The following is a 144,179-nucleotide window of genomic DNA, read 5'->3' on the forward strand; positions in this document are numbered from 1 at the left end:
AACAAAGGGCTGTAAAAAAAGAAGGCATTCCAACCAGAGGAGGCAAACCCATGCATGAGGGCAAAGAAGTGTGCATCACTGTGGTTTTTAAGTAATTGTAGGTTGTTCAGCATGGCTGGACCAAAGGGCACTACGTTATGGTGGGGGAGGAGGTAAGACATGGGGAAGTGAAGTAGAGGTCACTAGAGTGGTAGTCAGGGGTCAAATCATGAAGGACTTTGAGTACTAAATTAAGGAATTAAATGGTTTTCTTAAGACTGTGCAGATCCTTGATAAATTATTGAAAGATTCTAAGTTAGGAATGACACGTCCAAGGATTAACTGGGTATGTTGATTGTAAATCTTCAGCTAGTTTGGAGCAGCATTTAAGGCGGCAGTCATCAGCAGATAAGTAAGTGATCAACTCTGGATAGGGGGAAGAGGGTGACAGGAATTAATAAAATAGTTGTACTATGATACACTCTTCTCCTCAACTTGCCCAACCTCCACTGAAAATAGGAAGAAGAAAGACAGAAAGAAGGGTGGGACTAGAGGAGTTCAGCACTGCCTCTTGTCCTCTGTTAGCAAGACAAAGAGCACTCCTTCTTCTCTCACTGACTTGGACTATAGTGTAGCTGTGGAGACCTCCATTCCTTTCCAAAGCTGCTTTGATTTTTTTTTTTTTTTTTTTTTTTTTTTGCTTTACCGGATTTTATCCATTTAAGAACAGAGTTAAAGGGAGTAGGCAGAAGTATAATTAAACTCTTTATCTGACCCTCTAAAGGGGATCTGTAGGAACGGGGAGTACTCTAAAGGCTGAAATATTTGAAGGAAGAATACTGGAAAATGCAGGATTTTCTCATAATCACCTTGCTCTTTACATCTAAGTAAGGCTTTATTGACCAGTTTGGACAACTGAGAGATTTTATTTATTTTTTGCCTTCCTTATCCTTTCCTGTCCTTTTTAAAAATAAATATAAAATATGGAGGAATGTTAACATAACGAGTTTACAAGCTCTGAGCAAACAAGAAAGAAGACAAATGCTTTAGAACATTGAACAAAAGATTATAGAAGGGGAAATTGATGATTCTTTCATGCAAACCTTTCACATACTCTTACTATATTATCTCATACTGTATTGCCATAAGGCAAATTAAATCTACACTGACTTTAAAGGTTCATGGGGTTTTTTCCTCCCTGCTTTTTTAAGCTATTGGGAAAGTCCAATAGAGGATAAAGAATAACTTTTGTTACAGCCCAAGGACAGATAATCAGACCTTCTGAGAAAAGAAAGAAGCTGGTAGTTTGGATTAGACCCTCTTTGTATCCCAGAAATGTACATAATTCCTCTCCAGTCTATTGCTATGACTTGATCTAAGTGATTTGATCAAATACAACTACGAGATCTACTTTAGGATAATAGGATACTAGGACTTATGATAAATAATAATGATAGGTACCAATACTTAGAGATGGCTAGTGTTAACTACACCCTTCACTTCTCAACCTCCCTATCAAGTTATAGAGAAAGCAAATCTCAGACCGAATGCTGGCATGCATACAGACATAGGCTAACATCTATTAACAAGTAGATATGAAACAACTGATATAATCCATTCTGTATGCTTAGTGAATTCCTAGCTTTGTGTTCTTTGTGTGTTCTGATATTTTGGGGGAAAGAAATATTTATTCAAGGCAAATGTGACAATATTATAAAGGTAGAAGTCAGTTAGATTTATAATTCACATCAGGCAACCCTACTCTTTTAAATAAGTGACTGGGACCAGGTCTATTATGGAATCTGTCTTTGGTAACCTTTCCAAAAAGTGAAGGGATCACTAGATTCTTACAGTCATTTGAGGGTTGATATAAACGTAAATTATTTTAGCCATTTCACATATTTTGGTTTTATCACAGAGAATTCTATTATGAACATCTGTTTTCTGATTAACAGCCCTCAAATTGTCACCATAATGTTCCTAGCATTCATTATGCTAATTTGTATTGATCAGACAAAATGATAGCAGAAAGTCACAACTTCTGAAGTATAGATATTTCTGATTAAATGCTAGCTGATCAGGCCTAGATTGTCACTTCTTACTATTAGGCAACACACTACTCCTAGAGTGTCACTTAAATTAATATGTAAAGAATATCACATTGCCTGTGCTGAAGTATTTTAAATTATAGAGCTCATAAAACATGCTATTATGGGCTGTGTGTTTCTGCATCTTCCTCCCTCTCCCTCCTGCCCCCCACAAATACATATGTTGAAACCATAATTCTCAGTGCAATGGTATTTGAAGGTGGGCCTTTGTGACGTAACTAGGTCAAGAGGGTAGAGTCACTATAAAGAGATTAGAGCTCTTATAAGAAGAGGCCAGCCCATCAGAAAACTTGCAAGAGCCTCTTAGATAGACTCATCCACCAGAGGGGAGACAGCAGAAGCAAGAAGAACTACAATCCTGCAGCCTGTGGAACAAAAACCACATTCACAAAAAGATAGAGAAAATGAAAAGGCAGAGGGCTGCGTACCAGATGAAGGAACAAGGTAAAACCACAGAAAAACAACTAAATGAAGTGGAGATAGGCAACCTTCCAGAAAAAGAATTCAGAATAACGATAGTGAAGATGATCCAGGACCTCGGAAACACAATGGAGGCAAAGATTGAGAATATGCAAGAAATGTTTAACAAAGACCTAGAAGAATTAAAGAACAAACAAACAGAGATGGACAATACAATAACTGAAATGAATACTACACTAGAAGGAATCAGTAGCAGAATAACTGAGGCAAAAGAACAGAGAAGTGACCTGGAAGACAGAATGGCGTAATTCACTGCTGTGGAACAGAATAAAGAAAAAAGAATGAAAAGAAATGAAGACAGCCTAACAGACCTCCGGGACAACATTAAACACAGCAACATTCACATTATAGGGTTCCAAGAAGGAGAAGAGAGACAGAAAAGACCAGAGAAAATATTGAAGAGACTACAGTTGAAAACTTCCCTAACATGGGAAAGGAAATAGCCACCCAAGTCCAGGTAGCGCAGAGAGTCGCATACAGGATAAACCCAAGGAGAAACACGCCGAGACACATAGTAATCAAATTGGCAAAAATTGAAAACAAAGAAAAATTACTGAAAGCAGCAAGGGAAAAACAACAAATAATATGCAAGGGAACTACCATAAGGTTAACAGCTGATTTCTCAGCAGAAACTCTACAAGCCAGAAGGAAGTGGCATGACATACTTAAAGTGATGAAAGGGAAGAACCTACAACCAAGACTACTCTAACCGACAAGGATCTCATTCAGATTCGATGGAGAAATCAAAAGCTTTACAGACAAGCAAAAGTGAAGAGAATTCAGCACCACCAAACCAACTTTACAACAAATGCTAAAGGAACTTCTCTAAGTGGGAAACACAAGAGAAGAAAAGGACCTACAAAAACAAACCCAAAACAATTAAGAAAATGGTCATAGGAACATACATATCGATAATTACCTTAAACGTGAATGGATTAAATGCTCCAACCAAAAGACACAGGCTTGCTGAATGGATACAAAAACAAGACCCATCTATATGCTGTCTACAAGAGACCCACTTCAGATCTAGGGACACATGTAGATGGAAAGTCAGAGGATGGAAAAAGATATTCTATGCAAATGGAAATCAAAAGAAAGTTGTAGTAGCAATACTCATATCAGATAAAATAGACTTTAAAATAAAGAATGTTACAAGAGACAAGGAAGGACACTACATAATGATCAAGGGATCAATCCAAGAAGAAGATTATTATATATATTATATTATAATTATATAAATATATAATATATATATGCACCCAACATGGGAGCACCTCAATACACCTCAATACATAAACCAAGTGCTAACAGCTATAAAAGAGGAAATTGACAGTAACACAATAATAGTGGGGGACTTTAACACCTCACTTACAACAATTGACAGACCATCCAAAATGAAAATAAATAAGGAAAAGAAGCTTTAAATGACAAAATAGACCAGATAGATTTAATTGATATTTATAAGACATTCCATCCAAAAACAGCAGATTACACTTTCTTCTCAAGTGCACATGGAACGTTCTCCAGGATAGATCACATCTTGGGTCACAAATCAAGCCTCAGTAAATTTAAGAAAATTGAAATCATACTAAGCATCTTTTCTGACCACAACGCTATGAGATTAGAAATGAATTATTGGGAAAAAAACGTAGAAAACACAAACACATGGAGGCTAAAAAATACGTTACTAAATAACCAAGAGATCACTGAAGAAATCAAAGAGGAAATCAAAAAATACCTAGAGACAAATGACAATGAAAACATGATGATTCAAAACCTATGGGATGCAGATAAAGCAGTTCTACACCTTAAGAAACTAGAGAAAGAAGAACAAACAAAACCCAAAGTTAGCAGAAGGAAAGAAATCATAAAGATCAGAGCAGAAATAAATGAAATAGAAACAAAGAAAGCAATAGCAAAGATCAATAAAACTAAAAGCTGGTTCTTTGAGAAGATAAACAAAATTGATAATCCATTAGCCAGACTCATCAAGAAAAAGAGGGAGAGGACTCAAATCAATAAAATTAGAAATGAAAAAGGAGAAGTTACAACAGACACTGCAGAAATACAAAGCATCCTAAGAGACTACTACAAGCAACTCTATGCCAATAAAATGGACAACCTGGAAGAAATGGACAAATTCTTAGAAAGATATAACCTTCCAAGACTGAACCAGGAAGAAACAGAAAATATGAACAGACCAACAACAAGTAATGAAATTGAAACTGTGATTAAAAATCTTCCAACAAACAAAAGTCCAGGACCAGATGGCTTCACAGGTGAATTCTATCAAACATTTAGAGAAGAGCTAACACCCATCCTTCTCAAACTCTTCCAAAAAATTGCACTGGAAAGAACACTCCCAAACTCCTTCTATGAGGCCACCATCACCCTGACACCAAAACCAGACAAAAATACTACAAAAAAAAAAAAAAAGAAAATTACAGACCACTATCACTGCTGAATATAGATGCAAAAATCCTCAACAAAATACTAGCAAACAGAATCCAACAACACATTAAAAGGATCATAAACCATGATTAAGTGGGATTTATCCCAGGGATGCAAGGATTCTTCAATATACGCAAATCAATCAATGTGATACACCATATTAACAAACTGAAGAATAAAAACCATATGATCATCTCAATAGATGCAGAAAAACTTTTGACAAAATTCAACACCCATTTATGATAAAAACTCTCCAGAAAGTGGGTATAGAGGGAACCTACCTCAACATAATAAAGACCATATATGACAAAGCCACAGCAAACATTATTCTCAATGGTGAAAAACTGAAAGCATTTCCTCTAAGATCAGGAACATGACAAAGATTTCCACTCTCACCACTATTATTCAACATAGTTTTGGAAGTCCTAGCCACGACAAACAGAGAAGAAAAAGAAATAAAATAATATAAATTGGAACAGAAGAAATAAAACTGTCACTGTTTGCAGATGACATGATACTATACATAGAGAATCCTAAAGATGCCACCAGAAAACTACTAGAGCTAATCAATGAATTTGGTAAAATAGCAGGATACAAAATTAATGCACAGAAATCTCTTGCCTTCCTATACACTAATGATGAAAAATCTGAAAGAGAAATTAAGGAAACACTCTCATTTACCATTGCAACAAAAAGAATAAAATACCTAGGAATAAACCTACCTAGGGAGACAAAAGACCTGTATGCAGAAAACTCTAAGACACTGATGAAAGAAATTAAAGATGATACCAACAGATGGAGAGATATACCATGTTCTTGGATTGGAAGAATCAATATTGTGAAAATGACTATACTACCCAAAGCAATCTACAGATTCAATGCAATCCTTATCAAATTACCAATGGCATTTCTTACAGAACTAAAACAAAAAATCTTAAAAATTTGTATGGAGACACAAAAGACCCCGAATAGTCAAAGCAGTCTTGAGGGAAAAAACGGAACTGGAGGAATCAGACTCCCTGACTTCAGACTATACTACAAAGCTACAGTAATCAAGAGAATATGGTACTGACACAAAAACAGAAACATAGATCAATGGAACAAGATAGAAAGCCCAGAGATAAACCCACGCACATATGGTCAACCAATCTATGACAAAGGAGGCAAGGATATACAGTGGAGAAAAGACAGTCTCTTCAGTAAGTGGTGCTGGGAAAACTAGATAGCTATATGTAAAAGAATGAAATTAGAACACTCCCTAACAACCATACACAAAAATAAACTCAAATGGATTAGAGACCTAAATATAAGACTGGACACTATAAAACTCTTAGAGGAAAACATAAGAAGAACACTCTTTGACATAAATCACAGCAAGATCTTTTTTGATCCACCTCCTGGAGTAATGGAAATAAAAACAAAAATAAAAAATTGGACCTAATGAAACTTAAAAGCTTTTGCACAGCAAAGGAAACATAAACAAGATGAAAAGACAACCCTCAGAATGGGAGAAAATATTTGCAGACAAATCAACGGACAAAGGATTAATCTCCAAAATATATAAACAGCTCATGCAGCTCAATATTAAAAAAAAAAACCCAATCATAAAATGGGCAGAAGACTTAAATAGACATTTCTCCAAAGAAGACATACAGATGGCCGAGAAGCACATAGAAAGGTGCTCCACATCACTAATTATTAGAGAAATGCAAATCAAAACTACAATGAGGTATCACCTCACACCAGTTAGAATGGGCATCATCAGAGAATCTACAAACAACAAATGCTGGAGAGGGTGTGGAGAAAAGCGAACCCTCTTGCACTGCTAGTGGGAATGTAAATTGATGCAGCCACTATGGAGAACAGTATGGAGGTTCCTTAAAAAACTAAAAATAGAATTACCATATGATCCAGCAATCCCACTACTGAGCATATACCCAGAGAAAACTATAATTCAAAAAGACACATTCACCCCAGTGTTCATTGCAGCACTGTTTACAATAGCCAGGTCATGGAAACAACCTAAATGCCCATCAACAGATGAATGGACAAAGAAGATGTTGTACATATGTACAATGGAATATTGCTCAGTCTTAAAAAGGAACGAAATTCGGTCATTTTTTGACACGTGGATGGATCTAGAGACTGTCATACAGAGTGAAGTAAGTCAGAAAGATGAAAACAAATATCATATATTAACGCATGTATGTGGAACCTAGAAAAAAATGGTACAGATTAACCAGTTTACAGGGCAGAAGTTGAGACACAGATGTAGAGAAGAAACATATGGACACCAAGGGGGGGGGGGGGGAAGTCACAGGGGGTGGGATGGTGGTGTGCTGAATTGGGCAATTGGGATTGACATGTATACCCTGATGTGTATAAAACTGATGACTAATAAGAACCTGCTCTATAAAAAATTAATAAAATTAAATTAAAATTTTTAAATAAAATAAAATATGTGTAACACACAAAACTCTCCTACACATCAACAAGGAAGAGACAAACAATCCATGAGAAAACTGGGCAAAGAACATGAACAGAAAGTTCACTGAACAAAACTCAAGTGGGCAAAACACCTAAGAAAGGATGTTTAGACTCACTAAAAATCATTGAAATAATTGATTTAAAATGCTAAAGATGAAATACCATTTACAATGATCAGACTGGCAAGAATAAAAATTTTGGCAATAAAAAAAAAGAAAGAAAGAAAAAAAAAAAGACTGGAGAGCTAGCTAGCTCTTTCTCTGCCATGTGAGAACATAGCAAGAAGATGACCATCAGTAAACCAGGAAGAGGGACTTCACCAAGAACTCGACCACACAGGAACCCTGATCTCACATTTTCAGCATCCTGAACTGTGAGATATAAATGTCTGTTATTTAAGCCACCCAGTCTATGGTATTTTGTTATAGCAACTCAACCTGACTAGGACAGCTGCTATAGTTAACATCCTTGCCTGCTTGTTGATGGGAGTCTCACTGAAAATCTCTTCTATTCTTCGTCAACCAAGCAGTATGGACCCATACATAGGCATGAAAAGTGATATGTTATCAGTGCCCTTTTAAAACAAAAAGAACATTTACATTAAAACACCACATCAAAGTGGTCTTGTTACTTTGCATTACATTGATTAACTCATTTACATTCTATAGGAGTAAAGTTTTGGTTTGTAAAATGCTCCAAAATCCAATATGTCAAAGTGCAGTATGTAATTGATTAATAGTGTTTTAGAAAACACTTGATATTCACTTAGGAAATTTGGTTTTGGGGGGAATTGTTTACCACTAAGAGAGAGATCTAAATTTATATTAATGTTATCTTCCAGAACTCAAATTGCCTTTCCTTCAATAAACAAGTGATGCCAATTTTGGTAATTTTTAAAAATTGAGATTTGATGAATGTTTGTGTGCTGTAATTCAGCAAAGCCAGGTAAAATACAGGATGACCATTTTACTACTGCAACATAAAATTGCATTTTTCAGTGATGGGCAACATTATAACTAGATGTTTAGAATCTTCTGTTGATGTCTATGCTTAAAAGACTCCTTTAAAAAATATGAGTAGGTTAGACTACTTATCAAGACCTTTAAAAATTTTTTTCTGATAAGACTAGTGTTGGCTTTATTTTATTACATTTGTAGTGAAATGTAATAGTAGAACACATAAATTTAACTTGATTATTACAAAAATAGCTTTCTTCTTTACTAGAGTTTGCCAGTGAAGTACAGGATTCCCACCCCTCTGTACATTAAATATACTGTGTAAGTCAACTAATAGATTGTAATTATATTTGTAAATATTCTTCAGAATGTCCCCTTTATCACTGATAGGAAAGGAAAAAGAATCATTCAATGAGACTCATTTAAAGATGATACCCTAGATACATGTGGAGAGCTCTGCTGAGCAATTTGGTGTGATGCTGGGGGTAGAGCAAAAGTAGGTTGGTAAATAAAATACAAGATTGCTAATTAAATCTAAATTTCAGGTAAACAACAAATGATTTTTTTAGTATAAATATGTGTAGAACATACTTACACTAAAATATTATTCCTTATTTACCTGAAATTTAAATTTACCTGGGTGTTCTGTATTTTTGTTTGCAAAATCTGGTAACTCTAAGTAGGAGGTGGGGGTATGGAAGTCTATATTTAAATTTCTATCTTTATCTGCATATTGAATATGATTTTTTAAAAAAAGTGATGATCTGCAATGGAAACTTCTTTAGGAAATAACTTTGAACTGAGATTTAGAGGGCTTTTTTTTTGTTTTTTTCTACTTAGGACTTTGTAAATTTTTCTTTCTGAAATTCTGTAAATTGAAGTAATGAGAAAGGTACCGTTGTTGTTTGGAAATGAGTAATTCAGGGCCATTAGAGTGGGGACATGGGATAGACATTAATAATGGATCATTGATTATTGGTAGGGTTTGTAGATTGTTTGGCATGCAGCTTGAACTCTGGTAAGCTTTACATTAGTAACTAAAAGATGGATTTAAAATTGAATAGACTTGAGTTCAGCTACAAACTTTTTGATGTGACTGTGGCATTGGCATTATTATCTTTCTTAAGATGGTGAAATGAATATGGCAATAGTAATTCTGTTCTAAGGATTAAATCTAATAACACTTGTAAAATTCTTAGCATAGTGAATACTTGACATATACAAAATATTCAAGAAATGGTAGCTTCATTCTCTATGGCTTCTCATAATCAAGTGTGTTTTGCACTACTTTGGATTGTTTTCTTAAAAACAAACAAGAAAAAACTTCAGGTTATTTCAGGAAGAATATATTATTTACTGTATAAATTGGGCTAAGAAATAGGGAAGAACAAAGTTATCTTTTGTTCTAGGAGAAGGAAGATCATGAACAATTGTGCTTGTTATTTTTTCTTCCTTTTAAAATTATCTTCCCTCTTTTATTGCTAGAACTCTAGGAATTATCACCTAAGTCTCTTTATAATATTTCAGCATATGTCATAAACAAATATTTATTGTTCATTTGATTAAAAAGCTGAATTTATGTTATAAGCAATAATGACAATCTAAAGACCATGGTATTTTAACACAGAAGTATAACATTCCCAAGTATTAAGAAACTTGTGAAAATTTTATTTTTACCATTATTGTAATTGATTACTTTAAATATTTAGTCATTTTAACTTAATTTAAAATAATTATTTATTTAAAGAGTATTGCTTTCCAGACTGACATATTGTAGAAATATGCTATGATATGTGGTGATTGTAGTTAACCATGACATAGGTAAATTTGTGATAAAATTGGTATGGTATATTTATGCCTTTTTCCTTGAGTAAATCAAGGTATAATAAACTGGTAAGCCAAAGTTTCAGATTTTGAGGGATGGGATTGCCTTGGCCAAGGCTGAGACTGCCATTGTGCTGGGGAGAAACCCAACTTCCCCAGGACTCCTGCTCCAGTTCCTCAGGCCTTGACCTTCTCCCCTCTAGAGTGTCAACTGCCATTGAACCTGGGAGAAGTTCTGGCTCTAGTCCTTCCAATGCTAGTCCTACATCCCACCAAGGTGGTGGTCACCAATGCACTCAGGAGAAGATGTGACCTATGCTTACTTTGGATTCAGCTCTCCCACCAAAACCACTGGGCACACACAGACTGCATAGGCATGCTCTCACACAACGTGTCTTCAAGACCTACTGAGGTCTTTTCCCTAATTTTATAGAAACAGAAAGTCAAACAAAATAAGGAGACAAAGGAATGTGTTCCAAATGAAATAACTAAATAAAACTCCAGGAAAAACCCCTAATAAAGTAGAGATAAGTAATTTACATGATAAAGAGTTCAAAACTATGCTAATTAAAAATGCTCACTGAACTCAAGAAAAGAATACAAGAACACAGTGAGAACTTCAACAAAGAACTAGAAAATATAAAAAAGAACCAATCAGAACTAAAGAATACAATAACTGAAATAAAAAATACACTAGAAGAAATTAATAAGATTAGGTGATGAGGAGGAATATATAAGTGAACCACTATTCTGTAGTAATGGAAATTACCGAATCAGAGAAGCAAAAAGAATTTAAAAAATTTTAATGAGGATAGTTTAAAGGACCTCTGGGACATCAAGCATACTAACATTCACATTATATGGGTCCAAGAAGGAGAAGAGAGAGAAATAGGCAGAATTTATTTAAAGAAATTATGGCTGAAGAAGGAAACAGATATCCAGGTCAAGAAAGCACAAAGACTCCCAAACATGATGGACCCAATTAGACCAACACTAAAATATATCATAATTAAAAGGGCAAAGTAAAAGATAATTTTAAAAGTAGTAAGAGAAGAACAAAAAGTCACATACTAGGGAACCCTCATAAGGCTATCAGTTGATTTTTCAGAAGAAACTTTGTGGGCCAGAAGGGAGTGGCATGATATAGTTAAAGTGCTGAAAGGAAAAACATATACCCGAGGATATTTTTTCCAGCAAGGTTGTAATTCAGAATTGAAGGAGAGAGAGAATTTCTCAGACAAGCAAAAACTAAGAGTTCAACACCACTAAACCAGACTTATAAAAAATGTTAAAGCATTTTCTTCAAGCAAAAAGAGATGGCTCTAACAAGAAATAAGAAAATAAATGAAGGAAAAAATATCTCACCAGTAAAGGTAAACATATAGTAAATGCAGTAGATCAACCATTTAAATAAGCTAGTGTGAAGGTTAAAAGACACAATTCGCAAAATCAATTATCACTACAATAAACAGCTAAGGGATAGATATAAAGAAGAAATATATGACACTAAAATGTGAAACATTCTGGGGAGAGGGAGTAAAAAATTTAGAGCTTTTAGAATATGTTGAACATAAATAACTATAAGTTTAAAATGAGGAAATATATTTATGAGTTAATAGACATAAACTTGGTAACCACCAATCAAAAACCTACAATAGATACACATACAAAAAAGAGAAAGGAACTAAACATAACCCTAAAGAAAATCATCAAACCACAAAGGAAAAGATTAAGAGAAGAACTACAAAAACAATAAGAAAACAAATAACAGAATGACAATAAATACTTTAAATGTAATCACTTTAAATGTAAATAGACTAAGTGCTCCAATCAAAAGATATAGGGTGGATGAATGGATAAAAAACAAGACCAATCTATATGCTGCCTACAGGAGACTCACTTCAGAGCTAAAGACACACATATGTTGAAAGTAAAGGGATGGAAAAAAATTCCATGCAAATGGAAATAAAAAAAAACTAGGGTAGCAATATTCATATAAGACAAAACAGACTTTAAAACAAAGTCTATAAGAAAAGACAGAGAAGGCATTATGTAATGATAAAAGGGTCAATATAAGAAGAGGATATAACATTCATAAACATATATGCATGTAATATAGAAGCACCTAATATATAAAGCTAACATTAACAGACATAAAGGGAGAAATACAATAATAGTAGAAAACTTTAATATCCCCTTTACATCAATGGATAGACCATCCTGCCAGAAAATTAATAAAGAAACAGTGGAGGGGGTTGGAATGAATTGGGAGAATAGGATTGACATATATACACTACTATACATAAAATGGATAACTAATGAGAACCTACTGTATAGCACAGGGAACTCTACTCAATGCTCTGTGGTGACCTAAATGGGAATAAAGTCCAAAAAAGAAGGGATATATGTATACATATAACTGATTCACTTTGCTGTACAGCAGAAATTAACACAACATTGTAAAACAACTGTACTCAAATAAAACGTAATAAAAAAAAAGAAACAGTGGCCTTAAAAGACACAGTAGACCAGATGGACTTAATAGATATCTAAGGAATATTGTATCCAAAAATAGCAGAATACATATTCTTTTCCAGTGCACATGGAGCTGTATCCAGGATAGGTCACATGCTAGGCCACAAAACAAGTCTCAATAAATTTAAGAAGTTTGAAATTATATCAAGCATTTTTTCCAAACCCAATGACATGAAACTAGAAATCAATTATAGAAAGAAAATTGAAAAACGCCACAAACATGTGAAGATTAAACAACATGCTATTGAAAAATCAATGGATAAATAAAGAAATCAAAGAGAAAATTAAAATACCTTAAGATGGATGAAAATACAAACAACTTTCCAAAATCTATAGGACACAGCAAAAGCAGATCTAAGAAGGAAGTTTGTAGTGACACAAGCCTATCACAAGAAACAAGAAAAATCTCAGATAAGCAACCTATCTTTCCACCTAAAGGAATTAGGGGGGAAAAAAATCAAAGTTCAAAGTAAGAAGGAAAGAAATAACAGAGATCAGAGCATAAACAAAGTAGAGACAAAAAAGAAAAAGAAACTAAGAGCTGGTTTTTGAAAAGATAAATAAAATTGATAAGCCTGTGGTAAGACTCATTAAGAAAAAATAGAGGACCCAAATAAACAAAATTAGAAATGAACAAAGACAAGTTACAACTGGTATCACAGAAATACATCATACAAGAACACTATGAACAGTTATACATTAAAAATTGGAAAATCTAGAAGATATGGAGTAACCCCTAGAAAAATACAAACTTCCTAGACTGAATCAGGACGAAATAGAAAATCTGAACAGACTGATTACTAGTATTGAAATTGAATCAGTAATTTTAAAAGCTCCCAACACACAAAAGTTTAGGACCAAATGGCTTTAGCAGGGAATTTACCAAATATTTAAGGAAGAGTTAATACCCTATCTCCTCAAACTATTCCAAAAACTTCAAGAGGTAGGAACACTTCCTAACTCATTCTAGGAGCTCAGCATTAACCTGATCTTAAAACCAGACTAAAACATAACAAAAAAGAAAAGAGAAATCAAGAAAACAATCCCGTTTATAATCGAATAAAAATAAAATACTTGGGAGTACATTTAACCAAGGAAGTGAAAGATATATACTCTGAAAACTATAAAACATTGATGAAGGAAATTGAAGATGATACAAAGAAATAAAAGGATATCCTCTATTTAAGGATTGGAAGAATTAATATTGTTAAAATGGCCATACTCCCCAAAGCAATCTACAGATTTAATGCAATCCTAAAACATACCCATGACATTTCTCACAGAACTAGAACAAATAATCCTAAAATTTATATGGAACCACAAAAGACACCAAATTGCCAAAGCAATCTTGAGAGAAAAGAACAAAGCTGGAGGTATCACACTCCCTGACTTCAGACTGTACTACAAAACTACAGTAATCAAAACAGTATTGTACTGCCATAAAAACAGACACATAGATCAATGGAACAGAATAGAGAGCCCAGAAATAAACCCATGAATGTATAATCAGTTAATCTATGACAAAGGAGGGAAGAAAATACAAGAAAATATACAAGACAGCCTCTTCAAAAAGTGGTGCTGGGAAAACCAGTCAGCTACATGTAAAAGAATGAAATTAGAACATTTTTCTCCTACTATGTACAAAATTAAACTCTAAATGAATTGAAGACCTATAGGTAATACCTGAAGCCATATAGCTTCTAGAAGAAAACGTAGACAATATGGTCTTTGACAGTGGTCTTAGCAGTATTTGTTTGGATCTGCCTCCTCAGGCAAGGGAAACAAAAGCAAAAATAAACAAACAAGACCTAATCAAACTTAAAACTTTTTCACAGAGAAGAAAACCATCAACAAAACTAAAAGGCAACCTACTGAATGAGAGAAGATATTTGTAAACAATATGTTTGCCAAGTGGTTAATATTCAAAATATATAAAGAACTCATACTACTTAATATCAAAACAAATCAACCTGATTAAAAATGGACAGAGGACCTGAATACTCACTTTTCCAAAGAAGACATACAAATGACCAACAGACACATGAAAAGATGCTCAACAACTCTAATCATCAGGCAAATTACAAATCAGAACCACTATGAGATATCACTTCACACCTCTCAGAATGGCTACCATCAAAAAGACAAGAAATAACAAGTGTTGGCAAGGATGTGGAGAAAAGGGAACTCTCATGCACTTTTGGTGACAGTGTAAATTAGTACAGCCACTATGGAAAACAGCATGGGAGTGCCTCAAAAAAAATTAAACGTAGAACTATCATATGATTCAGCAGTTCCACTCCTGGGTATTTAACTGAAGAAAATGAAAACAGAAATTTGAAAGGTCTATGCACTGCTATGATCATAGCAGCATTATTTACAATTGCCAAGATATGGAAGCAATCTAAGTGTCTATCAACAGAAGAACAGATAAAGAAGATGTGAGATACATATTCATATATATGTGCATACAAATATATGTATATGAGTGTATAATATATATGCACACTCACACACACACATACACACAATGAAATTCTGCCATTTGTGACAACATGGATGGACTTGACGGGTACTATGCTTAGTGTAATAAGTCAGACAGAATAAGACAAATACCGTATGTTTTCAATTATCTGTGGAATCTAGAAAATAAAACAAATGAACAAGTATAACAAAATGGAAACAGACTCACAGATACAGAAAAAGAACAAACCAGTTGTTACTAGAGGGGAGATGGTGGGGACAGGGGTAAAGCAGGTGAAGGCAGTTAAGAGGTACAAACTACTAGGTATAAAATAAATAAGTTACAAGGATTTAATATACAGCACAGGGAATATAATCAATATTTTGTAATAACTTTGTATGGAGTATAATCTATAAAAATATTGAATTACTATGTTGTACATCTGCAACTGACATAATATTGTAAGTCAACTCTACTTCAATTAAAAGAATCTTACTGCACTTTGGGGCACATAAAGAATATATGCTTTCTCTTTTAGTGACTAGAAACAATAATAGCGAATTTCTCAGCATTTAAAATGTGCCAGTCACTGTGCTTAAGCTCTATATATACTATCTCATTTAATGCTCACCACAACTCCTTAAAGTACAATTGTTCCTATTTTTCAAATGGGGAAATTGAGACTCAGAGAAGTTAAAGACCAGAGTCAAGGTTGAAACCCAAGTTTGTCTGGCTCCTTAATCTGTAGTCTGATTTGACTATTTGTGTATACTATCTCTCTTTAATTCAAGACATGGTTGCTTAATATTTTTCTCTCTACAGTAAGAAGGCAGAGTAGACAAAAGAAATGGACAGAAGTTCTTAAAAATTTAATTATCAGTATGACCTTCTATGCAATTTCACCCACATACGAAGAAAATATGTGCTCTCAGCCAAAAGCAGGCACATAAAACAGACACATAAATGACTTACTCTTATTCTCTGTTTTAATGGAATTATCTAGTAGAGAGGAGAAAAAGCAACAGAATTCCAGTATTTGTCTATTGGCATATGCCCAGAAAACAGAGTTCATATGAAGAACTAAAGTAAGAATAGTTTTCCATACAACTTATTTTCTTAGTGATTTGCTGTTTCTGGATTGTTTTTTTCTCTTTTATCCCTATCTGAAAAGGAGATTGGAAGCTTTGTTGTTAAATACATTGCATGATGAGGTTCCTGTCTTAGTGGATCAGAGTTTTAAAGATTTGAGGATGGCTGAATTAGTTTGTGATAAAGATAAGAAGCAGCAGAATTAGGGAAATACACAACACACTGAATGTCAAGGCCCAGAAATTAGTACAGTTTTCTGGATTCATTTTTTTACTTCTCAAGCTACATTGTGAGCCCACCTGTAAAAATTTCATTCTTTGGGAGACAGTCTCAGTATAGTCTTCTGTATTTCCACCAGATGGCAGTACTACCTCTGCTATATATTTGGTGATAGTGAATATTCATTAGCTGGATGGAACAGTGACAGAATGGTTACAGCAGGGTGGATTTGGTACCAAAACCCAACAGAAGACAGAGCAACAATATTATAATGACAAATGTAGAGCTTGAACATAATCTAAATCAAAGTTACAAACAGAATAATAAAATTGCCTTACTTTATATTGAATTAAGAGGGTATCAAAAACTCTTGAATATGGCTAATTCTGGAGGATGACATCAACGGCCTTCAGTGAGACTTGTAAATTGGCAAAATCTTTGTGTCCCACAAAACTGTATGGAGATTATATTTCAGACCAGAAAAAGAAATAGGGATATGGCATTTCTTCTGAGGATCTAAAATGTATAAATCACTTTGTCTTATACCATGGAGGAGTAGTAGGTCTCTTTTCTCTAATTATACTTGTCTCTCATTCAACTATGGCAGATTGGCTTAGAGGAATTAGATGTTAAGATAGAATCTGAGGTGTAAAATATTTATTAGGGATTAACACTTGTGAAAGATAAAGAGACAAAGTATAATTAGGCAGAATATGAAGTTCTGAACTGTGATTCAGGCCCAGCAAAGCCTTGGCCAATCTGTCCAGGAGCTCTGGAAAAAGAATTGCTTATCAGTGTCCCATGTTAGATTCAACTGAATAAATTTTATATCCACTTGTCAGTCAGTCATGTATGTGAACTGCACCAGAATGGCTGAGGAAGACCCTGAAGGAGCTGTGAGGTGGAGACTGTGTGAGTACCTCAAAGGGGCCTTGATATAGGCTGAATGTCTATATCCTCCAAAATTCATATGTTGAAGCTCTAATCCCCCCCACTGTGATGGCATTTGGAGGTGGGGCTTTGGGGAGGTAATTAGGTGTAGATGGCATCATGAGGTTGGGGAGCTCCATGCCTCTTCCACCATGTGAGGACAGAGTGAGAAGATGGCCATCTATGAATATGAAGCAGTCCCTCACTGGACACTGAATCTGCTGGCCCCTTGATCGGGGGCTTCCCAGCCTCCAGAACTGTGAGAAATAGATGTTTATTGTTTAAGCTAACCAGTCTATGGTGTTTTGGTATGACAGATCTAATGGACTAAAACATCCACAATTGTCCATTCTCTCAGCAGTTGATGATTCTATCTGGAAATCCATCCTACCCCCATTTTCTAGCTGTTGATATTTTTCTATCAAGGGCAAGTTCAATTGCTGTCTCCATTCTATTTGGTTGAATTTTTCTTCACTTTGTGAGGAATGAAGTATCAGCTGATGCAATTGTCTTCCTGATTGGAAGCAAACTGAGAGTAGATTTAATGGAACTCTGCATGTGTACCATTAGCATTTGAGGAAAATGGGAGAAAAATGTGAGTAAGAGAGAAGATAGGAAGGTGGATAGCTAGGGAAAATTTGAGTTGTGCCTCAAGCTTATCCTGATGATAAGAATCAATTCTTACATAAAATAGTAGGTTATTATGTTATACATTGTACCTGTATTATTACACTTTAATCATTGTAGCCACCAGGTGATATGGGGTACTATTGTCCCATGTAACAGATGGGAGAACTGAGGCTAGGACAGATTAAATAGTTTAAGCAAGGTCAAACAGAACATTTTTCCTCCCTTCCTTCCTTCCTTCCTTCTCTTCCTTCCTTCCTTCCTTCCTTCCTTCCTTCCTTCCTTCCTTCCTTCCTTCCTTCCTTCCTTCCTTCCTTCCTTCCTTCTCTCCTTCCTTTACTTCTTTTTCCTTTCCTTCTATTTATTTATTTTATCTTTTAACACATATTCATTGGCTATTATATGTCAAACACTCCAGTGTATGCGTGACCTGCATTGAACTGTGATGTGTGAGAGAGAAATAAACTTTTATTTCTTAAGCTACAGAGATTTGGTTGTGGTTGTTTTGCTTTGTCTTGTTTTTAGAAGTCTACCCTGACCAGCATAAAACTATTGGTCAGAGTCTGTCTTTGTGACTTAACATATAAAAAAAATAATATATAAGAATTGGTTTTCTTCTAATATGAAAAACACATTTGAAATTGTATGATTATGGTGATGGGAATGTGTGACAATTCATTGCAGTACTCACACACTAGTTCTGCACATTTCCTATATGTTTACATATATTATTAGGTTAGTTTATTTCTTTATTTTAATTTGATATGTTTATTTTATATGTACTACATACAGTGCTTTGTTGTTGTCATTTGCAATCATTTTTCTTTTTCTATTTGTACTTCATTGTTTTAGTCTGGGGGTCTCTTAGTCTGGTAGTCTATTTGATCTCTCCTAAAATGATTCTTTAATCTTTCTAATTTTTTAGAATTCTTACAGGTTTTTATCTTACAGGTTTTTATCCTTCTTACAACTTTTAAACTTTAAGTAAATGTTCCATAATTCATTCAATTTATGCTTGAATGTGTAAACACTCTGAAGCTCAAATTTTTATAAGTTCTTTAATGTAGTGTATTAAGTTGAAAATCAGTGATGCATGGTTAACATTATATGCTTAGGACATTCAAAAATTGATTTAAAAATATTAAGCCAATGTATTTTCCAAAATATATTCAATTTATTTGTAACCTGAGAATGTCAACATTTTTAAATTTTATGACTGTGTTTCACATTATCATAGGTTAGTTTTTTTTTTTTAACATCTTTATTGGAGTATAATTGCTTTACAGTGGTGTGTGAGTTTCTGCTTTATAACAAAGTGAATCAGTTATACATATACACATGTCCCCATATCTCTTCCCTCTTGCATCTCCCTCCCTCCCACCCTCCCTATCTCACTGCTCTAGGTGGTCACAAACCACCTAGCTGATCTCCTGTGCTATGCGGCTACTTCCCACTAGCTATCTATTTTACATTTGGTAGTGTATATATGTCCATGCCACGCTCTCATTTTGTCACAGCTTACCCTTCCCGCTCCCCATATCTTCAAGTCCATGCTCTAGTAGGTCTGTGTCTTTATTCCCGTCTTACCCCTAGGTTCTTCATGACCTTTTTTTTTTTTTCTTAGATTCCATATATATGTGTTAGCATACTGTATTTGTTTTTCTCTTTCTGACTTACTTCACTCTGTATGACAGACTCTAGGTCCATCCACCTCACTACAAATAACACAATTTCGTTTCTTTTTATGGCTGAGTAATATTCCATTGTATATATGTGCCACATCTTCTTTGTCCATTCATCTGTTGATGGACATTTAGGTTGCTTCCATGTCCTGGCTATTGTAAATAGAGCTGCAATGAACATTTTGGTACATGACTCCTTTTGAATTATGGTTTTCTCAGGATATATGCCCAGTAGTGGGATTGCTGGGTCATATGGTAGTTCTATTTTTAGTTTTTTAAGGAACCTCCATACTGTTCTCCATAGTGGCTGCAACAATTTACATTCCCACCAAGAGTACAAGAGGGTTCCATTTTCTCCACACCCTCTCCAGCATTTATTGTTTCTAGATTTTTTGAGGATGGCCATTCTGACTGGTGTGAGATGATATCTCATTGTAGTTTTGATTTGCATTTCTCTAATGATTAATGATGTTGAGCATTCTTTCATGTGTTTGTTGGCAATCTGTATATCTTCTTTGGAGAAATGTCTATTTAGGTCTTCTGCCCATTTTTGGATTGGGTTTTTTGTTTTTTTGTTATTGAGCTGCATGTGCTGCTTGTAAACTTTGGAGATTAATCCTTTGTCGGTTGCTTCATTTGTAAATATTTTCTCCCATTCTGAGGGTTCTCTTTTGGTCTTGTTTACAGTTTCCTTTGCGGTGCAAAAGCTTTTCAGTTTCATTAGGTCCCATTTGTTTATTTTTGTTTTTATTTCCATTTCTCTAGGAGGTGGGTCAAAAAGGATCTTGCTGTGATTTATGTCATAGAGTGTCTGCCTATGTTTTCCTCTAAGAGTTTGATAGTGTCTGGCCTTACATTTAGGTCTTTAATCCATTTTGAGTTTATTTTTGTGTATGGTGTTAGGGAGTGTTCTAATTTCATACTTTTACATGTACCTGTCCAGTTTTCCCAGCACCACTTATTGAAGAGGCTGCCTTTTCTCCATTGTATATTCTTGCCTCCTTTATCAAAGATAAGGTGACCATGTGTGTGTGGGTTTATCTCTGGGCTTTCTATCCTGTTCCATTGATCTATATTTCTGTTTTTGTGCCAGTACCAAACTGTCTTGATTACTGTAGCTTTGTAGTATAGTCTGAAGTCAGGGAGCCTGATTCCTCCAGCTCCATTTTTTGTTCTCAAGATTGCTTTGGCTATTCGGGGTCTTTTGTGTTTCCATACAAATTGTGAAATTTTTTGTTCTAGTTCTGTGAAAAATGCCAGTAGTAGTTTGATAGGTATTGCATTGAATCTGTAGATTGCTTTGGGTAGTAGAGTCATTTTCTCAATGTTGATTCTTCCAATCCAAGAACATGGTATATCTCTCCATCTATTTGTATCACCTTTAATTTCTTTCATCAGTGTCTTATAATTTTCTGCATACAGGTCTTTTGTCTTCTTAGGTAGGTTTATTCCTAGATATTTTATTCTTTTTGTTGCAATGGTAAACGGGAGTGGTTTCTTAATTTCACTTTCAGATTTTTCATCATTAGTGTGTAGGAATGCAAGAGATTTCTGTGCATTAATTTTGTATCCTGCTACTTTACCAAATTCATTGATTAGCTCTCGTAGTTTTCTGGTAGCATCTTTAGGATTCTCTATGTATAGTATCATGTCATCTGCAAACAGTGACAACTTTACTTCTTCTTTTCCGATTTGTATTCCTTTTATTTCTTTTTCTTCTCTGATTGCTGTGGCTAAAACTTCCAAAACTATGTTGAATAATAGTGGTGAGAGTGGGCAACCTTGTCTTGTTCCTGATCTGAGAGGAAATGTTTTCAGTTTTTCACCATTGAGGACGATGTTGGCTGTGGGTTTGTCATATATGGCCTTTATTATGTTGAGGAAACTTCCCTCTATGCCTACTTTCTGCAGGGTTTTTATCATAAATCGGTGTAGAATTTTGACAAAAGCTTTCTCTGCATCTATTGAGATGATCCTATGGTTTTTCTCCTTCAGTTTGTTAATATGGTGTATCACGTTGATTGATTTGCGTATATTGAAGAATCCTTTCATTCCTGGAATAAACCCTACTTGATCATGGTGTATGATCCTTTTAATGCGCTGTTGGATTCTGTTTGCTAGTATTATGTTGAGGATATTTGCATCTATGTTCATCAGTGATATTGGCCTGTAGTTTTCTTTCTTTGTGACATCTTTCTCTGGTTTTGGTATCAGGGTGACCGTGGCTTCGTAGAATGAGTTTGGGAGTGTTCCTCCCTCTGCTATATTTTGGAAGAGTTTGAGAAGTATAGGTGTTAGCTCTTCTCTAAATGTTTGATAGAATTCGCCTGTGAAGCCATCTGGTCCTGAGCTTTTGTTTGTTGGAAGATCTTTAATCACAGTTTCAATTTCAGTGTTTCTGATTTGTCTGTTCATATTTTCTATTTCTTCCTGTTTCAGTCTCGCGGGGTTGTGCATTTCTAAGAATTTGGCCATTTCTTCCAGGTTGTCCATGTTATTGGCATAGAGTTGCTTGTAGTAATCTCTCATGATCCTTTGTATTTCTGCAGTGTCTGTTGTTACTTCTCCTTCTTCGTTTCTAATTCTATTGATTTGAGTCTTCTGCCTTTTTTTCTTGATGAGTCTGGCTAATGGTTTATCAATTTTGTTTATCTTCTCAAAGAACCAGCTTTTAGTTTTATTGATCTTTGCTATTGTTTCCATCATTTCTTTTTCATTTATTTCTGATCTGATCTTTATGATTTCTTTCCTTCTGCTAACTTTGGAGGTTTTTTATACTTCTTTCTCTAATTGTTTTAGGTGCAAGATTAGGTTTGTTTATTTGAGATGTTTCTGGTTTCTTAAGGTAGGATTGTATTGCTATAAACTTCCCTCTTAGAACTGCTTTTTCTGCATCCCATAGGTTTTGGGTCATCGTGTCTCCACTGTCATTTGTTTCTACGTATTTTTTTATTTCCCCTTTGATTTCTTCAGTGATCACTTTGTTATTAAGTAGTGTATTGTTTAGCCTCCATGTGTTGGCATTTTTTATAGATCTTTTCCTGTAATAAATATCTAGTCTCATAGCATTGTGGTCGGAAAATATACTTGATACAATTTCAATTTTCTTAAATTTACCAAGGCTAGATTTGTGACCCAAGATATGACCTATCCTGGAGAATGTTCCATGAGCACTTGAGAAAAATGTGTATTCTGTTGTTTTTGGATGGAATGTCCTATAAATATCAATTAAGTCCATCTTGTTTAATGTATCATTTAAAGCTTGTGTTTCATTATTTATTTTCATTTTGGAGGATCTGTCCATTGGTGAAAGTGGGGTGTTAAAGTCCCCTACTATGACGTGTTACTGTTGATTTCCCCTTTTATGGCTGTTAGTGTTTGCCTTATGTATTGAGGTGCTCCTATGTTGGGTGCATAAATATTTACAATTGTTATATCTTCTTCTTGAATCAATCCCTTGATCATTATGTAGTGTCCCTCTTTGTCTCTTGTAATAGTCTTTATTTTAAAGTCTATTTTGTCTGATATCAGAATTGCTACTCCAGCTTTCTTCTGATTTCCATTTGCATGGAATATCTTTTTCCATCCCCTCAATTTCAGTCTGTATGTTTTCCTAGGTCTGAAGTGGGTCTCTTGTAGACAGCATATATACGGGTCTTGTTTTTGTATCCTTTCAACCAGTCTGTGCCTTTGGGTGGGAGCATTTAATCCATTTACATTTAAGGTCATTTTCAATATGTTTGTTCCTATTCCCATTTTGTTAAATGTTTTGGGTTTGTTATTGTAGGTGTTTTCTCTTCTCTCTTTCCTTCCTTCTTGCCTAGAGAAGTTCCTTTAGCATTTGTTGTAAAGCTGGTTTGGTGGTGCTGAACTCTCTCAGCTTTTGCTTGTCTGTAAAGGTTTTAATTTCTCCATCAAATCTGAATGAGATCCTTGCTGGGTAGTGTAATCTTGGTTGTAGTTTTTTCTCCTTCATCACTTTAAATATGTCCTGCCACTCCCTTCTGGCTTGCAGAATTTCTGCTGAAAGATCAGCTCTTAACCTTATGGGGATTCCCTTGTGTGTTATTTGTTGTTTTTCTCTTGGTGCTTTTAATATGTTTTCTTTGTATTTAATTTTTGATAGTTTGATTAATATGTGTCTTAGTGTGTTTCTCCTTGGATTTATTCTGTATAGGACTCTCTGTGCTTCCTGGACTTGATTAACTATTTCCTTTCCCATATTAGGGAAGTTTTCAACTATAATCTCTTTAAATATTTTCTCAGTCCCTTTCTTTTCCTCTTCTTCTTCTGGAACCCCTATAATTCGAATGTTGGTGCATTTAATGTTGTCCCAGAGGTCTCTGAGACTGTCCTCAGTTCTTTTCATTCTTTTTTCTTTATTCTGCTTTGCAGTAGTTATTTCCACTATTTTATCTTCCAGGTCACTTATCCGTTCTTCTGCCTCAGTTATTCTGCTATTGATCCCTTCTAGAGGATTTTTAATTTCATTTATTGTGTTGTTCATCATTGCTTGTTTCCTCTTTAGTTCTTCTAGGTCCTTGTTAAATGTTACTTGCATTTTCTCTATTCTATTTCCAAGATTTTGGATCACGTTTACTATCATTATTCTGAATTTTTTTCAGGTAGACTGCCTATTCCCTCTTCATTTGTTAGGTCTGGTGGGTTTTTACCTTGCTCCTTCATCTGCTGTGTGTTTTTCTGTCTTTTCATTTTGCTTATCTTACTGTGTTTGGGGTCTCCTTTTCACAGGCTACAGGTTCATAGTTCCCGTTGTTTTTGGTATCTGTCCCCAGTGGCTAAGGTTGGTTCAGTGGGTTGTGTAGGTTTCCTGGTGGAGGGGACTAGTGCCTGTGTTCTGGTGGGTGAGGCTGGATCTTGTCTTTCTGGTGGACAGGTACACGTCTGGTGGTGTGTTTTGGGGTGTCTGGAGCCTTATTATGATTTTAGGCAGCCTCTCTGCTAATGGATGGGGCTGTGTTCCTGTCTTGCTAGTTGTTTGGCATAGGGTGTCCAGCACTGTAGCTTGCTGGTCATTGAGTGAAGCTGGGTCTTGGTGTTGAGATGGAGATCTCTGGGAGATTTTTGCCATTTGATATTACATGGAGCTGGGAGGTCTCTTGTGGACCAGTGTCCTGAAGTTGGCTCTCCCACCTCAGTGGCACAGATCTGATACCTGGCTGGAGCACCAAGAGCCTGTCCTCCACATGGCTCAGAATAAAAGGGAGAAAAAATAGAAAGGAAGGAAGAAAGAAAGAAAGAAAGAAAGAGGATAAAATAAAATAAAGTAAGATAAAATAAAATAAAGTTATTAAAATTAAAAATATAAAATAATTATTAAGAAAAAATTTTAAAGAGTTAAAAAAAAAAAAAAAAGTACGGATAGTACCCTAGGACAAATGATGAAAGCAAAGCTATACAGACAAAATCTCACAGAGAAGCATTACACATACACACTCACAAAAAGAGGAAAAGGGGAAAAAATTATCTATCTTGCTCCCAACGTCCACCTCCTCAATTTGGGATGATTCATTGTCTATTCAGGTATTCCACAGATGCAGGGTACATCAAGTTGATTGTGGAGATTTAATCCGCTGTTTCTGAGGCTGCTGGGAGAAATTTCCCTTTCTCTTCTTTGTTCACACAGCTCCCGGGGTTCAGCTTTGGATTTGGCCCCGCCTCTGTGTGTAGGTCGCCTGAGGGCGTCTGTTCTTCTCTCAGCCAGGACAGGGTTAAAGGAGCAGCTGATTTGGCGGCTCTGGCTCCCTCAGGCCAGCGGGAGGGAGTGGTATGGATGCAGGGCTAGCATGCTGCGGCAGAGGCCGGCGTGACGTTGCACCAACCTGAGGCGCACCGTGCGTTCTCCTGGGGAAGTTGTCCCTGGATTGTGGGACCCTGGCAGTGGCGGGCTGCACAGTCTCCCAGGAGGGGAGGTGGGGATAGTGACCTGTGCTCACACACAGGCTTCTTGGTGGCTGCAGCAGCAGCCTTAGCGTCTCATGCCCGTCTCTGGGGTCTGCGCTGGTAGCCGCAGCTCGCGCCCGTCTCTGGAGCTCCTTTAAGTGGCGCTCTCAATCCCCTCTCCTCGCGCACCAGGAAACAAAGAGGCAAGAAAAAGTCTCTTGTCTCTTCGGCAGCTCCAGACTTTTCCTGGACTCCCTCCCAGCTAGCTGTGGTGCACTAACCCCTTCAGGCTGTGTTCACGCCGCCAACCCCAGTCCTCTCCCTGGGATCCGACCGAAGCCAGAGCCTCAGCTCCCAGCCCTGCCCGCCCCGGTGGGTGAGCAGACAAGCCTCTCAGGCTGGTGAGTTTTGGTCAGCAGTGATTCTCTGTGCAGGAATCTCTCTGCTTTGCCCTCCGCACCCCTGTTGCTGCGGTCTCCTCAGTGGCTCTGAAGCTTCCCCCCTCCGCCACCTGCAGTCTCCGCCCATGAAGGGGTTTCTAGTGTGTGGAAACCTTTCCTCCTTCACAGCTCCCTCCCACTGGTGCAGGTCCCGTCCCTATTCTTTTGTCTCTGTTTTATCTTTTTTCTTTCGCCCTGCCCAGGTATGTGGGGAGTTTCTTGCCTTTTGGGAGGTCTGAGGTCTTCTGCCAGCGTTCAGTGGGTGTTCTATAGGAGCAGTTCCACGTGTAGATATATTTCTGATGTATCTGTGGGGAGGAAGGTGATCTCCACGTCTTACTCTTCTGGCATCTTCTCCTGGGTCCATAGGTTATTTTTTTTTATTGGTATGAGTGACCATTTGAAAACTCACTGAGCTGTCTTGAGAAAATATAGGGTTTTGATTTTTTAGGTAATTCTTATTATATTTTTAAAAATGTTAAAACACTGGAAACTATACTTAATACTACTTATTTTCTATTCTTAATAAGGCAGAAGAATAAAGGACTTATTGATTTTCTGGAAGAATAATTGTCAGAGGAGAAAATTTTGAGAGTGAACTTAACTGACCCAATTCATTAATTCAGTCATTGAATAAACCTGTATTGAGGCCTAGCTCTGTAATAGGCACTGGCAATACAAAGATCGATAACACGTGAGTCCAGGCCTGAAGTCACTGGATGAAGTCAGTGAGAGGAAGGTATGCAATCAAGCAATTACAATTCAATAATGTCTCTAATAGAGCAAGTACAAAGTGCCTTGTACAGAAAGTAAACATTTGATCCATCTTGGGAAAAACAAGGATGCTCCATAGATTATGGGTTGATCATGGGAAGACTAACAGGACTTTTTACTGAGGGATAAGGGCAGCCAATACTGGTAAGGTAGTATGAACCCAAGTCAGGGGCATGCCCCACCCACTAACACCCCTACAGTAGTCAGACACCAGCAGGCCTTGCAACCAGCCATGCTGGAGGACTACCTACCCCACCCACCAACATGCTTGCAGCAATAACATGCCACTGGGACACAGAGCTAGCTACAGTGGGGCCCTGTGATGCCCAACAGTGCACCCAGCAACTGCACAAGGCAGGACCTCACAGCCAGCCCTACTGGGGGCCAGCTCTGCCTACTAACACACCTGTAGTAGTCAGTCATGTCATAAGAAATGTGCATGCAGCCCATACATGGGAGACAACAGGAGCATATAGCTCTGGTGGTCAGGAGGGAGTATGCTGCTGGACCCCATAGGACATTTCTTATATAAGGCCACTTCTCCAAATCAGGAGATGATTAAGGCCCTACTTAACATAAACAAACAGAATTAAGAAAAATGAGAACACAGAGAAATAGGTTCCAAATGAAGGAGAAAGACAAAAACCTCAGGAAAAGAATTAACTACCCAATAAAAAGTTCAAGGTAATAATCAAAAAGATGCTCAACTAACTTGGTTGAAGAATGGATGAATACTTAATAAAGAGCTTAACAAAGAGTTAAAAAATATTAAGAAGAACCAAGCAAAGCTGAAGAATATAATAACTGAAATAAAAAATACAAAAGAAGAAATCAAAAGTAGATTAGATGATACATAGAAATGATACATAGTAAACTGGAAGACAGCATAGTGTAAATCACACAAGCTGAACAGAATAAAAGAAAAAGGAATTTTTAAAAATGGGGATAGTTTAAGGGACTTCTGGGAGAACATCAAGCATACTAACATTCACATGATAGGGGTCCCAGAAAGAGAACAGAGAGAGAAAGTGGCAGAGAAATAATTTGAAGAAACAATAGCTGAAAATTTCCCTAACCTGGAGAAGGAAACAAACCTGCAGGTCTAGGACGCACAGAGAGTGCCCAGAAAGATGATTTGAAACAGGTCCACACCAAGACACATTATAGTTAAAATGTCAAAAATTAGACATAAAGAGAGAATCTTAAAAGCAGCAACACAAAAGCAAGTAGTTCTGTATAAGGAAACTTCCATAAGACTATTAGCTGACTTTTCAGCAGAAATTTTGCAAGTCTGAAGGGAGTGGCATGATATATTCAAAGTGCTGAAAGGAAAAAAACTACAACCAGAAATCTTCTTCCCAAAAAGGTTAACTATAATTCAGAATTGAAGGAGAGATGAAGTGTTTCACAGACAAACAAAAGTCTAAAGAATTCGTCATCACTAAACCAGCCTTACAAGAAATGTTAAAGGGACTTCTCTAAGTGGAAAAGAAAAGACCAAAACTAGGAATAAGAAAATTACAAAAGAGGGTTTCCCTGGTGGCGCAGTGGTTGAGAATCTGCCTGCCAATGCAGGGGATGTGGGTTCGAGCCCTGGTCTGGGAAGATCCCACATGCCGCAGAGCAACCAGGCCCGTGAGCCACAACTACTGAGCCTGCGTGCCTGGAGCCTGTGCTCCGCAACAAGAGAGGCCACGACAGTGAGAGGCCCGTACACCGCAATGAAGAGTGGCCCCCCACTTGCCATAACTAGAGAAAGCCCTCGCACAGAAACGAAGACCCAACACAGCCAAAAAATAAATAAATAAATAATAATTTTTAAAAAAAGAAAATTACAAAAGAAAATATTTTGGGTAAAGGCAAACATATAGTAAAGGTAATGGATCAACCACTTATAAAGTTAGTAGGAAGGTTAAAAGACAAAAGTAGTAAAATCATCATATATCTAAAATAAGTAGTTAAAAGATACATGAAATAAAAAGATGTAAAATATGATGTGCTGGGCTGCACCCTGCAGGCCTACAAGGCCTGTACAAACCCAACTTTAAGACGAAGAAAGAGCTCAGAGTCAGCAACAGAGAAATCAATGGTCTAATGGATGGGGGGGAACTTACACATTTAAAGCAAAGTCCTGGAGCAACTCCCCACCATGTGGGGTGGACAGTGGGGCAGGACATGGTGGCAGTGTTTACTCCCAAGGGGAATTGACATCAGGTTGGCTCCTTGGTTACCAGGGAAACTAGCAGAGTGGCACACCACTCACTGCCCCTTTGATAAGGAGCGGGGGCAAGTATGTAGGAAGGTCAGTCGTGTGAGTGGGATATAGGTGAAACAGGCACTGGTTGAGCAGGGGATGTACAGAAAGTAAGAAAACAGCCATCTTGAGTGGCCTGACCATACATGATGGTGAACACATAAAATGTGTGAGGGTGAGTAAGGCTTTTAAAATGCATTCTAACAAGAGATTATCAACCTAAAATAAATGCCTACATACATAGGTTGTTATATATGAACTTCATGGTAACCACAAACCAAAAACCCATAATAGATACACAAAAATTAAAGAGAAAGAAATCTAAATATCACACTAGAGATAGCCTTCAAGTCACAAGGTAAGAGAAAAAGAGATGAAGAAAGGAACAGAGAAGAACTACAAAAACAACCCCAAAACAATTAATAAAAAGGCTAATTACATGTCTATCAATAATTACCTTAAATGTAAATGGACTAAATGCTCCAATCAAAAGATATAGGGTGGAGGGTGATAGGATGTGAAAGGAACTCAACCTGATGTTGGATTTGAAAATGGAAGAGAAGGTCTATGAGAAAAAGAATGCCAGCTGTCTCCAGAAGCTGTAAAAGGCAAGGAAACAAATTCTTCCCTACAGTGTCTAGAAAGAAATGAAGCCTTGTCAACATCTTGATTTTAGACTAATTAAACCTGTTTTGGGCATCTGACATACAGAACTGTAAGGTGGAGAGTTTTCCTATTACACTTATTTAGCTGGGACACCATTGCAGAAAGTTTACTGGAAACCTCCTTATACAGTTCTGTCATGGGCTCTGGAGCTAAATTCCTCAGGCTCAGATCCTGATCCTCACTTGGTTTTGTGATTTTGTGACCGAGAAAGATGAAGATCAGTCAAAATAGTGGAGTAGAAAGACCCTGAGCTCAATTCCTCTCACAAGCACACCAAAACCACAACTATTTGCAGAATGACCATCAATGAAAAAGACCAGAACCTACCAGGAAATATCTTCTACAACTTCAGACATTAAGAGGGAACCAAAACAAGATGGGTAGGAGGAGCAGTTTTGTGACATAATCAAGTCCCATACCACTGGGTGGGTGACCCACAAAATGGAGAATAATTATAGTGCAGACATTCTCCCGTAGGAGTGAGAGTTCTGAGCATCCCTTCAAGCTCCCCAGCTGGGGGGCGGGGGTGTCCTGCAATTGGAAAATGAGCCCTGAGAGCATTTGGCTTTGAAGATTAGTGGGGATTAATTTCAGGAGTCCAAAGAACTGAGAGAAATAGATTTCATTCTTAAAGGGCACACACATAACCTTACACTCTCCAGGACCCAGGGCAAAAGCAGTAATTTAATAGGAGCCTGAGCCAGACTTACCTGCTAGTTTTAGGGAGTCTCTTGGATAGGCAGTGTGTGGCTGCATCTCAGCCTGGGGACATAGACTGTGGCAGCAACGATTCTTGAGAGCTCCTTCTACTGCATGGACACTGGTGCTGGTGGGTGCCATTGTGGAACCCTCCCTCTAGCTCAAGGGCTAAGACCTGGCCCCACCTAAAAGCCTGTAGGCCACAGCTTGCCTCAAGCCAAGAAACTAAATGTGGGGGGTGGGGGGCACATAGGACCACCCACTAGAAGAAAGGCTGCCTAAAGACTTCCTGAGACCACAATTGCCTCTGCACATGCCCCTAGACACAACACTACATACCAGAAGGCCAGGACTCAGCTCTACCTACCAGTGGACAGGCACTGGCCCTGCTCTCTAGGAAGCCTTCTCTAGCCTCTGGACCAACCTTACCCACCAGGAAACAGAAATCAGATGCAAGAGAACCACAATTCTGTAGCCTATGGACCCAGACTGCCCACAACAGGCCAGACCCTGCCCAGGGACTAGTTGGGCCCCAGCCCTGCCCACTTGCAGGCTGAAACAAGCTTTGGGACACCCTGAACCCTATACCCAACTGTGTCAGGAACCAGCCATCTCCCACCAGTGATCAGACTATAGCTCTGGGATCCCTCCAGAACCTGGCTCTGCCTGCTAATAGTCCAGCACTAGCCCCAAGATATGGCTTTTCCCATAAGTGGATGGGCAATTTCCATGGAATCTTCTGACTCAGCCCACCAGTGAGCCAGCACTAGCCCTGAAGCTCCTTTCAGTACTGGAGTCAGTTGCCTCATGATTGGGCCCCATCAACCAGCAGCTGGCAGCCTCCACACAAGGCAGGGCCAGACCAGGGACCAAAAAAGGCTATCAGACCACCCACATAGTCAGCCCAACACAACAGAGGGACCCATGCAGCACTTATAGGGGGAACCCCTAGAGCATATAGCTTAGGTGATGTGAGGGAAGTGTGCTGCTGGGACAATTAAGATGTGTCCTTCAGAAGACCAATTCTTCATGGTTGGAAAACATAACTAACCTACCAGATACATAAAAATATAAACAGCAACTTAGGCAAAATGAGGAAGCAAAAGAACATATCCAAGAAGAAGGAATAAGATAAGACACCAGAAGAAGAACTAAGTGAAGTGAAGAGAGGCGATCTACCTGAGAAAGATTTCAGGGTAATGATCATAAAGATGATCAAAGAATTTAGGAGAAAAATGAATGCACAGAATGAGAAGTTAAAGGTTTTTAACAGGGTTAGAAAATATAAAGAACAACCAATCAGAGATGAAGAATAAAAACTGCAATGAAAAATACACTAGAATAATCAACAGTAGAGTAAAAGATACAGAGGGACAGATCAGAGAGCTGGAAGACAGAGTAGTGGAAATCACTGATGCTAAACAGAAAAAAGAATGAAAAGAAATGAGGACAGTTTAAGACAACATCAAGAACACTAATATTCACATTTATAGGGGTCCCAGAAGGAGAAAAGAAAAAGAAAGTGCTGAGAAAATACTTGAAAACATAATAGCTGAATAATTCCCTAAACTTGGAAAGGAAACAGTTACCCAAATCCAGGAAGTGCAGAGAGTCCCATACAGGATGAACTCAAAGAGGAACACACCAAGGCACATTGTATTTAAAATGAAAAAAACTAGAGATAAAAAGAGAATATTAAAAGCAAAAAAAAAAAAAAAAACCAAAAACAAAATACAAGGGAAATCCCATAAGGCTATCAGCTCATTTTTCAACAGAAACTGTGCAGGAAGGAGGGATTAACATGATATATTTAAAGTGATGAAAGGGGAAAACCTACAACCAAGAATACTTTACCCAGCAAGGCTCTTATTCAGATTTAATGGGGAGAACAAAAGCTTTCCAGAGAAACAAAAGCTCAAAGAGTTCAGCACCACCAAGCCAGTTTACAGCAAATGTAAAAGGAACTTCTCTAGGTGAAAAAGAAACAAGAAAATTACAAAATGAAAAAGCTCATTGGTAAAGACAAACATACAGTAAAGGTAGGAAGTCATCCATGCACAAAGCTAATAGACAGCTTAAAAGACAAAAGTAGTAAAATTATCTAGATCCACAATAAGCAGTTATGGGATACCCCAAACAATGAAATGTAAAATATGATATCAAAAACAGTAATCATGAGGGAAGGAGAGTACAAATGTAGGGTTTTAAAATGCATTCGAAATTAAGATATCAGCAACTTAAAACAATCATGTATATATAGCTATATAAAAACCTCATGGAAACCACAAACCAAAAATCCATAATAGACACACATGCATGCACACACACACACACACACACAAAGGACTCCAAACATGACACTGAAGACAATAATCAAATCACAAGAGAAGGGGACAAAAGAAGAAAGGGGAAAAAAGACCTATAAAAACAACACAAAACAATTAACAAAATGGCAATAAAAACATACATATCAATAATTACTTTAAATGTAAGTGGATTAAATGTGCTAGTCAAAAGATGTAGAGTGGTGGAATAGATACAAAAACAAGATCCATATATATGCTGCCAACAAGAGACTCACTTCAGATCTAGAGACACACTCTGAATGTAAGTGGATGGAAAAAGGTATTCTACACAAATGAAAATTGGAGTAGAAATACTTATATCAGACAAAATATACTTTAAAATAAAGACTGTTACAAGAGACAAAGAAGGCCACTACATAATGATCAAGGGATCAATCCAAGAAGAAGATATAATAGTTGTAAATATACATGCACCCAATATATGAGTACCTAAATATTTAAGGCACATATTAACAGACATAAAAGGAGAAATCAACAGTTACACAATAACAGTAGGAGACTTTAACACCCCACTTACATCATTGGACAGATCATCCAGACAAAATATCAATAAGGAAACACTTTAAATGACACATTAGAATAGATAGAGTTAATTGATATATATAGAGAGCATTCCTTTGGAAAGCAGCAGAATACATATTCTTTTTCATGTGCACATGGGAAATTCTCCAGTGTAGATCACATGCTAGGCCAGGATGCAAGCCTCAGTGAATTTAAGAAAATTGAAATCATATCAAGCATCTTTTCTGACCGTAGCGCTATAAGACAAAAAAAAAAAAAAAAACAACTACAAGAAAAAAGTGCAAAAACATAACAACAAGTTAAGCAATATGGAACTAAACAAAAAATGGTTCACTGAAAAATCAAAGAGGAAATCAAATAATACCTAGAGACATGAAAATGAAAACATTACACCCAAAACTTATGAGACATAGCAAAAGCAGTTCTAAGAGGAAAGTTTATAGTGATACAAACTGACCTCAGGAAACAAGAATAATCTCAAATAAACAACCTAAACTTACATCTAAAGCAACTAGAAAAAGAAGAACAAACAAAACCAAAGTTATGAGGAGGAAAGAAATTATAAAGATCAGAGCAGAAATAAATGAAATAGAGACTAAAAAATAATAGAAAAGATCAGTGGAACTAAAAGAAGATTCTTTGAAAAGATAAATCAAATTGATAAACCTTTAGCTGACTCAAGAAAAAAAAGGGAGAGGGTCTAAATCAATAAAATCAGAAATGAAAAAGAAGTTAACTGACAACAAAGAAACACAAAGGATCATAAGAGACTACTATGAAAAACTCTATGTCAATAAAATGGACAACCTAGAGGAAATGGAGAAATTCTTAGAAATGTACAACCTCCTGAGATTGAACCAGGAATCTGATTCATTACTGGTAATTGGACTGTTCATGTTAACAGACCAATTATCAGTAATAAAATTGAATCACTAATTTAAAACTCCCAACAAACAAAAGTCCAGGACCAGATGGCTTCACAGGCAAATTCTGTCAAACATTTAGAGAGGAGTTAACAATTATCTTTCTTAAATTATTGCAAAAAATTGCAGGGAAGGAACACTTCCAAACTCATTCTATGAGGTCAGCATCATCCTGACACCAAAGCCAGATAAAGATATCATTAAAAAAGAAAATTACAGATCAATATCACAGATGAATATAGATGCAAAAATTCTCAACAAAATATTAGCAAACCAAATCCAACAATACATAAAAATGATCTTACACCATGATGAAGTGGGAATTATCCCAGGGGTTTGAGGATCTTTCAATATCCACAAATCAGTCAATGTGATACACCACATTAACAAATTGAAGAATAAAAATCTAACGGTCATCTCAATAGATGTAGAAAAAGCTTATGATAAAATTCAACATCGATTTATGAGAAAAAAAAACAACCCTTCAGAAAGTATGAATAGAGGGAACATACCTTAACATAAAAAAGGCCATACAAAGGGCAAAAACAAAGCTAACATCATAATGAATGATGAAAAGCTGAAACTAGTTCCTCTAAGATCAAGAAAAAGACAAGGATGCTCACTCTCACCACTTTTACTGAAAATAACGTTGGAAGTCTTAGTCACAGCAATCAGAGAAGAAAAAGAAATAAATGAAATCCAAATTGGAAGAGAAGTAAAACTGTCACTGTTTGCAGATGGCATGATACTATACATAGAAAATCCTAAAGACAGCACCAGAAAACTACTAGAACTTATCAATGAATCCAGTAAAGTTGCAGGATACAAAATTAATATTCTTTTGAATCTGTTGCATTTCTATACACTAACAATGAAAGATCAGAAAGAGAAATTAAAGAAACAATCCCATTTAAAATTGCATCCAGAAGAACAAAATACCTAGAAATAAATCTACCTACGGAGGTAAAAGACCTGTACTCAGAAAACTATAAGACACTGATGAAAAAAAAATTGAAGACAACACAAACAGATGGAAAGATGTACCGTGTTCTTGCATTAGATGAATTAATATTGTTAAAATGACCATACTACCCAAGGCAATATACAGATTCAATGCAATGCCTACCAAATTACCAATGGCATTTTTCACAGAGCTAGAACAAAAAATTAAAAAATTTTTATGGAAGCACAAAAGACCACAGATAGCCAAAGCGATCTTGCAAAAGAAAAATGGAGCTGGAGGAATCAGGTTCCCTGCCTTCAGACTATACTACAAAGCTACAGTAATCAAAACAGTATGAAATACAGTATCAAAAACAGACACATAGATGAATGGAACAGAATAGAGCCCAGAAATAAACCCATGTGCTTATGATCAATTGATCTATGACAAAGGAGGCAAGAATATACAATGGAGAAAAGACAGTCTCTTCAATAAGTGGTGCTGGAAAAACTGGACAGGTACATGGAAAAGAATGAAATTAGAACGTTTTCTAACACAGTATACAATAATAAATTCAAAATGGATTAAAGATCTGAATATAAGACCAGATACCATAAAATTCCTAGAGGAAAATACAGGCAGTACACTCTTTGACATAAATCACAGCAATATTTTTTGGATCCATCTCCTAAAACAAAGGAAGTAAAAAGAAAAATAAACAAATGGAACCAAATTAAACATAAAAGCCTTTGCACAGCAAAGGTAACCATAGACAAAACAAAAAGACAACCTATGGACTGGGAGAAAATATTTGCAAATGATATGACTGATGAGGAGTTTATATCCAACATATATATAACAACACATACAACTCAACATCAGAAAAACAAACAACCCAATTTAAAAATGGGCAGAAAAACCGAAGATACATTTTTCCAAAGAGGAAATGCAAGTGGCCAATGCACACATGAATAGATGCCCAACATTGTTAATCATGACGGAAATGCAAGTCAAAACTACAATGAGATATCACCTCACATCTGTCAGAATATGTCATCAAAAAGAAAACAAATAACAAATATTGGCAAGAATGTGGCAAAAAGGGAATCCTCATACACTGTTGGTGGGACTGTAAATTGGTGCAGCCACTGTGGAAAATAGTATGGAAGTTTCTCCAAAAGCAAAAATAGGAACATACTACCCAGAATTTCTACCCTTGGTATATATCAGAAAAAAATATCAAAAACAAAAAACACCTCATTTGAAAAGATACATGCACCCTAATATTCATAGCAGCACTATGTACAAATGCCAAGATATGGAAACAACCTAAGTGTCCTCGACAGATAAATGGGTAAAGAAATGTGCTATATGTATACATACATACAATGGAATATATATAATGGAATACTACTCAGCCATAAAAAAGAACACAATTTTGCCATTTGCAAAAACAAATGGACTTGGAAAGTATTATACTGAGTGAAATAATCCAGACAGAGAAAGACAAATACTGTATGATATAACATATATGTGTAATCTAAGAAATAAAACAAACTAGTGAATAAAACAAAAAAGAAGTAGATACACAGATATAGAGAACAAACTAGTGGTTACTAGTGGAGAGAGGGAAGGGGGAAGGGGCAATATGGGGTAGGACATTAAAAGGTAAAAACTATTAAGTATAAAATAAGCTACAAGGATATATTGTACAACACAGGGAATATAGCCAATATTTTAAAATAACTATAAGTGGAGTATAACCTTTAAAAATTGTGAATCACTATATTATACACCTATAACATATAATATTGTACATCAACTATACTTCAACTAAGAAAATACCTAGGGTGAATGCATGAGTAAAATAACAAGACCAAACTATATGCTGTCTACAAGACTCAATTCAGATCTAAATACATACACAGACTGAAATTAAGGGATGGAATAGGTATTTCATGCTAAAGGAAATGAAAAGAAAGCTGAGGTAACAATACTTTTATCAGACAAAATAGATTTTAAAACAAAGACTGTAACAAGACCCAAAGTAAGACATTACATAATGATAAAGGGATCAATCCAATAAGAAGATATAACACTTGTAAATATATATGCACCCAACATATAGGCACTTAATACATAAATTGACAGTGATCGAAAAATTTTAGGAGACTTCACACCCCACTTAAATCAATGGTTATATCATCTAGACAGAAAATCAATAAGAAAACATTCTTTTCAAATGCACCTCTGTGTTTATTCTAGCATTATTTATAATAGCCAAGATATTGAAGTCACCTAGGTGTCAATCAATAGGTGAATGGATAAAGAAGATATAAGCAACAAGAGTTTACTGTATAGAACAGGGATCATATTCAATATCTTGTAATAACCTATCATGAAATATAATATGAAAAAATATATAACTGAATGACTTTGCTGTACACCTGAAACTAACACAATTCTGAATCAAATATACTTCAATTTAAAAAAAGATGTACTATATGTATACACTGAGATATTACTTAGCCATAAAAAAGAATAAAATCTTGCTATTTGTGACAACATGGATAGACCTACAGATGTTATACTAAGTGAAATAAATCAAACCAGAGAAAGACAAGTGCCATCTGATCTCATTTACAAGTGGAATTTAAAAAACAAAATAAATAAACATAACAAAATAGAAACAGACTCATAGATACAGAGAACAAACTAGTGGTTGGCAGGACATGGGGGTTGTTGGGCAAAGGGGATTAAGAGGTACAAACTTCCAGAAAAAAAAAGTCACAGGGATGTAGTATACAGCATAAGGATATGGTTGACAATACTGTAATAAATTTGCATAAGGACATATGGTTACTAGACTTATCATGGTGATATTTTTGTAATGTATTTAAATGTCAAACCACTATGTTGTATACCTGAAACTAACATAATATTGTATGACAACTATACTTCAATAAAAAAGCAATTATACTCCAATAAAGATGTTTTAAAAAAATGGATGACGATGTGATCAACCGTGTAAGTACTGCTGTAGGTCAGTTATGACAAGAACTGAAACAGAGGCTCCCAGACTTTCTTGGTTCATGCCATCCTTAGTGTCTCAGTACACTTTTATGGACATCCTAGGCCAAAAGAAATACCTAACAGTTTTGTTTATTAAGTGGTCTTGCCCAAACTGCTTAATAAATATTTATGTTCTTTTAACTTAGAAGTGATTGAAAACCTAACACACACAAATTAAAGTGAAAGAAAAAGCTAGCATTTAATTTCATTATCAAATAACCACAATTACTTTCTAATCAGATATGTGTACCAGTTGGGCATTGCACAACTTGTAAATCTTGGAATGTCTTTGGGAACTACCACACTCATGTATTGGTCCACACTGATTTTAGCAAAGTCTTTACTTTTTATCTCAACAGACACCAAAAACCCAGCTTTGCAAAGATATGACATCATTGGAAGGAAAGCAGTGCAGTCTCACACTGAAACTGCGAGCTAACTTAAATATGCACTTTTTGCTTTATTTGACGATGTGTTTCCCTTGAAATTTTATTAAAACAATTTTTATTGGAGTATAATTGCTTTACAATGTTGTTTTAGTTTCTGCTATATAACAAAGTGAATCAGCTATATGTATACATATATCCCCATATCCTCTCCCTCTTGCTTTGCATCTCCTTCCCACCCTCCCTATCTCACCCCTCTAGGTGGTCACAAAGCACCGAGCTGATCTCCCTGTGCTATGCAACTGCTTCCCACCAGCTATCTTTTTAACATTTAGTAGTGTATATATGTCAAAGTCACTCTCTCACTTCATCCTAGCTTACCCTTCCCCCTCCCCGTGTCCTCAAATCCATTCCCCTGAAATTTTAAAATATCCTTTGGGGCCTTGTGAGTTTGCTGTGGTGCTTTAGGGAGTTTGGAACACAGTATGAGGACTGAAATACTGAGAATTGACCATGGGATTTTCCAGTGGGAGACATAGATCAGGAGACCATATGTTGTATTGTCTAAATAGGGATAAAAATGTGAAAATGAAAAGGACACTATTATTATTGTTGTGACAACTGGAGCAAACTCAGGTTATAGGGGGAAACTGGGAACTACTAGTTACCTAGTAAGTTAGGTGGAATAGTAGAGCGAAACCCTGATTTTAATGGTTTTAAGAAAGAAGAGAAGAGATATTGGAGACAGTGAGTACTGGAGAACACTGAGAGCTGAGAACACAGCTCAGTATTTATGGAACTGATGGAGGAAGAAAGAACAAAATGGTAGGGAGAGAGAAGCAAGAGACAGACCAAAGGACAATAAAATTGCAAGGTGGTCATGTTTAATAGTAGCTAATATTTACAATAAGTAAGGAAGATAAATAAAGTAATGAAATGTGTACATTGGACATGCAAGCAAGACAAAAACAGTTTTTGTCAAACTGTGGGAGTTAAGCCAGATTCAGTGGATTAAAACACGTAGAGGAAGAGCAAGAAAGGAGCAGTAAACTAGATTCACTTTCCAGAAGAGATGGCTGGGCCAATCATAAAGGAAGTTGTATGGAAGAGGGCTGAATCATTTTAGAATGCAAAAGACTTGAAAACAACATAAAATTTTTGTTTTTAAACATTTAGTGGGATAGGTTCTCTCATCTTTGTAAATTTTATAAGTGTTTATGATCATTGACTTCACTCCCATGTGAAGAAAAACCTCAGAAATATTTCAAGGTCCATTTAAACTCTCACCTCTTCCTCAGTGCTTTCAGAAATCCTCTGATATTTACTCTATTTCATTGGTTTTGAAACTTGATCATTTTTGTTTTTGTATTTGCATTTAGTTACTGGTTGATCTCTTATTTTCAGGGTGTATGTATAGCCTTCCCAATAACTGTAGTCTTTCTGAACTGGGACCCTCTCAGTACACATCAGGCATGCTCTAACCTCAGACCCTTGCACTGGCTGTTTACAAGGACCTTCCTTCCTCCCTGCTTCAGATCTGTGTTCAAATGTCCCCTTCTCTGGTGCAGTGGTTAAGAATCTGCCTGCCAATGCAGGAGACACGGGTTTGAACCCTGGTCCGGGAAGATCTCATATGCCACGGATTAACTAAGCCCGTGCACCACAACGACTGAGCTTGCGCTCTAAAGCCCGCGAGCCACAACTACTGAGCCTGAGCACCACAACTACTGAAGCCTGTGTGCCTAGAGTCCATGCTCCACAAGAGAAGCCACCGCAATGAGAAGCCCACGCACTGCAATGAAGAGTAGACCCCACTAGCAGCAACTAGAGAAAACCCGCGCACAACAACAAAGTCCCAATGCAGCCAAAAATAAATAAATAAATTAAAGAAAAATGTTACAAATGTCCCATTCTCAAAGAGGTCTGCACTGGACACATTTATGTAAGTTTCAGCCCACTTTTCTCTCATCCCAATACCTGTATCTCGGTCATCCTACGTCTACTCTGTTATTTCCTATAGCATTTTCAATTTCTGACATATAATTATTTGTTATGCTTAGTGTTCATTTTCTGCCTTCCTCCAAGTAGAACATAACCTCTACAATGACAGGGAATTTTATGGGGGGAAGGCATTCATTGATAAATCCCAAGGGCCTGATACATATAAGATGCTCAAGAAGTCACTTGCAGAGTGAATAAAGTTGTTTATGCATCTCCTTTAAATGTAGTAAGTCTCTTCTATGGCCTAGTAAGCCCTTGTTAATTTCAAAGAACTGACTTGTATTGGATCAAAATCTTAAAAGTTCTATAAATTCCCAAAGCAATGACAATTGTTTCTTTTATCCTTTAGTGCCAGAGGACACTTTTTTGTCTAACTTTGCCAGTCAAGGGCTTTTCTTTTTTTTTAAGCCTTGAATAAAATGCTTGTTTAAATCATATTGATTGCTTTTATGTTCCACAGTTTTATTTAGAATTTCTTTAATTGATTATATCTTTTTATTTGTCTCTCTTTTGTCGCCGTATACGTTTAGTACAGTTTGCTGCCTCACAATTCTATTTGATGACAATGGCTTACAAAATAGATAATGGATTTTTCTTTTCCCAAAGAAATAGAAAAGTTTCCTCTATACTCCAAGGGGATATACATGAAGAATACAAGTATGGATTCAAGCTATGACTAAGAATCAGCATGCACTCTTCTTTTTCTAGAAGGTTGGAAAAGTTGAGTTCAGCAGCATTGTTTGGTGTGGCTGAATCAAGTGCAACTACATGAAAAATAAAGGCTGTCAACAGTTTTGTAGAGAAAATGAATTTTGCTCTTTCTTATAAGAAAAAGCCTCATCACCTTTATTTTTTAAATGTCCTGAGTTGAGGTAAACAGGATCCATTATTTGTCATCAAAAATTTCTATTTCTTTTTGATATTTTCCCCAATCAATAGAATCAGAAGGACACCCCAATGGAAATTAACATTAAAATGCAAAATCACTGTAACCTCTTTTCTATGATAGATATTGATTTTACAAATTGAATTTAACATGATTTGCTCTTTCACTTCCTCAGTTTATTTTTGTTTTTTATTTATAGCTTGTTAACACATTAAATACTTTTTTGTGGTTTTGGTTTGTGTATATATAATATTTTAATTATATTAAAAATTGGTGTTTACTTGGTGTTTACTGCCTGCTAATTTGCTCTCAGTCACTGTTGTAAACATATTTTACATTGCTCTCAGACCCCATAGTCAGTAGGATGTATTAGCCAATGTGTTCAAGCACACCATGTTCTGTATATCCTTTTTAGGCTTTAAAGTTTTGTAGATTGGTTAGTTGCTTTTTCTTTTTAAATTAATAGACATTTTTTAAGAGCAGTTTTAGGTTCACAGCAAAATTAGCAGAAAATACAGAAAGTTCTCACATTCCCCCTTTCCTCCTCTTCTCCTCCTCCTCCCCCATTAAACAGAACCTGCCTGGGGATCAACATCCCAAACCAGAGTGGTGCATTTGTTACATTCAATGAAACCTATACTGACACATTATTATCAGTCAAAACCCATAGTTTACATTAGGGTTCACTCTCATACATTTTATGGATTTTGACAAATGTATAATGATATACATCCATCATTAGAGAGTATATCCTACAGAATAGTTTCACTGCCATAAAATTCTCTGTCTCTGTTTATTCATCTCTCTCTTCTCTCAAATCTCTGGCAACCACTGATCTTTTTACTGTCTCCATAGTTTTGTCTTTTCCAAAATGTCATGTAGTTGGAATAATAAAATATGTAGCCATTTCATTTTTTTTTTCACTTAGTTATATGCAGTTAAGGTTTCTCCAGGTCTTTTTGTGGCTTGATAGCTCATTTCTTTTCAGAATTGAATGGCATTCCATTGTATGGATGTACTACAGTTTATTTATCTAATAACTAAGTGAAGGTGACCTTGGTTGTTTCCAAGTTTTGTCACTTAAGAATAAAGCTGCTATAAACATTCATATGCAGGCTTTTGTGTAGATGTAAGTTTTCAACTCCTTTGGGTAAATACCAATGATCATGATTGCTGGATAGTAGAGTAAGGGTATGCTTAGTTTTGTAAGACACTGCCAAACTGTCTTCCAAAGTGGCTGTACCATTTTGCATTTCCACCAGCAGTGAATGAGAGCTTCTGTTGCTCCACATCCTCACCAGCATTTGGTATTGTCAGAGACCATCATTTTAAAGACTTTTTCTAATCTCATTTTAGGATTTCCAGAAAAAGTAAGGAGTAAAGTCAAGGATCAATTAATTTTTTTCCTTTATATGAAAGTGTGGGTTGGGGAAGGCTGGGAAGAGGAGGCGCGAGGTGGGATGGAATAAGGTGGGAGTAGAGGGAGAGGAGAAGAAGGGAGGGAAGAAGAAGGAATGGGAGAGTTTTCCATTTTCCTTTATAATATTTTTTAGTTGTGAAGTTTCCCTGGAGATTTGCAGACATTTCCAAGAAGAGAAAACATACCCACAAGGTTAATAACTGTGAAAAATTGTTTGAAGAGGATGGGCAAGTAACAAGTGTCTAGATTTTTGGTTCTTTGTTGGCAAATTTTAATAATACTTATTCTGCAAAGTAGGATTAGAACTATAAACTTGACTGTATGTTCACTTCTACTTATCAGATAAGAGCATTTCATCATGTCTTACATAAATATTCAAGACTGATTAAATAGCATAGGTATTGAATTCATTACATTGCATTCTGGACTTTTGAAAAATTACTGTTGTTAAAATAATTAATAATAATACAAAATTCATAATCTCACAAGCCAAATAATATAAATCTTTCATTTTGCAATATCCTTTTAATGTGAATGCATATTTTTTTTATAGTACTCAAATTCTAAATTGTACTTATTGTGGGAATCTGGTGAATTGAATTGAAAATACCGAGTTTGGAAAACTCAAGTATTAAGGACACTTATTTCCCACCTGTAACCCAAGCCAAAGGATTGTCTTTGGCAGGCTCAGGGACCCCACAGTCAGGTGTTGTTTTGTAAATTTCAGGAAGCCTGGAGTTTCCACCTGGTGACTCATAAATTCCCAGGTGTGTGAAAAGGTGTTCTCATGGGTTCATGAATTAAAGGTGTCAGTAGCATCTGTTTAATTTCTAGTAATAAAAACTAACAAAGTTACTGATGATTTTGTACTCTTTTAAAATTGAAACAGTGTGAAAGTCTGTACTGAGTGAGCATACATGATGAATTGGAAGTCAAGGTCAGAGGAGATGAAGGGAACATACTCAGGACTTGGATGCTCCTTTACATTACCACTCAGAGTGGTTTTAAGTATTATAAGGATTTACATTATTTTTATTCTTATATATTGTTCAATCTATACTTGTAAAGGTTTTTTAACTTAAGTTAGAAGAAAAATGAATGCAGATTGTAAAAATTAAAAATAAATGTTGTGGAGTGAAAAAAACACTTCATATTCATCTAAAAATAATATTTCCCAGATTCTTTACCTTTTGTTTATTAGATCAAATTTTTATTCAAAATTCAGAAAATCTCTTGAAATTCAAAAAAACAATATTAAAAAGAGAAAGTATAATGTCTATAGACATTTTGATTTTTGTTATTTGGAAATAAACATTTTCTGTAACAGCAATGCATACTTGAAGATAAATGTCATGTTTTTAAAAGTTTATAATCCTCTCTTTTAAAGCATTAAAAATACTTCATAAAATTTAATTTTGTAAGTATAATAGCAATGAAACCACTATATAGACACTAACATAACTAAAAATACAGAAGTCCCTTAGGCAGAAAAATTTAAAACTCTAATCAAGGACACAGAAGATGATCTGTATAGTATGTGACATTCCATGCACTTGTATGGGATGACTTAATATTATAAATATAACACTTTTCCTCAAATAAATCTATAAATTAATGCAATCAAATTTCCAGCTGGATTTTTGAAAAACTTAATAACCACATTAAAAATTTGATTGGAAAAATGAAAATTCATGAATAACTAAATCATCTTTAACAAGGGCTATAGAGGAGGAGTGAAGATGGCAGAATAGGAGCACAAAGAATGCATCTCTCCTCATAAGTACATCAAGAATACATCTACAAATGGAACAATACAGAGCACCTGCTGAACATTAGTGGAAGATTTTGGGGCACCTAAAAAGGCAAGAAAAATCCCTGCACAACTGGGTAGGATGAAAGAAAGAAAAGAGAAATCGAAAAAGGGACCAGCAAACCTGGTGGGAAACTGAAGGTGAGGAGAGGTTCCCACACTCAGAAAAACCCCCTCGTGGTGGGGAAATCAGCTGGGACAGAAAGGAACCTTTGTGGGATTTAGGGAGAATGCAGTGGATGGTCTGTGGAAGGCAGGACAAAGTAAGAAATGTGCACATGGTCTGTGTCACAACCCTGCATACCCCAGCCTGAGTCGTGTGTCTCCTGTTGTGGAGAGGAACTGGATGCTGGAAAGTGGGGTTTGGAGCATGGACCCAGGGAGGGAACAGTTGTTGGCTGTGAAACGACAGCCTGAAAGGACAGGAGTTAGGAGCTCCACAAGTGGGGAAGTTTGAGGAAAAAGCCTGGAACACCATAGAAGGAAGGCATCATTGTTGAGTGGTGCACAAAGGTGGGGCCGCCATTGCAACCCCCTTCCCAACCCACCAGCTTTGGCCTCTGCGGGCACTGGGAGAGGCACCCATAGGAGCAGACTTGCCCACCCTTCAAGCCAAGGCCTCCTCCTCCCACGTAGGCTCTGGGGTCCTGAACACCACCCATCCAAAAGCCTCCTTTGGAGTCAGGCCTGAGCAGCCCTGTCTGAGATGGGAATCTTCCAGTGCTGGTGGGGACTGAGTGCTAAAGTATGGGGTTAAGAGAGAGGATCTGGGGAGAGGACTGCTGTTGGCTGTGCGGATACAACAGAGGGGACAAAAGTGAGGGGCTCCATGGCAGGAAATGCCCCTAGAGGAAGCATGGTCTGTCTAGAAAATGAGGCACCATTGTGGGTGGTGCACAAGGGTCAGGACCACCTCACACCCACATGCCATCCCCTGCCTCTGTGGGCACTGTGAGGGACTCCCACCAGAATAAGCACACCGCAGTTTGTTGTAACTGCCTGCTGGTCTCCACCACTGCAGGCACTTCACACATATCCCCAGTTGTGGCTGCCACACCCCTCCACAGACTGAGTAAATGTGCCCCAATCAGCTGCTGGTTTCACTTTCCTCTCGCCTGGGCGGGGAACAGATGCCTGAGGGTGGCACACACGCAGAGGTGGGGTGAAAACCAAAGCTGAGCCCCAGGGATGGTGCGACCAAGGAAGAGGAACAGAAATCTCTCCATGCTGGTGCACAAGCTGCAGATTAAATCCCCATAATCAGCTTGGTAAATCCTGAGTCTGGAGAATCTGAATAGACAACGAGTGTTCCCACAACTGAGAAGGTCTAGCTCTAGCAGCAGTGGACTTTGGGGGTAATTACATGCAGGAGTTGGGTCAGGTCAGAGTCCAAGACCTACTGAGATGTCTTGGAGGGCCTCCTGGGGAAGCGGGGGTTGGCTGTGGCTCACTGTGGGGGCAAGGACACTGACAAAAGAGGCATCAGGAAAATATTCCTATTAGTATTATTCTTTTTTGTTTGTTTTATTTTGTTCAGTTGTTGGTGTTGTTTTTTTTATTTTTTTAATTTCTATTTTTTTAATATATTTAAAATTTTTCTATTTTTACTTTACTTTGTTGTTGTTTTGTGTTTTTTTCTTGGTTTTTTTCTTTTTTAAATCACTTTTATGTGTTTGTTTTGTATTTATTTGCTTTTCGCTTTCTGTTTTTGTTGTGTTTTTCATTTTTTGTTTTTGTTAGTTTAGTCCCTATTGATTGTTTTCACTTTTGAGTTCTTCTGTTTGTTTTCTCTCTCTCTCTCTCTTTTTTTTTCTTTACTTTCTGCTTCTTTGTTTCTGTTTGGTTTTGCTTTTATCATTTGACTTGGGTTTGGTTTGTCTCTGTGTTTTCTTTCTTTGTTGTGTGTGTGTTTTGTGGTGATGGTTGTTGCCATTTGTTTGTTTTTGTTTTTGCTATTTGTCTTGTGTTTTGTTTGTCTGTTTGTTTTTTTTCTTTATTTTTCCCTGGCTGTGCTGCATGGCTTGCGGGTTTTTGGTGCCCCAGGCAGGAGTCAGGCCTGGGCCTCCAGGGTGGGAACACCAAGTCCAGGACGCTGGACTGCCAGAGAATTTTCAGGCCCAGGGAATATCAGTTGGCAGGTGCTCTCCCGGATGTATTCATCTTGACACCAAAACCTGGATTCACCCAACTCCCTGCAGGCTCCAGTGCTGGACACCTCACGCAAAACCATCAGCAAGACAGAAACACAGCTCCACCCATCAGCAGACAGGCTGCCTAAAGTCATACTAAGCTCACAGACCCCAAAACACACCACCTGAAGGGGCCCTGCCTGTCAGAGGGGGATAAGACTCAACTCCATTGACCAGGGCACAGATAACAGTCCCTCACTCCAGGAAGCCTACACAAACCCCTGGACCAACCTCACACACCAGGGGACAACAACAGAAGCAAGAGGAACTACGATTTGCAGCCTGTGGAAAGGAGACTATAAACACAGAGGGTTAGACAAAATGAGACAACAGAGAAATATGTTGCAGTTGAAGGAACAAGGTAAAAGCCCATAAGACCAAATAAAGGAAGAGAAAATAGGCAATTTACTGAAAAAGAATTCAGAGTAATGGTAGTAAAGATGATCCAAGATCTTGGAAAGAGAATGGAGGCATGGATCAAGAAGATAAAAAAATGTTTCACAAGGACATAGAAGAACTAAAGAACAAACAATCAGTGATGAACAACACAATAACTGAAATGAAAAACACACTAGAAGGAATCAATAGCAGAGTAATGGAGGCAGAAGAACAGATAAGTGAGCTGGAAGAAATAACAGTGGAAATAACTGCCAAGGAGCAAAATAAAGAAACACGAATAAAAAGAAATGAGGACAATCTCAGAGACCTCTGGGGCAACATTAAACACAAGAACATTCGAATTATAAGGGTCCCAGAAGAAGAAGAGAAAGAGAAAGGGTCTGAGAAAATATTTGAGGAGATTATAGTAAAAAAATTCCCTAACATGGGAAAGGAAATAGTCAACCAAGTCCAGGAAGCACAGAGAGTCCCATGCAAGATAAACCAAAGGAGAAACATGCCAAGACACATATTAATCAAACTAACAAAAATTAATACAAAGAAAAAATATTAAAAGAAGCAACAGAAAAGCAAAAAATAACATACAAAGGAATCCCCATAAGGTTATCAGCTGATTTTTCAGTAGAAACTCTGCAGGTCAGAAGGAAGTGGCAAGATATTTTTGAAGTGATGAAAGGGAAAAACGTACAACAAAGATTACTCTACCCAGCAAGGATTTCATTCAGGTTTGATGGAAAAATCAAAAGCTTTACAGACAAGCAAAAGCTAGGAGAATTCAGCACCACCAAACCAGCTTTACAACAAATGCTAAAGGAACTTCTCTAGGTGGGAAACACAAGAGAATAAAAAGACCTAAAAAAAAAAACCCAAAATAATTAAGAAAATGGTAATAGATACATACATATTGATAATTAACTTAAATGTAAATGGATTAAATGCTCCAACCAAAAGACACAGACTGGTTGAATGGATACAAAAACAAGACCCAATATATGCTGATTACAAGAGACCCACTTCAGATCTATGGAGGCAAACAGGCTGAAAGTGAGGGGATGTAAAAAGATATCCCATGCAAAAGGAAATCAAAAGAAAGCTGGAGTAGCAATATTCATATCAGACAAAATAGTTTTAAAATAAACACTATTACAAGAGACAAGAGAGGACACTACATAATGATCAAGGGATCAATCTAAGAAGAAGATAGAACAATTGTAAATATATATGCACCTAACATAGAAGCACTTTAATATATAAGGCAAATATTAACAGCCATAAAGGGAGAAATTGACACTAACACAATAATAGTGAGGAAATTTAACACCCCACTTACAGTAACAGACAGATCATCCAGACAGAAGATCAATAAGGAAACACAGGCCTTAAATGACACATTGGATCACATAGACTTAACTGATATTTATCAGACATTCCATCCAAAAGCAGCAGAATACACCTTCTCAAGTGCACACAGAATGTTCTCCAGGGTAGATCACATCTTGGGTCACAAATCAAGCCTCAGTAAATTTAAGAAAATTGAAATCATATCAAGCATCTTTTCTGACCACAACTCTATGAGATTAGAAATCAAATATAGAAAAAAACCCATAAAAACACAAACACATGGAGGCTAAAAAAATAGGCTACTAAATAATCAGTGGATCACGGAAGACATCAAAGAAGAAATCAAAAAATACCGAGACAAATGACAACAAAAACAAGACCCCACACCTATGGGACACAGCAAAAGAAGTTCTAAGAGAGAAGTTTACAGTAATACAAGCCTACATCATGAAAGAAGAAAAATCTCAAATAAACAACCTATCTTTACACATAAAACAACAAGAGAAAGATGAAAAAACCCCAAAATTTAGTAGAAGGAAAGAAATCATAAAGATCAGAGCAGAAATAAATTAAATAGAAATGAAGAAAACAATAGCAAAGATAAATGAAACTAAAAGCTGGTCCTTTGAGAAAAGAAACAAAATTGATAAACATTCAACCAGACTCATCAAGAAAAAAAAGGGACAGGACTCAAATCAATAAAATTAGATATTAAAAAGGAGAAGTTACAGCTGACAATGCACAAATACAAAGGATCATAAGAGAATACTACAAGCAACTACAAACCAATAAAATGGGCAACCTGGAAGAAATGGACAAATTCTTAGAAAAGCACAACTTTCCAAGACTGAACCAGGAAGAAATAGAAAATATGAACAAACCAATCACAAGTAATGAAATTGAAACTGTGATTAAAAATCTTCCAAGAAACAAAAGCGCAGCACCAGATGTCTTCATAGGCAAATTCTATCAAACATTTAGAGAAGAGCTAACACTTATCCTTTTTTTTTTTTTTTAACATCTATATTGGAAAATAATTGCTTTACAATGGTGTGTTAGTTTCTGCTTTATAACAAAGTGAATCAGCCATACATATACATATATCCCCATATCTCCTCCCTCTTGCCTCTCCCTCCCACCCTCCTTATTCCACCCCTGTAGGTGGTCACAAAGCACCAAGCTAATATCCCTGTGCTATGCAGCTGCATTCCACTAGCTATCTATTTTACATTTGGTAGTATATATAAGTCCATGCCACTCTCTCACTTCGTCCCAGCTTACCATTACCCCTCTCCTTGTCCTCAAGTCCATTCTCTACATCTGCGTCTTTATTCCTGTCCTGCCCTTAGGTTCTTCAGAACCTTTTTTTTTTTTTTAAGATTCCATATATATGTGTTAGCATATGGTATTTCTTTTTCTCTTTCTGACTATTTCACTCTGTATGACAGACTCTATGTCCAACCACCTCACTACAAATAACTCAATTTCGTTTCTTTTTATGGCTGAGTAATATTCCATGGTATATATGTACCACATCTTCTTTACCCATTCATCTGTCAATGGACACAGGTTGCTTCCATGTCCTGGGTATTGTAAATACAGCTGTAATGAACACTGCTGTACATGACTCTTTTTGAATTATGGTTTTCTCAGGTTATAGGTTATATGCCCAGTGGTGGGATTGCTGGGTCTTATGGTAGTGTTATTTTTAGTTTTTTAAGGAACCTCCATACTGTTCTCCATAGTGGCTGTATCAATTTACATTCCCACAAACAGTGCAGGAGGGTTCCCTTTTCTCCACACCCTCTCCAGCATTATTGTTTCTAGATTTTTTGATGATGGCCATTCAGACCAGTGTGAAGTGATACCTCATTGTAGTTCTGATTTGCATTTCTCTAATGATTAGTGATGTTGAGCATCCTTTCATGTTTTTGTTGGCAATCTGCATATCTTCTTTGGAGAAATGTGTATTTAGGTCTTCTGCCCATTTTTATATTGGGTTGTTTGTTTTTTTTATATTGACCTGCATGAGCTGCTTGTATATTTTGGAGGAAAATCCTTTCTCAGTTGCTTCTTTTGCAAATTTTTCTCCCATTTTGTGGGTTGTCTTTTCATCTTGTTTATGGTTTCCTTCTGTGCAAAAGCTTTTATGTTTCATTAGATCCCATTTGTTTAATTCTGTTTTTATTTCCATTTCTCTAGGAGGAGGGTCAAAAAGGATCTTGCTGTGATTTATGTCATAGAGTGTTCTGCCTATGTGTTCCTCCTAGAGTTTTGTAGTGTTGGGCCTTACATTTAGGTCTTTAATCAGTTTTGAATTTATTTTTGTGTAAGGTGTTAGGTAGTGTTCTAATTTCATTCTTTTATATGTAGCTCTTCAGTTTTCCAGCACCACTAATCGAAGAGGCTGTTTTATCTCCATTGTATATTCTTGCCTCCTTTATCAAAGATAAGGTGACTATATGTGTGTGGGTTTATCTCGGGGCTTTCTATCCTGTTCCATTGATCTTTATTTCTATTTTTGTGCCAGTAGTATACTGTCTTGATTACTGTAGCTTTGTAGTGTAGTCTGAAGTCAGGGAGTCTGATTCCTCTAGCTCCGTTTTTCTTTCTCAAGTTTGCATTGACTATTCGGGGTCTCTTGTGTTTCCATGCAAATTATGAAATTTTTTGTTCTAGTTCTGTAAAAAATGCCTTTGGTAGTCTGATAGAGATTGCATTGAATCTGTACATTGTTTTGAATAGTATAGTCATTTTCACAATGTTGATCCTTCCAGTCCAAGAACATGGTATAGCTCTCCATCTGTTTGTTTCATCTTTAATTTCTTTCATCAGTGTCTTACAGTTTTCTGCATACAGGTCTTTTGTCTCTTTAGGTAGGTTTATTCCTAGGTGTTTTATTCTTTTTGTTGCAATGATAAATGGGAATGTTGCCTTAATTTCTCTTTCAGATTTTTTATCATTAGTGTATAGGAATGCAAGAGATTTCTGTGCATTAATTTTGTATCCTGCTACTTTACCAAATTCATTGATTAGCTCTAGTAGTTTTCTGGTAACATCTTTAGGATGCTTTATGTAGAGTATCATCTCATCTGCAAACAGTGACAGTTTTACTTCTTATTTTCTGATTTGGATTCCTTTTATTTCTTTTTCTTCTCTGATTGCTGTGACTAAAACTTCCAAAACTATGTTTAATAATAGTGGTGAGAGTGGGCAACCTTGTCTTTTTCCTGGTCTTAGTGGAAATGTTTTCAGTTTTTCACCATTGAGATCGATGTTGGCTGTGGGTTTGTCATATATGGCCTTTATTATGTTTACCTAGGTTCCGTCTATGCTTACATTCTGGAGAGTTTTTATCATAAGTGGGTGTTGAATTTTCATGAAGGCTTTTTCTGCATCTATTTAGATTATCATATCTATTTTATCTTTCAGTTTTTTAATATGGTGTATCATATTGATTGATTTGCATATATTGAAGAATCCTTGCATTCCTGGGATAAACCCCACTTGATCATGATGTGTGATCCTTTTAATGTGCTGTTGGATTCTGTTTGCTAGTACTTTGTTGAGGATTTTGGATCTATGTTCATCAGTGATATTGGCCTGTAGTTTTCTTTTTTTGTGACCTCTTTGTCTGGTTTTGGTATTAGGGTGATGGTGGCCTCGTAGAATGAGTCTGGTTGTGGTCCTCCCTCTGCTATACTTTGGAAGAGTTTGAGAAGGATAGGTGTTAGCTCTTCTCTAAATGTTTGATAGAATTCTCCTGTGAAACCATCTGGTCCTGGGCTTTTGTTTGTTTGAAAATTTTTAATCAGAGTCCAGTTTCAGTGCTTGCGATTGGTCTGTTTATATTTTCTCTTTCTTCCTGGTCAGTCTCAGAAGGTTTTGCTTTTCTAAGAATTTGTCCATTTCTTCCAGGTTGTCCATTTTATTGGCATATAGCTGCTCATAGTAATCTCTCTTGATCCTCTCTATTTCTGCAGTGTCAGTTGTTAGTTCACCTTTTTCATTTCTAATTCTGTGGATTTGAGTCTTGACCCTTTTTTTCTTGATGAGTCTGGCTAATGGTTTATCAATTTTGTTTATCTTCTCAAAGAACCAGCTTTTAGTTTTATTGATCTTTGCTATATTTCCTTCTTTCCTTTTTCATTTTTTTCTGCTCTGATCTTTATGATTTCTCTCCTTTGGCTACCTTTGGTGGGTTTTTGTTGTTGTTGTTGTTGTTCTTTGTCTAATTGCTTTAGGTGTAAGGTTAGGTTGTTTATTTAAGATTTTTCTTGTTTCTTGAGGTAGGGTTTTATTGCTATAAACTTCCCTCATAGAACTGCTTTTGCTGCATCTCATAGGTTTTAGGTCGTCATGTTTTCATTGTCATTTATTACTAGGTATTTTTTGATTTCCTCTTTGATTTCTTCAGTGATCTCTTGTTTATTTAGTAGTGTATTATTTAGCCTCCATGTGTTTGTATGTTTTACAGTTTTTTTCCTGTAATTGATATCTAGTCTCATAGCATTGTGGTTGGAAAAGATTCTTGATATGATTTCAATTTTCTTAAATTTACCAAGGCTTGATTTGTGACCCAAGATATGATCTGTCCTGAAGAACGTTCCATGAGCCCTTGAGAAAAAAGTGTATTCTGTTATTTTTGGATGGGATGTCCTATAAATATCAATTAAGTCCATGTTGTTTAATGTATCATTTAAAGCTTGTGTTTCTTTATTTATTTTCACTTTGGATGATCTGACCATTGGTGAAAGTCAGGTGTTAAAGTCCCCTACAATGATTGTGTGTTTATAGATGAGTAGCTGTCTAGTCCTACTTACTGATCATAGAAAATGAAATCTCAGAAATATGTTTTCATATTGAACAATCTCTTGCTCTTCTAGTCCAAGTTGAAATAATGCCCTTAAAACTTTTGTGTTTTTACTATAAATATGATTGGGATTCACTCCATGTGCCCAAAGCCATACTTATAGTTCTTTTTGAGACAGAGCCCTCTTTACTGTGGGCAAACACCATGAGAAAATGCCTCTAAGATTGTTTTTGTCTAGTTGAGGTGTTTTGTCAGGGACTGTGTTAAATCCATGGTCTCAAAAAACGTTTTAGAGTCACACAGTTGGAATTCTTACCCAAGGCCATCTCCTTCTGAGGGAATTTTTCCTGGCTGTAGAGACTGAGGATGAGAAGAAGTTCTATAATCCAACCAGCAAATCTAGGGCTGTCTATGTTTTTTCTAAATTCTGCTTAAAAACTATATTTCTCCTTGTTTAGTTTATTTCTCTCCTCCTATAACATTATACATCATTTTAAAAGGTCAATTAATATTTTAAAATTAGGCCAGGAAATCTCCTTTGCCAGATACACATGTTCATTAGATACATTTCCTAGCTTCCAAATTATTGTAGGCAAAAGTACAAAACGTAGATGTACATCATTTCAGAGTCCATTAACAGTTTGTTCATCAACTTACCAGCCTTTTCTAACAAACCCCTCACCATTTTTTCAGCTTCTACCTGTCATTTGGTGACAAAGCCAAGAATAAATAACTTATGTTTTTGTTACCAGATATCCTATTTCTAAGGAGTAACATTGTAATAAAATTTCTCTATTAGTTATCAACTTCTACATACCAAGCCACCCAAAATTTATTGCATTTTAAAAAGTATTATTTCTCAAGATATCTATGGGTTGACCAGGCAATGATTCTGGTCTTACTTCTAATATAGGCATAAATTGGGATTGTAGCAACTTGTGGGTCAAAAAGTAACCAGCTTTCAGCTTAGCTCTGGTTGGATGATATAAGAGGGCCTCACTCATAAGACTAGGCACTCACCTGGAATGGCTGAATAAGTGAAATGGCTTGGCCTCTTTTTCTATATAAACTTACATCACATCATGGAAAAAATGGGCCAAGAGAGTGAGAGAGGAAGATATAAAGCCTCTTGAAGCCAGAACTTAGAAGTCACATGTCATTTTCCTTGCATGCTTTCTATAGGTCAAAGCATGACACAGGACTGGACCATACCAAGAAGTGAAGAAAAAGACTCCACTTCTTGATGAGAGGAGTTATAAAACATTTGTAGCCATTTTTAATTCACCAGACTTACAAACTCTGTGAGGGAATCATTAGCTCAAGATGGTAGACTAAGACAAGCACTCACCCCTTCTTACAAGAACACCAGAATCACAACTAACTGCTGAACAACTATTGACAAGAAATGTTGAAACCTACCAAGAAAGATACTCTACATCCAAAGACAAAAAGAAGCCACACAGGATGAAAGGAGGGGCACAATCATGATAAAATCAAATCCCATACCCACAGGGGAAATAATTATACCACAGAAATTCTCCCACTGGAGTGAAAGTTCTGAGCCCCACATCAGGCTTCCCAGCCTGGGGGTCGAGCAATGGGAAGAGAGGCTGCAGAGAATCTGGCTTTGAAGGCCAGCAGGGTTTGATTGCAGGAATTACACAGGACTGGGGGAAACAGAGACTCAACTATTGGAGAGTGTGCACAGGGATCCGTGCACACCAGGACCAGAGGAAAAAAGCAGTGATCCCATAAAATACTGGGCCAGACCGACCTGCTAATATTGGAGGATCTCCTGCAGATGCAAGAGGTGGCTGGGGCTCACTGCAGGGACAAAGACAGTGGCAGAGCAATTTTGGGGAGTACTCATTGGTGTGAGCCCTCCTGGTGGCTGCCATTAGCTCTACCCAACAACCTGTAAGCTCCAATGCTGGGAAACCTCAGGCCAAACAACCAACAGGGGGGAACAAAACCACGCCCATCAGCAGACAAACGGCATAAAGTCTTACTGAGCTGGGGGACCTTCACGATGACAGAGGAGTTAGAAGTGGAGATCACCTTCTTCCTCACAAATACATCAAAAATACATCTACATGTGGAACAACTCCTAAAGAACAACTACTGAATGCTGGCAGAAGACCTAAGAATTCCCAAAAGGCAAGAAAAACCCCATGTACCTGGGTAGAGCAAAAGAAAAAACAGAGAAAAAAAATAGGGATGGGACTTGCACCTCTGGGAGGGAGCTGTGAAGGAGGAAAATTTTCCACACACTAGGAAGCTCCTTCACTGGTGGAGACAGGGGGTGGGTGGGGGGAAGCTTTGGAGCCACAGAGGAGAGTGCAGCAACAGGGGTGCAGAGGGCAAAGTGGAGAGATTCCTGCACAGAGGATCAGTGCTGACCAGCACTCACAATCCTGAGAGGCTTGTCTGCTCACCCACTGGGGTGGGTGGGGGCTGGGAGCTGAGTCTCGGGTTTCAGAGGTCAGATCCCAGTGAGAGGACTGGGGTTGGCTGTATGAACACAGCCTGAAGGGGACTAGTGCACCAGAGCTAGCCAGGAGGGAGTCTGGGAAAAACCCTGGACCTGCTAGAGAGCCAAGACACTGTTGTTTCAGGGTGCGTGAGGAGAGGGGATTCCTTCCCTGTCTGCCCACAGAAGGCAGAGCACTGCCTAAAAGAGTTCCAGAGACAGGCGTGAGCCTTGGCTATCAGCTCAAACCACAGAGACGGGTATGAAATGCTAAAGCTGCTGCTGCAGCTACTGAGAATCCTGTGTGCAAGCACAGGTCACTATCCACACCCCCCAGGAGCCTGTGCAGCACGTTACTGCCAGGGTCCCATGATCCAGGGACAAGTTCCCCTGGAGAACACACGATGTGCCTCAGGCTGTTGCAACGTCATGCCAACCTATGCCACTGATGGCTCACCCCACATTCCAATTATAACTACTGTGCCCCACCCACCCACTGGACTGAATGGCCCAGAGCCACCTAATCAGCCGCTGCTTTAACCCCATCCTGTCTGGGCAGGAACAGATGGCTGAGGGTGACCTACATGCAGAGGTGGGGAGAAAACCAAAGCTGAAACCCAGGAGCTGTGCGAAAAAAGGAGAGAAAGGGAAATTTCCGAGTGCAACCTCAGGAGTAGAGGATTAAATCCCCACAATCAACTTGATGTACCCTGCAACTGTGGAATACGTGAATAGAAAACAAATCAACCCAAAATAGAGGTGGGGGGCTTTGGGAGCAACGGTAGACTTAGGGTTTGCTGTCTGTGACTGAGTTGTTTCTGATATTTAGGTTTATCTTAGTATACTTTTTAATGCTTGTTATCATTGGTGGATTTGTTTACTGGTTTGGTTGCTCTATTCTTTTTTATTATTATAATATTTTAATTTTTCTATTTTAATAATTTTTTTTCTTTCTTTTTTTCTCCCTTTTCTTCTGAGCCATATAGCTGACAGGATCTTGGTGCTTCAGCCAGGAGTCAGGCGTGAGATTCTGAGGTGGTAGAGCCAAGTTCAGGACATTGGACCACCAGAGACCTCCCAGACCCACGTAATATCACTTAGCAAGATCTCTCCCAGAGATCTCTCTCAACACTAAGACCCAGCTCCATACAACGCCAAGCAAACTCCAGTGCTAGACGTCCTATGCCAAACAGCTAACTAGACAGGAACACAACCATACTCATTAGCAGAGAGGTTGGCTAAAATCACACTAAGTTCACAGACACCCCAAAACACATCACCAATGTGGCCCTGCCCACTAGAAAGACAAGATCCAGCCCCACTCACCAGAACACAGGCACCAGTCCCCTAGACCAGGAAGCCTATGCAACCCACTGAACAAACCATACCCACTGGGGACAGACATCTAAAACAATGGGAACTACAAACCTGCAGCCTGTGAAAAGCAGACCCCAAACACAGTAAGTTAAACAAAATAAGACAGAGAAATATGCAGCAGATGAAGGGGCAAGGTAAAAACCCACCAGACCAAACAAATGAAGAGGAAATAGGAGTCTACCTGAAAAAGAATTCAGAGTAATGATAGTAAAGATGATACAAAATCTTGGAAATAGAATGGAGAAAATACAAGAAATATTTAACAAGGACCTAGAAGAACTAGAGAGCAAGCAAACAATGAAGAACAACAAAATAAATGAAATTAAAAAATCTCTAGAGGGACTCAATAGCAGAATAACAGAGGCAGAAGAACGGATAAGTGACCTGGAAGATAAAATAGTGGAAATAAATACCACAGAGCAGAAAGAAGAAAAAAGAATGAAAAGAATTGAAGACAATCTAAGAGACCTCTGGGACCACATTAAATACAGCAACACTCGAATTATAGGAGTCCCAGCAGAAGAGAATAAGAAAGGGACTGAGACAATATTTGAAGAGATTATAATTGAAAATGTCCCTAACATGGGAAAGGAAATAGTCAATCGAGTCCAGGAAGCACAGAGAGCTCCATACTGGATAAATCCAAGGAGAAACACAACAAGACACATATTAATCAAACTATCAAAAATTAAATACAAAGAAAAAATATTAAAAGCAGCAAGGGAAAAGACACAAATAACATACAAGGGAATCCCCATAAGGTTAACAGCTGATCTTTCAGGAGAAACTCTGCAAACCAGCAGGGAGTAGCAGGACATATTTAAAGTGCTGAAAGGGAAAAAGCTACAACCATGATTACTCTACCCAGCAAGGATCTCATTCAGATTTGACAGAGAAATTAAAAACTCTACAGACAAGAAAAGGTTAAGATAACTCTGCATCACCAAACCAGCTTTACAACAAATGCTAAAGGAACTTCTCTAGGAAGGAAACACAAGAGAAGGAAAAGACCTACAATAACAAACCCAAAACAATTAAGAAAATGGTAATAGGAATATACATATCGAGAATTACCTTAAATATAAATGGATTAAATGCTCCAACCAAAAGACATAGACTGGATGAATGGATACAAAAACAAGACCCATATATATGCTGTCTACAAGAGACCCACTTCAGACCTAGGGACACATACGGACTGAAAGTGAGGGGATTGAAAAAGATATTCCATGCAAATTGAAATCAGAAGAAAGCTGGAGTAGCAATTCTTATCAGACAAAATAGACTTTAAAATAGATTATTACAAGAGATGAAAAAGGACACTACATAATGATCAGAGATAAATGCAAGGAGAAGATATAACAATTGTAAATATTTATGCACCCAACATAGGAACACCTCAATACATAAGGCAAATGCTAACAGCCATAAAAGGGAAAATCAACAGTAACACAAGCATTGTAGGGGACTTTAACACCTCACTTACACCAATGGACAGATCATCCAAAATGAATATAAATAAGGAAACACAAGCATTAAATGACACATTAAACATGATGGACTTAATTGTTATTTATAGGACATTCCATCCAAAAACAACAGAATACACTTTCTTCTCAAGTGCTCATGGAACATTCTCCAGGATAGATTGTATCTTGGGTCACAAATCAAGCCTTGGTAAATTTAAGAAAATTGAAATCATATCAAGTATTTTTTCCGACCACAAAGCTATGAGACTAGATATGAACTACAGTAAAAAAACTTTAAAACATACAAAAACATGGAGGCTAAACAATATGCTACTAAATAACTAAGAACACTGAAGAAATCAAAGAAGAAATCAAAAGATACCTAGAAATAAATGACAATGAAAACACGATGACACAAAACCTGTGGGATGCAGCAAAAGCAGCTCTCAGAGGGATGTTTATAGCAATAGAATCCTACCTCAAGAAACAAAAAAATCTCAAATAAACAACCTAATCTTACACCTAAAGCAATTAGAGAAAGAAGAACAAAAAACCCCAAACTTAGCAGAAGGAAAGAAATCATAAAGAGCAGAGCAGAAGTAAATGAAAAAGAAATGAAGGAAACAATAGCAAAGATCAACAAAACTAAAAGCTGGTTCTTTGAGAAGATAAACAAAATTGATAAACCATTAGCCAGACTCATCAATAAAAAAAGGGAGAAGACTCAAGTCAACAGAATTAGAAATGAAAAAGGTGAAGTAACAGCTGACACTCAGAAATACAAAGGATCTTGAGAGATTACTACAAGCAACTATATGCCAATAAAATAGACAACCTGGAAGAAATGGACAAATTCTTAGGAAAACACAAACTTCCGAGACTGAACCAGGAAGAAATAGAAAATATAAACAGATTGATCACAAGCACTGGAAATTGAGACTGTGATTAAAAATCTTCCAACAAACAAAAGCCAAGGACCAGATGGCTTCACAGGCAAATTCTATCAGACCCTCAGAGAAGAGCTAGCACCTATCCTTCTCAAACTCTTCCAAAGTATAGCAGAGGGAGGAAGACACCCGAACTCATTCTACAAGGCCAGAATCACCCTGATATCAAAACCATACAAAGATATCACAAATAAGAAAACTACAGGTCAATATCACTGATGAACATAGATGCAAATATCCTTAACAAAATACTAGCAAACAGAATCCAACAACACATTAAAAAGATCATAAACCATGATCAAGTGGGGTTTATCCAGGGATGCAAGGATTCTTCAATATATGCAAATCAATCAATGTGATAAACCATATTAACAAACTGAAGGATAAAAACCATATGATAATCTCAAAAGATGCAGAAAAAGCTTTCAACAAAATTCAACACTCATTCATGATAAAAACTCTCCAGAAAGTAAGCATAGAGGGAACTTATCTCAAATGATGCAGAAAAAGCTTTCAACAAAATTCAACACTCATTCATGATAAAAACTCTCCAGAAAGTAAGCATAGAGGGAACTTACCTCAATATAATATAGGCCATATATGACAAACCCACAACCAACATCATTCTCAAAGGTGAAAAACTGAAACCACTTCCACTAAGATCAGGAAAAACACAAGGTTCCCACTCTCACTGCTATTATTCAACATAGTTTTGGAAGTTTTAGCCCCAGCAATCTGAGTTGGAAAAGAAAAAGAAGTTATCCAAATCAGAAAAGAAGACGTAAAACTGTCACTGTTTGCAGATGACAAGATACTATACATAGAGAAACCTAAAGATGCTACCAGAAAACTACTAGAGGTAATCAATGAACTTGGTAAAATAACTGGGTGCAAAATTAATGTACAGAAATCTCTTGCATTCCTATACACTAATGATGAAATATCTGAAAGAGAAATTAAGGAAACACTCCCATTTACCATTGCAACAAAAAGAATAAAATACCTAGGAATAAACCTAGCTAAGGAGACAAAAGACCTGTATGCAGAAAACTAACAGACACTGAGGAAAGAAATTAAAGGTGATGCAGACAGATGGAGAGATATACCATGCTCTTGAATGGGAAGAATCAACATTGTGAAAATGACTATACTACCCAAAACATTCTATAGATTCAATGCAATCTCTATCAGACTACCAATGGCATTTTTCACAGAATTAGAACAAAAAAAAATTCACAATTTGTAGGGAAACACAAAAGACCCCTAATAGCCAAAGTAATCTTGAGAAAGAAAAACGGAGCTGGAGGAATCAGGCTCCCTGACTTCAGACTATACTACAAAGCTACAGTAATCAAGACAGTATGGTATTGGCACAACAACTGATATATACATCAATGGAACAGGATAGAAAGCTCAGAGATAAACCCATGCATATATGGTCACCTTTTCTTTGAAAAAGGAGTCAAGAATTACAATAGAGATAAAACAGCCTCTTCAATTAGTGGTGCTGGGAATACTGGAGAGATACATGTAAAAGAATGAAATTAGAACACTCCCTAACACCATACACAAAAATAAACTCAGAATTGATTAAAGACCTAAATATAAGGCCAGACACTGCAAAACTCTTAGAGAAACACATAGGCAGAACACTCTATGACATAAATCGCAGCAAGATCCTTTTTGCCCCACCTCCTAGAGAAATGGAAATAAAAACAAAAATAAACAAGTGGGATCTAATGAAATTTAAAAGCTTTTGCACAGCAAAGGAAACCATAAACAAGTCGAAAAAACAACCTTCAGAATGGTAGAAAATATTTGCAAATGAAGCAACTGACAAAGGATTAATCTCCAAAATATACAAACAGCTCATGCAGCTCAATATCAAAAAAACAAACAACCCAATCCAAAAATGGGCAGAAGACCTAAATAGACATTTCTCCCAAGAAGACATACGGATGGCCAAGAGGCATATGAAAAGATGCTCAACATCACTAATTATAAGAGAAATGCACCTCAAAACTACAATGAGGTATCACCTCACACCAGTCAGAATGACTATCATCAAAAAAATCTACAAACAATAAATGCTGGAGTGGGTGTGGAGAAAAGCTAACCATCCTGCAGTGTTGGTGGGAATGTAAATTGCTACAGTCACTGTGGAGAACAGTATGGAGGTTCCTTAAAAAACTAAAAATAGAACTACCATGTGACCCAGCAATCCCACTACTGGGCATATACCCTGAGAAAACCATAATTCAAAAAGAGTCATGTACCACAATATTCATTGCAGCACTATTTACAATAGCCAGGACATCGAAGCAACCTAAGTATCCCTCATAAGATGAATGGATAAAGAAGATGTGGCACATATATACAATGGAATATTACTCAGCCATAAAAAGAAACGAAATTGAGTTATTTGTAGTGAGATGGATGGACTTAGAGTCTGTCATACAGAGTGAAGTAAGTCAGAAAGAGAAAAACAAATACCATATGCTAACACATATACATGGAATCTAAAAAAATATGGTTCTGAAGAACCTAAGGGCAGGACAGGAATAAAGACACTGAGAATAGACTTGAGGATGTGGGGAGGGGTAATTGTAAGCTGGGATGAATTGAGAGAGTGGCATGGTCATATATACACTACCAAATGTAAAATAGATAGCTAGTGGAAGCAGCTGCATAGCACAGGGAGATCAGCTTGGTTCTTTGTGACCACCTTGATGGGTGAGATAATGAGGATGGGAGGAAGACGCAAGAGGGAGGGGATATGAGGATGTACGTATAGAAATAATGGTTCGCTTTGTTGTGCAGCAGAAACTAACACAACAGTGTAAACAATTATACTCCAATAAAGATGTTAAAAAATAATTTTCAAAATTAAAAAAAAATGCTACAAATCGTTTTCAGCTCTTCCCATCAAGTGATGGAGTCTAGTTTATCCTCCCTGGTTTCTGGGCTAGCCCTCTAACTTGCTAGAACTAATAGAATGACAGAAAACAGTTGTATGATTTCTGATCCCTGGCCTTAAGAATCTTACAGATTCCACTCTTGTGCCTTTGGAACTCTTTTTTACCATATGCAGAGACCTAGGATGAAGGGCCATGTGGAAAAAGAAGCCCAGTTATCCTGCCTATTCCAGCCATCTTAGCTGAGATTAGTCACCCCTACCAAGCCCCTAACTGACTGCAGCTGCATGAGTAATCCAAGGCAAGAGCAGCAGCAGAAGTGCCCAAGCAATTTTGAAGAATAATGAAATGTTAATATTATAATTCACTAAGTTTGGGGTGGTATGATGCATAGCAATAGAAGACTAATACAATAACCTTGAACAGCTGGCTTTCAGCTTCATGTCCTTAGTCACAGCAAGCAGGATGAAAGAGAATGTGGTCGGTAACAAGCTCATGGACACAGAAGGAAAACAAACTCAAAGCAAATGCCTTACAGAACCTGGAAGTGGTAGTATAATCTTCTCAGGGATAAAGCAAACATTTAGAAAGAAGAAATTCACCGTAGTTGAGTGTAGTCTTTTGGTCAGATGAACCTTGGTACAAATATCTGCTTTGTCACTTGGCTTGCTGTGTGCACTTGCGAAAGTAATTTAAATTCTATAAGCCTTGCTTTTTTTCTGTAAAATTGAGGGTTTACTAAGGGTGAATAAAATAGTATAGGCAAAGTTGTGTTCTCCGTACATGGTAGTTGTTATTTTATAAGATAGTTAAAAAACAGACTATTACTCTCCTCCACTCTGTATCACAGATACATATTTTATTTTCTTATCAATACTTGAAATTTTCTCATGAATGTATTTGTTTGTTTTATGTGTTTATTATCTTCTACTAGAACAAATGATCCTTGAGGACAGGAACCCCATTTGTTTATTTCACGTCAGCATCCCCCATAGAATAATTGGTGCTCAATAAGTATTTGCCAAATTACTGACTAATTGTGAATTTGAATATAGTGACATTTTACTACTAATATATATTGAGAAAGCCACATACAGAAATAATCTTCAATAATTTCACCTTTACTCTTTATCTTTTTTGTCTGCACTTTCTCCCTTGGTCATGCCATGGCTTTTCTGGCAACCTCTATTCTGCATATTCTAGGTCTCCATCAAAAGCTTTGACTCACTCCAAATCCATACTTTCAGCTTTCTTCTAGACAACAGAAACTTTGCTCTTCTGTTAACCCTTCAACTTTACAACATCCAAAACTTAATTCACACCTCCACACATCAACCAGATTTCCCAGTGTTCTTCTTTGTATTTCTTACTTCCAGCCAAACTGGGCAACTGGCTTGCTATTTCTGGGACCTGCCCTACACTTTCTCTTCTTTCCCAGATGTATTCATACTTATTTTCTATTTCCTGAATGCTTTTCTCTACTGCCCTTGCTTATCAAAATTCTTCCCATGTGTAACCTACCTTCTCATGAAGTTTGCCTGATCACCATAAATATATCTTTTTAATTCTAGTAGCACCAAATCTGTACTCTTCTTTTAAATCTTATATCAACACTTTGCATCATATTCATTCACCTTAATATCTTATCTCTTCCTCTGGATTGGAATCTCTTTTATGGCAGAATCAATGTCTGGTTCATTTTAGCATGTTCCACATACCCAAACATGCAGTAAATGTTCAACAAGTAAATATTAGTGAATACTTGTCCATTATCTTAAGTCTATCTTAGAGATAAAAAGACACAGCTAGACTAATATTAGGGAGGTATGGAGTTTCTTCACCTCAACTGAAGAAAATGAAAAAAGTGTCTCAGGAAGGAGGATTATATGATCAATTCCACCAAACGCTGATGATAGATTAAATAAGATGAAGACTGAGAATTGAACTTGGGTTATAGCAAGATTAAATAAGATGAAGACTGAGAATTGAACTTGGGTTATAGCAAGATTAAATAAGATGAAGACTGAGAATTGAACTTGGGTTATAGCAACATAGCTCATTGTTCATTAATTTTTAAAATTTTATTGTGGTAAGAACATTTAACATGAGATCTACCCTCTTAACAGATTTTTTAATGTAGAGTATGTTATTGTTGACTACAGGTGCAGTGTTGTACTGCAGATCTCTAGAGCTCATTATTCATCTTAACAAGAGCAGTTTCAGTAGAGTTTTGTGGAGGTTAAGACTTGAGAGAAGTATCTTTAAGTAAGAGTGGAGAGAGAAATTGGAAAGACTGAGAGTAAACAAATCTTTTGGGAAATTTGATTTTAAGGAAGAGAGAAATGGAGTGAAATGTGGTCAGAAGAGGGAATATAAGATTTTTTCTTAAGATGAGAAAAATAACAATGTGTTTATATGATGATATGAAGGTAGTGTAAGAAAAAGAAGGGAGAAAGTCTGGAGACCAGTGAATCACTGGAGGAGTTAATCTGAGGAGCACAGTCAGTTCATTCATTATAATAGATGAGGAGGTAGGGTCGGAGAACACAGGCACAGAAACAGTCAACTTGGTGGTCAATCTAGGTTTAAAACAGAATTCTTTTGAAATTGTTTAGCAGTGTGTCTCAGGGGTCCTACGTATTTAGACTGAAGGGATAGAGAGAGCAATCAGGGTCTATTTTCTTTAGCCTATCGTTTTATAGAAACAAATCCCAGTAACGCGAAGAAACTTGTCTGTATCAATTAATAATAGAAATGGGGTTAGAACTCATATTTGCTCACTTTCTGTTCAGAAAGCACTTCCCCTGCATTGCATTGTCCAAGCTGGCTTTCAGCCATTTAGAAAAATGTCCCAGATATTTCAGGTCTTGTTGATGATGACATGTGTTATGTGTGCTGCTTTGATATCCTCTCTGGCTGAATGGGAGCCTGCGGAGTCTGGTTGCCATGAGGCCCATTGCTACTGTATGTGCTGCAGTTCATGAGTTTGCAGTAAACATCTCTATCTCTTCACCCCACTTCTATTAGACAGCTTTGTTGCGCTTCCTCTGGGAATTTGAGAGTTAGCATGCACCCAAAGGAAGAGAGTGGAAGGATTGAGCTTCCTGTTACTCTGTGTAAAACCTTTCCCATGATAGATAATACATTTTGTTGCATCTTGTTTTCTTCAAGTACATAGAAAAAGTAATACTATCTCAACATTCACTTGGTGTTTGTTATTGGGAATAAGAAGGAGTAAAAGACATACCACCTGCACTGTAAAAAGGCTAACTAGGACAGCTGAGAGAATGCAAAATGAAGGTGTGATGAATGCAAAAGGACATTTAAATTCTGACAAGAAGAATTAGACAAGACTTCAGGGAGGAGTTGGTTGCCGTGAAGCCTTCTTCTGTTTAGGGAACAACATGAGAAATGCACAGGAGAATAAAAATACTCAGATATCTTCCAGTTATAAAAAAAACTATTATGTCAGGAAGTACAAAGTTTTATAATTTGTACTAGTATATAGCTCACAAGATAATAGTGTAGGGGAAAAATCTTTTCCCTGACCCTCTTAGGGTCCTTGACTGGGTCCCATTAAACAACAAAGACAGATTAGCAGGAGAAAAGCATATGAATTTTCTTGGATTTTTACATGTACATGGGAGGTTTCGTAAGGGAATGAAGACCTGAAGAAGTGACCAGAGCAGGAAGCTTTATGCTTTTCAGACAAAAAGACAGTAAATTTGTGAAGAATTGGCAAGACAGAAGGGTTGGGACTAGTGGTAGTAAACGGCGAAGAAGTAGCTAGGAAGGTAAGAATCAGCTTAATAAGGTTTGTCTATGTAGTATTCTCAGCCCCAAATTCTCTTTCTCTGGTGATAAGAATGTCTTCCTTCCTCCTGGAACAGGGAGGGTATCTTTCATATGGGAGATTTACAACCCATTTCAGGGAAGAAGTATGAGGGAGAGAAGGTTAGAGTAAATATCCTGCTTCTGCCATTTTCTAAACTCTTTCAGCTTAAGGTATTCAATACGCCAAGACGCCATATTTTGGGATAGCATGTCCTGAACCCCATCAATAGAGAAATATGGAAGCAGAGATGGGGAAGGATCTTGCATGCCCTGTTACCTTGCTTTCCTCAATCATGACTAATTCATCAAATAATGGCCTTGCAGTCATTGTATGAACTAATTTAACTGTGGTAGAGACATTCTATTTTAATCTTCCCTCCAGGGCATTGTATTCAAGAAGTCCTTTTCCCCTATATTTACTCCTTCCTCAGATATTCATTTGATAGCTTCTATATGATGGCATATTAATTTTTAAGAGATATACAGCAATTGTAATGGTTTGCTAGTGACAAAGAAGGCTGATTACTATTTTATAGCATAAATCCTGAGTTAGAAAATTATTTCTTTAAATGATTAAAGAGATGGGTTTGGGGGTGAGGTGTTGATGTGGTAGTGCTATTGATAATTCTTTTAAAGTTTTAGGAAGATCCCTTTATTTTGAATTTTAAAAGGTGGCTTCTAAAAGTTCATCTCATACTTTTTATAATAAATAGGTTTGAGTATACAGAGACCAATTTGTAATAAATTGGAGTATTTCAGTGTTAAAGCTTTGCACATTAAGCATTATGGATAATGTGATTGGAGACATTCAGAAATGTACTCAATAATATTAATTGTAATATAGGTGATTAGGATTCCATCACCTCTTCATACACCCAAAAGATATGTTATGTCTATACCATCTCTTTTTTCCCCACATTCTAAAAAGATAATATTTCCTTATATAAGCCATAGCATGTGCCTCTCTAGTTAGTTGAAATGGGACATTAAATATGAAGAATTAATAAATATGTGGAATAGAGATAGAGAACTATCTCTTTGGAAAAAATAAATTACCAAATGAGTTTTATTTAACTTTTATTAATTTTGATTTTTTTTATCAGATCAGTTTTTTATTAGTTTTCATTAATTTATAAAATATTTGAGAGGAAAGTAATGTCACAAAATATTAATCAATAGTTAATTTAAGAAAGAAATAGAAAATTTTGTTTGAGCCAACTTGATGATTATAACCTGGGAGACAGTCTTTCAGAAAGCTCTGAGGACTGTTCTGCCTATTAGAGGTCAAAGCATAGTTACATAATTTTTTGAGACAAAGGGCTGTACATCAACATAACATATTGATAGTTTGACAGTCCAACGAGATGAGTGGGTCATTGTGAACCCTTACAGGGTTGAGAAAGGAATGTTATTTCCTAAGAAGTTACCTTGCTAGTGCAGTTAGGAGGGAAGAAATTGCTTTTTTTTTTTTTTTTTCTTGGTGAGTAGGCATTTCTGTGTATTCTAAGTGTATTTAGTTAATGTACAAGGCAGATGCACACAAAAGGGGAGAGGTCAGTGGGTCAAGCTGTAGAGAAAATTTTAGGTTGATATTTTTCTTGTCCTACCTTAAAAATAATTTTGTTCCATCAATTTTCCCCTTTTGATCATTAATCTTTTTATAAAAAGCATTAGGTGGTCAAATATGCAGAGTGGTGCTTTCCTGTCCTGGGTCCATCATATCCCTTGATGCCAGGTGCTAATAGCCCAGTTTTTTTCTTTCTTTTTATGGGGTTGTACTAGTAAGATGTCTGACAAGGACTAACAGTCAATTTCAAGTTTCCCAGTAGGAATTATGCCAATTTTACCTTGCATGTACACCGTGCATGTCCATTATTTTATAGAGAACTACAGAGGTGATCAATAGTTTCAAGTTGTTTAGATACCATTATCTTAGTGGGAACAGATGATACACAACATGAAAGTCAAGAAACTTTCACTTTGTAAGTTGCACAAACTGTAATCAAAATTGCCAATTGGAGTAACAATATCATTAGTAAAGATTTAAGACAGGATCCTCCTGAACGAAACTATTTTCCTAATATTTCCTTATACCAGGAAGAAGATCATTCAGAATGCAAGTCTGATTTCTCATATGCGTCATAAGCTGGGTTACATTAAAAGACTCATCAGGAATAAAAACAACATTCGCTATGTATTATAGCACAAATTCCCCCTTTGGAAGCTGTTAAAATATTAAGACACTTGCAATTCTGTGGGACTGCTTTTCACATCATGGAAACTTCTGAACTGAGAAAACTAATGGCTTGGTTACTATCATTTAAGGCTTGCTAGGTGAATTTTGTTAAAACCTCTATATAAGTAATGACACCCTCTATTCCAAGTGAAGGAACAAATATCATGGCCAAATAATCACACCATTGGAAAGCTGATTGAACCCAGCCTGCCAGCATTAAAGGCAGATTGGCATGTGCAGTTTCCAAGGTTACCCATAGGTGATGGTGAGACCAAGGAAAACCAATTGTGCATCTTCCTAACCAACCTGGGGAGAGCCAAGACCATAAATTTGTTCCATAAAATCTGTTGGGTCCCATTAGGAGCTATTCAATATATTTAACATCTAGTGAAAAGAAGTATTTATAGCCAGGTTCAGAACAGGGGTCATTAATTGGCCAGGTAAGAGGGATGATGGTGGTGGCTTGCATGGTACTAGAATTTCTTTTTTCTAAGAAAATCTCTAAGGGCTATACAGATAGAGACTTGAAGAGGAGAAATCCACGAAGGTAACCCAGGAGTATCAGGCATAGAACCCTAAACCCAGCAACTGGGTTGATTTTTGAAACTTGCTTATGAATGAGACTAAGAAAGAAATAGATTTGATTCATAAGCAAAAGTGTGACCAATTATCAAAGTTATTAGTAAACAGGTTTGGTCCGGCATCTTGGGTCAGCTGTCTACTTCAGATGTTGTCTTCTTCTCATCCTGGTCTGGTAGTGCCAGTCTCAATTAGTCGAAGCCAGGTGTCAGAAGCAGGAGTTGCAGTTTATTCTGGAGAGGAAGCCTGATATGGCTCTTTCAACGTGGCTGTAAAGAGTTCTTTATCTGATGTCTTTTCCAATATGCATAATCTCCTGGTTGCAGGTAATGGGGCATCTGATCTTCATCCAAAGGTAGATTCCTGTGACAAACTTCAGAAACAAACTTAGAATGTCCTTTTAATAATTCAGTTAAACTCTACAATAATGTAACATAGCAACAAGTAACCATCTAGGGAGTCTTAGGCAGTAAATACAGAACCTCAAAGACAATTAAATGACATTAGAATTTAATATTGACAAAGATATATTGCTGAAATATAATTTTCTCTCTCAAAAAATTACCCTCATTCCTATCAAATATAGCCAAATTAAGATGAATTTATTTGCAAAATAAGTCTGGCTTCAATAAACTTGGCCTGATTATTTACATAGGTGTAATTTCTCATATAAGCTCTTTTATATTTGGCTTTTCTGGAGCTTTGTCATAATGAATGTCAGACTGAATTTTTAAAAGGCCTCTCAATGCCAGAAAAACTATGCTGAGGTCTTGCTGTCAGATTCTACATTTGATATTTATAGATTTGGGTGAATTTCTCTCTTCTTGAGGTCCCCAAAATATCTTGAGATTCCTACACCAGCCAGGTGGTGGCTTTTTTTGTCTACCTGGTGAGGCTGCTGTGAATTCTGTAAGTAGGATACCAGGTTGTTTTTCCAAGAGCTTTATGGTTCCATATAAAGTCCACCTTAGTTCTTTAAAGCTGTCTGTTCATATTTGATTTTATATATTTTCAAAATATGACATTTCAGTCAAAGCCATGGTAATATAACCTGTGTTTCCAATTATGTCCTATTATAAGAAGAACAGATTCCTATTGAACTTATGCAAATAACTATATTGCTATAAAAATAAGAATACTCACTAAGAGTTTCCAAATTCTGGAGGGATCAGGTTAGAGAGAAAAGATTAATGTTTCAATTCTATTTACAGAGGTATAACTTACTAAGTTGCTATAAGCCATAATTAGCTTAAGGGGAAAGATTTCCTTATATCTGGAAAACATAGATTAAAAGCCAACACTATTTCAGACAAAAAACCATAGAATTATAACTATATTCATCAGTTTACTCAATCCCATGTGACTAATCTTTGATCTTAATCTTTTGTTAACAGTTTTATGGAGCCATCAGTGTTTCCATTAGGATTCTTTAATTTCTTACCCAGTTCAGTGGTATGATCTGAAAGGTGTCAGAAACCTGTACTTGTCAAAAAGCCCTTCCTGTGAATCTTCTTGAAGATGAAGCATTTTTGCAAAAGCATCACAGTGAAACAACAACTGTCTATAAATGGCAAAAGACTTTAAAAGACACAGTTAAACATCTAATTGCAATGTTCTTGGCAAAAAAATTGATTGTTGCTGTGACATACAGTATTTAAGATAATAACTAGAATTATGACTGATAACATTATACCAGGATATACCCAAATTTTTAAAGTTTCATGTAATTTCCAGCATATCTGTATTAATGGTATTTACCCATATAGTATAACCTAAGATGCTTTATTTCTGTTCACTTGACAATGCTTCCCATGTAACCCAACACACCAAATGATCCTAATTAGTTTAATATCTTTCTCTCTGAGGCACTTCAGAGGCCCTCTGAACTGTCTCAAAGTTAGCTAGAGGTCAACAAAACTTAAATTTGAATTTGATCTTTCGTAAGTTTGTCAAAAATATTTAAAAGTTTTGAAACACTTAGTCAAATAGGATCATAGGTCATCACTGTGAAACAATACTTATTCATGTAACCAAAGGGACAATAAAATATTTTAAAAGCAAATACAGAAAGTTACAAAAAATTGTTTTAAAAAGGTAAAGAAACTTTTACAATTTATTATTAAAAGCAGTTCAATATTCCAAGAAAACTTTCTTTTCTTAAAAGAGAGAAAACCAAACTCTAGTTTTGCACCACTTTACCTTTAACATCAAAATGCATTTACTTAATTAAATTCAATTTAATCTTAGCCAGTCCTGACCATGTTTAAATTCCTTTCTCAGATTTTCTCTTCCACAACTTTCCACAACTTTCTATATCCGTATTAGTTTGACCCTTACTTTCTTTCCCATTTAGAAATAATGAGCTTTAGGACAAATATACTTTCTTTCCAATTAATAAATTGCATTTCCTTTCCTAACGTATTTCTTTTCCTCACATACAAAGATGTTTTTCTTACTAATTTTTAGTTCTAATTATGTATATTAATTAGAAATCTCAACTCTTAAAAACCTTAATTTCAAGTGAAAACCAAGAAGTAAACAACTATGAATTGTCTTTTACATTAGCATTCTGTAGATTCGCAAAATTATAAATATAGTATTATATAGTATAAATATAGTATTTATAATTTATAAAAACGTGTTCTTTCTTATATAAAATGTCTCATTTTGGCATCAAACATAGTTATTAATAGTCCCAAATATCTTTAGTCTCTCTACAAAAAGGAACCCAATATTTAGTAATTAATGTTTTGGTATCTTTATTTTGGAATGAACTAGATATTTTAATAAACTTCCATCATTTAACTTAATGTATTAAAACTCTAAAGTTTCAAGTTACCAAAATATGGACAAACTACTTAGAAGCAGACATTCCTGAAACATAATTATTCCTAAAATATTTACCTAAAAACTCTCATCTCATTTACATTTAATTTACTCATAAACTTTTATCATATCAAGTTACTTTTCTTGCTGGCAAATTTGGAACAGATATAATAAGATTTCATTGACCTCTAGTAAACTTAGGTACAATAAAGGTATTATAGTTAAGGTTGATGACTGTGAAGATATGTCTATATTTAATTAAACTAACATGCTTAAACTAACTTTAATACTATGCATTAATACTATTTCCCAGATCATGTGAATATGAAATTTATTCAGGTTAATTTCTTTGATATTTCTGAGAATTTATATAAACACTTGATTTCCTTTAAGGCAATTGAATAGAATTTATTTATAAATTAATTTTGATAGCACCATCCTGAGGTAAAGACATATCTATAATGTATAGTGACATATATATATATATATATATGACACAGATAACATATATATATATATAAAACAGAGATATCATAGTTTTCCTGTGTAAGTTAAAAAAGCCTTTTTTCTCCTTTTTTTTCCAGTCTCAAGAATTGGAGGTGGTCTAGATAGCATAGGAGCTCCTGAGAGCCCTGGTAGAACATTTACATCTCAAGGCACAGGGAGAGAAGAACAAGTTGTTTTCCTAGAAGGACTTATTCCCTCAAGGTCAGAATTCTGAAAAGATGTGTTTTTCAAGCTGGCTTTCTCTAACTGCGTGAAAAACTAGTGTTGGATTGTCAAAAGAGCCCCATCTTGGCCATTTTCAGGAAGAGTCTTCCTTCAGTTCCCAACAAAGTGAACACTTTCAAGTATAAATTCCGTATGTGTTATGGATAAACTCAGCTGATATTCCCATATGTGGCTTTAAATCAAGGAGCTGTTTGGCCTTTCAGGCACAATTTCCCATTATTAATTTGGTAGCCTAATTCAGATATGATCTGAACGACTTTCTGAGGACAGTTTGGTGGATGGGATGTGGGCTGCTTCCTAGTCTAGCTCCCCAAGGAGTTACCCTTGGGTCAGTTCAACTCTTTTATGTGTTTCATTTCTCCCTACAACAGTCTAAAGCCCCTGTGGGTGCTGGGATACAAGATGATTAGTCTCTGTCATGCTCCCTGGAAGAGCAGTATTTACTTAATGGTTATAGTGGGGTTAGTCCTCAGATACTTCTGCTAGGTCCTCAGTCCCCTGAGGATAACTTGTGGCTTGAAGGAGCAAGTATCCTTTGTTCTTCAGAGCTGAATAATTCAGCCTCTCATTTCACTAGCAAATAGTTTATTCAGACCATACATCAGATTTTTTTTTTTCAATTTAATCCAAATTTAACAAAAAATGGCCACCTATGTTTCCCTGGGCCTCCCACCCAGATTCCCCTAGGTCCCTTTCTAGGAAGTGCTCAAATAAGATTTTCTTAGGATCATCACTTAAACAATGAGATCCAAATATCTGGAAAACTCACTGGAACACCTGAGGAGCACTGAGAAGCCAGTGGGCTCAAAGGGCTCATGCTGGTACCGAGGGCCAGTTTGGGGTAGACTCCAGCTGTCCTCTGGTGAGTATCTTTGATATCCTGCCATCTATTCCATGTAAATATTGACCAAAAAAAAAATCAATAACCAATCCAAGAAAGAAATGGAAAATTTTATCTGAGCCAACCTGAGGATTATAACTTGGGAAATAGCCTTTCAGAAAGCTCTGAGGACTGTTCTGCCTGTTAGAGTTCAAGGCAGTTATATAAGTTTTTGAAACAAAGGGCTCTACATCGAAGTAAGATATTAACAGTTTACATGGTCCAACAAGACAAATAGTCGGTCATTGTGACCCCTTACAAGATAGGGAAAGGAATGTTACCTCCTAAGGAGTTAACTTGCTGGCACCAACATGAAATTGCTTTTTTGTTTGTGAGTAGGCATTCCTATGTCTTCTAAGGGGATTTAGTTAATGTATAATGCAGATGCACAATGCACACTAAAGGGGAAGAGATAGTGGCTCAAATGGAAGGGAAAATTTTATGTTAAAATGTTATGAAGGAAAGTGGAGGGTGGGTGGTGGTGACATGAACTGGGAGATCGGGATTGACATATATACACTAATGTGTGTAAAATAGATAACTAATAAGAACCCGCTATATAAAAAATAATTAAAAAAACAAAAAAAAATCCCCCAAAACAGAAAAAACAAAACAAACTGTCAGTCGAAAGGAAAGCTTCACTAGTGTCAGCTTAGTCTGAGTGAAGAGAAGACAAGAACCCAAAGTTGAGGTGAGGGTTCTTTTGCCCCTCGAGAGATCTGTCTGGACAAAGGGGAGTTCCAAGCAGAGCTCTGGTCCCTGAGGCTTCTGAGGAGCTGCTACCATCATGACAAGCATGGATTTCTGTACATGAACCCCTTTGGCAAACTGGTGACACCTACAGACCTCTTCTCAGAGTAGTATTTTTAAATGCATCAAATGAAATATGTCAGATTGCAAGGGAGGCCGGTTATATTAAAATAAAGCTATTAGAATATTTTTTAAACCTGCAACATGGTAATATAGGTGCCTCTTTAGTAATGCATTAAATAACAAGATCTAGTAGCAGGTCTTATAAGTGCCATAATTTTGAAGTAGTTTTGAACTTGAAAGATATTTTGAAATGTCTATAACGACTCCAGCGTGATGTGAAAAATCCATGATTTGTATTGGCGACAAAGTCAAGGTCATGCTAATATTACTGTGATTTGTTGTTTACATTACAATTGGAAAACATGCCAAGTTTCAGTTGGAGATTAGTGAAAATAAAGATGTAATTTATTCCCATGCAAGTTCACAAACCCTAGATTAGGAAGCCCTTCAATAAATTCTAATAGTACCTGAAAAAAAAATTATGAAAATTTTATGTTCATTTGAATAATGACAATGATGTATTTGAATATAATTTTTATTTTAAATGCAATCAACGTTGTTGACATAATACTATTTTTTGTTTTTACTTACTAGAGTCTAGTTTGTGGACTGATAAAGTTTCTATTTTTAGTGTTTAGTATAGGTAATTGCTAAATAAATGATGCAATTTACTCCTTTATTCAGGGCATTTTCCTTCCCTTTGCCTTATTTAATAAATACAAATATAATGAACAGTGTTTTTGAAGGGAATGAGATATAGGAAAGAATACTTGTTAATATGGCTTATGAAAATCTCAAGAGACTGTGGACCCTCTGTCATGGTGCTAACTAACCCTTTTGAAACAATAATAATCAATTATTCCAGTCCTAGTGAACTAGTCATAACAACTCACAATGATGCCACAAACTTATGGCAACTCAATTGTTTCAAAACAAGTGACATGTGAATTTTATGGGTAACGATTAAATTATATTTTTTTGCTAGGGAAAAGAGAGCCGTAAGTGTGCATTTAATAGAATATAATAGAATATCATATTTAGAAGATTGCATCTTAGGCTCTTGGTTAGAACAAATGAGACCAATAACAGGTTGCCCTTGGTTCTTCTTGCCTTATATAAAGAAATGACATATAAATCCAAGAAAATCAGATTCTTCTATAGACAGTAGTATAGACTGTCTTTAAAGAACATTGATAGTATATTACCTTAATTATACTAGCTTAATTGATACTATTTTTTACATAGAAAAGTCAAAGTCAAAGCATTTTCTTATATGACATTTTCTGAGAGATAAAGTTACCTTTGAGTTTTAGGCAAATTGAGCTAGAAAATAAGTCCTTACCTCTAAGGAATGATGACTGTTCCTTAGAGATGGGCACCATTATGGTCATAGCTGCTGTTATCTTGAAAACCTTCCATAGTATTTGGTTAATGGCTGTTCCCTGAGCTTGGCCTTCATCCCTCCTGCTGTTCTCTTGCCCTCCTTAACACTTCCACCAGGGCCCCTCAGACCTCCGTAAGTTCTAGAAAATGGCTAATACCTGTCATCTCTGGGGTTTTCAGGTCCCTATGGCTTACATGAATTCTGATTGGTCAGCATGTGCTGAGCTAATTTTTAATATTTTAAATATAATCCTTTCATAACCCTTTCCTTGGAGCTCAAACTCTAGGTAATATCTTAAGTACTATTCATATTCTTATACAGTCTTTGAGGCAGAGGCTTAATAGTCAAAATAAGAACACATTTTTCCTCTCAATATTTTTATACAGTCTTTGAAGCGAAAGATTACTACTGATATTATCAATTGATCAGAAAGCACTGTGGTAACATTTTGGTCTTTATTTCAGGTATTTGAGGCTAGTGAAACTTTCAATAAGCTTTCAGGAACTTATATGTTGAGACTTTGATAACTGTGAGAGAAAAAAAAAGAAAGTAATCTTGTTATGAGGCTTCTGATGACTTCAAAAATTAAACGTGTTCTCTTGTTTATTAGGATCTGAAAAACTGGTTCAACTAAAACACAAGAAAAAGATAAAAGGTTTTTCCTACAGGAAACAGAGTTGATACATACTGTTACTTTTCATATACAGTACCTTATCTGCTCATAATAGTTTCCCCTGATCTTCAACCTTCTCAGGCCATGCCCCTGTTCTGCTCTTATATCAGAGTGTACTTGTTTATCTCCACATATCCCATTGTGTTGTAATTACATAGTGGTTCCTGCCTCTTAGTCCTCTATGTATTTCTCCAGGAAAGTGCTGGGCACTCAGAAAATGATCCTTGAATGAGAGGGGGTGGGGAGAAGGAGGGGAAGGGAGAAACACTAAAAGAGCAACAATTTCCACTGAATGTATTAAGTGCTGCTACTTAGCAGCATCTCCTCTAGTGTTTAAGAAACTGTCTTCTATCAGGCTGCCTAGGAGCACCTGCCTCTCCTGTGTAATAGGGGCAGGGACTGGAAAGCAGTAGAGGATATAACCAGGTTACAGGTCCAGAAGCAGCATGGAGGCTCTCCCACCTGTGATGGCTGTGCTGTCACCACCTCCACCATCACTTTCTCCTTTCCCTTAGATGATTTAACCCTGGTTTTCACAATGTAAACATGCATTCTAGGACAAACGATTTCTATAGTCAATTACCTTTGAAAAACGTCATATGTGGTAGTCACCTCTTGCAGATTCATTATGCATTGTTCCTTATTAAAAACTCTGAAAAAGTCCTACAGAAAAGAAATCTAGTTAGGTTTGGGTAACCCAGCATTTCCCAAGATTTATTTGAACACAGACTACTTTTATTTCAAGAAAGACCTACTTCCATCTCAACAGATGAAATGCTATACAACAGTTTGAGCAGGCAAAACTGACTGAATACTGGTACTATTACTTAGGTAATTTTAGGCAAATTATGTAATGTTACTCTTTGTGAGTCTCAGTTTCTTCAGTTATAAAATGGAGTAATAGTGCCTTTCCACAGGGTTATTGTGAGAAATAAATGAAATACTGTAGATACACCCCCTTCTGGGACCAGCATTTAGCAAATACTCAATGAACATGAATCACACACTGTTCCCTCAGATCTCTTCACATCCTGCCTTTATTTTCTTGTTCCCCTTTTAAGCTAACATTACAGGAATTTTTACTATAATTTAATAGATAAAAAAGTTTCTTATTAAAAGCCACACAGTCACTGTCTTTCTGCTTTCTGTCTGGCACAAGAGGGAAACAACTCAGAAGCCTGACTTTTTTTCTAACCATTTTATGCAAAGTTGAACTCCACCCCATCCACTTCAGTCTATGGATTTGGTGAACATGAGCATTCATCCTTTAAGCATGACATAAATTTTGTTAAATATGGCATGTTTTCCAGGAATTATTGCCAGTCGTAATGTGTGAGCATAGATTCTTAATACTAGAAATCTGCTTATTGAAAGAAAAAGATACCATGAATAATGAGTGATTTTCCATAAGGTGCTATAAATTTACTCTCAGAAATCATTTTGGTTTATACTTAATTGGTAATAAAGGAAAGTTTGAAATTTTACATCCCTCAGGTTTTTACCATTTTGCCTTTTTCCCTCATAATATATATTACACATTTTTTTCTTTCTTGGCATGTCATTAATTGCTACTGGATCTCACTGAGATAGAATAATAAAATGATAATAAACCATAAAACACATAATATTTTATTTTGCTGTTGCAAGCATTTAGCAGTCTCTGTGGAGTTCATCCTTTTTAGAACAGGCATAGAGAATGATTTTAATGCTCATGGTGTTCTCCTCTTGAATTCCAATGCCCAAGGTAATGTGATTGTCTGGTTAAATTATAAAGAAGCAAATGCACAATTTAAATGCTAATTTTGCCTTTTCTCCCTTAAAAAATGTTTATTAATTAGAACAAAAGAGTGAGAGATTGTTTACTATTTAATATTTTGTTTCAAAATGGAAAACTTTTTACTGAAATGTATACAGTCATGCTAATATATTGCAAAATAATATAATGACACATAGTACTAAAGATACATAACTCAAGAAATCAGAAGCCTTTGAACCAGCTATGTTAGAAATTTCACAGTAATGCAGTATCACTGGGTTTGCCATGTCATCTTAGTATTCTAAACAATGCCAGTATGCTTAGTATTCTAAACTAATTTCTTCATTAAATTATTCTGGAAGTATTTGAAATGTACTTCTGCAGCAGGTTTCCTTAATTGTGTGCTTCGGGCTTAAACTCTCTTCCTCCCCACATTCCCCCACCATGTGTATATAAATGCAATGTGTAACTGACTTGATGAAGTCTTGTGAAAACTGTGAACACATAGACACTTAGATGCTATCAGAGCTATCAATAGTGTCTAATATAATTAATAACTGACCTAGGTAACGTCTAAATGGTAGAAATATTAAAATAGCGATCTCTACACCTTATTTAATTTGTGCTTATTCTTCAGATGTCACTCTAAGCCCATATCCTTCTGTAACATTATGGACCATTAGAAGAGTACTTGATTTCTATATGTTTCTGGGCCCTACTCCTAAGAATGTTGTCCAGCAGTACAGAAAGGTGGGCATAATACTGTAATTCATACTCAGGTTTTCATTGTCCTGGGTTTGAGGGAGTGGAGGAGCGATTAGCATATCTATGAATCACCCGGCCGTTAGCCTTATAATTTCATGGTTAATCGTTTCCACATTTAGACACAGCTTCTGACTTGACTGCAATTTTATTAAATAAGGGTTTTAAACCCTGTATTTCTTATCAAGGTTCTGTGTTTAACCCTTTGAAGAGAGCCTTGGAATAATTTAGGTACAATTTCCCCAAAATAAAATTATACCTTCTATAAATATTCTAGACGTCTAGATTGAAGATTTTTGTTTGTTTATTTCTTTGTTTGTTTTGTTTGTTTTGTTTATTTTTTCCTCTAGTCACAGCCAAATATCACAGTTCTATAACTTCTGGCCCCTCATGCCCTGTGGCATTTGACACTTCTAAAAATATTCAGCTCCCAGCCACTCAGTTCAGTGGGGCCCATTAGAACTGGGTTTTGAGGAGTCAATGCTTAGAGGAAAACCTCCTGATAGAACAGAACTCATGGAAAATTGTGTAGTAGTGACCTTGGTTTATCATCCATACTCTCCTTTTTTCTTTTTTGCTCTCTTCTAGAGCTTTTCTTTCTAGATCTAGGTGGAAGTACTTTCTTCTGTCCTCCTCTCCTGTATCTACCAAGTCTTAGGTACACAGTACCAAAGTTACACTGCCAATTTTTTGTTCATCCCTTCCTCAAACTATCATTCTTCAAATGACCTCTTCTGTCTAGGGGGAACTAGTCAAATTCCAAAATTCACAAGGATGTTTGCAGTTCCAAATAAGATGTTTGGTAACTCAAATGAATAACTCTCTAACAAAATAATTTTTGGTTTATACTGAGTGGATGGGAATGGTGGAAAACATGTTTTGGGCCAGGGGAAGGCTTCAGCAGAGCTGTTTAAATAATAATTATTAGAATGCCTTTTGTTATGACTGCCACTGAATCTGACCAGTGGGCAACTCAAAAGGTAATGAAAAAAACCTTTGTTGTGATGATCATGGGAAGAGAAAAGAAACCTTTCCTACCAGGAGATATCTCAGCTCTCTTAGAGACTGAGGGGTGCTTGATGGAAGTTGCTGGGCCAGGATGGAAACAAGGCCTGCACCAAATTTTGTGGCTTCAAGGGATCCCATAAAGAATTTATCTCTTCTCTTTCCTGAAGTCTAAAGAAGCTTTTACATAGGGTTTATAAAAGATGGGATTAAGAATGGGGACAAGAGGGGACTAAGGGGAGAGTTACTTAAAGCTGAAAGTGATAGCTATCCTCCAGTCTCTTGTTGCTTTCTTATTTCAGTCCTTCTTGCTTCCAGCTGATACAGTAGTGAAGGGTTTTGGGATGCGAGTGGTGACCACACCATCCAATGCCTTTGCCGGGAACAGGTGTGGTTTGATTCTAAAAGCCTTTAGAATAGTTAGCAAAGGTGGTGAAAACAATCAAGCAAAAGTTATCCCCATTTACCTTGTCTCCTGAGCTACCTCTCAATTCCCCAAAGAACTGATCCAAAACTAACAGCTTAAAAGAAATAAACTTTTCTCTTTTATCTTACTTTTATCCTATTGTTAATAATAAAAACTTCCCTTAGCTCACTTAGTATTCTAGGGGGGATGATGACCTGGCTATGTATATTTGTATACCTGGGGTTTCGAATAAGAGTGCCAGATGGCCTGGGTTTGAATTCTGTCTACCACTGATGTTCTGTGTGATCTTAGGCAAGTTACTTAACCTCCCTGTATGTCTCATTTTCCTCATGTGTAACGTAGGGATAATTATAGTTCCTGCTTCATAGGGTTGCTGTGATAATTAAATGTGATAATAAACATAAAATGCATGTAAATCACCCATGAAGCGCTGCTAAATTCCATGCAATGAGCACGTAGCTTATTAGATCTCTGCAGCTTGCTGACTGCTCTTCTTGAATACCACTTGCTAGGCTTTTCAAACAGTATTTCCTGGTTCACTTCTAACCCTTCTGGCTTCTTTTTCTTAATGTCTTGACAAACATTTTACCACTCCATAAATCCTGGTATTCCTCACAGTTCTGTCTCTTTTCAGAAGGGACGGGTTTGCAGCAATGACATCCTCCCTATGCATGCACTGATGAATCACATGTCCCTATGTCCAGGCCAAAGATTTTCCCAGAACTTGAGCATATTTCTTTTTGTCTATTGAAAATGTATACTTCCGGTCACACAAACATCACAACATATTCTATACAGAATTAATAATCTCTTCTTAAACTTCTTACTTGAACTAAGTCTTCCTGTTGTCATCTTCTGAATTAATGGAATCATCAAGAACCCAACCATCCAAACAAGAAAGTTAAAAGTTACCTTCTTGATCCTTCATTCTCTACAGCCCATAGATTAAATCTGTCCTTTTATTTTTGTCTCCAGAATGCTTCCCTTAATACGTTTTCATCTTTTCTCCTAGGATTGTTATAATAGTTTGGGAACTGGTTTTCCTACTTCCCACTTGGTTTTCCTTCAAACCATTCTTCACACTTTTGCCAGTAGGATACTTCTAAAATGCAAATCCCATCTTTCACTCTTAGCACTGTCAAGTAGAAATAAAATGCAAGAGACACATGTAATTTAAAAAAAATTTAGTAGCAAGCAAACACAGGTGAAATTAATTTTAATTATATATTTTATTTTGCCCAATATACCCAAAACATTACCATTTCAACATGTAGTCAGTTAAAAAAGTCTTTGAAATCTGATGTGTATTATTTTATACTTATAACACATCTTAATTTGGGCTAGACACATTTAAAAAGTACATGTGGCTACATGTGTTTAGAGTGGCTCCGATACTGATCTGCACAGGACTAAAGGATAAAACACCCAAATTAATTTGCATGGCTTATTAAGACCCTTGATTATCTGCTCCCATCCTACATCTATAGCATTATCCTACACCAACTTCTTTACAAACTCTGTACTCCAGCCCTACTGAAAATTTTCAAGTCTTACTATGTTCTTAGCATCCATACTGTCTCTTTGCTTGAAGAACACCCCATCTCATCTACTCAGTGATCTGCTTGCTCTTTATATCATCTCTGTGGAATCTTTCTACTACTGCTGAAGACCCAGACTCTACATGAGCATGTCCTGGTTCTCACACAATATAAAAGGAAGATTTCTTTATCCATTGCCTTCTAGTCCTACAGTTCCAACAGGTCTTCTGTCCAACTCTGTGAAATCAGATATTTTAGAATTTATCCTTGGTTGGCATAAGGAAGAGGCATATTTGAATCAGTTTTTTTATTTCCTTGCTTTAACCCATGTTATGAGCAATTTATTTTTATTATTTTGGTTATAATTTACAAACCTGCTTTTTTAACATAAACATTCAAAGTCTCATGAAATTATATCATTCATAGTTGTTTTATAATGCCAAAATCCCAACAAAGTTAATCTTCAGAAAAGAAGACTAGGTGGAATTTCAATTAATTTGCTAATCATTCTTTGTTTTTCTTTATTCTTTAGCTATAACACAAATGACTTATAACAAGTCTCTAGTGTAGTGAGACATTTGTAATCTTCATTTGTATTATAAAAAGAACATTTACATTTATAAGTAAGCATGACCTTAGTGAATATTCTGGATTGTTTATAATGAGGTTAAGAAATATTTTTCTGAATATGCTTATTTTTAATTACATATGTACTATGGAAATTTGTTCTGCATGTAACAGTGTCAAATGATACAGAAGTGTAATCCCAAATCCTCTGCCTTTGGCAGAAACAACCACTTTTGATAGTTCCCCAAATATCTTTTCAAAATTTACACACACATTAATACTTTCCTCCTTCACATAAAAGAACTATTTTTGTGACAATATAGTTTTAACTTACCTCTGTTTTGGAGATCTTTCCATATCAGTTCATAAGACTCTACATCATTTTTAACTTTTTTTAAGAGCAGTTTTAGGTTCACAGCAAAATTGAGAGTAAGGTATGAGATTTCTCATATCCCCCCTGCCCCCACACATGCATAGCCTTTCCCGTTATGAACATCTCTCACTAGAATGGTATATTTGTCACCAAGGATGAACTTATATTGACACATCATAATCACCCAAAGCCCATAGTTTACCTTAGGGTTCACTCTTGGTGTACGTTCTGTGGGTTTGAGCAAATGTACACTGACATACATGCATCATTATAATATCAAAGTATTTTCACTGCCCTAAAATTCCTCTGTGCTTTGTCTGCTTACCCCCAACCCCTGCATTAGCAACCATTGCTCTTGTTATTCTTTCCATAGTTCTGGTTTCTCCAGAAGGTTGTATAGTTGGAATCATACATTATTATGTATGTAGACTTTTTTTTCCTTAGAGTATAATTGCTTTACAATGTTGTGTTAGTTTCTGCTGTAGAATGAAGTGAATCAGCTGTATGTATACCTATATCCCCTCCCTCTTGGACCTCCCTCCCATCCCCCCCATCCCACCCATGTAGGTCATCACAGAGCACCGAGCTGAGCTCCCTGTACTATACAGCAGGTTCCCACTAGCTATCTATTCTACACATGGTATTGTATTTATGTAAAACCTATATTCCCAATTCGTCCTACCCTCCCCTTCCCCCCACATGTCCACATGTCTGTTCTCTACGTCTATACCTCTATTCCTGCCATACAATAGGTTCATCTGTACCATTTTTCTAGATTCCATATATATGTGTTAATATACGATATTTGTTTTTCATTTTCTTACTTACTTCACTCTGTATGACTGACTCTAGGTCCATCCACCTCTCTACAAATGACCCAATTTCATTCATTTTTATGGCTGAGTATTATTCTGTTGTATATATGTACCACATCTTCTTTATCCATTCACCTGTCATTGGACATTTAGGTTGTTTCCATATCCTGGCTATTGTAAATAGTGCTGCAATGAACATTGGGGTACATGTGTCCTTTTGAGTTATGGTTTTCCAGGGTATATGCCCAGTAGTGAGATTGCTGGGTGATATGGTAGTTCTACTTTTAGTTTTTTAAAGAACCTCCATACTGTTCTACATAGTGGCTGAATCAATTTACATTCCCACCAACAGTGCAAGAGGGTTCCCTTTTCTCCACACCCTCTCCAGCATTTATTGTTTCTAGATTTTTGATGAGGGCCATTCTGACCAGTGTGAGGTGATACCTCATTGTAGTTTTGATTTACATTTCTCTATTAATTAGCAATGTTGAGCATCTTTTCATGTGCCTCTTGGCCATCTGTATGTCTTCTTTGGTGAAATGTTTATTTAGGTCTTCTGCCTATTTTTAAATTGGGTTCCAGGTTTTTCTTGACATTGAATTCCATGAACTGTTTGTATATTTTGGAGATTAGTGCACAGAAATCTCTTGCATTCCTATACACTAACAATGAAAAATCAGAAAGAGAAATTAAGGAAACAATCCCATTTACCTTCACAACAAAAAGAATGAAATACCCAGGAATAAACCTACCTAAGGAGGCAAAAGACTTGTACTCAGAAAACTATAAAACACTGATGAAAGAAATCAAAGATGACATAAACAGATGGAGAAATATACCATGTTCTTGGATTGGAAGAATCAATATTGTGAAAATGACTACACTACCCAAAGCAATCTACAGATTCAATGCAATCCCAATCAAGCTACCAATGGCATTCTTCACAGAATTAGAACCAAAAATTTCACAATTTGTATGGAAACACAAAAGACCCCAAAAAGCCAAAACATTCTTGAGAAAGAAAAGAAAAATGGAGCTGGAGGAGTCAGGCTCCCTGACTTCAAACTATACTACAAAGCTACAGTAATCAAGACAGTACGGTACTGGCACAAAAACAGAAATATAGATCAATGGTACAGGATAGAAAGCCCAGAGATAAACCATGCACATATGGTCAACTAATTTATAGCAAAGGAGTCAGGAAAATACAAAGGAGAAAAGACAACCTCTTCAATAAGTGGTGTTGAGAAAACTGGACAGCTACATGTAAAAGAATGAAAGTAGAACACTCCCTACACCATACACAAAAATAAACTCAAAATGGATTAAAGACCTAAATGTAAGACCAAACACTATAAGACTCTTAGAGCAAAACATAGGAAAAACACTCTTTGACATAAACCACAGCAAGATCTTTTTTGACCCACCTCCTAGAGTATTGAAAATAAATAAATAAACAAATGGATCCTAATTAAACTTAAAAGTTTTGCACAACAAAGGAAACCATAAACAAGATGAATAGCCTTTTCAAATTGACTTCTTTCACTTGGTAATATCTTTTCAAGATTCCTTCATGTCTTTTCATGACTTGATAGCTTATTTCTTTTTATCAGTGAATAATAATGCATTACCTTGTTGTACCACAGTTTATTTATCCATTCATCTACTGAAGACTGTTTTGGTGGTTTCCAAGGTTTTACAATTATGAATAAAGATGTTATAAATATCTGTGTGAAGATTTTTTTGTGGATATAAGTTTTCAACTCCTTTGGGTAAATAGCAAAATGCACATTTGCTGGATCATATGGTAAGAGTATGCTTAGTTCTGTAAGAAACTGCCAAACTGTCTTCCAAAGTAGCTGTACCATTTTGCATTCCCACTAGCAATGAATGAGAGTTCCTGTTCCTTCACATCTTGTCAACATTTGCTTTTGCCACTGTTCCAGATTTTGGGGCATTCTAATAGGTGTATAATGATATCTTATCATTTTAATTGGCATTTCCCTAATGACATATAATGTGGAACATTTTTTCAGATTCTCATTTACTATCTATATATCTTTTTTGGTGAGGCATCTGTTAAGGTATTTGGATCATTTTTAAATTGGGTTGTTTATTTTCTTATTGTTGAGTTTTAAGAGTTCTCTGTATATTTTGGATAACAGTACTTTAATAGATGTGCCTTTGCAAATATTTTCTCCCAGTCCTGAATTGTCTTTAGCCAAGCAGAAGTTTCTAATTTTAATGAAGTCCAGCTTATCAATTCTTTCTGTCATGAATTTTGTCTTTGGTGTTTTAACCATTATTCTTAAAAGCTGAGTTGACTGACATTTAAATTCATTTCAATGTTTCATTATCACAGAGAATGTAGCAACAAACATTCTTGTTCAGATGTCTTTGGGCACATGTATGCTTCTGTAGGATACATTATTATACATGAAATGAGTGAGTCAAGAATATACCTATTTAAAATTTTGATAGATATTGCTAATATTCTTCCTCTGAAAAAGGACTACCAATTTACACTTTCATCTGGAGTATAAAGGATAGGAATCAGACTTTATGAAACTGTAATTTGTTAGTGGCAAGAGAAGTGGGTCAGGCATCAGAAGAACTGGTTCTTATTCCCCTTTCTGATACTCTGAGTAGCTCTGAGACATGACATGGATCACTTAGCTTTCCTGTCTCACTGGATCCTTTAACATGTACCTCTTAAAATGCTAGTAGATGTAGTTTCTAGCTTTGGCTTTCAAGCATATAGCAGAGTTCAACATGCTTAATATATAGTTTATGAAGACTGCATTTCTAAATCAGTCTGATACATTTCCTGCTTGCCTAAATTCTTCTAGACTGGAGCCAAATGCAGGGAAAAGCTAAGACCTCCAAGAACTACTCAGATTCTCAGAAGCTAGCACTGCATTTGGTGCTTGGCTACCTAAATGCTGTTTTGGTTCAGAGACCTGCTTTTCTAAGTGTCTAAGGCCAGGAGTGATTCCAGGCAGGCAGCAGACTCAGAAAAGGAGGAACAGGGGTCAATGTGGCACAAATACACTTGACAAACATTCTGGGAGAAAATTCTGTGTTGCCAGACTAACCTGTTTCTCAGTATTCACAGGTGGAGATTTTCTATAATAAAAAGGTTTATTTCCCACACTTATGCCCACAGGATTCAACCAGTGACTTAAGTTAACACTGTCTTTTACCAGTGTTATTATTACCATTGTAAATGTTTGTCTGCCAGAAATACAATGGTACTGTGATGTGATGGAGATAAAATTAACTGTTTATGTGTACCTGATGCCAGTTTTGCTGGAAAGTGACACAGTGATTAGAATGTCAGTTATAACTATTTTCTTTCTCCATTTCAGATACTAATTTCAAAGGGGAAAATAATTAAAGAATATTCAAACCAGAATTCTGAAACTGAGAGAAAGATTGCTAAGTGATGTCAGTCTGTGGTAGGTATTTTCCAGGCCACTGACTTGTCAATGTTGCTGTTCACTGTATTCACCTGGCTTTGAAAAAGATTGACGTGAGGTGAGGGACTCCCAGAGATTCTGATTTAATTGACCTTGGAAATGGCCTGACATCATAATTTTTAAAAAGAGAGGCACTGGGTCTTATGCCACTCAATATGATAGTCACCAGTCTCATGTGGCACTGAACACTGAAAATGTGTCCAGACTGAATTGAGACATGCTTAAAGACTTAGTACCAAAAATGTAATATTAGTAACTAATACATTATTAATATTATATTCTAATAATAATATATCACACTAATTTAATACTAGTAACACTATTATTATTGTTATATTAATTAATATTTATAATTAATGTGTTGATAATAATAAAATATTATTTTATATGGATTTCATGTTGAAATGATAGTATTTTGGATATTAAATAAATATATTACTAAAATTAATTTAACCTGTTTTTTTCTTTTAAAAATGTGGTACTAGAAAATATGAAATTATATATATGGCTTAAGGGAAGGGATTAAGATAGTGGAGTAGGAAGATCCTGAGCTCATCTCCTCTCATGAGCACACCAAAATTACATATACTTGCAGAGCAACTATCTTGGAGAATGGCCCGAAGAATAGTAGAAAAGATTTTCCACAACTAAAGATATAGAGAGGGAGTCACAGTGACATGGGTAAAAGGGGTGCAGATGCAGTCTAGTCAGGACCCATACCCCTGATTGGTGATCCACAAGCAAGAGGGATATCACAACTGAGAAGTAAGGGATATGAGCCCCACATCAGGGTCTCCAGCCCAGGGGCCTTACAACAGGATGAACCTCCAAAACATCTGGCTTTGGAAACCAAAGGGCTTGTGTTCAGGAGAGCTGGAGAGCTGTAGGAAACTGAGATTCCACTCCTAAAGGGCATGCACAAAATCTCACATGTTCTAAGACCCAGCACAGAGACAGTAGTTTAAAAGGTGCCTGGGTCAGAACCACTTGCTGATCAGAAGGCAGCTGATAATCCCTTGGGGAATGAGATGATGTCAGGAAGCATTTTTGTGATCTTGTTCTACCAAGCTGACACTGGAGCTGGCAGGCACAATTTTAGAATCCTCCCTCTAGACTCTTAGTGCTGGGGGCCTAACCAATCCATCAGCATGAATTCAGGAGTTATACATTGTCACGCCTTGCAAACAGCAACCCAAGAAGCTTGCCCCACCCACTGGTAAACCCACAGAAACTGCATGAAGCAGGGTCTCACAGCCAGTTGGGCCAGGGTCCAGCCCTGCCTACTATCACATAGTTGGTCCACCACAACAGATGGATGCATACAGAACACATAGGGGACAGCCCTGGAGCATCTAGCTCTGATGGCCAGAGGGGACTATGATCTGGGCCCCATAGGACTCTTCCTAAATAAGGTCACTTCTCCAAGATGGAGAGACCTAACAGACCTACTTAATATATAGAAATAAACACAGTGAATTAGGTAAACTGAGGAGAAGAGTAATATGTTTCAAATGAAAGAACAAAAGTTCATAAAAAAGAACTAAGCAAAATGGAGATAGGCAATCTACTTAATAAAGAGTTGAAGATAATGATCATAAAGATGTACAACAAACTCAGGAGAAGAATGAATGAACACAGTGAGAACTTCAACAAAGACTTCAAATATATAAAAAAGAAGCAATCAGAGCTGAAGAATACAATAACTGAAATTTAAGAAATACACTAATGGTAATCAACTGTAGATTAGGTGATACAGAGGAATGGATTAACAATCTGAAAGACACAGAAGTGGAAATCATCCAGCTGAACAGAAAAAAAGAAAAAATAATTTTAAAAATATGAGGATAGGGGGCCTCACTGGTGGCGCAGTGGTTGAGAATCTGCCTGCCAATGCAGGGGACACGGGTTCGAGCCCTGGTCTGGGAAGATCCCACATGCCGCGGAGCAACTAAGCCCGTGAGCCACAACTACTGAGCCTGCGCATCTGGAGCCTGTGCTCCGTAACAAGAGAGGCCGCTATAGTGAGAGGCCTGTGCACTGCGATGAAGAGTGGCCCCCGCTTGCCGGAACTAGAGAAAGCTCTCGCACAGAAACGAAGACCCAACATAGCCATAAATAAATAAATAAAATGACTAATACTCTAAATATATATATATATATATGTATATATATATATATATATATATATATATGAGGATAGTTTAATGGACTTCTGAGACAACATCAAGTGTACTAACATTCTCATTGTAGGGTTCCCAAAAAGAGAAGAGAGAGAGAAAGAGGCTGAGAACTCATTTAAAGAAATAATAGTTGAAAATTTCCCTATCCTGGAGAAGAAAACAGACAGGCAGGTCCAGAAAGCACAGAGAGTCCCTGGCAAGATGGACCCAGAGGTCCACTGAGACATTATAATTAAAACGGTAAATATTAAAGATAAAGAGAAAATCTTAAAAGCACAGAAGAAAACCAATTAATTACGTACAAGAAAATTTCCATAAGACTATAAGCTGACTTTTCAACAGAAACTTTACAGGCTAGAAGAGGGTGGCATAATATATTCAAAGTGATAGAAGGAAGAAACCTACAACCAAGAATACTCTACCCAACACAGTTATCATTCAGAAGTGAAGGAGAAATAAAGAGTTTTACAGACAAGCAAAACTAAGAGTTTATCACCACTACACTAGACTTACAACAAATATTAAAGGGATTTCTCAAAGTTCTAAAGAAAGTCTAGAACTAGAATTTTTTTTTTCCACACTGTGCAGTTTGAAGAATCTTAGTTCCCCAATCAGGGATTGAACATGGGCCCTGCGAGTGAAAACACTGAGTCCTAACCACTGGACCACCAGAGAATTCCTTAGAAATTTTAAAAGTATGTCAAAAAAAATCTCACTGGTAAAGGCAATCATGTAGTAAAAGTACTGGATCAACCACTTATAAAGCTAGCAGGAAGGCTAAAAGACAAAAGTAGTAAAATCATCTATATCTACAACAAGTAGTTAAGGGACACAGACAAAAAAATGATGTCAAATATGATGTAAAAAACTGGGAGGAGGGAGTAAAAACGTAGGGCTGTTAGAATTTGTTCAAACTTAAGAGATCATCAACATAAATTAGACACCTATATACATAAGTTGTTATATACATAGCTTGTTATACATGAGATTCATGGTGACCAAAAAAAAAAAAAACATAATAGATAGACACAAAAAAGAGAAAGAAATCTAACTGTGATGTAAAGATAGTCATCAGATCACAAGGGAAGAGAGCAAGAGAGGAAGAAAGGAACAGAGAAGAGCTACAAAAACAACCAGAAAACAATTAACAAGCTGACAATAAGTGCATACCTATCAATTATTACCTTAAATGTAAATGGACTAAATACTCCAACCAAAAGACAGACTGGCTGAATGGATACAAAATAAATACCTGTATATATGCTGCTTACAAGAGACTCACTTCAGATCTAGAGACACACATGACTGAAAGTGAAAGGATGGAAAAAGATATTCCATGCGATGGAAATCAAAAGAAAGCTGAAGTAGCAAGACTTATATCAGACAAAATACACTTTGAAACAAAGACTGTAACAGGAGACAAATGAGGACATTGCATAAAGGTGAAGAGATAAATAAAACAAGATTATATAACACTTGTAAATATACATGTACCCAACATAGGGGCACCTAAATACATAAAGCAGATATTTACAGACATAAAGGGAGAAATTAAATGTAGTACAACAATAGTACGGAACTTTAACACCCCACTTACATCAATGAACAGATCATCCAGATAGAAAATAAAATGAGGAAACTCTGGCTGTAAATGACACATTAGTCAGATAGACTTAATAGATATACATAGAACATTCATCCAAAGGTAGCAGAAAACAAATTCTTTTTAAGTGTACATGAAACTATCTTTAGGATAGATCACATTCTGGCCACACAAGTCTCAATAAATTTAATAATGTTGAAACCACATCAAGTGTCTTTTCTGAACATAACACTGTAAGAAATACTAGAATCAACTCAAAGAAAAAAAAAAAAGAAAACCACAAAAACATGGAGTCTAAAAAAATGCTACTAATCAAGCAATGGGTAACTGAAGAAATCAAAGAGGAAATAAAAAAGTACTGAGATCAAATGAAAATGTAAATTCAAATTCTATGGGAAGCAGAAAAAGCTGTTCTAAGAAGGAAGTTTATAGTGATACAAGCCTAACTCAGGAAACAAGAAAAATAAGCAATCGAACTTTACACCTAAATGAACTAGAATAAAGAAACAAAACCCAAAGTTAGCAGAAGAAAGAAAACAATAAAAATCATATGAGAAATAAATAAAATAGAGACTAAAAGCAATAGAAAATATCAATGAAACTAAGAGCTGGTTCTTTAAAAAGATAAATCAAATTGATAAACCTTTAGCCAGACTCATCAAAAAAAAGAGAGAGCCCAAATCAATAAAATCCGAAATGAAAGAGAAGAAGCTACAAAGGACATGACAGAAATACAAAGGATCATAAGAGAACACTACAAACAATACTCCAATAAAATGGACAACCTAGAAGAAATGGAAAATTCCTAGAAATGTACAATCTCCTGAGACTGAATCAGGAAGAAGTAGAAAATATGAACAGAACTGTGGTGGGGGAGGGTTGGGAGGGATTAATTAGTAGTTTGGGATTAACAAATAACAACTACTATGCATAAAATAGATAAAAACAACAAGATTCTACTGTATAACACAGGAAACTATATTCAATATTTCATAATAAACCATAATGGAAAAAATATGGAAAATAATATATATATATATATTCACACACATCATTTTGCTGTACACAAGGAACTAAAACAACATTGTAAATTAACTACACTTCAATAAAAAAAAGAAAATATGAAAAGACAAATTACTAGTAATAATTGAATCAGTAATCAAGAAATTTCCAACAAACAGAAGTCCAGGATTTGATGGCTTCACAAGTGAATTCTACCAACCATTTAAAGAAGAGCTAACACTTATCTTTTTCCAATTACTCCAAAAAAATTGCAGAGGAGGGAACACTTCCAAATGCATTCTATGAGGTCAAAATCACTCTGACATCAAAACCAGACAAAAGCACCACAAAAAAGAAAATAAAAGTACAAACTAATATTCCTGATGAACATAGGTGCAAAAATCCTCAACAAAGTATTAGAAAATCAAAATCAACACTACATTAAAAGGATCATACACCATGATCAAGTGGTATTTACCCACTGATGCAAAGATAGTTCAGTATTAGCAAATCGATCAATGTGATACACCACCTTAAGAATACAAAGGGAAAAAAATCACATGATCATCTCAACGGTGGCAGAAAAAGATTTCTTTTGACAAAATTCGACATCCATTTATGATGAAAATTCTCAAGAAAGTGGGCCTAGAGGAAACATATTTCAACATAATAAAGGCCATATAAGACAAACTTACAGTGAATGTCATACTCAATGGTGAAAAGCTGAAAGCATTTTCTCTAAGATCAGAAACAAAACAAGGATGCCACTTTTATTCAACAACAACAACAAAAAAATAAAAGATATCCAAAGTGGAAAGGAATAAGTAAACTGTCACTCTTTGCAGATGACATAATTCAATATAAAGAAAACTCTAAAGACTCCACCAAAAAAACTATCAGAACTAATAAATGAATACAGTACATTTGCAGGATACAAAGTTAATATACAGAAACCTGTTTCATTTCTATACACTAATAATAATCTACCAAAAAGAGAAATTAAGAAAACTATCACATTTACAATTGCATCAAAAAGAGTAAAAAACCTAGGGGTAAATTGAACCAAGGAAGTGAGTGATCTGTGCTCTAAAAACTATGAGACATTGGTGAAAGAAATTGAAGAAGACACAAATCAGTGGAAGATATACTGTGCTCATGGATTGGAAGAAATTGTGAAGATGTCTATACTACTCAAGGCAATCTACAGACTCAATGCAACCCCTATCAAAATGCCAGTGGTATTTATCAGGGGCTAGAACAAATAATCCTAAAATTTGTATGGAAACACAAAGGACCCCGAATAGTCAAGGCAATCTTGAGAAAGATGGACAAAATTGGAGGTATCATGCTTCCTGATTTCAAACTATACTACAAAGCTATGTTAATCAAAATAGTACAGTACTGGCACAAAAACAGACATAGACAAATAAAGCAGAATAGAGAGCCCCCAAATAAAACCACACTTATATGGTCAGTTAATCTATGACAAAGAAGGCAAGGATATACAATGAGGAAAAGATAGTCTCTTCAATAAATGGTGTTGGAAAAACTGAATAGCTACATGCAAAAGAATGAAACTGAACCACTTTCTTACACCTTATACAAAAATAAACTCAAAATGGATTAAATTTAAGACCTGAAACCATAACACTCCTAGAAGAAAACATATGCAATATGCTCTTTTATGTCACTTTTAGCAATATTTTTGGATATGTCTCCTCAGACAATGGAAACAAGCAAAAATAAACAAATGAGAATACATAAAACTAAAAAGTTTTGCACAGTGAAGGAAAACATCAACAACAAAATGGCAACTTACTGAATGCAAGAAAATACTTGCAAATGATATATCTGATAAGGGGTTAATATCCAAAATATGTAAAAAACTCATACAACTCAACATCAAAAACCAAATAATCCAATTTAAAAATGGGCAGACATTTATCTGAATAGACATTTTTCCAAAGGAGACATACAGAGAGCCAACAGACACATGAAAAAATGCTCAAAAATCACAAATCATCAGGAAAATGCAAATAAAAACCACAATAAGATATCACTTCACATTTGTCAGAATGGCTGTCATCAAAAAGATGAATAACAAATGTTGGTAAGGATGTGGAGAAAAAGAATCCTCGTGCATTGTTGGTGAGAATGTAAATTGGTACAACCACTATTGAAAACAGTAGGATTTCATAACTGTAGAATTACCATATATTCTATCAATTCCACTTCTGGGTATTTAACTGAAGAAAACAAAAACACCAATTCAAAAAGATATACGTATCCCTATGTTCATGCCAGCACTATTTATAATAGCCAAGATTTGGAAGCCACCTAGTGTCCATCAAGAGATGAATGGATAAAGAAGACGTGGTATATATATACCACATTGTATACATATATACACAATGGAATACTTCTCAGCCACAAAGAAGGAAATCTTGTCATTTGTGACAGAATGGATAGATCTAGAGGGTATTAAGCTAAGTGAAATAAGTAAGACAGAAACAGATTTCACTTTTATGTGGAATATAAAAAATAAAACGAATAAAACAAAATGAAAACAGACTCTTAGATATAAATAACAAACTGGTGTTGGCCAGAGGTGAGGTGGTTGTGGGTGGGGAAAAATAAAGAAGATTAAGAGGTGCAAACTTCCAGTTATAATATAAGTAAATTACATGGATGTAATAATATACAGCATAAGGAATATGGCCAACAATACTGTAATAACTTTGTAAGGGGACAAATGGTTACTAGAATTACTGTGGTGATTATTTCATAATGTATTGAGAATGTTGAATCACTATGTTGTACATCTAAAACTAACATAATATCATACATCAACTATACTTCCAAAAATGAACAAGGAATGGAAAAAATTACCTATGTGGCTTATATTTGTGGCTTCCATTATGTTTCTATTGGTTAATGCTGTGTGCATCAGTTTGGGCAAGAAATCTGATGCTGCCAGTGCAGCATCAGGGAAATCCAGGATACTGATTAGAATGGAGGGGTAACTTCTACTTTAGGGTGGGGCAATTTTCATTTCTCATGACTACAGGAATTTTTTCCCCATAATATAGAGTCAGCCTTTTGGAAGCATAATTTTCAACCTAATTATCATCTGTTACCTCATTTTATCTTTGTTGTAATGTTAAGGTAAATTCATAAAAATTTTTCCTGTTTTCCAAAGTAAGTTTAAAAATTGCTAAGAAAAGTATTTATTGGAACAGAGTCCTCTACTATGCCTAAAGCACTCTATGAAATCACTGACTTCTTCTGTGGAGAATGTAATAAGTGTGGAAAGAAATTCACTGACCTGTCCAAAGGAAAAAAAAAAATCATGTGATTAAATCCCAGGATAACATACAGCCTCTTTTTTTAAAATAAATTAATTTATTTAATTTATCTATTTATTTATTTGGTTGCTTTGTGTCTTCGCTGTGGCAGGTGAGTTCCTTAGTTGCGGCTTGAGAGCTTCTTTGTTGTGGTAAGTGAACTCTTATTTGCGGCATGCATGTGGGATCTAGCTCTTGGACCAGGGATCAAACCCGGGCCCCCTGCATTGGCAGTACAGAGTCCCAACCACTGTGCCAAAAGGGAAGTCCAATACAGCCTCTTTTTTACAAAAATTTTTATACAAAGGGAGAATTTGAGAGGCATAACAGCAGTCAATATGTAAGCAATTTGCTAGGAATTTTAAACTCACCATTTTTCTCAGTAATCGGTCCTACTTCCTAGCAGTGGGAAAGTCAGAAGGCAAAATTTCCTAAGAAAAAGTTTACAGGGATAAAGGATTTATCCAAAATGTATATGGCAAGGATATCTGTGAATGAACCCCACCTTTTATTAGATAATTAGTGAATTACTTTAAAATATTTGACATTTGAAATTAAAAATTTTTTAACCTTAATTACTTTAAGGCTTTGCTAATCTGTTCCTTCTCAGCTATATTCTGAAAGATGTATGTGAAAAAATGTGTAAATTCTCTGCCCTTTACATTCAATTTTTGCTGTGATTTCCTCTTCCTTAGATATCCCTTTAAAATGGAAATTGAGAAAAGGGAAAAAGCAGACAGTTTGGGAGGAGAATTTACACTACTATCTTTTTTTTAAAACATATTTATTGCAGTATAATTGCTTTACAAGATTGTGTTAACTTCTGCTGTGTAACAAAGTGAATCAACTATATGTATACATATATCCCCATATCACCTCCCTCTTGCTTTGCATCTCCCTCCCACCCTCCCTATCCCACCCCTCTAGGTGGTCACAAAACACCAAGCTGATCTCCCTGTGCTATGCAGCTACTTCCCACCAGCTATCAATTTTACATTTGGTAGTGTATATATGTCAATGCTACTCTCTCACTTGGTCACAGCTTACACTTCCCCCTCGCGTGTCTTCAACTCCATTCTGTACGTCTGCGTCTTTATTCCTGTCCTGCCCCTAGGTTCAACAGAACCTGTTTTTTTTTACTCCATATATATGTGTTACCATATGGAATTTGTTTTACTCTTTCTACTTCACTCTGTATGACAGACTCTAGATTCATCCACCTCAAAACAAATAACTCAATCTCGTTTCTTTTTATGGCTGAGTAATATTCCATCGTATATATGTGCCACAAATTCTTTATCCATTCATCTTTTGAGGGAGAGTTAGGATGCTTCTATGTCCTGGCTAACGTACATAGTGCTGCAATGAACATTGTGGTACATGACTCTTTTTGAATTATGGTTTTCTCAGGGTATATGCTCAGTAGTGGGATTGCTGGGTCATATGGTAGTTCTATTTTTAGTCTTGTAAGGAACCTCCATACTGTTCTCCATAGTGGCTGTATCAATTTACATTCCCACCAACATTGCAAGAGGGTTCCCTTTTCTCCACACCCTCTCCAGCATTTATTGTTTGTAGATTTTTTGATGATGGCCATTCTGACTGGTGTGAGGTGATACTTCACTGTAGTTTTGATTTGCATTACTCTAATGATTAGTGATGTTGAGCATGCTTTCATGTGTTTGTTGGCAATCTGTATATCTTCTTTGGAGAAATGTCTATTTAGGGCTTCTGCCCATTTTTGGATTCAGGTGTTTGTTTTTTTGATATTGAGCTGCATGAGCTGCTTGCAAATTTTGGAGATTAATCCTTTGTCAGTGGCTTCATTTGCAAATAGTTTCTCCTATTCTGAGGGTTGTCTTTTCATCTTGTTTATGGTTTCCTTTGCTGTGCAAAAGCTTTTAAGTTTCATTAGGTCCCATTTGTTTATTTTTGTTTTTATTTCCATTTCTCTAGGAGCTGGGTCAAAAAGGATCTTGCTGTGATTTATTCATAGAGTGTTCTGCCTATGTTTTCCTCTAAGAGTTTGATAGTGTCCTGCCTTACATTTAGGTCTTCAATCCATTTTGAGTTTATTTTTGTGTATCGTGTTAGGGAGTGTTCTAATTTCATTCCTTACATGTAGCTGTCCAGTTTTCCCAGCACCACTTATTAAAGAAGGTGTCTTTTCTCCATTGTATATTCTTGCCTCCTTTATCAAAAATAAGGTGACCATATGTGCGTGGGTTTATCTCCGGGCTTTCTATCCTGTTCCATTGATCTGTATTTAGGTTTTTGTGCCAGTACCATACTGTCTTGATTACTGTAGCTTTGTAGTATAGTCTGAAGTCAGGGAGCCTGATTCCTCCAGCTCCATTGTTCTTTCTCAAGATTGCTTTGGCTACTTGGGGTCTTTTGTGTTCCCATACAAATTGTGAAATTTTTTCTTTCAGTTCTGCGAAAAATGTCATTGGTAGTTTGATAGAGATTGCATTGAAACTGTAGATTGCTTTGGGTAGTATAGTCATATTCATAATGTTGATTCTTCCAATCCAAGAACATGGTATATCTCTCCATCTGTTTGTTTCATCTTTAATTTCTTTCATCAGTGTCTTGTAGTTTTCTGCATACATGTCTTTGGTCTCCTTAGGTAAGTTTATTCCTAGGTATTTTATTCTTTTTGTTGCAATGGTAAATGGGAGTTTTTCTTTAATTTCTCTTTCAGATTTTTCATCATTAGTGTATTGGAATGTGAGAGATTTCTGTGCATTAATTTTGTATCCTGCTACTTTACCAAATTCATTGATTAGCTCTAGTAGATTTCTGGTAGCATCTTTAGGAGTCTCTATGTATAGTATCACGTCATCTGCAAACAGTGACAGTTTTATGTCTTCTCTTCCAATTTGGATTCCCTTTATTGCTTTTTCTTCTCTGATTGCTGTGGCTAAAACTTCCAAAACTGTGTTGAGTAATAGTGGTGAGAGTGGGCAACCTTGTTTTGTTCCAGATCTTAGAGGAAGTGGTTTCAGTTTTTCACCATTGAGAATGATGTTGGCTGTTGGTTTGTCATATATGGCCTTTATTATGTTGAGGTAAGTTCCCTCTATGGTTACTTTCTGCAGAATTTTTATCATAAATGGGTGCTGAATTTTGTTGAAAGCTTTTTCTTCATCTATTGAGATGATCATATGATTTGTATCCTTCAATTTGTTAATATGGTGTATCACATTGATTGATTTGCATATATTGAAGAATCCTTGCATTCCTGGGGTAAACCCCACTTGATCATGGTGTATGATCCTTTTAATGTGTTGTCAGATTCTATTTGTTAGTATTTTGTTGGGGATTTTTGCATCTATGTTCATCAGTGATATTGGCCTGTAGTATTCTTTTTTTGTGACATCTTTGTCTGGTTTTGATATCAGGGTGATGGTGGCCTCATTGAATGAGTTTGGGAGTGTTCCTCCCTTTCCTATATTTTAGAAGACTATAGAAGGATAGGTGTTAGCTCTTCTCTAAATGTTTGATATAATTCGCCTTTGAAGCCATCTGGTCCTGGGCTTTTGTTTGTTGGAAGAATTTTAATCACAGTCTAAAGTTCAGTGCTTGTGTTTTGTCTGTTTATATTTTCTATTTCTTCCTGGTTCAGTCTCAGAAGTTTGTGCTTTTCTAAGAATCTGTCCATTTCTTTCAGGTTGTCCATTTTATTGGCATATAGTTGCTTGTAATAATCTCTCACAATCCTTTGCTTCTCTGCAGTGTCAGATGTTACTTCTCCTTTTTCATTTCTAATTCTGTTGATTTGAGTCTTCTCCCTTTTCTTCTCTATGAGTCTGGCTAATGGTTTATCAATTTTTTTGTCTTCTCAGAGAACCAGCTTTTAGTTTTATTGATCTTTGCTATTGTTTTCTTTACTTCTTTTTATTTCTTTCTGCTCAGATCTTTATGATTTCTTTCCTTCTGCTAACTGTGGGGGTTTTTTCTTCTTCTTTCTCTAATTGCTTTAGGTATAAAGTTAGGTTGCTTATTTGAGATTTTTTTTTGTTTCTTGAGGTAGGATTCTATAGCTATAAACTTATCTCTTAGAGCTGCTTTTGCTGCATCCCACAGGTTTTGCGTCATCGTGTTTTCATTGTCATTTGTTTCTAGGTATTATTTTGATTTCTTCTTTGATTTATTCAGTGATTTCTTAGTTATTCAGGAGAGTATTGTTTAGCCTCCATGTGTTTGTATTTTTTACATTTTTTTTCCCTTTAGTTGAGATCTAGTCTCATAGTATTGTGGTCAGGAAAGCTACTTGATATGAATTCAATTTTCTTAAATTTACCAAGGCTTGATTTGTGACCCAAGATATGATCTATCCTGGAGAATGTTCTATGAGCACTTGAGAAGAAAGTGTATTCTGTTGTTTTGGGATGGAATGTCCTATAGATATCAATTAAGTCCATCTTGTTTAATGTGTCATTTCATGCTGTGTTTCCTTATTTATTTTCATTTTTGTAGATCTGTCCATTGGTGAGTGTGGGGTGTTAACATCCCTTACTATTATTGTGATAGTTTGATTTCCCTTTTTATGGCTGTTTGCATTTGCCTTATATATTGAGGTGCTCCTATGTTGGGTATAAATATTTACAATTGTTATATCTTCTTCTTGGATGATCCCTTGATCATTTTGTAGTGTCCTTCTTTGTCTCTTATAGTAGTCTTTATTTTAGTCTATTTTGTCTGATATGAGAACTGCTGCTCCAGCTTTCTTTTGGTTTCCATTTGCATGGAATATCTATCCCATCACTTTCAGTCTGTATGTGTCCCTAGGCCTGAAGTTGGTCTCTTGTAGACAGCATGTATATGGGTCTTGTTTTTGTATCATTTCAGCAAGTCTATGTCTTTTGGTGGGAACATTTTATTCATTTACATCTAAGGTAATTATCCATATGTATGTTCCTATTACCATTTTCTTAATTGTTTTGGATTTGTTTTTGTAGGCCTTTTCCTTCTCTTGTTTTTCCTTCTTAGAGAAGTTCCTTCAGCATTTGTTTTAAAACTGGTTTGGTGGTGCTGAATTGTCTTAACTTTTTCTTCTCTGTAAAGGTATACATTTCTCCATCGAATCTAAATGAGATCCTTGCTGGATAGAGTAATCTTGGTTGTAGGTTTTTCCCTTTCATCACTTTAAATATTTCTTGCCACTCCCTTCTGGCTTGCAGAGTTTCTGCTGAAAATTCAGCTGTTAACCTTATGGGGATTCCCCTGTATGTTATTTGTTGCTTTTCCTTTGCTGCTTTTAATATGTTTTCTTTGTATTTAATTTTTGATAGTTTGATTAATATGTCTCTTGGCATGTTCCTCCTTGGATTTATCCTGTATGGGAGTCTCTGTGCTTCCTAGATTTGATTGACTATTTCCTTTCCCATGTTAGGGAAGTTTTCAAACTACTTCAAATATTTTCTCAGACCCTTTCTTTTTCTCCTCTTCTTCTGGGACCCCCTATAACTTGATTGTTGGTGAGTTTAATGTTGTCCCAGAAGTCTCTGAGACTGTTCTCAGTTCTTTCCATTATTTTTTCTTTATTCTACTCTGCAGTAGTTATTTCCACTCTTTTATCTTAAGGTCACTTATATGTTTTTCTGCCTCAGTTATTCTGCTATTGATTCCTTCTAGAGAATATTTAATTTCATTTATTTTGTTGTTCATCATTGTTTGTTTTCTATTTAGTTCTTCTAAGTCCCTGTTAAACGTGTCTTCTATTTATTCCATTCTATTTCCAAGATTTTGGATCATCTTTACTCTCATTACTCTGCATTCTTTTTCAGGTAGACTGCCTATTTTCTCTTCATTTGTTTGTCTGGTGGGTTTTTACCTTGCTCCTTCATCAGTTGCATATTTCTCTGTCTTCTCATTTTGTTTAACTTACTGTGTTTGGGGTCTGCTTTTCACAGGCTGCAGGTTCATAGTTTGCATTGTTTTTGGTGTCTACCACCGGTGGATAAGGTTTGTTCAGTTGTTTGTGTAGGTTTCTCGGTGGAGGGGACTAGTGCCTGTGTTCTGGTGAGTTGTTCTGGATCTTGTCTTTCTGGTGGGCAGGGCTGCATCCGGTGGTGTGTTTGGGGTGTCTGTTAGCTTTGTATGATTTTAGGCAGCTTCTCCACTAATCAGTGGTGTTGTGTTCCTGTCTTGCTAGTTGTTTGGCATGGGGAATCCAGCACTGGAACCTGCTGACCATTGAGAGGAGCAGGGTCTTATCATTGAGATGAAGATCTCTAGGAGAGCTCTCACTGATTGATATTACTTTGGGCTGGGAGGTCACTGGTGGTGCAATGTCCTGAACTTGGCTCTCCCACCTCAGAGGCTCAGGCCTAGCACCAGGCCAGATCACCAAGATCTTGTCAACCACATGGCTCAGAAGAAAAGGGAGAAAAAAAAGAAAGAGAAAAGAATAATGAAATATTTTAAAAAATACAATAAAATTATTAAAATAAAAAATACTAAAATAATAAAATAAAAAAGTAATAAAAAAAGAAGAGGGCTTCCAAACCAATAAACAAATCCACCAATGATAACAAGCACTAATAACTATACTAAGATAAACATAAAAAATCAGAAACAAGTCAGTCACAGACAGCAAACCCCAAGTCTGCAGTTGCCCCCAAAGTCTACTGCCTCATTTTGGGTTGCTTTGTTGTCTATTCAGGTATTCCACAGATGCAGGGTACCTCAAGTTGACTTTGGAGATTTAATCCACTGCTCCTGAGGCTGCTGGGAGAAATTTTCCTTTCTCTTGTTTGTTCGCACAGCTTCTGGGGTTCAGCTTTGGATTTGGCCCTGCCTCTGTATGTAGGTCACCTGAGGGCATCTGTTCTTCACCCAGACAGGACGGATTTAAAGTGGCAGATGATTAGTGGGCTCTGGCTCACTCAGGCCGGGGGGTGGGAGGGGTATGGAAAGCAGGGTGAGCCTGCAGTGACAGAGGTCGCCGTGACGTTGCAATAGCCAGAAGTACGCCGTATGTTCTCCCAGAGAAGTTGTCCCTGGATCACGGGACCCTGGCAGTGATGGGCTGCACAGTTAGCCTAGGCTCATGCCTGTCTCTGGAACTCCTTTAGGTCGTGCTCCGAATCCCCTCTACTCGCTCACCCTGAAACAATGGTCTTTTGCCTCATAAGCAGGTCCAGAATTTTCCCGGACTCCCTATCAGCTAGCTCTGGTGCACTAGCCCCCTTCAGGCTGTGTTCATGCAGCCAACCCTAATCCTCTCCCTGGAATCTGTCCTCTGAAGCCTGAGCCTCAGCTCCTAGCCCCCACCCCCCCCAGCGGTTGAGCAGACAAGCCTTTCGTGCTGGTGAGTGCTGGTTGGCACCGATCCTCTGTGCAGTGATCTTTCTGCTTTGCCGTCTACACCCCTGTTGCTGTGCTCTCCTCTGTGGCTCTGAAGCTTCCCTCCACACACTCCCCTGTCTCCGCCAGTGAAGGGGTTTCCTAGTGTGTGGAAACTTTTCCTCCTTCACAGCTCCCTCCCCCAGGTGCAGGTCCTGTCCCTATTCTTTTGTCTCTGTTTTTCCTTTTTTCTTTTGCCTTACCCAGGTAAGTGGGGAGTTTCTTGCCTTTTGGGAAGTGCGAGGTCTTCTGCCAGTGTTCAGTAGGTGTTCTGTAGGAGTTGTTCCACATGTAAATGTATTTTTGATGTATTTTTTGGGAAGAAGGTGATCTCCATGTCTTACTCCTCTGTCATCTTTAAGGTCCCGTTCTACACTATTATCTTTTTTATCAGTTTTATAATTCTAAAAATTACCTAACATTATAAAAAAAGAAGCTATTGTTCACATTTGTGTATAGACTTGGAGGGCTGCAAAATAGTTGAATTTTATGACACAAAGGAAAAATTCTTAAAGGGATTGTTTGAAATGATCCACTTTGTTCAATTGTTACCAAGAAAGTAGTCATTAAACACATCATGCACACTTTACAAAACCAAAAGTAAAGAACGTGACAATACACCAGTTTGGATCCTCAGTACTCTGAGTATTTTCAATTTGGGATTTTCTTTTCTTTTTCCAGGCTATTAGCTTGGAAAGCTTAGATATCAGAAATCAGAGTTTTTATGAAATTATACTCAAAATATTCCTTTGGAACCTTGCTTTAAGTGGGAAGGGATGTTATGTGAAAAGTATTAAACTCTTGACATACACCAGATTTTCTGACATATTTACAATTTCTACTCTAAATCCTTTATATTTCATTGTTTTTATCTTTGATATGTAAGTAGCTTAAGAAGACTTGAGTCTCTCACATGCCTCAGTTTTGTGTGAGCTTGTAATGAGCATTTGGAATTTTCTTAGAAGGAAATCGTAGGCAGTTCAATGTTGGGCTCATACCTTGATTGTTGAGTCTTTGCTTTCCTATATATGACTCATGTGTTTTTGAGCAATTTGTGTAACTGTTCTGAGCTTCAACTTTCTTTATCTTTAGAATTCAGGTCGTAACTTTCCTTTACATAACTCTTCACAAGATTAAAGTTATCTATTAGTGTCTAGTTAAGGTTATGCAGTACAAAGGGAGTGTAGTACATCAAAGAGTGGTGACTCAATGCAGAAGATACTGAGTTTGTATTTTTTTGTCTGAATGACACTGAGAGAGGCAGTTTAATTAGGACACTGACACTCTGTGTTTAAATTTGGTTTCTGTCACCTACTATTTGTAAGAATTTGGGCAAGTTTTTAAATCTGTTGGCCCAGTTTCCTCACTTGTAAAATAGATTACTTATAGTACCTTCCTTATAAGATTATTGTCAATATTAATTATTTAATATATAGGAAGACCCTAGAACACAGTTTCTCACATATAGAAAAGCTATATAAGTCTATATTCATTCTGGCACATTCTAGGTACTCCAAAAATGTATTACTATATAATTGTCTCATGGTCAGAGACAGTTCTGACTCTTGAGTGGAAGTGACAGTTTGGGGGAAAGCGAAAAGAGACATTTGAATTTACCTAGGATACCAAAATGTGTTGGGTAATGAGAAGCCAAAATTGGATTGGAAGGGTGAGTAAGTGTTATCAAAATTATGGAAATAATCCAACTTGCCTTTTCCATAAATGTACATAAAATACATTTTGTATGTATTTTATGAGTTTTTTCTTATAAAACTTGCAAGATATTCAGGACAGACATTACTCTCCCTCTTTTAAAAGTGAGAAAACTGGAGTCAAAGGTTTTGGTGACCAATGAGGGACCTAGAGCAAACTTCTCTTCTTTACCTGAACTCTGCAAGCATCCAGAGCTTGGTACTAGCAGAGTCCTTAGTGCCCTTCTGTCTCCTTGGAAAGTCCAGATGAATTTGGGTGAGTCTCTCCTGGCTCTTAGATCTCCTGTTATTGACTGATGATCCTAAGTTTTATTCAGTGATGTTAAACTTCTCTCTGGAGGAGTAGGTTATCCTTGAAACTTAGTTTCAAGAAGAGGTATACCTGGAATATCTTCAGTTGAAAGACATGGGAAGATTTTGCTCAGTTTAAACACTGACTGGGTTATCCTCAGTTGAAAGACTGGGAAGGCTTTGCTCAGTTGAAAGGCACTGAGTAAGGTTGGACTCGGTAATTGGGTGGAAGATTGGCCTGTCATTTTTCCTTGAATTTCCTACTTTAATAGAGTTTGTTAAAATAAAAGTGAAGATACCTCATGAGAACTCTCAGCTCCAAAGAAGGGACATCTCCTCCTGGTCAGCAACAACTTTCTCAGGCAACTGAGAAACTTGCAGCAGTGGTGGAGGCAAGTCCTCACACTGTGCAGCCATCCCTATAGGGAAACCCACTCATTTTAATTAAAAACTTGCTCTGCTAGGGACACGCATAAGAGCTGGCCACTCTATGATCCAACCACCCATGGTAGTCTTAGGCCATCAAAGGGAGAAACTGAGACATGTAAGATGGCTGAAACAACTCTAGGGTGAAGCCTAGAGGAGTTAAGTTCACAAACAGCACATTGGCCCACCACACAATCATCACCAGAAATTTTCTCTCAACAAACCAACCTCAGAATGGGAAACAAAGCTTTCAAAGCAAAACAAAAAAGAACAACAGACTGACAGCCTCCAACTAATACCCTAGCCAGGTTTATGTACGTACAAAACTTATACTTACAAGTACTTACTTAATTGGGAATTAAAGGAAATCTCACTCTGAAAATAACTTTAAAAAGTGAGAAAACTGAACTGTGAAGAAGTTGAATTGACTTGCCCAGAAATACAGAACAGAAAAGAGCCACGAATTTTATGGCTTTACCTCCCAATTTTGGTTATTTTTAACATTATATCACATTATCTCCATATGAAATGATGTTGGTAAACGACCATAAGTATTTTCTGGATTTTCTGAAATGTTTATTTAACTTCACTGTTTAATTCTTTCCCAAAGGAATTTTCCTCAGGTCAACTTAACATTTTAATATGTACAACCTACATTAGTTCTTCAAAGTTATAGCTTTAAATTTTGAAGAACTTAGGAGGATTTTTATCACATGAAGTTTTTTGGAGGCAAAGCTCGTGAATATGTGTTTTTAAAATACATATAATCTTAAGATAACGGGAATATTAGTGCATTCTAGATGCTTCTAAAAATCTGTTTTAAATTACAATGGCTATTGTGTCCTTTGAAGCAACATTGGCTTCAAGGATAATGACGTTTTTCTTTTGTATAGCATTGAGAATGGCTTAGTTTTCACCTATATTTGCGAATGTTAGGTATGCACAAATTGTATTAGTATTCTCACCTTCATGGAGAAAGTCATTAAACAATTTTATTGCTAGGATTCCCTCTTTAAGTTTCAAGATCTTTAGATTTATACTCTTTCAGTGTACATAATATCTTAAAATCAGATATTTAGTAGATTGCCTGTGTAGTGTTCTAATTTGGGCATAATTTCAGAATATTGCTGAATTTATTTTATTTACTTTAAGTTTCTCTAGTTATCAGTCTCTATATCATAAAATATTTGGCTGCTCTAATCTGAACTCTCAACGTCTGTCCTGTGTACAGTCAGACAGCAGGAGTTCCCTGAACTTTTGTTGCTATTTGAGTTAGAAATAAGGTCTTGTCTCTTATACAAACAACAGTTTATAATTTGTTAAATGGGTGTACTTCAGTTGATAAGTCATTGCTCAGAAAACACATGAGCACAGAAACACTGGGGACTTGGGTAAATGGATTTTAAAATAACCCAGATTCTATTTCCTACAATTTAGAGTTATTTCAGTTTAATCACATCTGCTGCTTTCCCCTACATGCTTCTTCAGGAGATGGGTAAGCCCATCTTTACAGAAGGTTTAAGAGTCTTCCTATTAATCCTTTCTGTTTATTGCTAGATGGATCATACAGTTATTTTTGGACCCAGAAAATCAAGTTATTGGTTTAGAAAAGCCTTAAGGTTAAGGCCAGTTATTTTATCCAATGTGGCTCTTTGCAGTTCAGCCTGTTAGTTGAACAACACAAAAGCATGTGATGTTTTTGTTGGAGCCCATTTTAATTCACTGTAAATTTTAAGGCCACACAAAAAATGCTCATCAATCTTTCAATGCAGGGGTCACAACGCAAATGCCTATGGGGCTGGGCTGCTAAAATAAACAAGTAGATTGGGTGATGGGGACTGTGGCTAACTGGAGAGTAAACACTCCTGTCAAGGATAGGAGGATGCGGTGGGCCAGGAAGACTGTTTACATGAATGGGATACAATATCGGTTATTTTTATTATTCTTTTAGGCATATGAGTTTCTCATTTTTTCTGAATGTCACCAGTATCCAGAACCTTATTACTTTTCCTAGGTATGTTCCCACCTGGAAACAAATGGCTCTGTTACTGATCTGTGGTGTTTTTGTTGACATGGTGCAGAGATGTCAAAAAGTCAATCCACCTGGTTGTTCTCACTGAAGTATCCACCTAGTCACTCTGTTGCTGGCCCCAGAGCTCAGTATATAACTGATTTATGCTCAGGGCATGTTTAGAGACACTTCCACTTTTTGCAAGAGATTTCTACTGTGTTCTTTCTTGTTTAGTCAAGTACCTCTGCTTTCTCTCGTTCTAGGATTCTCTTTGGTTGACATTGAAGGGTACCTCTTGTAGTTTTCCAATTGATAAACTGAATTTTATTTAAAAAATCTTTTTTTAATGTTTAGAGACTTAAGGTGGGAGATAGAGTTTGCAGGAAGTGTGACATTTTGAATTAAAACTCACTTACTTTTCATAACTTTTTATTTCATATAGGAGTATCATTGATTAGCAATGTTGTGATAGTTTCAGGTGTACAGCAAAGTCAGTTATACATATACATGTATCTACTCTTTTTCAAATTCTTTTCCCATTTAGGTTGTTACATAATATTGAACAGAGTTCCCTGTGCTGTACAGTAGGTCTTGTTGGTTATACATTTTAGATATAGCAGTGTATACATGTCAATCCTGAAAATATTTGCAAATGATGTGACCGACAAGGGATTAGACTTCAAAATTTACAAACAGCTCATATGGCTTAGTATCATCAAAACAAACAACCAAATCAAAAGATGGGCAGAACTAAATAGACATTTCTTTAAAGAAGACATACAGATGACCAAGAGGTAAATGAAAAGATGTTCAACATTGCTAATTATTAGAGAACTGCAAATCCAAACTACAATGCAATATCACCTCACACCAGTCAGAATAGCTGTCATCAAAAAATCTACAAACAATAAATGCTGGAGAGGGTGTGGAGAAAAGGGAACACTCCTACACTGTTGGTGGGAAAGTAAATTGGTACAGCCACTATGGAGAACAGTATGGAGGTTCCTTAAAAAACTAAAAATAGAGCTACCACATGATCCAGCAATCTCACTCTTGGGCATATATCCAGAGAAAAACATGGTCCGAAAGGATGTATGCTCCCCAATGTTCATTGCAGCACTGTTTACAATAGCCGAGACATGGAAACAGCCTAAATGCCCATCAACAGAGGAATGGATAAAGAAGTTGTGGTACATATATACAATGGAATATTACTCAGCCATTAAAAAGAATGATATAATGCCATTTGCAGCAACATGGATGGACCTAGAGATTGTCATACTGAGTGAAGTAAGTCAGATAGAGAAAGAGAAATATATGAAACCACTTATATGCAGAGTATAGAAAGAAATGATACAAATGAACTTATTTACAAAATAGAAGCAGACTTGCAGAGTTAGGAAAGCTCACCTATTTTTATTTTATAGAAGATAGTCAAATTATAAAAGAATAAAAATGTGCTGAGTGTGGAGCTAGCCTCCGTTTTTTTAAAAAAATAATCATTATTATTTTTTCTGAGATAATGCCTATAGAACATTTTGCTTTGGTATAGCACACAAAAAATTTACTTATGAGAAGTATTTTTCCAATGAACTTTTCCTTTAATTTGTCTGTCTAGCATTGCATATCTTACAATGCCTCTTGGCAATTTATTTTTAAATTCTTTTTCCCCTAAGCTTATTCTAGTGGGAATTCTAGTGGGACTTGCCGGGAGCCATTAGAAGCTAAGATAAGGCAAGGAAGGATTTCTCCCCAGAGCCTTCAAAGAAAACATTGCCCTGCCGACATCTTGATTTCAGACTTCTGGCCTCCAGAACTCACCATCTAAGACAGTTCAACTGGTTGGTAGTAGCGGCCCTCACAAAGGCAGAGTGGAAATTTTCCATGATGACCAGTGGGAAATGCATTGTGGACTGGTCATCTGTAAGAATTTGGGATACCAAGGTGTTCAAAATGTGCATAAGGGAGTTTATTTTGGACAAGGTACTGGTCCAATGTGGCTGAATGAAGTATTTTGTTTTGGGAGACAATCATCTATTGAAGAATGTAAAATCAGATAGTGGGGTGTGAGAGTCTGTTCAAATGCTGAAGATACTGGGGTCACTTGCACTACGTAATGTAGCATATTTTCATTCACATTTATAAAATTGTTGCAAAATGATTTTTATTACTTTGCTCCATTAAAATCAGTTTAATGGATTTTTTTTTAAACCTGAGGTCTGTTAGCAGTAGAATGTGGGACTAATATTTTTAAATTAATTTATGCCTACATGCTGATGCAAAAGAGTTGAGTGACTAATCTGAAAACTCATATATACAAAAAAAGTAGAGATTGAGAGGGTAGCATACAAGCAAAATTCAAAAGTCGTATGAAAGAAGGTGACAAATCAGTACTCAGAGCAGCTCTAGCTATTTGCCTTTCTTTAATTATCACCTTTAGAATTCTAAGATCATGAAGAACATAGATATAATCATCTGATGTTTACAGTTCACTGTTTTTTTTTTTTTGATGTGGACCATATTTAGTCTTTATTGAATTTGTTACCCTATTGTTTCTGTTTTATGTTTTGGTTTTTTGGACCTGAGGCATGTGGGAATCTTAGCTCCCCGACCAGGGATCAAGACCACACCCTCTGCATTGGAAGGCAAAGTCTTAACCACTGGACCACCAAGGAAGTCCCCACAGTTCACTATTTGTCTTATTTTTATTTGTTCTCCCAGAGTTCATTACAGCTGCTGGTATGCAGTTGGTGCTCAAATAATGGTCATGGAAAAAGTGATGATGAACTATCACCTCTTTCACAGATTTAAATGATTTGAACATAGGGAAGCCTACAAATAAATATAATTATTAGAATAGCTGATATTTATTGAGCACTGAATGTGCCATGCATGGTTAATTGCCTTTCTGTATTATCTTTTTTTCATTCTCACCATGACCTCATTTTGCGGATAAGGACTAACTGATGCATAGAGCACTGAGGACATAAAAGTGATAAGTGGCAGAGCAAGGATTTGAATCCAGGGCTGCTTGACTCCGGGATACATACTTGTAACCAGTCTACTTTTCAGCCAGATGGAGGAATTCAAAGCCAAACTTGTCAACATACAAGCCAACAAATAATAAATTTGGTCACCTAGATAAAATATCTGGTTTCCTCAGAAATACCCATTTTAGTTTTATACATTAGAGAAGAATTCTAAGCTTAGGAAGCACTGGCTGTTTTAACACAATGAATAGTTCTTTTCCATTCCTTGTTTTTCAAATTTTTATAAAAGTAATATATGAGTATAATAATAAAAGTCAAAATTGTATACATTTGCTAAAATTAATAGATAAAAGATTATCTTCCTTACCTCTAGTCTCCCTCTGCTAAGGGAGGCACTTTTAAACATTTCTGCTTGTATTTCAAGTGATTATTTTCATACCACTAGAAAATATTTTTGTAAAGTGCTTCTTCAGTACTAGGCTCTATTTTATGTGTGAATTATATAGGAATAACTGATAATTAAAGTCATTCTCCTTGTGGAGATGACTTTCCAGTGAGGAGACAGTCAATAGACAAATGAATAAACAAGCTGGGCAATTTGAGAGTGGTAAGTGCCATGAAGAGAATGATATGGAGTAATATATGAAATGGTGTGGAAAGAAAGAGAAGGAAATTCAGTCGATTTGCTTGTTCATCTTGGAATTATGTCTCCTCTTTCTTATTGTTAGGTTCTCTCAAATATCTTGTGACCTTTGCATGACTTATTTATGAATGAAGGATCAGCTGTATTATTAGAGATGTCCTCCACTATTTCTCTATGAGAGGATCAGACCTGGGCTTTGGGAATATTGGTAAGACAGGTCAACAGGCAGGTAGGCCAGTTTCACTTTAGGGTTTGCTGTTGCCAAGCAGAGTCAGCTGTCCTCTCCTCACCATCAGGCCAAAATGGGGAGGGATTTTCTCTGAGGTGACTGCCAAAAGTAGAAACACACTTAAGGGGCTATATGAGACTTGCAGGTAAGATAAATAGGTAAAGCTTCCTGGTAAGAAAATTTTGCCTCTAATCAGCTCCATTGGATTGTTTCTAGAATAGAATGTGGCTATAATATGAACAGATATTCTTTCTTATTCCAAGAACTATGCAAAATTCAGATATTTATATATAATTTCCTGATTGCTAAACAGTGAGTCAATCTTTTTAAAATTCTTCATAGTGAAATGAAACATGCTTTAGGGCCATGAGTATGTGACTTCTGCTTTAACACAGTGCCCCATATACATTGGCATAACACATGTAGAAAATAACAATACTTGCTGGCACACTGTGGTAAACAGACTGAGACTACTCAGCCTGGCCTGGGGCCTTTGGCCCCACTCAGCTTCCCCAAAAGCTGAGAGGATCAGTATCTCAAGACACACATAGCTAGAGTGACTGTATTCATGGGTTTGTCCTCAATAGTCTCAGTTTATACCTGTTGTCCCAGTGATCTGTTTTGAATGATAGTCATATTGTTACCCTACCCATAACATAATCATGGTACACAATGGTTGGGGAATCCTGAGAGTTTGTTTCCTGGGGGCTAGTTCCATTTCTTTAGAGAGAAATTCTATGTTGGCTTTGTGTAAACTCTGTTGCTGAACATGAAAGGAAAATGGGGCAGGCACAGCTAAAATTGAGTGACTTTTTCATGAACTGTTCTTAATTAAATACTTTGATTTCTGTTCCACCGCACTTCTCCATTTCCATAACTGCCTACCCTGAGATTAAATTGCTAAGAACTCAGCCAGAAGAAAATCTCTCAACCCTACTGCATCATTTTTCTGTGTACTTTCTGGGTGATACCTTCCTTAACTCTGATCATTCACAAATAAAATCCCATCTGCTTTCTCTATCACATAAATGTTTTAAATCATGAGCTTGCTGATGTGTCACACATGTCTAAGGACCTATAGTGAATAGATTTCTTCTTGAATTTTTTACTGTAATTTTAATGGAATTTGAGTATGGAGGGAAGAGAAATGTGGATGCTCAATTCAACATCTTGATCCTAAAGCTTTTACTACTCTTTCTTATTGACCCAATTGAAATTGGAAAAATAGTCCCTGTATTCTCTTTTCTGCCTTGTTCTTTTGGTATGATTTTGCATGTTTAATAAGGACAGAACTTCTGACTGTATGGTTGTTATCTGTTTGAAATTGAACCAAGCTTTATCAAGATTATGTTCCAATGCAGTCAGAGATCTCGTCTGATCTTGTCATGTGGCAGAGAAGTTATCCTGCCAGTCAGACCCCAGGAGTTGCCAGGCTATCCAGATAAATTAAGATAACAGCAGAAGTCACATATCTATCATCTGTGTAATGTAACTTCTATGCTGTTTAATGTCAGTTCTCTCCTTGAATCCTGGCCAGAGATAATTTTGAGACTGTGTAACTGAGTAGGACCCTATGGAGCCTTCCTGGGGTAGACTCTTTCCCTCATGTCCTCTGCTTTAGCTCCTCTCTGAAGTACCAAGATAACAGTATATAATGCACATTTCCTAAGTTGCTTTATAGATGCTAAAACCCCCACCTAATAGAAGTTAACTACTTGATGACCACGAGCACACAGCCTCCAGACATACAGGACCCTGAGGACTGATAACGTTAACACCTGTGACACCACTCTGTTACCTCACTATCAACCAATCAGAGACTTTTGCATGAGCTGATCACACACCCCGCATCTTCTCTCCCTCACCTGGCCTTTAAAAATACCTCCCTGAAACCCACCGGGGAGTATGGGTCTTTTGAGTATTAGCTGCCCGAGACTCCTTGTCTGGAACCTTACAATAAATGCTGTGCTTTCCTCTTCACCACAACATGGTGTCAGTAGATTGGCTTTACTGTGAGCGGGGGAGCAAACCCGAGTTTGGTTTAGAGTACCAACTGGATCTATGAATTAGTTTGCTCTTTTTATTTGCCTTTCAAGGTAGATTTTAAGTAAAATATTTTTTTATTTTTTATGAAACTTATATAAGGAATTTATTGCCTTATAAAGTAATCTCAAAAACAACAAAAATGGAAGAATATTAAAGTATATATGGCAGAACAAAATATTAAAAACTCTATATCAATTATGAGACTACTTTTAAAAGTTAGTAGTGCCCCTACCTTGAAATGCTTTAAAGTGGGAGCCCCAAATAGACATTATTGAATAGATTAGCAGCAAAGTGTCAGTGACATGTTATAATCAGTGCTTGCCAGTGTTTTTGAAATTAGGAGTGAGACAAGAGGAAAGGCTTAGAAAACTCTAATTTAAGCAACAAGCCTTTGCTCATCTCTAATAAGCTGCTTCCTTTCTTGCCTGAGAGTTTCCTAGGAAATAAGCTGCCTGTGACGCAGTCGGGGCAACATCAGTGGCTTTATCTTTTTGCGTCCTGCTTCAGTGAACAGGCAGCACACAAACCGGTGATACTAGTCAATAATTTAATTTTGTTATCTAGATTGGGGACTTTACCCTGTGAAACTAAACTAAATCCTTTAAAAGACCATATCATTAATCACCTACAGACACTGCAGAACAACCAAGTGCATGGCCAGGGGAAAGTCAGACTTAGGGAAAATTCAGGGGGTAAAGCAGGAAGAGTACCTTTTGTTTCAATTTTTAGAGACCAGTTACTACGGAGGTGATTTTAAGTGTCTTCTTGCTCAGCTGTTGAAAGATATATTTTTATTGTTCCTTCCCTGAATCAAAATTGTCACTGGGTTTAACACTGCAGCATCACACACTATATATAATTGTGTCTTCTGTGAATGGATGGAAAGTGATGCCACCCAAAGGGGAGGAAGATGTCCAGTAGGACTTTGTATTTTTGGTTACTATTTAATCATTTTTTAAAATTAAGAAAGATGATTGAACCCTGGATATAACACATTATTCAAAGTCATAAAGCAAGGCACACATATGAGTGGATATTAAAAGACATATTCTCACCAAATCATTTTTGGGAATTTACTCAGAGGGAATCAGTTGGAGTCTCACCTCTGCCTTTTACTGATAGCACGAACTTGGCTCTGTCAACCCTTGTTGGGTTTAGACTTCCCATATGCAGACAGGGATGGTGATACCAGCCCTGCCAAGTCACAGACTTCCTGTGAGCAACTCATAAGAAAATAAATTTAAAAATCCTCTGGAAATCACTGAGGTACCATTGAATATGAGACAGTAGTATTAATAATTTTATATGTTTTGTCTTAAAACTTGACAGCTAAAAAGTGTGTTAATCCTGTGTCAGATAAGCTGTTAACATATAGGTGTTTTCCTTTGCAATTTAAGCTGGTTGATCTGTTAGTTATCTCAGCTGAAACTGAACACAGATGTCTGTAAGAAATTGATTATCTAATCCAAATTTCTTCTATAATTGATCAGTTGGATTGCATAAGATTAGCAGAGCTGGGAAATATTTAATAATAGAATTCTGATATTGGTAGGAGTTGAGTTCTTTGGTTATATCATATTGTAGTCTGAAAAGTCTTGATTTTTTTTTTACTTGTATGTGATTTTTTTTTCTTATAGATGGTTTTCTGGCTCAAAGGAAATTACAAACTAATTTTCTGTCTTCTACCAACATTCTGGTCCTCTCTTAGTTTGAATCCTACACTTTGAACTTGTGAAGCTATAGTTTATATCATATGGTGAGAAAGCAATTGGCCTCAAGTTATCTACTGTGTCCAGTTCTGACAAATGTGTAGTGTTGCATCAAGCTTCTAGGTAATTTAGGTTTCCTGTGACTAACCAATACCACTACTGCAACTAACTTTAAAACATTTCTCCCAATTAGCTTTTTATAGCTCTCTCCTACATTTGTTACTAAGAAAAAAATTTAGGCAACTATCACAACATCTCAAGTCATGAGGTATGTGTCTCATTAGAAGTTCTTGAATTTCAAAGGAAACTTCAGGGTAAATCCATACATACAATTCTTCCTGAAGCTTATCAGGCTGAAAAAGTAAAAACCACTTACTCAGCTTTTGAGCTTTGCATTTCCATTTCCACAGTCTAAACACAATTGGTGTGAGGTTAACTGTAGAAATCATAGAGGAAAGAGGAATTCAGTGAGACTCCTGTCCAGTCTCTTTGCTGATTTAATGAGAAGATGGAACTCTGGAGAGATAAACTGGCTTTCTTAAAGTTACACAGCTGGCCCTTGGGTGCAGAACTGGGGTCAGAATGCAGGTCTTCAGTATAGAGAAATGCCTTTTCCACTACTTCATGGAGCCTACCTAAATTCTTTACTGCTTCATGTGCCTCACTATAAGAAAGCTCAGAAAATGCAAGACTTTTGCCTGTTTGAGTACTTCATTTCCTGAAAAAGTCTATTTGACTACTATGGAAATGTTGATCAGTGGAGATGTAACAAAATATGCCTCCTGCTGTAAAATTTAGGCTTTCTTTGAAGTCCAAACACAAATGGAAAAACATAATCAAACCTTTCTAACTGTTACCAAATTGAATTATAGGAAAAGAAAACTTTTTCACCTCAATGAACAGCTATGTGGAAGTGTCAACTTGAAAATAAATTTGTTAATTTATGAAAAGCAAATTAATTTTTCCTGCTTCTCAGAACTGACTTCTTTAACCTCTGTGTTAAGTGTCTCTTACTGCTGGGTAGAATAAAGAATCTGATGATTTGTTTAAGAGTAAGGAGAATTACCCATGACCTTGCTTAGTACATAAGTTCTTGCTTAGAACTAATGAGTTTTTGGTTAACAAGGACTTTTTTCCTTTCTAATTAATATATCTACAATTATGAGAGCAAAATAGACCTCAGTCAATGGAAAGTGGTGAATAACTCCTGAGCAGTGAAGTCTTTAATAGTCCTCAGTTTTTTATTTACCATTTAGTTATGGATCAGGCCCACAGAAATTTGGGCATAAGAATTTTTCTAAATATATTGAAGGATTATTTGGAAGGTAATTTTTACTTCTACTTCTCTAGAAAGGATAGATTAATAATGTGGGAATGCTTTTCTAGTTTAAAGATTAATATTAAGAGGTTACTTGAAGCTAACTGCAATAAATTTGAAATCACAGAATAATCTCATGTGATGAAAACATCATAGTACAGTGGAAAGAGTAATGAATTTGGAATCAAAGCAACTGATTCAACCTCTCATTGATTGAGAGATCAAGGGAAAGTTATATAAGGTTCTCATTTGTTCAAACTGAGGTAAAAATTCTTATCTACAGAGTTGTTCAGACAATTGCATGAGAGATTTTTTTTATGACAAGAAATAACAGGGCCTAGTGCATAGGCAATCAATAAAAGAAAAATTATTCTAATATAAAAAATTAATTAAATGTAAGATAAAGTAAGGAAAGATCAAGGGTTAAGATAAAGTAGGTAGTGATGACAAACATTCAACTTTATTTTTTATTCCTCAGAATATTTTAACATTCTGTTTTAATGAAGTTCTACTAAGGTTAAAATTAATAATGTGATTATTTTTCATTAACCAAGTTAGTGTCTATTAAATTTTGTCTTTAATTAATGTCCTAGCCTGTAGGAGTGCTATAAGAGTGCTGACTCAAGCAGATCAAAAGGAAAAGATTCAGAGCTGAAGTAAGAAATGAAGGTCATTTAACCTATGTCATGTTCAGGTATACATAATTGGTAACAATGATCAAATGTCTAAAATCTTTCTTCAAAAGAAACCTAAAATAGTTATCTAGAAATAAAATGTCAAAAAATTCTTCTTTAAAAAATATGAAAATTAAAGCTCAGAAAATTAAGAGAGCTTTAAAAGAAAATTAAGCTCAGAAAAAATAAAACCAACATTGGTACAACTCAGCTAACATCAAAAACTGATCTGCCATTATCCAGGGTGCCTTTTTGGCAGAGTTCCTTTGCAACAAAAGCATGTTGAATGCAGTGAACCAGATAGCTGACCCCATATGTGTTGCATATGCTCCAGCAATAGAATTTGTAATGGCCTCTTTCCTTAACAGATCAATTCTAAACATGTATGCTTAAATGCCACACCTCCAATACAAATTTACCTTTTATTATTTCCAGCATAAATTCTTTACTCCTGTCAAGACTGTCTTCTGGCATGAATCTCATTCATTCTTCCCTGTTCGTCTTTGCACAATTCTCTTTGTTACCTGTCTACCTAAGAAAAGTTATACTTTCCAGCTCTTCTATGACATTTTTTGGCTCACTCCAGGCTTTTCTACTTTTCTAATCTTCTCTTTTAGCCCCAGTCCTATAGCACTTTCTATCTGTTACAGACATTTTGGTACATGATTATCTTCTGACCAAAGGATTTAATATTTGTGTATGTGTATATATATATATATATCTCTTTACTCACCATCAAATACATTGAGGGCAGGAATCCATTTCATATATTTTACCAATACTTACTAAATTATTTTTATTGAACTGAATAAACAATTGTATCTCAAAAGGTTGGATATTTATTATTATTATTATTAATTAATTAATTTATTTAGGCTGCTCCGGGTCTTTGTTGCGGTATGTGCGGTCTTTGTTATGGCATGCGGGGATCTTTTTTTGTTTTTGTTTTTTGTGGCATATGGACTTCTTAGTTGGGGGATGCATGCGGGATCTAGTTCCCCAAACAGGGATGGAACCTGTGGGGCCTCCTGCATTGAGAGCATGGAGTCTTACCCATTGGACCACCAGGGAAGTCCCCTGGATATTTATTATTGTATTTCTACCTCTTATTTATTCCCCAAATTTCTAATATTTGAAAAATGAGTCAACATGAAGTAATAAATAAGTTTTCTGTCAGAAATTGGAAATGAGAATCTTCTCACCTCTTATTGGAAGTAACTGTACCATTAGAAAATAAAGATTTAATACTGGCTTTGTTTCTTCTTTTCTTTTTGCTTCCCTCTCTTCTATCCTCTTTCTATTCCATCTGTCATGTGATAATTATTATCCACTTAGTTGTAGCAGGCACTATGCTAGGCAATTTATATGTGTATCTCCCTTGTTTTCTCCATTTTCCACATAACTTCAATAAGTCTCTAACATTCTCTGAACCTTGATTGTTCCACCTGTAAAATGGAAACCATAATATCTTGCAAAGTTATGCAAGTATTACATGAGATCATGTCACTCCTTGCACTCAATCTATAAAGTACCATCATCTAACTTATTATAGTCTTCCTTGCTTATAAGATCTTTTACTTGAAGGACAAATCAAAGATGCCATAAAACTGCAGGCACCTAGTTATTGAAACCTTTCTCTTTGTTATTTCAAAATTCCAGAAAGATTTCTAAATGTGATTTTTAACTTATGTCAACTAACTATTATAAGGATTTAGTATTTTGCATACAGAGACACAGCAATGTCATTTTGCAAAATCAAATGCTGCATGTCAAGAGTGAAGATACACTTAAGCCTATACTAAGGATACACCCTGCAGAAGTGACATGCTTATCTTTGTATTTTGAGATTCCATAAGAGGATAGGTAGGTCAAAGGGAATTTAAAATACAAATCTAGAATCCACTTTTTTCTCTTGCATTTTTAAATATTATATTGATTTTTTAAATTCAGTTCTTATGAAGGGTTTGAATCTGAGGGCATTAGAGACTTTTGGCTTTTAGATATTCCACCAATTTCACAATCACAGCAGACTCAGGTGGAGTCATCCCTGTGTTTAACACTTGAAAAGAAGATCTTTACCTCTTAGAAGAGTGATTGGTAATGCCCTTATTGCAGTTCTATTTGAGTCAAATTCCCAAGAGCACTGTAAGAGTCCAGGCTGCTGCACAAATATAGGATTTTTCTTATTTTTTTATAAGCAACAGACATTTGATTTTGTAAACAGTCTCAAATTGTTATTATTGTCAAAATTTCATAACGTTGATAAATGAAAAGAAAAACTGTCATATTTCAGAACAAAAAATTACTAACTTCATGATTTAGGAAAAGAACATGAACTGAAAATCCAGTGTTTTTGTTTCCTGTCTCTGTCCCTACATTTTACATGTGTGGTGGGGGCAGGTTACTTCTCCTCTCTGAGCTTCAGTTTTGTCTTTAGTAAAACTGGAAAGATACTTTGTAAGGATTCAGTTGTGCCTTCCAATTGAATTTGGGTTTCACTAAAATGTCTCATGTTAAAATGGATCATTTGAAAAGCTCCTATAATATTTATATTTTGCTAGTGTCAACAGTAATGGTTGTCCAAAAATAATGATATTTGGATCTATCTTTTTTCAATCTCTGCCCAGAAAAATATAAGCCAAAGGAATGTTAAGACATTGAGAACTTTGCTTTTCTATTCTTGAGTATGGCAATATAGTATTCTGGAGACAAAAATTTATCAGTTTCTGTGAGAGTCAGTTCTAATTTAAGTCTCATTCAACTTACACAATGACTTTGACCAAAGATTTGTAACGTTGTATCCGTGGATGAGTTTTAGACCCTTTGTGAACCTCCTCACTCTTATATTTACTTTACATTTTCTGAGAGGCAGGATCCATGATTTTTATCAGACAATCAAAGGATCTATAAGCCAAATGTTGTTAAAAAATACTATTTCCTTAGGTTTTCAAAGTTATAGATTGCCTAGGAACTTCAGAAAGTGGCAGTCAAAATACTAAGTTTAACAAAACTACTATAAAATAATTGAAGGAACACAGAGTTGTAATTTTCCAGAACATGGATATTGGTAACATTATTCCTCAGAGATGTTTTAATATTAAATATAAGGGGATGTTTTGTACTGAGTGGAGAGTGAGCAAGTTAACACAGAAGGTAGACCTACAGCTGACCACAAAATTAATGATCAGGAACAGAACACTTTTGCAAAACTGGGAAAGGATTCCAAAGTCTGTGATAAGTGTTGAAAAAGAGGCTGGTCTTTTTCATTGTTAAACTCCCTTATTTTGCCTAAAATATTATCATGGGAGATTTATTCTTTTATTAAGAAGGCTGGCTTCTGAAAAATCTATACTTCTGAAGGGGACCTTCAAGATGCCAGAGGAGTAAGATGTGGAGATCACCTGCCTCCCCACAAATACATCAGAAATACATCTACATGTGGAACAACTCCTACAGAACACCTACTGAACACTGACTGAAGATTTCAGACTTCCCAAAAGGCAAGAAACTCCCCCACGTACTTGGGTAAGGCAAAAGAAAAAAGAAAAAACAGAGAAAAAAGAATAGGGATGGGACTTGACCCTCGGGGAGGGACCTGGGAAGGAGGAAAAGTTTCCACACACTAGGAAGCTCCTTCACTGGCAGAGACAGGAGGTGGCTGGGGGGCCAGCTTCAGAGCCACGGAGGAGAGCACAGCAACAGGGATGCAGAGGGCAAAGCAGAGAGATTCCCACACAGAGAATCAGTGCCAACCAGCACTCACTAGCACGAGAGGGTTCTCTGCTCACCCACTGGGGTGGGTTGGGGCTGGGAGCTGAGGCTCGGGCTTCTGAGGTCAGATCCCAGGGAGAGGACAGGGGTTGGCTGCGTGAACACAACCTGTAGGGATCTAGTGCACCACAGCTAGACAGGAGGGAGTCCGGGAAAAAGTCTGGACCTGCCTAAGAGGTGAGAGGCCCTTGTTTTGGGCTGCTGGAGGAGAGGGGTTTCAGAGCACTGCCTAAACGAGCTCCAGAGATGGGCGTGAGCTGCGGCTATCAGCACAGACCCAGAGATGGGCATGAAACGCGAAGGCTGCTGCTGCAGCCATCAAGAAGCCTGTGTGCAAGCACAGGTCACTATCCACACCTCCCCTCCTGAGAGCCTGTGCAGCCCACCACGGCCAGGGTCCCATGATCCAGAGACAACTTTCCCAGGAGAACACACGGCGTGCCTCAGGCTGTTGTAACATCATGCCAGACTCTGCCACCACAGGCTCACCCAGAATTCCGTACCCCTCCTTCCACGCGGCCTGAGTGAGCCAGAGCTTGCTATTCAGCTGCTCCTTTAACCCCGTCCTGTCTGAGTAAAGAACAGATGCCCTCAAGTGTCCTACACACAGAAGTAGGGTCAAATCTAAAGCTGAACCCCAGGAGCTGTGTGAACAAAGAAGAGAAATGGAAGTCTCTCCCAGCAGCCTCAGAAGCAGCAGATTAAACCCCCACAATCAACTTGATGTACCCTGCATCTGTGGAACACCTGAATAGAAAACGAATCATCCCAAAATTGAGGCAGTAGACTTTGGGAGCAATGATATATGTATTTTTTTTCCTTTTTCTCTTTCGTGTGAGTGTGTATGTGTATGCTTTTTTTGTGTGTGATTTTGTCCGTATAGCTTCACTTTTATCACTTGTCCTAGGGTACTGTCTGTTCGGTTTATTTTGTTTGTTTGTTTTCTAGTATACTTTTAGCTCTTGTTATCATTAGTGGATTTGTTTTTTTTACTTTCATTGCTCTCTTCTTTCTTTCTTTTCTTTTTTTATTACTTTTTAATTTTTAAAAATTATTAACAATTATTTTTTATTGTTTTATTTCAATAACTTTATTTAATTTATTTATTTATTTCTCTATTTTTTTTCTGAGCCCTGTGGCTGAAGGATCTAGGTGCTCCGACTGGGTGTCAGGCCTATGCCTCTGAGGTGGGAGAGCTGAGTTCAGGACACTGGCCCACCAGAGACCTCCTGGTTCCACGTAATATCAAATGGCGAAGCTCTCCCAGAGATCTCCATCTCAATTCTAAGACCAAGCTCCACTCAATGACCAGCAAACTATAGTGCTGGACACCCTATGCCAAACAACTAGCAAGAGAGGAATACAACCTCACCCATTAGCAGAGAGGCTGCCTAAAAATCATAATAAGGTCATAGGCACCCCAAAGCACACCACCAAGTACGGTCCTGCTCACAAAAAAAAGATCAAGCCTCATCCACCAGAAGACAGGTACCTGTCCACTCCAACAAGAAGCCTACACAACTCACTGAACCATCCTTAGCCATTGAGGACAGACACCAAAAGCAACAGGAGCTATGAACCTGGAGCCTGCAAAAGGAGACCCAAAACACAGTAAGTTAAGCAAAATGAGAAGACAGAGAAACACACAGCAGATGAAGAACAAGGTAAAAACCCACGAGACCAAACAAATGAAGAAGAAATAGGCAGTCTACCTGAAAAAGAATTCAGAGTAATGATAGTAAAGATGATCAAAAATCTTGGAAATAGAATAGAGAGAATATAAGAAATGATGAACAATAACCAAGAAGAACTAAAGAGCAAACAAACAAAGATGAACAACACAATAAATGAAATTTAAAATACTCTGGATGGGATCAATACCAGAATAACTGAGACAGAAGAAAGGATAAGTGACCTGGAAGATAAAATAGTAGAAATAACTATGCAGAGCAGAATAAAGAAAAAAGAATGAAAAGAACTGAGGACAGTCTCAGAGACCTCGGGAACAACATTAAATACACCAACATTTGGATTATAAGGGTCCCAGAAGAAGAAGAGAAAAAGAAAGGGTTGAGAAAATATTTGAAGAGATTATAGTTGAAAACTTCCCTAATATGGAAAAGGAAACAGTTAATCAAGTCCAGGAAGTGCAGACAGTCCCAAAAAGGATAAATCCACAGAGAAACACGTCAAGACACATATTACTTAAAGTAACAAAAATTCAATACAAAGAAAAAATATTAAAAGCAGCAAGAGAAAAACAACAAGTAACATACAAGGGAATCCCCATAAGGTTAACAGCTGATCTTTCAGCAGAAATTCTACAAGCGAGAAGGGAGTAGCAGGACATATTTAAAGTGATGAAAGGGAAAAAACTACAACCAAGAGTACTCTATCCAGCAAGGATCTCATTCAGATTTGATGGAGAAATTAAAATCTTTACAAACAAGCAAAAGCTAAGAGGATACAGCACTACCAAACCAGCTTTACAACAAATGTTAAAGGAACTTCTCTAGGCAGAAAACATAAGAGAAGGAAAAGACCTACAATAACAAACCCCAAACAATTAAGAAAATGGTAATAGGAACATACGTATCAATAATTACCTTAAAAGTAAATGGATTAAATGCTCCCATGAAAAGACATAGACTTCCTGAATGGATACAAAAACAAGACCCATATATATGCTGTCTACAAGAGACCCATTTCAGACCTAGGGACACATACAGACTGAAAGTGAGAGGATGGAAAAAGATACTCCATGCAAGTGGAAATCAAAAGAAAGCTGGAGTAGCAATTCTCATATCAGAAAAAATAGACTTTAAAATAAAGACTATTACAAGAGAAAAAGAAGGACACTACATAATGATCAAGGGATCAATCCAAGAAGAAGATATAACAATTGTAAATATTTATGCACCCAACATAAGAGCACCTCAATACATAAGGCAAAAATTAACAGCCATAAAAGGGGAAATCGACAGTAACACAATCATAGTGGGGGACTTTAACACCCCACTTTCACCAATGGACAGATCATCCAAAATGAAAATAAATAAGGAAACAGAAGCTTTAAATGATACATTAAACAAGTTGGACTTAATTGATATTTATAGGACATTGCATCCAAAAACAACAGAATACACTTTCTTCTCAAGTGCTCATGGAACATTCTCCATGGTAGATCATATCTTGGTTCACAAATCAAGCCTTGGTAAATTTAAATTTGAAATCATATCAAGTATCTTTTCCGACCACAATGCTATGAAACTAGATATCAATTACAGGAAAAAATCTGTAAAAAATTCAAACACATGGAGGCCAAACAATAGACTACTTAATAACCAAGAGATCGCTGAAGAAATCAAAGAGGCAATCAAGAAATACCTAGAAGCAAATTACAATGAAAACACAATGGCCCAAAAGCTATGGCATGCAGCAAAAGCAGTTCTAAGAGGGAAGTTTATAGCAATACAATCCTACCTCAAGAAACAAGAAACATCTCAAATAAACAACCTAACATTACAACTAAAGCAATTAGAGAAAAAAGAACAAAAAAACTCAAAAGCTAGCAGAAGGAAAGAGATCATAAAGATCAGATCAGAAATAAATGAAAAAAAAAAATGAAGGAAACAATAGCAAAGATAAATAGAACTAAAAGCTGGCTCTTTGAGAAGATAAACAAAATTGATAAACCTTTAGCCAGATTTATCAAGAGAAAAAGGGAGAAGACTCAAACCAATAGAATTAGAAATGCAAAAGGGGAACTAACAACTGACACTGAAGAAATACAAAGGATCATGAGCGATTACTACAAGCAACTATATGCCACTAAAATGAACAGCCTGGAAGAAATGAACAAATTCTTAGAAAAGCACAACCTTTCAAGACTGAACCAGGAAGAAATAGAAAATATAAACAGACCAATCACAAGCACTGAAATTGAAACTGTGATTAAAAATATTCCAACAAACAAAAGCCCAGGACCAGGTGGCTTCACAGGCGAATTCTCTCAAATATTTACAAGACAGCTAACACCTAACCTTCTCAAACTCTTCCAAAATATAGCAGAGGGTGGAACACTCCCAAACTCATTGTTCAAGACCACCATCAACCGGATACCAAAACCAGACAAAGATGTCACAAAGAAAGAAAACTACAGGCCAATATCACTGATGAACATAGATGCAAAAATCCTCAACAAAATACTAGCAAACAGAATCCAACAGCACATTAAAATGCTCATACACCATGATCAAGTGGGGTTTATCCCAGGAATGCAAGGATTCTTCAATATATGCAAATCAATCAATGTGATACACCATATTAAAAAATTGAAGAATAAAAACAATATGATCATCTCAATACATGCAGAAAAAGCTTTTGACAAAATTCAACACCCACTTATGATAAAAACACTCCAGAAAGTAGGCATAGAGGGAACTTACCTCAACATAGTAAAGGCCATGTATGACAAACCCACAGCCAACATCATTCTCAATGGTGAAATACTGAAACCGTTTCCACTAAGATCAGGAACAAGACAAGTTTGCCCATTCTCACCACTATTATTCAACATAGCTTTGGAATTTTTAGCCACAGCAATCAGAAAAAAAGGAAATAAAGGGAATCCAAATCTGAAAAGAAGAAGTAAAGCTGTCACTGTTTGCAGATGACATGATACTCTACATAAAGAATCCTAAAGACTCTACCAGAAAACTACTAGAGCTAATTAATGAATTTGGTAAAGTTGCAGGATCCAAAATTAATGCACAGAAATCTCTTGCATTCCTATACACTAATGATGAAAAACCTGAAAGACAAATTAAGGAAACACTCCCATTTACCATTGCAACAAAAAGAATACAATACCTAGGAATAAACCTACCTAAACAGGGATTAACCAAGATGGTGGAGTAGAAGGACGTGCTCTCACTCCCTCTTGCGAGAGCACCAGAATCACAACTGGCTGCTGGACAATCATCAACAGGAAGACACTGGACTTCACCAAGGAGGATACCCCATGTCCAAGGACAGCGGAGAAGCCACAATAAGATGGTAGGAGGGGCGCAATCAGAGTAAAATCAAATCCCATAACTGCTGGGTGGGTGACTCACAGACTGGCAAACACTTATACCACAGAAGTCCACCCACTAGAGTGAAGGTTCTGAGCCCCACGTCAGGCTTCCCAACCTGGGGATCCGGCAAGGGGAGGAGGAATTCATAGAGAATCAGACTCTGAAGCCTAGTGGGAATTGATTGCAGGACTTCAACAGGACTGGGGGAAATAGAGACCCCACTCTTGGAGGGCACACATGGAATAGTGTGCACATCGGGACCCGGGGGAAGGAGCAGTGACCCTGGGGGAGACTGAACCAGACCTACCTGCTAGTGTTGCAGGGTCTCCGGCAGAGGAGGGGGCTGGCTCTGTTTCACCGTGGGGACAAGGACACTGGCAGTGGAGGTTCTGGGAAGTACTCCTTGGCGTGAGCCCTCCCAGAGTCTGCCATTAGCCCCACCAAAGAGCCCAGGTAGGCTCCAGTGTTGGGTTGCCTCAGGCAAAACAACCAACAGGGAGGGAACCCAGCCCCACCCATCAACAGTTAAGTGGATTAAAGTTTTACGGAGCTCTGACCACCACAGCAACAGTCAGCTCTACCCACCACCAGAGCCTCCCATCGAGCCTCTTAGATAGTCTCAACCACCAGAGGGCAGACAGCAGAAGCAAGAAAAACTACTATCCTGCAGCCTGTGGAACAAAAACCACATTTACAGAAAGATAGACAAGATGAAAAGGCAGAGGGTGATATACCAGATGAAGGAACAAGAAAAAACCCCAGAAAAACAACTAAATGAAGTGGAGATAGGAAACCTTCCAGAAAAAGAATTCAGAATAATGATAATGAAGATGATCCAGGACCTCGGAATAAGAATGGAGGCAAAGATTGAGAAGATGCAAGAAATGATTAACAAAGACCTAGAAGAATTAAAGAACAAACAAACAGAGATGACCAATACAATAACTGAAATGAAAACTACACTAGAAGGAATCAATAGCAGAATAACTGAGGCAGAAGAACGGATAAGTGACTTGGAAGACAGAATGGTGGAATTCACTGCTGCGGAACAGACTAAAGAAAAAAGAATGAAAAGAAATGAAGACAGCCTAAGAGACCTCTGGGACAACGTTAAACACAACAACATTCCCATTATAGGGGTCCCAGAAGGAGGAGAGAGAGAGAAAGGAGCAGAGAAAATATTTGAAGAGATTATAGTCGAAAACTTCCCTAACATGGGAAAGGAAATAGCCACCCAAGTCCAGGAGGCGCAGAGAGTCCCATACAGGATAAACCCAAGGAGAAACACGCCGAGACACATAGTAATCAAAGTGGCAAAAATTAAAGACAAAGAAAAATTATTGAAAGCAGCAAGGGAAAAATGACAAATAATATACAAGGGAACTCCCATAAGGTTAACAGCTGATTTCTCAGCAGAAACTCTACAAGCCAGAAGGGAGTGGCATGATATACTTAAAGTGATGAAAGGGAAGAACCTACAACCAAGATTACTCTACCCAGCAAGGATCTCATTTAGATTTGATGGAGAAATCAAAAGCTTTACAGACAAGCAAAAGCTAAGAGAATTCAACACCACCAAACCAGCTCTACAACAAATGCTAAAGGAACTTCTTTAAGTGGGAAACACAAGAGAAGAAAAGGACCTACAAAAACAAACCCAAAACAATTAAGAAAATGGTCATAGGAACATACATATTGATAATTACCTTAAACGTGAATGGATTAAATGCTCCAACCAAAAGACACAGGCTTGCTGATTGGATACAAAAACAAGACCCATATATATGCTGTCTACAAGAGACCCACTTTAGACCTAGGGACACATACAGACTGAAAGTGAGGGGATGGAAAAAGATATTCCATGCAAATGGAAATCAAAAGAAAGCTGGAGTAGCAATTCTCATATCAGAAAAAATAGACTTTAAAATAAAGACTATTACAAGAGAAAAAGAAGGACACTATATGATGATCAAGGGATCAATCCAAGAAGAAGATATAACAATTATAAATATATATTCACCCCACATAGGAGCACCTCAATACATAAGGCAACTGCTAACAGCTATAAAAGAGGAAATTGACAGTAACACAATAATAGTGGGGGACTTTAACACCTCACTTACACCAATGGACAGATCATCCAAAATGAAAATAAATAAGGAAACAGAAGCTTTAAATGACACAATAGACCAGATAGATTTAATTGATATTTATAGGACATGCCATCCAAAAACAGATTACACATTCTTCTCAAGTGCGCATGGAACATTCTCCAGGATAGATCACATCTTGGGTCACAAATCAAGCCTCAGTAAATTTAAGAAAATTGAAATCATATCAAGCATCTTTTCTGACCACAACGCTATGAGATTAGAAATGAATTACAGGGAAAAAAACGTAAAAAATGCAGACACATGGAGGATAAACAATACGTTACTAAATAACCAAGAGATCACTGAAGAAATCGAAGAGGAAATCAAAAAATACCTAGAGACAAATGACAATGAAAACACGACGACCCAAAACCTATGGGATGCAGCAAAAGCGGTTCTAAGAGGGAAGTTTATAGCTATACAAGCCTACCTCAAGAAACAACAAAAATCTCAAGTGAACAATCTAACCTTACACCTAAAGAAACTAGAGAAAGAAGAACAAACAAAACCCAAAGTTAGCAGAAGGAAAGAAATCATAAAGATCAGAGCGGAAATAAATGAAATAGAAACAAAGAAAACAATAGCAAAGATCAATAAAACTAAAAGCTGGTTCTTTGAGAAGATAAACAAAATTGATAAGCCATTAGCCAGACTCATCAAGAAAAAGAGGGAGAGGACTCAAATCAATAAAATTAGAAATTAAAAAGGAGAAGTTACAACAGACACCGCAGAAATACAAAGCATCCTAAGAGACTACTACAAGCGACTTTATACCAATAAAATGGACAACCTGGAAGAAATGGACAAATTCTTAGAAAGGTATAACCTTCGAAGACTGAACCAGGAAGAAAGAGAAAATATGAACAGACCAATCACAAGTAATGAAATTGAAACTGGGATTAAAAATCTTCCAACAAACAAAAGTCCAGGACCAGATGGCTTCACAGGTGAATTCTATCAACATTTAGAGAAGAGCTAACACCTATCCTTCTCAAATTCTTCCAAAAAATTGCAGAGGAAGGAACACTCCCAAACTCATTCTATGAGGCCACCATCACCCTGATACCAAAACCAGACAAAGACACTACAAAAAAGGAAAATTACAGACCACTATCACTGCTGAATATAGATGCAAAAATCCTCAACAAAATACTAGCAAACAGAATCCAACAACACATTAAAAGGATCATACACCACGATCAAGTGGGATTTATCCCAGAGATGCAAGGATTCTTCAATATACACAAATCAATGTGATACACCATATTAACAAATTGAAGAATAAAAACCATATGATAATCTCAATAGATGCAGAAAAAGCTTTTGACAAAATTCAACACCCATTTATGATAAAAACTCTCCAGAAAGTGGGCATAGAGGGAACCTACCTCAACATAATAAAGGCCATATATGACAAACCCACAGCAAACATCATTCTCAACGGTGAAAAACTGAAAGCATTTCCTCTAAGATCAGGAACGAGACAAGGATGTCCACTCTCACCACTATTATTCAACATAGTTCTGGAAGTCCTAGCCACAGCAGTCAGAGAAGAAAAAGAAATAAAAGAATACAAATTGGAAAAGAAGAAGTAAAGCTGTCACTGTTTGCAGATGACATGATACTATACATAGAGAATCCTAAAACTGCCACCAGAAAACTGCTAGAGTTAATTAATGAATATGGTAAAGTTGCAGGATACAAAATTAATACACAGAAATCTCTTGCATTCCTGTACACTAATGATGAAAAATCTGAAAGAGAAATTATGGAAACACTCCCATTTACCATTGCAACAAAAAGAATAAAATACCTAGGAATAAACCTACCTAGGGAGACAAAAGACCTGTATGCAGAAAACTATAAGACACTGATGAAAGAAATTAAAGATGATACCAACAGATGGAGAGATATACCATGTTCTTGGATTGGAAGAATCAACATTGTGAAAATGACTATACTACCCAAAGCAATCTACAGATTCAGTGCAATTCCTATCAAATTACCAATGGCATTTTTTATGGAGCTAGAGTAAATCATCTTAAAATTTGTATGGAGACACAAAAGACCCAGAATAGCCAAAGCGGTCTTTAGGGAAAAAAACGGAGCTGGAGGAATCAGACTCCCTGACTTCAGATTATACTACAAAGCTACAGTAATCAAGACAATATGGTACTGGCACAAAAACAGAAACATAGATCAAAGGAACAAGATAGAAAGCCCAGAGATAAACCCACGGACCTATGGTCAACTAATCTATGACAAAGGAGGCAAAGATATACAATGGAGAAAAGACAGTCTGTTCAATAAGTGGTGCTGGGAAAACTGGACAGCTACATGTAAAAGAATGAAATTAGAATACTCCCTAACACCATACACAAAAATAAACTCAAAATGGATTAGAGACCTAAATGTAAGACTGGACACTATAAAACTCTTAGAGGAAAACATAGGAAGAACACTCTTTGACATAAATCACAGCAAGATCTTTTTTGATCCACCTCCTAGAGTAATGGAAATAAAAACAAAAATAAACAAATGGGACCTAATGAAACTTCAAAGCTTTTGCACAGCAAAGGAAACCATAAACAAGATGAAAAGACAACCCACAGAATGGGAGAAAATATTTGCAAACGAATCAGCGGACAAAGGATTAATCTCCAAAATATATAAACAGCTCATTCAGCTCAATATTAAAGAAACAAACAACCCAATCCAAAAATGGGCAGAAGACCTAAATAGACATTTCTCCAAAGAAGAATACAGACGGCCATGAAGCACATGAAAAGATGCTCAACATCACTAATTATTAGAGAAATGCAAATCAAAACTACAATGAGGTATCACCTCACACCAGTTAGAATGGGCGTCATCAGAAAATCTACAAACAATAAATGCTGGAGAGGGTGTGGAGAAAAGGGAACCCTCTTGCACTGTTGGTGGGAATGTAAATTGATACAGCCACTATGGAGAACAATATGGAGGTTCCTTAAAAAACTAAAAATAGAATTACCATATGACCCAGCAATCCCACTACTGGGCATATACCCAGAGAAAACCGTAATTCAAAAAGACACATGCACTCGAATGTTCATTGCAGCACTATTTACAATAGCCAGGACATGGAAGCAACCTAAATGCCCATCGACAGACGAATGGATAAAGAAGTTGTGGTACATATATACAATGGAATATTATTCAGCCATACAAAGGAACGAAACTGAGTCATTAGTTGAGACGTGGATGGATCTAGAGACTGTCATACAGAGTGAAGTAAGTCAGAAAGAGAAAAACAAATATCGTATATTAACGCATGTATGTGGAACCTAGAAAATTGGTACAGATGAGCCGGTTTGCAGGACAGAAGTTGAGACACAGATGTAGAGAACAGACATATGGACACCAAGGGGGGAAAACTGTGGTGGGGTGCGGATGGTGGTGTGCTGAATTGGGCGATTGGGATTGACATGTATACACTGATGTGTATAAAATTGATGACTAATAAGAACCTGCAGTATAAAAAAACAAACAAAACAACTAATACTAAACTTTCATTGGGTTATTTGTATGGAAATATGTTAATATAAATGTTTCATACATTACATGAAATTTCTAAAAATCTTATATGTTCTGGTATAATGTTATAAGTCATAATCCTAGTTATTACTTTAAAATGTATATCTCAGAAATAACTAATTTTCCTTTCAACTGCATTATTATGAACTTTCATCAAATCTTTAACTATGGTCATTTTTAAGTCTTTTGTCATTTACAGACAGTTCTGGGTGTACTCTGATGCTTTTGCAAATATGTTCCTATAAAAGGGTTTCATCTTCAAGAAATTCATGGAAAAGACTCTGACAAGTACAGGTTTCTGGTAACTGACTGTACTGCTGAACTGAATGAATAAGCATTTTCAGAACTCTAATGAAAAACTGATGAACTCATAAAAGTGTTAACAAAAGATCAAGATAAAAAAAAATTAATTACATGGGATTGAGTGAACTGATGAGGATGAGTATAATTTTTGTGACTTTCTGTTTGAATTAAAAAAAAAAATCCCACAAGGACTCAGAGGCAAAGAATATACAAATCAATTTTCACTGCAAAGTAAAGGAGCTGCTACAGTGGAGGGTTACTGGACTGAATGTCAATATTATGACATAGTATGAGTGTGTTTCATGTTTGGTAATTGCAATCATTGTTGCTTTTGTTGTGGTCATCCATGTACAATGCTTGATGTCAGTCTATTTATCTCTTGTAAAAATAAAATACAGTGCGTGTGTGTGTGAAAAAAAAAAAAACCTACCTAAAGAGACAAAAGACCTGTATGCAGAAAACTATAAGACACTGATGCAAGAAATTAAAGAGGATACAAACAGATGGAGAGATATACCATGTTCTTGGATTGGAAGAATCACCATTGTGAAAATGACTATACCACCCAAAGCAATCTATAGATTCAATGCATTCCCTACTAACCTACCAATGTCATTTTTTCACAGAACTAGAACAAAACATGTCACAATTTGTATGGAAACACAAAAGACCCCGAATAGCCAAAGCAATATTGAGAAAAAAAACAGAGCTGGAGGAATCAGGCTTCTGGAATTCAAACTATACTATAAAGCTACAGTAATCAATACAGCATGGTACTGGCACAAAAACACAAATATAGATCAATGGAACAGGATAGAAAGCCCAGAGATAAACCCACGCACATATGGTCAGCTTATTTTTGATAAAGGAGGCAAGAATATACAATGGAGAAAAGACAGTCTCTTCAATAAGTGATGCTGGGAAAACTGGACAGCTAAATGTAAAAGAATGAAATTAGAACACTCCCTAACATGATACGCAAAAATAAACTCAAAATGGATTAGGGACCTAAATGCAAGGCCAGACACTTTAACACTCTTAGAGGAAAACATAGACAGAACACTTTATGACATAAATTGCAGCAAGGTCCTTTTTGGCCCACCTTCTAGAGGAATGGAAATAAAAATAAACAAATGGGACCTAATGAAAATTAAAAGGTTTTGCACAGCAAAGCAAACCATAAACAAGACCAAAAGACAACCCTCAGTATGGGAGAAAATATTTGCAAAGGAAGCAACTGACAAAGGATGAATCTCCAAAATTTATAAGCAGCTCAAGCAACTCAATATCAAAAAAACAAACAACCCAATCCATAAATGGGCAGAAGAGCTAAGTAGACATTTCTCTAAAGAAGATATACAGATTGCCAACAAACACATGAAAGAATGCTAATCAACATCACTAATCATTAAAGAGATGGAAATCAAAACTACAATGAGGTATCACCTCACACCAGTCAGAATGGCCATCATCAAAAAAATCTACAAACAATAAATGCTGGAGAGGGTGTGGAGAAAAGGGAACCCTCCTGCACTGTTGGTGGGAATGTAAATTGATACAGCCACTATGGAGAACAGTATGGAGGTTCCTTAAAAAACTAAAAACAGAACTACCATATGACCCAGCAATCCCACTACTGAGCATATACCCTGAGAAAACCATAATTCAAAAAGAGTCATGTACCACAATGTTCATTGCAGCTCTATTTACAATAGCCAGGACATGGAAGCAACCTAAGCATCCATCCACAGATGAATGGATAAAGAAGATGTGACACATATATACAATGGAATATTACTCATCCATAAAAAAACCATAATTGAGTTATTTGTAGTGAGGTGGATGGACCACAGAGTGAAGTAGGTCAGAAAGAGAAAAACAAATACCGTATGCTAACACATATATATGGAATCTAAGAAAAAAAAAATGGTTATGAAGAACCTAGGGACAGGACAGAAATAAAGATGCAGATGTAGAGAATGGACTTGAGGATATGGGGATTGGGAAGGGTAAGCTGGGACGAAGTGAGAGAGTGGCATGGACTTATATACACTACCAAATGTAAAATAGATAGCTAGTGGGAAGTAGCCGCATAGCAGAGGGAGATGAGCTGGGTGCTTTGTGACCACCTAGAGGGGTGTGAGAGAGAGGGTGGGAGGGAGACGCAGGAGGGAGGATTTATAGGGATATATGTGTATGTATAGCTGATTCACTTTGTTATAAAGCAGAAAGTAACACATATTATAAAGCAATTATACTCCAATAAAGATGTTTAAAATATATATATATATATATTTCTGTAGAAATGATACTTAAAAATCTGTTCTGGGAGGTCTATCCTAAATATGTATTTATCACATACATATTATCATATTATCAAATGTCTTCTGTCTTAAAAAAGGGAAGAGTCTAAATGAGATGAAATATTTACACAAATAAATTGAAATCAGTGTGTAAAGTGGTAAGTGTCATAGAAAATCATAGATTAACATAGGCATAGAGAGGAAGAAAAAATTACTACCTACGTTGTCAGTGGGGTTGAGGTTTTAAGAGTAGGAATAGAATGTGGGAGGTATTGGTCAAAGGGTACAAAATTTCAGTTATTATATGAATAAGTTCTGGGGATCTAATGTACAGCATGGTGACTATAGTTAATAGTACTGTAGAAATTTCCTATGAGAGTAGATCTTTAGTGTTCTCACTACACTGAAAAAAAAAAGATAATTATGTGAGGTTATGGATGTGTTAATTAACTTGATTGTAGTAATCATTTCACAATGTATATCAAATATTCACATTGTACACTTTAAATATACCCAGTCTTATTTGTCAATTATACCTCAATGAAGCAGGTGGAAAAAAAGAGTGGGAAGAGAAGACTTAAGAGGATAGACAGAAAGGATTCTGTACAGGAACCCACACACAAACTGGCTTTTGAAAGATACAAAGTATTTGCATATGTTGATATTGGGTAAAAGGGCCTTTCAGGAAAAGAAACCATTGTATTTAGAAATATTGAGACAGGAAATTTGTGACATATATGGAGTATGGTACCTGTGACACAGGATATACAAAGGAAACAGCTGAAAGTAATGAAGGTTCTCAAGACCATAGGCAGAAAATCTCTTAAGGTAAGGAGCTTTTTACTCCTTCTTGAAGATTTTCCATAGAGTTTCCTTTGGGTGTCTTAATGACTTTATGTCACCATAGTTCACCCACATGGGCATTCTATTCATAGCTTCTTTGGCAACAACCCAGACAACCATTTCCTCTCAAGAAAATACAGAGCTATTGCCCTCATTTCAGATATTTACTCAACAGTAAGAGAAAACTAAAGGAAAGGTAGTTCAAAAGAAACATTTGTAGATCCTTAAAAGGATAAAGAGGATGAGACTAATGGCTCTCAAGTTGAATGCTGGCTTGTCCTAGACCTCATTACTTAGGGTTGAGATAAGATTAAAAAAGTTCTAGTTTGGCTGTGAACATTTCACAATTGTGGAACTAAAGATACACAGTTCTTTTCTCCTTCAACATTGCCATACGGTATAAATATGAAATACAGGTATTCCCTCAAAGGTTCACCACTGGCTTTGCCTCACAAATTAGGCCATTTGCTTGAGCATGAAGAAAGTAAACTATGAAGTTTAGGGAGGCAAATCATTTAGTGTCATTGAATTGTTGGTTAAGGTATGGTGACTGTCATATATATTTTTCACTTTGTTATTTTTTAAAATATTTATTATTTATTTATTTCTTTGGCTGTGCCAGGTCTTAGTTGCAGCATGCGGGATATTTAGTTGCGGCATGCATGTTCTTCAGTTGCCGCATGCGGGATATTTTAATCGTGGCATACAGGCTCTTAGTTGCACCATGCGGGATCTAGTTCCCTGACCAGGAATCAAAACCAGGCCTCCCGCTTTGGGAGCATGGAGTCTTAACCACTGGACCACCAGGGAAGTTCCTCACTTTGTTATTTTTTACCTATATAACTACACCTTTTATGAAGGGAATAATTAAGAGATGAATTTGGGAAATAAGACACCAATCTATGAGGTGAGGTGAAAGTAAGGTCTTAAGACTACAGTAAGTCAACTTACATTTTCTCCATTAATAAGTGAAAATGATCTTTTCATATTAATTATTTCTTATATAATTATTCAACATAGCAAAAAAATACCCAACATATAATTGTATAATCAAAATTAATCTGCTTTATTAATATAAATACCCACATTTTGGAAGTAGGGACAGAAGAAACTCTAAGTGAGGGTCTGTGATGGTCCATTAGTTGTCTTGCAGATATAGATGTTTTCTCACTCTCCAAAGGTTGCGTAGGCCATTATTGTGGATTGGATCCAGTAGGTGGGGCCTCACCAGAGAAAAATTTGGAGCAGAGATTCAACCTTCAAGTGTTGGGAGAGCAAAGAGATAACATGTACCCACAGTGAGAGCAAGTAACATCATGCTATAAAAACTCAGCTTTTATATTTCTAATATCTTGGTCCTAGATATGTTTACTGCACAGACTAACAATGCTACCTCCACCCAAATGGCTGTAAGTTTTACTTATATAGTGCAGTGGCAAAAATTGGCTTGCTCAGGGTACGTAAGATACAATGAAAGTTTCTTTCTCAGTAATTGGTTTACATTTGTATGCCAGAGAATGATACTTACTTGAATTTGTACATTGTACAAAAGTTATGGAAAGCAAGTTTGTCTTTTCACCCACAGACCTACATGGTACTCTGCAAGAGTGAATCTTCATTGGTTTTTAGTATATGGTTAAAAGTTGGATGGGCTTCCCTGGTGGCACAGTGGTTGAGAATCTGCCTGCCAATGCAGGGGACACTGGTTCGAGCCCTGGTCTGGGAAGATCCCACATGCCGCTGAGCAACTAGGCCCGTGAGCCACAATTACTGAGCCTGCGCGTCTGGAGCCTGTGCTCCGCAACAAGAGAGGCCGCGATAATGAGAGGCCCGCGCACCGCGATGAAGAGTGACCCCCACTTGCCGCAACTAGAGAAAGCCCTTGCAGAAATGAAGACCCAACACAGCCATAAATAAATAAATTAAAAAAAAAAAAAAGTTGGACATACACATTGGGATTGCCAGTATTACCAGTTGCTTGTGAGTGAATTTTTAATGAGATCCCGATCGGAGGATGTGAACAAATGATTGAAATTCAAATAGTTTATAAGAAATAGGCTAACATATGCAGAATGAGGCTGGAAAAGACAACACAATTTTGTTCAGAGAGTTCCCAGACAGTCATAATACATTAATTCAAGACTTATTTTCTACTAGCTTGGATGCATATTTATAAGGTCTTTCCTTTTTCCTCTTTTTTTTTTTTTTTTTGGTCATTAGTGGATGAAATAAAATTTTTATTCAATTTTGATTGGATTCAGAACTGGGAAAGAGTGATGGTATCTGTTACGGGAAGAAGAAAGCAGTTAGAGTCTCCAGCTGTGTGTCCTCAGTTTATTTAGGATTCAGTGTCTGTAGGATCTTTTTTTACTTTTCCCTTAGAGAATGTCTTAAAATATGTCATAGGATGATTTGGCCATCAAGTTCAAGAACTTGATGAATTTAGAGTGTATGTGGAGACACATTTTTACCTTTAAGCATTTTGTGAAAGATCTTGGTTTGTAGAGAGCTTTCTATTGCAGTCCGTTAGTAATTCCCCATAGAAATCCCACAAATTAGGCCAGAACTTTTCCTCCCTGTTGGTCAAAGAAGGAATTAATGTAGAGATGATAGAGTGTCAGGTTAGTAACACAGAAAGAAAACTTTCAAATCATATGTAGTTTCCCATCTGTTGCTTGTTTCCTGAGTTCTACCTCTTTTCTTTCAAAAGTCCCTATAAAATATACATATGGGTTAAAAATAATTAATTATAATTCTCCTTTCAATTGCTATAGTAATAGCAGTTCCTTAATGCATCGTGTGTTCCTTCATGCCCTTCTGAATTAATTTAGCACAAAGCAGCTCAATTTTACAAATGAAGTCCCTTGAAAATAGATGTCAGATATTATTATAGAGATGTTACGTGTCCATATGAGAATATCTATAAACTTACTGAGGGTCCATGGTCTTGTGACTATGATTAGAAGATAGAGACCTCTCCTCCACTATGTCCCTCTTCCCAACTGTGCATATCCTATTTTAAGAGTAACCATTGGGAGTCCAGATTAAGAAATACATAGAATAATATTCAAAACACTTTTTTGTAACTTTACACCAAAAGACAGATTCAGAATATCTGTACTCTGCCCCCTCCATACACACTTTATTGTCTCTTGAATCTCTTTTTTCTGATTATGCCTAAAGGTGAAAATAGGAATGTAAAATGATTTTATTTTAAATGATTTCAAAGTCTTGAAAAGCAAAGATTATTACAGTTGGCTGTTAATGTAACTGTAGTACATAAATGATAGGTAATCTGATCATTCTAGAAAATAAACATCTTTCTTCAATTGCTAGATTTGTTTCTACAGTCATCTGTAATTTCATTGGTATGTGAAATAGAATATATTTTAATAAAATAAAACATTTCAGATGTTTACATATTTATAGATAATGATTTATTAGTTTAAAACTTCAGTAAGCTAATAAATTAGTAAATTTTTCTTTTTTTAGGGAAAAATACTTTAAATTTTGTCAAAAACATAATCAAAATCTTTGATGTTACTTATTAGCATATGAGAAAATTAACATAATTGAACAAAGGCTTGTATTATTTCTCTCTGATATTGACCATTTGGATTTATTCATCTAAATTTTGGTCCAACTCAGTCATCTTCATTGAAACAAAATGGAACCTGGTAATAGAGCTCTAGCTCTTCTATATAGCTTAAGGAATTCAATCCATTGTGTTGACAATGTTACTGTATCAATCAGGGTTCAATCAGAAAAGCAGAACCATTAGGTATATATTTGTTATAGGGAATTGATCTTATGCATATGTGTGAATTAGTTAGCCCTCCAAATATCCTATAAGAATCTCTGTAAGGGTCACCCTAACTGGAAATGTACAAGAAAGTAATTCTAGCAAATTTAGGTCAACCTAGCCAAGTTGACACATGACAAAGCCACCACGTGTGGTTTGAGATTTAAATCCTCCCTTTAAACCATTCGGAATTTTAAAAATACGTGAAATGCCTCAATCTACCACAAGCTTCTTGAAATTTATTTTTTAATGTGGTTTTTAGAATTAATTATCAATAATACAAATTGGGAAATGATATAACCTTTGCCAAACAAAATATTACCTTTCAAAAATATTGGTCAATAAGCCATATATTAATATAAATCACATGTATATGCCTTGTTATTATTAGGAAATGTAACATAATGATTTAAGATCTTTGAGATATGATAGTTGAAGGAGTTTAAATGCTGGCTCTCTAAGCTGCTAATTGAGTGAACCTAACCTCTTTTTCCTTCTATACAAAATGGGACAATCATAACTATCTCCTAGGATTACTAGGAGGTTAGTTGAGATAATTTATGTAATGCTCTTAGCATAGTGCCTGGGACACAGTAATTGTTTAATAAATTATAACCATAATTATCATTAACCATTACTTTGTAAACATTTTTTATGCTTTTATTTGGAAAAAAGGAATTGATAGTTTTGCCTTATTTTGTTCAAATGAAATTTCTGACAGCACTCTGCCAAAAGGTGAACACTGAGAAACTAAGATGCATTTTTGATATTTCACTGATTTTTCAAATCTATGAATTTTAAATTCCCAGTGTTAAAATAAGCTTTCTGCTGTCACACAGGGCTGATTTATTTTGAAGCCAATGGGCAGCAGAAGAAAGCAACTGGTAAGTGGAGAAGCAGGTGGAACTCAGATGGCTATTTCCCAACACACATTTTTCTTGTCCTTGTTATTCCTGTGCAAAGCCACCTTATTTGCCGATGACCAAGAGCATGAAGCCAAATAATAAGCAAATTCAATTAGGGAAGATGGATGAAATTTCCTTATGTAGGACTGACTCTTTTTTCATTCTCCAGGCTGCAGATATGGTAATTGTTTGTAGTGGGAAATACAACTGGTCCTCTGTATCCATAGATGCAGATATAAGGGACATGGACATTCCCAGGTTTTGGTATCCTTGAGGGTGTCCTAGAACCAATCCAGGATACCAAGGGATGACTTTAATAAAAGCAAGGAAAATTATTCTGGCTCTACACTGTAAAATGAGTGAAAGAGGCAATTTGTAATCCACAGTGGGTTTGTTTCATCTGCCTGGTGAAGAAACATGGAGCTTTTAAGCCATAAGGATGAACTTAAATTTCTCTCCTTTCTGCCAACAGTATCTATTTTAGGAAAGCCATTCTATTCTGGGAAAACAAATCTAAAATTTGATTTGGATGAAAATAAATTTAATAAAAACTTATTCTTACATTAAGGCATTCTAAAAGCATGGGCTTGTACCACATAAAGGAGATAGTGATGAGGAGAGAATTTTATCCCTTACTACTCAGCAACTCTCATCAAGCATTTCTAAAAACTATTTAAAAATATAGGATGGCTTCAATGGTATTTAAGAGGTAGTGGAATTTATTAAACTTGGAATCAGAGGATCAAAGTTTGAGCTACAGTTCTGCCCCCTGCTATTTTTCAACCTGGTATTAATTGTTTACAATCTTGGACTACGGATTCCTTCACTATAAAATAAGGATTATAATATTTATTCTGTTATCACATAATGTCATTGGGAATATTAAATATTATAATCAAATGTTACACTGGTATGTACTGCCATGTATATAGAGACAGTAGCAACAGTACATACCCTACTACTAAATTAACAATAGTTTAGTCTCTACTACTAAACTAACGATTAAGGAAAAAAAATAGAACTAAGGAGCTGGAACGTGCCTCAAAGTTAATATTTGAATTTACTTCAAGGAATATTTTTTGTTACATCAGCATTAATTTCTTACGATTAATGGATTTAATGTTCTTTATTTAATATTATTTATATGTATTATATACTATGTATATAATGTTACTTATAATAATATGTTGCTTATAGTGATATTGCTTCATATTTCAGGGCTTAGATGCCTAGAGAATTCTGAAACATTATATGATAGATTGGCTGTTCTGATGCATGAGGAATGTTTCTTGACATATATTTCAACTTATGGTACAGGGGTGCTGGTACACATAATTTCAACTACTGTGGAACAAAAAAAACATATTTCTTATGTATTCTATACTGCTTCCTATTGTCCAGTGTGATTTCACTTTTTCATTTTTGTTTTAGCCTTACCACCAGTCTGAACCCCATGCTCTCCATGGCTCTGGTTTGTAGATCTTCAAGCATATCTTCTTCTCAGCCCTTGTATCCTGGTTGCTCCCTTCTCCGTTTTCTTCACTGACTTTTAGAGAAGGTATTTGTTGTGCTATTCAGAAGGTGGAAATAACAAATTCACCACTTATTACAAGGTGAGAATGAACAAAAATGGATTTAAAGGGTAACAGCAGAGACTAACATTAAATGTGGTTGTACAAGAATCACTTGGCTAAGGGCCAGAAGATTTAGCTAATAAGGTATTTGGTGTGCACCAAAGATGAGACAAGCTTTACATCTGGAGATTGAGTTACAGTGGATAGACCTAGTCCCTGCTCCCCAAGAGCTCATAGTGTAGTGTAGTAATTCTCAAACCTAATTCTGCTCCAATCATCCAGAGACCCTTTAAAATCCAGATGCCTGGGTTCCACACTCAGAAATTCTGATTGAACTATTCTGAATGAATAAATCTAGGGTGAAGAGAACACCTAGTTTTAAAATCTCCCCACATGATTTTAATGTTCAGTCAGATTTGAGAATCATGATTCTAATCAGTTCTGGTTTTAGTCTTTTATGTGCAACGAAATCAGAAAAGTCACAAACTCTCCTTTTTGACTCTGTGTTCCCATCTGTAAAACATAGATATCATGAGCTCTTCATTCATTCATGTCATAAATAAGCATATATGAAATTCATATTGTGTGTTAGACATTATAATAGAGTCAAAGGGAGACATGAGTCACAGTATCCACTGTAAAGGAGTTCAGAGGAAGAAAAATTTAAAAGTGCAGACCTGAATAACTTTTGACACCAACTTATTATACACAGCATACAGGAACTTTGTGATAATTGAGTGACGAAATAAGTACCTGCACCTGAACAGTTGAAAACTTCTGGCAAAAAATTACGTGGTTGTGCTGACAAGTCTCCCTTCAATTTAATCTCCAAACACACTACCCTATCTGGTAATCCCACTAAATATCCTAAACTGGTGTATTTACAATTCCCCTCACAGAGACTATTACTTCACACTTTCCTTTCTAATATCACCAACACCACCCCACCAAAATTTCAGCAGTTTTGTGTCTTACTATTTTACAGAGAAAAGAGAAAAATAAAATAAAAAGTAGAAGCAATCTAAAAAAAATACATTGTTTCCCAAGTACCAAGTCTGTCAATTTACCTGCATACATGCCCATATGTTTTGCATTTCTTTTGTTAAGATTTTTTTTCTGCTCACATTTAACTATAACAACTCTTCATGTGCTCTAAATCCACCTGCTCTCTCAGCGATGGGAACACATCAGTTGTTTCCAGGCTCAACTGCATTGTCAATTTATCCTTCTCTACTAGGTCCTTCCCATCAAAAAATCTGCATTAATAGCACCAAATTTAGCAAATCTAAACAATGTCTTAGGAACCCACATTCTCTTATAGCTAATAACTTTTCTTTTTTTTTCAACCTCTTCAGTTAAATTTATTCCTAGGTATAATATTTTATTATTTTTGATGTGATTTTATTTATTTATTTATTTATTTTTTAACATCTTTATTGGAGTATAATTGCTTTACAATGGTGTGTTAGTTTCAGCTTTATAACAAAGTGAATCAGCTATACATATGCATATATCCCCAAAACTCCTCCCTCTTGTGTCTCCCTCCCATCCTCCCTATCCCACCCCTCTAGGTGGTCACAAAGCATCAAGCTGATCTTGCCATGCTATGCAACTTCTTCCCACTAGCTATCTATTTTACATTTGGTAGTGTGCATATGTCCATGCCAGTCTCTCACTTCATCCCAGCTTACGCTTCCCCCTCCCCGTGTCCTGAAGTCCATTCTCTATGTCTACATCTTTATACATGTCCTGCCCCTAGGTTCTTCAGAACCTTTTTTTTTTTTTTTTTTAGATTCCATATATGTGTGTTAGCATACGGTATTTGTTTTTCTCTTTCTGACTTACTTCACTCGGTATGACAGTCTCTAGGTCCATCCACCTCACTACAAATAACTCAAATTCGTTTCTTTTTATGGCTGAGCAATATTCCACTGTATATACGTGCCACATCTTCTTTATCCATTCATCTGTTGATGGACACTTAGGTTGCTTCCATGTCCTGGCTATTGTAAACAGAGCTGCAGTGAACATTGTGGTACATGACTCTTTTTGAATTATGGTTTTCTCAGGGTATATGCCCAGTAGTGGGATTGCTGGGTGCTATGGTAGTTCTAATTTTCGTTTTTTAAGGAACCTCCATACTGTTCTCCATAGTGGCTGTATCAATGTACATTCCCACCACCAGTGCAAGAGATTGCCCTTTTCTCCACACCCTCTCCAGCATTTATTGTTTGTAGATTTTTTGATGATGGCCATTCTGACTGGTGTGAGGTGATACTTCACTGTAGTTTTGATTTGCATTACTCTAATGATTAGTGATGTTGAGCATGCTTTCATGTGTTTGTTGGCAATCTGTATATCTTCTTTGGAGAAATGTCTATTTAGGGCTTCTGCCCATTTTTGGATTCGGGTGTTTGTTTTTTTGATATTGAGCTGCATGAGCTGCTTGCAAATTTTGGAGATTAATCCTTTGTCGGTGGCTTCATTTGCAAATAGTTTCTCCCATTCTGAGGGTTGTCTTTTCATCTTGTTTATGGTTTCCTTTGCTGTGCAAAAGCTTTTAAGTTTCATTAGGTCCCATTTGTTTATTTTTGTTTTTATTTCCATTTCTCTAAGAGGTGGTTTAAAAAGGATCTTGCTGTGATTTATGTCATAGAGTGTTCTGCCTATGTTTTCCTCTAAGAGTTTGATAGTGTCCTGCCTTACATTTAGGTCTTTAATCCATTTTGAGTTTATTTTTGTGTATCATGTTAGGGAGTGTTCTAATTTCATTCCTTACATGTAGCTGTTCAGTTTTCCCAGCACCACTTATTAAAGAGGCTGTCTTTTCTCCATTGTATATTCTTG

Source organism: Eubalaena glacialis, chromosome 11, assembly GCF_028564815.1.
Source record: "Eubalaena glacialis isolate mEubGla1 chromosome 11, mEubGla1.1.hap2.+ XY, whole genome shotgun sequence".
NCBI lineage: Eukaryota > Metazoa > Chordata > Mammalia > Artiodactyla > Balaenidae > Eubalaena > Eubalaena glacialis.